General features: G+C 36.3%; 25 protein-coding genes across 32 annotated transcripts; 13 read left to right on the forward strand and 12 right to left on the reverse strand.

Moving 5' to 3' along the window:
• Window positions 1–406: 406 nt before the first annotated feature.
• Window positions 407–1,108, forward strand: LOC108845852 (uncharacterized). Its single transcript, XM_018619043.2, has one exon. It carries the CDS (start codon window positions 415–417, stop codon window positions 874–876), a length of 462 nt encoding a protein of 153 aa, XP_018474545.2. The 5' UTR covers window positions 407–414; the 3' UTR covers window positions 877–1,108.
• Window positions 1,109–13,808: 12,700 nt separating this feature from the next.
• LOC108836445 (subtilisin-like protease SBT3.11) lies at window positions 13,809–17,169 on the forward strand. Its single transcript, XM_057004814.1, has 9 exons — window positions 13,809–13,961; window positions 14,055–14,146; window positions 14,385–14,482; window positions 14,558–14,713; window positions 14,835–15,484; window positions 15,553–15,845; window positions 15,936–16,050; window positions 16,206–16,398; window positions 16,562–17,169. The coding sequence occupies exons 1-9, from the start codon at window positions 13,872–13,874 to the stop codon at window positions 17,128–17,130; spliced, it is 2,256 nt and encodes a 751-aa protein (XP_056860794.1). The 5' UTR covers window positions 13,809–13,871; the 3' UTR covers window positions 17,131–17,169.
• Window positions 17,170–22,869: 5,700 nt separating this feature from the next.
• On the forward strand, window positions 22,870–23,556 carry LOC108845977 (glutaredoxin-C10). The gene has a single exon (XM_018619181.2). It carries the CDS (start codon window positions 22,917–22,919, stop codon window positions 23,337–23,339), a length of 423 nt encoding a protein of 140 aa, XP_018474683.2. The 5' UTR covers window positions 22,870–22,916; the 3' UTR covers window positions 23,340–23,556.
• A 1,290-nt stretch (window positions 23,557–24,846) lies between these two features.
• Window positions 24,847–27,468, reverse strand: LOC108845640 (beta-fructofuranosidase, insoluble isoenzyme CWINV6-like). Its single transcript, XM_018618815.2, has 6 exons — window positions 27,162–27,468; window positions 26,210–27,069; window positions 25,981–26,139; window positions 25,557–25,798; window positions 25,378–25,468; window positions 24,847–25,293 (listed from the first exon to the last, which is right to left on the reverse strand). Exons 2-6 carry the CDS (start codon window positions 26,993–26,995, stop codon window positions 25,102–25,104), a joined length of 1,470 nt encoding a protein of 489 aa, XP_018474317.2. The 5' UTR covers window positions 26,996–27,069; window positions 27,162–27,468; the 3' UTR covers window positions 24,847–25,101.
• A 444-nt stretch (window positions 27,469–27,912) lies between these two features.
• On the reverse strand, window positions 27,913–31,262 carry LOC108847521 (beta-fructofuranosidase, insoluble isoenzyme CWINV6-like). The gene is made up of 7 exons (XM_018620778.2): window positions 30,647–31,262; window positions 30,492–30,500; window positions 29,521–30,410; window positions 29,235–29,393; window positions 28,514–28,752; window positions 28,344–28,434; window positions 27,913–28,221 (listed from the first exon to the last, which is right to left on the reverse strand). Exons 1-7 carry the CDS (start codon window positions 30,741–30,743, stop codon window positions 28,030–28,032), a joined length of 1,677 nt encoding a protein of 558 aa, XP_018476280.2. The 5' UTR covers window positions 30,744–31,262; the 3' UTR covers window positions 27,913–28,029.
• Window positions 31,263–31,363: 101 nt separating this feature from the next.
• LOC108847522 (uncharacterized) lies at window positions 31,364–33,094 on the forward strand. The gene is made up of 7 exons (XM_057005415.1): window positions 31,364–31,563; window positions 31,750–31,868; window positions 31,963–32,045; window positions 32,137–32,258; window positions 32,340–32,504; window positions 32,592–32,685; window positions 32,769–33,094. The coding sequence occupies exons 1-7, from the start codon at window positions 31,512–31,514 to the stop codon at window positions 33,022–33,024; spliced, it is 891 nt and encodes a 296-aa protein (XP_056861395.1). The 5' UTR covers window positions 31,364–31,511; the 3' UTR covers window positions 33,025–33,094.
• Window positions 33,095–33,136: 42 nt separating this feature from the next.
• LOC108847524 (translation machinery-associated protein 22) lies at window positions 33,137–34,996 on the reverse strand. The gene is made up of 7 exons (XM_018620783.2): window positions 34,709–34,996; window positions 34,412–34,507; window positions 34,104–34,162; window positions 33,935–34,016; window positions 33,781–33,848; window positions 33,468–33,551; window positions 33,137–33,344 (listed from the first exon to the last, which is right to left on the reverse strand). Exons 1-7 carry the CDS (start codon window positions 34,854–34,856, stop codon window positions 33,288–33,290), a joined length of 594 nt encoding a protein of 197 aa, XP_018476285.2. The 5' UTR covers window positions 34,857–34,996; the 3' UTR covers window positions 33,137–33,287.
• A 1,034-nt stretch (window positions 34,997–36,030) lies between these two features.
• LOC108847523 (NDR1/HIN1-like protein 6) lies at window positions 36,031–37,190 on the reverse strand. Its single transcript, XM_018620782.2, has one exon. It carries the CDS (start codon window positions 37,071–37,073, stop codon window positions 36,225–36,227), a length of 849 nt encoding a protein of 282 aa, XP_018476284.2. The 5' UTR covers window positions 37,074–37,190; the 3' UTR covers window positions 36,031–36,224.
• A 2,304-nt stretch (window positions 37,191–39,494) lies between these two features.
• LOC108843995 (diaminopimelate decarboxylase 2, chloroplastic) lies at window positions 39,495–41,924 on the forward strand. The gene is made up of 8 exons (XM_018617176.2): window positions 39,495–40,093; window positions 40,194–40,368; window positions 40,459–40,608; window positions 40,686–40,847; window positions 40,935–41,120; window positions 41,212–41,334; window positions 41,414–41,503; window positions 41,659–41,924. The coding sequence occupies exons 1-8, from the start codon at window positions 39,573–39,575 to the stop codon at window positions 41,737–41,739; spliced, it is 1,488 nt and encodes a 495-aa protein (XP_018472678.2). The 5' UTR covers window positions 39,495–39,572; the 3' UTR covers window positions 41,740–41,924.
• Window positions 41,925–42,700: 776 nt separating this feature from the next.
• On the forward strand, window positions 42,701–45,020 carry LOC108844431 (uncharacterized). Of its 5 annotated transcripts, none has more exons than XM_018617691.2 (5): window positions 42,701–42,803; window positions 43,262–43,358; window positions 43,621–44,018; window positions 44,090–44,427; window positions 44,516–45,020. In XM_018617691.2, the coding sequence occupies exons 3-5, from the start codon at window positions 43,631–43,633 to the stop codon at window positions 44,735–44,737; spliced, it is 948 nt and encodes a 315-aa protein (XP_018473193.2). In that variant the 5' UTR covers window positions 42,701–42,803; window positions 43,262–43,358; window positions 43,621–43,630; the 3' UTR covers window positions 44,738–45,020. The 5 variants fall into 5 exon arrangements, with proteins under 5 accessions (XP_018473193.2, XP_056861396.1, XP_018473195.2 ...); XM_057005416.1 differs by having other exon boundaries at window positions 43,262–43,355; window positions 43,619–44,018; XM_018617693.2 differs by having other exon boundaries at window positions 42,703–42,803; window positions 43,779–44,018.
• Window positions 45,021–45,211: 191 nt separating this feature from the next.
• LOC108843908 (probable serine/threonine-protein kinase SIS8) lies at window positions 45,212–50,016 on the forward strand. The gene is given in 13 exon segments (XM_057005418.1): window positions 45,212–45,751; window positions 45,932–46,372; window positions 46,528–46,631; window positions 46,719–47,316; window positions 47,439–47,694; window positions 47,934–47,974; window positions 48,117–48,185; window positions 48,283–48,383; window positions 48,529–48,607; window positions 48,707–48,874; window positions 48,991–49,040; window positions 49,120–49,296; window positions 49,500–50,016. Coding segments are annotated over 13 exon segments (2,649 nt in total). The 5' UTR covers window positions 45,212–45,295; the 3' UTR covers window positions 49,609–50,016.
• A 1,780-nt stretch (window positions 50,017–51,796) lies between these two features.
• On the forward strand, window positions 51,797–53,809 carry LOC108833156 (uncharacterized protein ycf36). The gene is made up of 4 exons (XM_018606590.2): window positions 51,797–52,352; window positions 52,588–52,616; window positions 52,720–52,776; window positions 52,868–53,809. Exons 1-4 carry the CDS (start codon window positions 51,851–51,853, stop codon window positions 53,108–53,110), a joined length of 831 nt encoding a protein of 276 aa, XP_018462092.1. The 5' UTR covers window positions 51,797–51,850; the 3' UTR covers window positions 53,111–53,809.
• Window positions 53,810–53,936: 127 nt separating this feature from the next.
• On the forward strand, window positions 53,937–54,759 carry LOC108845641 (uncharacterized). The gene has a single exon (XM_018618816.2). The coding sequence runs from the start codon at window positions 54,042–54,044 to the stop codon at window positions 54,558–54,560; it is 519 nt and encodes a 172-aa protein (XP_018474318.2). The 5' UTR covers window positions 53,937–54,041; the 3' UTR covers window positions 54,561–54,759.
• Window positions 54,760–56,320: 1,561 nt separating this feature from the next.
• On the reverse strand, window positions 56,321–57,998 carry LOC108833161 (uncharacterized). Its single transcript, XM_018606594.2, has 6 exons — window positions 57,859–57,998; window positions 57,654–57,727; window positions 57,434–57,486; window positions 56,822–57,292; window positions 56,665–56,755; window positions 56,321–56,565 (listed from the first exon to the last, which is right to left on the reverse strand). Exons 1-6 carry the CDS (start codon window positions 57,995–57,997, stop codon window positions 56,479–56,481), a joined length of 915 nt encoding a protein of 304 aa, XP_018462096.1. The 5' UTR covers window position 57,998; the 3' UTR covers window positions 56,321–56,478.
• Window positions 57,999–58,112: 114 nt separating this feature from the next.
• LOC108833160 (protein NDL2) lies at window positions 58,113–61,059 on the reverse strand. Its single transcript, XM_018606593.2, has 10 exons — window positions 60,775–61,059; window positions 60,014–60,113; window positions 59,815–59,912; window positions 59,625–59,713; window positions 59,461–59,521; window positions 59,262–59,348; window positions 59,099–59,176; window positions 58,959–59,015; window positions 58,814–58,869; window positions 58,113–58,710 (listed from the first exon to the last, which is right to left on the reverse strand). Exons 1-10 carry the CDS (start codon window positions 60,832–60,834, stop codon window positions 58,362–58,364), a joined length of 1,035 nt encoding a protein of 344 aa, XP_018462095.1. The 5' UTR covers window positions 60,835–61,059; the 3' UTR covers window positions 58,113–58,361.
• A 7,947-nt stretch (window positions 61,060–69,006) lies between these two features.
• Window positions 69,007–70,612, forward strand: LOC108847865 (NADH dehydrogenase [ubiquinone] iron-sulfur protein 7, mitochondrial). Its single transcript, XM_018621224.2, has 2 exons — window positions 69,007–69,482; window positions 70,152–70,612. Exons 1-2 carry the CDS (start codon window positions 69,052–69,054, stop codon window positions 70,384–70,386), a joined length of 666 nt encoding a protein of 221 aa, XP_018476726.2. The 5' UTR covers window positions 69,007–69,051; the 3' UTR covers window positions 70,387–70,612.
• A 149-nt stretch (window positions 70,613–70,761) lies between these two features.
• On the forward strand, window positions 70,762–72,147 carry LOC108847866 (OVARIAN TUMOR DOMAIN-containing deubiquitinating enzyme 9). The gene is made up of 6 exons (XM_018621225.2): window positions 70,762–70,970; window positions 71,068–71,122; window positions 71,208–71,282; window positions 71,384–71,542; window positions 71,639–71,777; window positions 71,868–72,147. Exons 1-6 carry the CDS (start codon window positions 70,936–70,938, stop codon window positions 72,029–72,031), a joined length of 627 nt encoding a protein of 208 aa, XP_018476727.2. The 5' UTR covers window positions 70,762–70,935; the 3' UTR covers window positions 72,032–72,147.
• A 71-nt stretch (window positions 72,148–72,218) lies between these two features.
• Window positions 72,219–74,023, reverse strand: LOC108847864 (50S ribosomal protein L19, chloroplastic). Its single transcript, XM_018621223.2, has 5 exons — window positions 73,725–74,023; window positions 73,090–73,230; window positions 72,924–73,010; window positions 72,675–72,808; window positions 72,219–72,517 (listed from the first exon to the last, which is right to left on the reverse strand). The coding sequence occupies exons 1-5, from the start codon at window positions 73,941–73,943 to the stop codon at window positions 72,412–72,414; spliced, it is 687 nt and encodes a 228-aa protein (XP_018476725.2). The 5' UTR covers window positions 73,944–74,023; the 3' UTR covers window positions 72,219–72,411.
• Window positions 74,024–74,974: 951 nt separating this feature from the next.
• Window positions 74,975–78,374, reverse strand: LOC108844407 (glycosyltransferase BC10). The gene is made up of 2 exons (XM_018617664.2): window positions 77,508–78,374; window positions 74,975–77,397 (listed from the first exon to the last, which is right to left on the reverse strand). The coding sequence occupies exons 1-2, from the start codon at window positions 78,024–78,026 to the stop codon at window positions 76,759–76,761; spliced, it is 1,158 nt and encodes a 385-aa protein (XP_018473166.2). The 5' UTR covers window positions 78,027–78,374; the 3' UTR covers window positions 74,975–76,758.
• A 281-nt stretch (window positions 78,375–78,655) lies between these two features.
• LOC108847465 (probable E3 ubiquitin-protein ligase ARI5) lies at window positions 78,656–80,774 on the forward strand. Its single transcript, XM_018620708.2, has one exon. The coding sequence runs from the start codon at window positions 79,057–79,059 to the stop codon at window positions 80,656–80,658; it is 1,602 nt and encodes a 533-aa protein (XP_018476210.2). The 5' UTR covers window positions 78,656–79,056; the 3' UTR covers window positions 80,659–80,774.
• On the reverse strand, window positions 80,397–84,191 carry LOC108847464 (alpha-glucosidase). 2 transcript variants are annotated; one of them, XM_057005419.1, is made up of 7 exons: window positions 83,883–84,191; window positions 83,070–83,773; window positions 82,626–82,856; window positions 81,900–82,549; window positions 81,393–81,816; window positions 80,842–81,319; window positions 80,397–80,710 (listed from the first exon to the last, which is right to left on the reverse strand). In XM_057005419.1, exons 1-6 carry the CDS (start codon window positions 84,125–84,127, stop codon window positions 80,850–80,852), a joined length of 2,724 nt encoding a protein of 907 aa, XP_056861399.1. In that variant the 5' UTR covers window positions 84,128–84,191; the 3' UTR covers window positions 80,397–80,710; window positions 80,842–80,849. The 2 variants fall into 2 exon arrangements, with proteins under 2 accessions (XP_056861399.1, XP_018476209.2); XM_018620707.2 differs by lacking the exon at window positions 80,397–80,710 and having other exon boundaries at window positions 80,765–81,319; window positions 83,883–84,190.
• Window positions 84,192–85,565: 1,374 nt separating this feature from the next.
• LOC108847271 (uncharacterized) lies at window positions 85,566–94,437 on the forward strand. Of its 2 annotated transcripts, XM_018620474.2 has the most exons (23): window positions 85,566–86,739; window positions 87,131–87,246; window positions 87,518–87,726; window positions 87,978–88,097; window positions 88,300–88,431; window positions 88,532–88,657; window positions 88,887–88,942; window positions 89,038–89,137; window positions 89,205–89,322; window positions 89,528–89,737; window positions 90,044–90,365; window positions 90,528–90,621; window positions 90,754–90,862; window positions 91,077–91,348; window positions 91,559–91,686; window positions 91,790–92,024; window positions 92,157–92,345; window positions 92,431–92,717; window positions 92,956–93,172; window positions 93,286–93,528; window positions 93,667–93,755; window positions 93,848–94,010; window positions 94,087–94,437. In XM_018620474.2, the coding sequence occupies exons 1-22, from the start codon at window positions 85,901–85,903 to the stop codon at window positions 93,993–93,995; spliced, it is 4,359 nt and encodes a 1,452-aa protein (XP_018475976.1). In that variant the 5' UTR covers window positions 85,566–85,900; the 3' UTR covers window positions 93,996–94,010; window positions 94,087–94,437. The 2 variants fall into 2 exon arrangements, with proteins under 2 accessions (XP_018475976.1, XP_018475975.1); XM_018620473.2 differs by having other exon boundaries at window positions 85,567–86,739; window positions 93,848–94,437.
• Window positions 94,438–94,534: 97 nt separating this feature from the next.
• Window positions 94,535–95,808, reverse strand: LOC108847272 (mitochondrial import inner membrane translocase subunit TIM17-2). Its single transcript, XM_018620475.2, has 2 exons — window positions 95,548–95,808; window positions 94,535–95,066 (listed from the first exon to the last, which is right to left on the reverse strand). Exon 2 carries the CDS (start codon window positions 95,048–95,050, stop codon window positions 94,658–94,660), a length of 393 nt encoding a protein of 130 aa, XP_018475977.1. The 5' UTR covers window positions 95,051–95,066; window positions 95,548–95,808; the 3' UTR covers window positions 94,535–94,657.
• Window positions 95,809–96,569: 761 nt separating this feature from the next.
• On the reverse strand, window positions 96,570–98,507 carry LOC108844088 (UPF0664 stress-induced protein C29B12.11c). 2 transcript variants are annotated; one of them, XM_018617291.2, is made up of 6 exons: window positions 98,353–98,507; window positions 97,682–97,876; window positions 97,473–97,584; window positions 97,239–97,310; window positions 96,913–97,130; window positions 96,570–96,823 (listed from the first exon to the last, which is right to left on the reverse strand). In XM_018617291.2, exons 2-6 carry the CDS (start codon window positions 97,789–97,791, stop codon window positions 96,721–96,723), a joined length of 615 nt encoding a protein of 204 aa, XP_018472793.1. In that variant the 5' UTR covers window positions 97,792–97,876; window positions 98,353–98,507; the 3' UTR covers window positions 96,570–96,720. The 2 variants fall into 2 exon arrangements, with proteins under 2 accessions (XP_018472793.1, XP_018472794.1); XM_018617292.2 differs by having other exon boundaries at window positions 97,682–97,869; window positions 98,353–98,491.
• Window positions 98,508–99,313: 806 nt separating this feature from the next.
• LOC108847713 (NADP-dependent malic enzyme 2) lies at window positions 99,314–102,976 on the reverse strand. Its single transcript, XM_018621035.2, has 18 exons — window positions 102,738–102,976; window positions 102,416–102,536; window positions 102,233–102,307; window positions 102,009–102,160; window positions 101,742–101,913; window positions 101,558–101,653; window positions 101,385–101,456; window positions 101,208–101,291; window positions 101,015–101,113; window positions 100,878–100,925; window positions 100,747–100,800; window positions 100,546–100,644; window positions 100,359–100,448; window positions 100,201–100,278; window positions 100,044–100,118; window positions 99,884–99,974; window positions 99,668–99,796; window positions 99,314–99,586 (listed from the first exon to the last, which is right to left on the reverse strand). Exons 1-18 carry the CDS (start codon window positions 102,878–102,880, stop codon window positions 99,498–99,500), a joined length of 1,767 nt encoding a protein of 588 aa, XP_018476537.2. The 5' UTR covers window positions 102,881–102,976; the 3' UTR covers window positions 99,314–99,497.
• Window positions 102,977–103,964: the final 988 nt, after the last annotated feature.

Raw genomic sequence — 103,964 nt, forward strand, 5'->3', positions numbered from 1 at the left:
CAATGTTTAACTAGTTTTTTCTGTTTCTTAAATCCTAAAGAATCTTCGATCCACCTTTACCTTTGACATTTAGTAATTTTTTTTTCAGTTCATTTGTATTATTTTACTCATAAATTGAATTTTTTTTTAAATGAACAAGCAACATTTCTTTTTTTTTTGTGACACTTAGAACAAGCAACATTTTTTTTTTGTGACACTTAGAACAAGCAACATTTCTATATATTTATTGGAAGGACTAGTATTCTTTGGTTTTGTAATGTTAAATTTGAATATTTTCCTTTTCTAGAATTTTCTCTTTAGAAAAGGAATACATAGTCCAGGGACAAGATTTTGAAGATTTTCTTTTGCTTTTTCTTATCGTTATTTGCATTATAGAAATAAAATAAACAGTTGCATATAAAAAGAAAAACATATATGAGAGTGGAATTGAGACCAGCTCAAAAGACACGGCGTTGCGTGACACTATTATCCTCCTCCCTCCCTTTTTGTCTCTTCAATTATTCTTCTCCGAGCTGTAAAAAGATTCTCTCCCAACTCTCTCTCGCCGGCTCTTCAATGGAAGACTACAACCGTCAAAGAGCCTACGGAGACGGAGGGATGCAGATCCAGCCTTACAACGGCGGCGGTCCGGGAACCGGCGACTTCAGGAGCTATAGCACCTCGTACGCGACGGAGAACAACATCTACGATATCAAGAAGGAGAAATCTATAGCGAGGTCGAAGTCTTGGGGGATAACGGACCCGGAGCTATTGAGAAAGAAAAGGGTCGCGAGCTACAAGATGTATAGTGTTGAAGGCAAAGTCAAAGGCTCTTTTAGAAAAAGTTTCAGATGGCTTAAGCAGAGGTACACACAGGTCGTCTATGGCTGGTGGTGATCAAAGAGTTTCCACCTTTTTAATCTTATTTGAGCTTTGAGTGTTCTTTCTATTTTGATTTTGATTTCGTCAAGTAATTATAATTGTGTTTGCTCGCTTATATATCTTTTTTTTTTTTACAAACTCTCTTATATATCGTTTTTTGGGTCGAAATTCTCTTATATATTTATGTGTCGTTTTCTTCAATGTAATTGTGCTGCCCGCAAATTATATATGATCATTAGTTTGCATATTTTCCTGAGATGGAGAATCAGTTTCTTGCATAAACTTGATGCCCCTTTGCTAAGATAAATTGGTTTGCTAAAATCTTGCTCAAAGTAGATTGTGACATGTCTCTCTTGTGTTGCTGCAAGTTCATGAGATATGATCCATTCTTGTTTCATAATCTTGTTTACCATTAGATTTGTATATGGTTCAGTTTGTGTGTTTGACTAGTCACATCCGGTGAATCAATCTCTCGCTGTTTTTTTCTATAAAAAATATGTTCACATCATTTTGATGATAATCTATTCTCATGTAACTCTGCATCATCTTATTCAACAATAAGCCAAAATACGTTGTTTGTGTCTTGATTGTGTTGTTTGTGTTTAATTTTTTTGTGTATCGTGTATTTTTCCTAGGGAAAATTGTCAAAACAGAACAAAAATTCAGCAAGGTTGTCCCAATAGTATAAAACAATCATTTAGTTGTCCCTGTAGTATAATTTTTTTTCATAATCCCAAAAATAACTCCTAATTAATCTAATTAAACACATTAAACTAACATAATTGTAATAAAAATGTTTTTAAAATGTAAAAAAATAAAACTTTTTAATAAAAATAAAATTCGTAAAATTTATAAAATAAAAATAACTTACAAATTTCTTTAATAAAAAACGTTAAATCAACCTAATAAAAAACAGTTTACAAAGTTTTATTTTTTATAAAAAGTTTAAAATGTATGTAAATTTTATCAAAAATTTTAATAAAAAAAAATTTTAAATGTATTTCTATAAAGTTGTTTAAAATTTTTATTAAAAACTTTTTGTAGAGTTTTATTTTTATTTTTAAAAGTTTACAAATTTATAAAGTTTGTTTAAAGTTTTAATTAAACACATTAAACTAAAAGAATTTTTAAAAAATTAATTAAAAACGTTTTAAAAAGGGAAAATAAATAAAAGTTTTAAATTTTTTTAATAAAAATAAAATTTGTAAAAGTAAAATAATTTACAAATTTTTTTAATAAAAACGTTAAATAAACTTATTAAAAACATTATACAAAGTTTTATTTTTATAAAAAGTTTAAAACGTTTTTAACAAAACTTTAATTAAATATAATTTTTAAACTTTATAAAAATAAAACTTTACAAAAAAATTTAATAAAAACTTTAAACTAACTTTATTAAAAACTTTTTAGAAACTTTTATTTTTATAAAAAGTTTAAAATTTTTGTAACCTTTTTAATTTTATCGAAATTTTTAATAAAAATAAAAAATTTTAAAATGTTTTTAATAAAAATAAAATTTGTAAACTTTATAAAATTAAAAATAAAACTTTACAAAAATTGCACCTAATTTCAAAATACCACATGTTGTATAGATATGTATCATATAGAACAAGAGTTTATGAAAAAAAATCAAAAGAAAAACTATCGGAAAACCATAGATTAATGAAGAAAACAAGGGAAAATAATTTTTTAAAAAAATTTGACAAGTAAAATCGAAAATAACACGTTTTAGGAAGTTAGAATATTTTTAGGAGATTTTTAGAATATTTCCTTAACTGAAACTTTCATTATTTTTTGCAAAAATCAGGTAATCTTATCCGTAGAAGGCACCTTCTAAAAGTTTAGAAGATTGACAAAAATCGAGAACACGCTTTCTACTTTTAGTAGACGTAAGAGTACATTTTAGAAAATAAATTCCGCGAAATTTAGAATACTTAATAAAAGTAGAAGATGCATCCGGACGAAAAGTAGATAGCTTTAGGATTAGTAGAATGCGCATTCTACTTATTTAGAAATTTAGTAAATAGTAGAATGTACGTTCTAAAAATAGTAGATGAACGTGTTTATTTTAGAAATCGTTTTCTACTATACAATTTTCCGTAGAAGGCACATTCTACCTTTAGTATAACGTATTTTCAAATTTTTATTTATCAACTTTTTGAAAGAAAAAAAATACCAGCTTGTGTATATGGGTGTTTTATTAATTGTTTATATTTTTAATATTTTTTTATTCACAAAACTATTTATTTCATTAGTTTTCAGAAATACAAAGGATAAAAAGAAGAAAAATTGGACAAAAAGAGATTTATACCAAAGGGACAACACCTCTTGTTTTTTTGTTCTCTATTGGCAATTTTCCTTTTTTTCTATTGACACACAATTTTTGTTTGGCTAAATCAAGTATATATTTGCACTTGTCATTTGTATTTCATATCTACCAAAAGATAATTGAGAAGGTATATGACATGGTTTCATGAGAGATTTTTATTTATAAAAACGTTGACGTGTCGAAAAGAGAACATTTCTCACCAAAATTTTGTATTTAATGTAAACATAAACATTCTTTAAAATGCTTCTTAAACGAATCACGTAAACTTGATGTGAAAAAAAAACAAATCACATAAGCTTCATAACATCACCGAACAGAACCCCTAGCAACCCGACACTACCAGCAAAAGTATGCGAAATTAAAGTTTGAAGGTCCTCTCTCGGTGTTGCTGGACCCAAGACTTCTCTCATATGTGTACTCAGAGAATACGGTGTTACTTTTTGTGTTTGGATCAATTAGATCAGATTCCACGAGATCAAACTCATAGCTCAACATATTCTTCTCAACAAGTCATAGCTGCAAAAACAAACACACGTATCAATCTCATAAGTCCTATAACTTAAGAGTAGAGGAACAAAACAACCTATGACAAAAGCTTTACATAAGCTTCACTTAAGCTTCTGTGGGTGTTGTTGGACCTTACACTTCTCTCATATACGGATTCAGAGAACATGGTGTTACTGGACTTCCCTACTTAGCTTTCGTTGTATGTTCATAAAATTACAATATAGTTAGACGACAACTCCCAACAACAACAAATTCATAGCTCACGACCAACAAGTTGATGGTCATCCTTCCCGTTAAAGCCTTTAGCTCAGTTGCTGTTAGACGAACAGTTAAGCTTCGGATGAACATTTCCCTATGATAAAGCCATAATCATAGAATCACGTTAAGCTAGAACCTTTAGATGCTCTGCTGCAAGATGAGCAGTTAGGATCACACTTTTCATGTAACCTTAGGATCACATTATAGTTATACGACCAGTTAGATCATATTCCTTAAAAAGCTTCTTTTTCAGTCACGTAAGCTACGAATCACGTAAGCTACGAAAAAACTATTTTCGACCAACATTGATATTTTGTTAAGATACCAGTTTTGTAAATTAGTTAAATTCAAGATAACTAATTATGCTTGGTCGATAAGTTTTATATAAGTAATCAAAAAAGGAAAAAGCTAATGTACAGAACTTATAGAATATCTATTTTACATAATAGATATATTAACATTTACTTGGGAATTTCTTTTGCTCTTAGGCACAATATTCTAACGTTATGGCAAAAGAGTAGTATATATTTTGACGCTCACGCTTCTTAATTTCCATCAAAAAAAAAACCTAAACTATTGATCATAAAGAATATGGCTTACGATTTTAACAAGGTTATTGAACTGAAACCTGGATAAATGACGTGGAAGATCCGAGTCGAGATCATTTGTCTGTGGAGACAATCATCGCAGCAGGTATCAAGAGTATTAAGATGGTGTTAGTCGATTTACATGTAAGTATTTTTTGGAGTTTTTTTGTTACAATAAGAATAATTAATGATCAAAAATATATATTTTAATCGGTTATAATTATATTTTTTTGTCAGGGTGATACGATTCATGTGAATGTTAATGATGAATTGGTTCCTGTTTTTGAATCATTCCTCCTAGAAGGTGACTCACCTTAATTCAATTAATCAAACAAATACACAATCTTAAAAAAATATCAAAAAATTATTTATATTGACATTCTCGATTTCTTTAAACCTTTAATTATGTCTAGTAATTCAAAGTAATAATTTCTTCAATTTTATTCACTCAGCGCAGGGCACGGATCATCACCTAGTATATATATATTGTAGGCAAATGACAAAGTTATGTAAACGCATTTAGCTTTTGAAACAATGGGGATCAAAAGCCTTCCAAACTGGGTTAGCTTCCGAACAGTCAGTATATATCCGTTCTGTAAAATAAGAGTAATTCTTGGATTCACCTCTAGAGTGAATTTTTAGGTTCACCCAACCAATAGGATTTCAGTATTTCATATTCAATATCTTTTAAAAAAGGAAATACAATATTGTCAAGTTTTATTATATTTTTAAAATAAAAATAAATAGAAAATAATAGTAATCATAAAAAAAAATTATATTTAAGATACGGTCACTAAAACACTAAACCCTAAATCCTAAATCATAAACCCTAAACCCATGGTAAATCTTGGATAAATCCTAAATCTTTGGATTTTTTTTTAAATATTTTTAACACAGTCAGCAAAATACTAAACCCTAAACCCTAAATACTAAACCCTAAACCCTAAACCCTTAGATAAACCCTAAACCCTTGGATAAATCCTAAACCCTAGGATTTAGAATTTATCCAAGTGTTTTGGATTTTACCAAGGGTTTAGGGTTTACCCAAAGATTTAGGGTTTAGAATTTAGGGTTTAGGGTTTAGTTTTTTGGTTGGCAGTTTTAAAAATATATTTTTTAGAACGTTTTTTTGTTTGCAACTAATTTTTTATTTATTTTTAGTTTAAAAATATAATATAACCTGACAATATTTTATTTCCTTTTTTAAAAGATACTAAATATAAAATACCGAAATCTTATTGGTTGGGTGAACCTAAAGATTCACTCTAGGGGTGAACCCAAAAATTTTTCGTAAAATAAACATGTGTACATCAAACTTAGCAAACACCACCAAAATAGAAAGAAAAAAATTATACATATTTCAGAATAAATAAAATCACGTCAATTTAGTGAAAAATCCATCTAAAGTATTCTATTGGTTACTAAAGATCATTATAACTGTTCTATAATTAATAAATTCACATTGAAACTTTTTTAATAGTATGTATTTTTATAACTTCAGTTTTATAATAAAAGCGTTCATTGACCATTAAAACTTTTGTAACTTAAACACGAAACCATATAAATACGATCGTATTGATCTTATTGTTAATATCACCACCATAACTCAAACATAATTAGCAAGAGACAAAAAAAACAAAAAAGAAATTTCGAAGAAGAAATGAAGATAGTTCTGTTTTTTTTACTTATTATTATTTCATCATGTAAACTCACTGTCATATACATCTCTAGAGATTTACATCTCCCTTCATCCTCATTTACTTGGAAATTTTGGAATACATATATAATAGTATTGTATTTTTTTTTGTTTTTTAACAGGTGCATCAACTATTTTATCAAAATCCAATTTACAGGAGAAATCGCCTTCTCATCTGGCGAAAAGTTCTCAAAGTGATTTCCACCAAAAAGATGGGTCTTCATATGACCTTGGTAAATCGGAGAGAAGTATAATTCGTTTTTGTCTTGATTGTGCTCAACGTTGCATCATCCAAAAGAAGAAACTTTTATCTTGTAAAAGATTTATTTGTCTTTGCAGAGGTGCATCAAGTATAGCGAAATCCGATTTACAGGAGAAATCACCTTCCAATTTGGTAGAAAGTCCTCAAATTGATTCCCACATAAAATTTAAGATTATATATGAAATCCGTAGCGAAATGGGTCCAATTGCTTTTTGCAGTCATTGTGCGAGTCAATGTCGTACAGTGAACAAGATTATAAAATCTTGTAGAAATTATATTTGTCTTTGTTCAACTCAAAATATTAACTGAGCTATATAAATTTTAAGAACAACTTAATAAAAATATCATTTCATTATTATTATTGTTTTACTATTGCTATTAACTTTTTGATCTGAAATGTTGAATTTATATATCAAAAAGAGCTTTTTGAAAGGGAAAAATGAGAACCAATGTACATCTATTGAATTTGTATCTTTTAAAATAGCTTGAAGGTTTCCCCGAGAATGGAAACAACGTTGACGTAAATTCCACGAGCTTATTCACAAGCGTTACTTCCAAATTGCTTAGTAATAGTTACATTTAGAAACAGGTCCCGCTCTTGGCTAAAGCACAACAAATAAAGGCTTTAGACACCAAAAATATATTAGTTATTTTGGGATATTATTTAACAGAAATTCCTTTAGTATAGTGGTAAAATCATCTTTGTATATCTGCAGTGTCACGGGTTCAAGAGACATTTAACAGAACAAACATTTTTAATAAATTTTTTGCTTTAGACCATCTGCAATGATGCACTATATTTTTTTCTATTTTTCACACTAAAATATAGTTATTTTATTATATAGTTGAATTTGTTTTAATAGTTCACTATATTATAAAAATATTCTATAATATTTTTCACATTAAAATATAGTTATTTTATTATATAGTTGATTTGTTTTAATGGTTCACTATATTATAAAAATATTCTATAATAGAATGAAATACATAGAAATATTACTTTTTCACTCTATAATAGAGTGAAATATATAGTAATTTAATAATTGTTTTGCTTTAGACCATCCGCAATGATGCACTATATTTTTTTTCTATTTTCACACTAAAATATAGTTATTTTATTATATAGTTGAATTTGTTTTAATGGTTCACTATATTATAAAAATATTCTATAATATTTTTCACACTAAAATATAGTTATTTTATTATATAGTTGAATTTGCTTTAATGGTTCACTATATTATAAAAATATTCTATAATAGAGTGAAATACTGAAATACATAGAAATATTACTTTTTATAATAGTATTATTATATATTTCACTCGATTATAGAGTGAATCATTAGAGCAAATTCAACTCTATAATACAGTTATTCTATTTTAATGTGAAAAATAGAAGAAATTATAGATGATGCGACCATTGGAGATGTCATTAAGCAAATAAATGCTGGACCAGCACTGTACAGAAACATGCTTTGTGCTCTTTGAACCAACCTCGGCCTTTGAAAAAGCTAAACACAATTATCGCAGTTATTCTCACCAGATCGCAGAGACTCTTAGACTTTTTCCATCTCCCACAACCTAGAGAACTTGCTTTTGATAGACCGTAAAGAAAGCTGGTTCTGCACTGTGCCCCTTCTAGATATCAACCGAAACAATTATCTCTGGATGACTGCACATGATTAGGGAAAAGCATTGACTACCCTCATTCTGAATATATATCCCTCAACCTGGTGTATTTCCTCCCTTCTCATTAAAAGATCGAATCTTCCTGAAAACTCTATGCCTTCTTATGAAATTGTAACGTGCTCTATAAAACTTTAACCATCTATACTATTAAAAAGAAACATTCTGAAAAAATCTATTTTGTTGCACCGTTTAATTAAACTTAACTTTTTCTGGTCTTAGTTTATATATTTATAACAATATGCTACTCAATAAGATTATACCATATATTAACCCGGGTTTTACCCCTTTTTCAAAAGTTACCTTTTAATTATCTAACAATATCTTATTTATCATACATAATTGTTTGGTCGACTAAAACATTATACCAAAATTATATCACTCCTATGAGCCACCAACGAGATTTGTATATATGTCGATATAGATACGTGACTTTTGCATTCATGTAATTATTGTATTTTTTTATTGTTTCAAATATATTGGTTAGATTTCGTGGTTTAAAAGTGAACCAGTCCAAAAAAAAAAGTGAACCAGTCCAGATCGTATAGTTTTCTAGATTCCATAATATATAATTGTATAATATTATTGTAACATCCCGAGTTGTGATATGTGAAAAGGCTTAAAAAATTGATTTGGCTACATATATCACTAAAGTTGACTTACATTTTTCGTCACACATCCGTTTAGAACTCCAGAGTTAAGCGTGCTTGAGTTGGAGTAGTGAAAGGATGGGTGACCTATCGGGAAGTGATTCGCGATATCGTGTAAGTGAGGCCAAAGCACGGGGAAAGGTCGGGTAGTGATTGCAGGGTTAGAAAACAATGATTTCGAGCCTTAGAAAATTAACAACAGACCGTCGGATGAGATGGGGTCCACGGACCGAGAGAACGGGCGTGGGTGGCCCATTAGTCGTATGCGGGTCGGAGCGTTACAATTATATTATATTTTCTTATATCACACATTAGTATATTAGATATATATTTAGTTATCCCATGCATTAATATAGTACTCATTTTCAAACTGTGCTATTAATAATCAATTTTTACTGTTTGGCTCCTCGAAAATGTTGGTTTGGTAATTTCAAATATATGAAAATCAGCCGGTAAAAAACCAGTAAGTTAATAACAAAAATAAACTAATATTGACATATCAATAAATTTTTCATATTATCATTTTATTAGGATGATATAATAAAATTTTCTTCAAAGTCTAAGAATCACAAATTTATGTAATATTTTAAAGTATATGAGTAACTTGAGCAAAAAAAAAATATTATTAGATATTATTGATTTTATTAGATCAATGATATCAAATCGCGGGATAATAGCAAGTTTTTGGGTTTTAAACGGGGTTTATAGTGTTTTTAATTAACTATTTTTTATTAAATCTGAATTGAATAAAAACTTAAGGTACTAGGTATGAAAATATTTTTTAATATGAAAATATTTTTTAAAACTCAAACATTATTATAGAACAAATTTTAAATTCTTTGTTTTCTAATTAAAAGTTATAAGTTCATGCAAATTTTATCAAAAGGGTTCAACAAAAAAAAAATTACGCTTTCAAAGATAGTAATAGTTTTTAAATCGAATAGGGATAAAAATAGTATACATGATGGTTAGAACTCTGATACAAATATATGACAAGAAAACTCAATTTCAGTGTAAATTTGACAATTCATATCATCACTACATTTCAATAATCAAAACACATTGTTTTCAATATAAATATATCTATATTATTAAATCACACATATAATTTTAAATCTATTTCGAACAATACCATATTTCAAAAAGAAAAAACAAATGATAAAACTATAAAAACTCAATTGCTATAATTCTGTATATTGTAAATCGGTTTTAAATCAGCAAATGAAAAAATAAATCCGCGCTTCCTAAGCGCGGATCAAAATCTAGTATATCTTTAAAGTTACAACGAAATACGAATTATGATACAAAATCACATTTTAACAAGTGGGAGCACTTCAATATTCCTCTTCACACTTGATTCTCTCTTCTATGTGTCTTTCAAATTTTCATCTAAATTTTATCTTAGTATCCATGTCCAAATTTTATAAAATTAGTTGGATGATAACAACCAGTAATGGACCGAATATATATATTGGTGGTGGGAAGAACAAAAAAGAATCTACCATAAAAAAAGTAACAAACCCTTGCAGCTATTAAATTTCACAATGCATAAAAACCACTATATACTCGAACGTTAGAAAACTTAATGAGAAACCCACGTTAAATAGGTGTAAGAAAATGAAATCACATAAAACAGAATAAAAAGAGCGCATTGAATATTGAGAAGAACCAGTATTTCCAAAATAGGAAATGTTCTACCAGCTGCCAGCTGGTAAGACATCAATTCTTGCTTGAGTTAAGGTCTCTTTCTTTAGAGTTGCTAGAGTTGCAGAGCAGATCCTAGGAATAAGAAGTAAAGAAAACTAAATAAATTACAAACGTTAGCTTGTAAACTGTGAGGACCACTCTTCCTTTTTTTTTTTTGAAACAAAGGACCACTCTTCCTAGCTAGATTTATCTTTTTCCACGTAGCTGGTAACCTAATCATAACATAATGTATATGTATGACACCGGGACGCAAAGTTGAACTGTTCCACATAGTCTCATTGCATTTCTAGTTAATCTGATCAGTAACACTTTGATTTTATACATACACTGCACTTTTTATGTTTAATAAGAAAAATAATGGAAAATATCATACATATGATACATTACTGTTTAGTTATCCACATCAACTATTGCCAAAAGTGCTAAATACACTTGGATCGTGACAGTTTTTCAAAACTTTAGCCAACAAACCTTTTGAAGAGGATTAGCATAATATATGAAAACAAAAAATCTTTGGATGATAAAAAGTATTTGTTTTTTCTTCAGAGAGGATCAATACGGAAGTTAACAGTATTGTAACAAAGTAGACGAGTATAATTAATAATGCATGCAGAGGTAAATAAAGAGAGGTAAATAAAGAGATGGTTGGTGAAGACTGAAGAGTATATTAACAAGCAAAGAGTTTGCGAGTTGACTTTCCCTAATTTTTAATTAGCTATATTAAATCCAACGATACATAAAGAGACCATTTAGTGTTTCTCTCTCTCTCTCTCTCTCTTTCATATTTTGAATCCCGTTCTCTGTTACGTATCGTTCTTATTAATTATTCAACTAGATTTTAGACCCGCGCGCCCGCGCGGATGTATGTTTGGAATGATTAAATGTTAAACATAAATTTGATGGTTTTTATATTTGTTGATTTTTGATATTTGTGTATTTTGTTTGGTTTGTTGAGTATCTGATTATAAAATTTTAAAATATTTTTTTTTATTTGGTCAAAAAAGTTTTAAAATATATAAATGTCCATTTTATTAGTATCAATATATTATTGTGTGTTTTGTTGACTCAATTTTTTTATAAGTTGTTTGTGTAAGCTTAATTTTTTTTTATTTTTTTAATTACATAATTTTTAAGAAGAACAACCTAATGGAAATGTACCAAAAAAACTTGTTAATAAAATTGTTACATGGTTGTGACAAAAAAAAAATTGTTACATGAAAGGCCATACACACAATTAGGCCCGATTTGTTATCACTTTCACAGATCAATATATGCGAAGCCCACATTTATATTTTTGTCCGCGAAAGAAACAGAAAGATATTGTTAAAGAGTATTTTTCCTTTATCAGAATTTTTTATTTCTCTTTTTTGGTTTCTGTCGGTCAAGTTACCTGTACCTCTCTCTCTCTCTTTCTTAACTCTTCTCGATGTTCTTGTCGATGTTCTTCTACCTTCTAATCCAAAAAAACGTGAATCAAGAACCAAACATAACTCTTCTTTTTCTTAACTTGGAATCAGGTGTAGGAACCGACAGAATCAAAGGTTCTCTTGCTGTTTTTTTAATCAGATTAATCGATTTTTTTAAGCCCTAACCATCACTAACGTTAATCGATTGTTCTTATGTTCACAGATCAGTCATCTCCATGAGTAGATCGGGCTTCAATAAAAGTCTTTAAGCATTAGAGAAGTCAAATCGGTGTATTTCCAAAGACTGGTTCAACCTCGACGAAGACATCTAGAAACAATGGTGCATGTTCTATCCTTGATTCTGTCTGTTTTTCTTTTTAATAGATTAGATTTCGCGTTTGTATTTTACATGTAAACACTGCTTAGAAGTAACCTTGTTTGTTCATTCTTTGTATCCCGAGAAAAAAAATTGTTTTAAAATTATTTCACATAATTATTCTCTTAACATAATCCAGCATCAAGATCATTAGCCTTGCTAGATACTTTAGAAACATTAGTAACAAAATAAGAGGAACAAACGTGTTTTATAGAACTTACCCATTCATCCGCCAAGACCATTTCAAAGGTATCACCTACAAAAGGGGAGTTTTGCTTCCATGAATGTAGACATTTAACTTGCACACGCCAGTTGTCTTTGAATGGTCTCAGTTTTGTGAGAGGAACAAAAGTCGTTATCTTTGACATGATATTGGTTTTTCGTTTTTTTTATATGATTTTGGAGAATAGATGAGGAGTTATATATACTGGTCGACAAAATGGAGTAGGTTAAGTTAAAAATCATTAATTTCCATCGATTATTTTAGGTAGTTACAATTTAAAATCAGAATCAAAGGCAAAAGATCTTCAAATAAATTAAATGTACATTTATTTTTTAGTATCTAAAAAGAATATACGATATTAGGAGAAATATTAACAACTTGGTGGCCAAGAATACGGAAAATATTAGAGATTTTGTTAAATTAATATGATAGATTTTCTGATTCTGATAGCATAGAATTAGGAATATCTTTGAGTAGTTATATTTTGATAGTGTAGAATTAGGAAAATCTTTGAGTGCTTTGTAATTAAAATTAAAAATCGCTTTAAATGTCATTAATGTATATTATTGAAAATTAATTCCTAGATTAAGGCTGCGTAATATTAGGAAAACAGGTAGAATCTCGATTTGTTTTTAAATTTTTCGTAAATTTAGGAATGGTTTTCGATATGTACATTAATGACATTTAAAGCGGTTTATATTGCAAACCAATTTTTTTTTTTCGTTTTTGGTTTATATTGCAAACCAATTTTGTTTTTTTTCACCAACAAACCGAAATATAAACCATTACAAACAAAACCAAAGTTCATTATAAACAAAAGTTAAAATAATTTCCACCAAAAGCAATACAATATGTTCATATAGTTCTATAGGTATCATTTAATATGATTAATAATTTTCGTTATCATTAGTGTTGGCTGTTTAATTTAGATATGTGAATTGAATGGTTTAGTAGTTTTGATTTTTCGAATTGATTGGTTTGTATTGCATATAGTAAATGCACGAATTGATTGGTTTGTATTGCATATAGTATTATGGGCCATGTCATAAAGTGAAAGCCCACAAAAGCTGAACTGAAGCCATTAAAGGCCACGATTTTTTGACAGTTTTAATTAAAAAATCGAGACAAAACTACAGTGTTTTAAGACCAGTGGCAATCATTTGTAATATTTGAGCAACTTTAAGGGGATATAGGTAGGTGTACTTCAGTCTTAATAGTTTAGATTAAAATTTTAAAACCTTTTGGTAAAAAACTAAAATATGAACTCATTGCTCTCGCTATAAATAGTCTTCACTTCTCAGTTCATATCTTGTGGCGTTTACCTAAATGAGTTCTCAAATCATGTGGTTGGTTTTTTGGACTTTGATTCTCATCGCTAAGTTCGTTTTGGCAGGAGCTTACGAAGACAAAACAGAGGTATATGTAGAGCAAATTTATTATTTTTTCTTAATTTGCATAGTGTTAGCATAAATAGAGAAGAGATGACTAATATGTTACATATACATGTAGGTTCACATTGCTTACCTAGGTGCACGAAAACACAATGATGTAAAGCTAACAACAGCTTCACATATTGACTTGTTGAAATCACTACTCGGAAGGTAACAAACCCCCATTCTTTTCTTTTGAAGTATTAGCAAGAAATTAGAATTTTGTAGTATGTTTTGCAATTTACCTAGACAACAACTAAAAACGAGATAATGACTTATAATTTACTCCTCGTGTTTTAGTATGCTAGGTTGTTGTCGTTATCTCGTTTTTAAGTTGCAAAACGAATATTTTTAGTTTGTTACTTTGTTTGGCTAACGGGTTCTGTTTTGTGTATTGTGGATGTTACAGCAAAAAGGATGCAAGGGAGTCCATGATATACAGCTACAAACATGGCTTCTCAGGCTTCGCCGCTCATCTCACTTCTTCTCAAGCTAAGAAACTTTCAGGTTCGTTAGATATAAGAAAAAAACATTACAACAATTCTATTTTATGACCATTGCTGAGTTGATTGATCATTGCAGAGCATCCTGATGTAGTCCAAGTGACTCGAGATAGCTACTATGAACCTCAAACGACTAGGACGTATGACTTCTTAGGGCTTTCTCAAAGCAATCCAGAAGGCCTTCTTCTCCAGGCTAGGATGGGTGAGGACATCATCATTGGTTTCGTTGACTCAGGTAAAACATATAAGTTTGAAATATACATATATATTGTTTGAGATGATATATCTTTGACTAATATATATATATATATATATATATATATATATATATATATATGTTTACGTGTGCCCTACAGGTGTTTGGCCAGAGTCGGAGTCATTTAACGACCGAGGGTTAGGACCAATCCCTGAGCGGTGGAAAGGGAAATGCATGGACGGTCAAGACTTTGACTCGAAGAAACACTGCAACCGCAAGCTGATAGGAGCAAGGTACTACTTGAAGAAAAAACGTACATCAGGCACCGACTACATGTCCGCGAGGGAAAGTGTGGCTCATGGTACCCATGTGGCCTCCATAGCAGGAGGCTCCTTGGTCCCAAATGTGAGTGACAAGGGATTGGGAGTGGGCACGGTGAGAGGTGGGGCGCCCAGTGCACGTATCGCAGTCTACAAGGCGTGTTGGAAAGGAGAAGAAGAGAAGAGCTGCGAGTATAGTGACATCTTAAAGGCCATGGACGACGCCATATATGATGGGGTGGACGTGCTGTCGATCTCACTAGCCAGCGCGATCCCTATACTGACGGAAACCAATAGGCTTGATGAGATATCGTATGGAGCATTCCATGCAATCTCAAAGGGTATTCCCGTGATCTGTGCGGGAGGCAACTCTGGCCCCGGAGCTTACACAGTCTTTAATATAGCTCCATGGATAATAACAGTTGCTGCCACCACTCTTGACCGGTGGTTTCCCACACCTTTGACCCTAGGGAACAACGTTACTCTACTGGTAAGAAACTATTTGAGACCAATTTCTTTTAACAATAACATTGACCTCCTAGTGTGTTATCTTTGTAGGCACGGACAGCGTTCAAGGGACGTGAAATCCAAGGGGGTCTAATATACGTAGAAAATGCGAAGGAGATAACAAGTGCCCTAAAGGGGAAAGTCGTTCTAGTTTTCGTAACTGCAGATGGAGGAGATTCTGGTCCAGAATTTATAGAGGCTTCTACCGACGCAGAACTGAAGGCTCTCATAATCGCAGACAAAATACAAGATTTTAATGTCATCGTAACCGATATCCCTCCAATATTGATAAACATCGATTATGAGCAAGGAACTACGATGATGAAGTACATAGGTTCCACCAGGTATGGTATTTATCTCTCTCTATATCACCGTTTCATTATTATAATTTGCATGTTTGTTTAATATGTTAAAAGAGCCACTTAATTACACAGCTTGCCCACCATAAAAATAAGCTCCGCAATCACGCTCACTGGGCCACTTGTAGCCACTAAGGTTGCTGACTTCTCAGGTAGAGGACCCAATTCCGTATCTCCATACGTTCTCAAGGTAACAATTTAATCTGTCTTTCTCTTTTGATCAAATCATATGCACCCTACTGATTCTATATATATTGATCAAAGGTCCTCAACGTAACCTTTGCTTCCATATACACTCAGTTCAGTTCTGTATTGATGAAAAACCCTACCAACGTGTATTTGCAGCCTGATATAGCAGCTCCGGGTGTAGCCATAGTGGCCGCTACCACCCCATTAGACCCGGGCGCCCAGAATGGTTACGTTTCCAAGTCGGGAACTTCAATGTCCACACCTGTGGTCGCCGGTGTGGTTGCACTGCTCAGAGCCGTCCATCCAGATTGGTCTCCTGCTGCACTTAGATCAGCTATCGTCACTACAGGTAACAAACAAGAGATTCCTTAAATCTATTATGTCACTTTTTTTTATGTTCTGTTTCCTGTCCTGTTTTGTTTTGTTTTGTTTTGTTTTGTTTCTTCCAGACTTTTTGTTTTAATGTAAAGATACGGTGATCTAATGAAACTGTTTCTTGGTATTTTTTTAAGCTTCGACAACGGATCCATACGGAGAACCTATCTTTGCGGATGGAATGTCACGAAAGTTAGCTGACCCGTTTGATTTCGGTGGAGGGTTGGTGAACCCGAACAGAGCAGCAGATCCTGGTCTTGTCTACGACGCAGGCGAAGAAGACTATCTACTCTTTCTGTGTGCTTCAGGTTACGACCAGGCATCCATCAAGAACATAGCGAACAGAACGGAATATGAATGCCCTATTCCACTGCCGTCCATGCTCGACCTCAACTTGCCTTCAATCACCATCCCTTTCCTCAAAGAAGACGTAACACTCACTAGGACCGTGACCAATGTTGGACCCGTCAACTCAGTCTATACGGTCAACGTCCAGCCTCCTCTAGGTATCGAAATCAACGTCACACCCAGCATATTGATCTTTTGCTCATCCGTCAAGCAACTCAGCTTCAGTGTCACGGTATCCACCACTCACAAAGCTAATTCCATCTACTACTTTGGGAGCTTGACCTGGACCGACATTTCTCACAAGGTCACCATTCCAATATCTGTTAGGACTCAAATGCTTATGTATTTCGACCTTTGAGTTTGGAATCTCATCACCTTAAAAATGCTTTGTGTAAAAGCCACCTATCTATAATAAAATGAAGTTAGGTTTTAAATAACTGTCTTTGACATGCTCGAACTCCCTCACTCTCACAGTTTTTGTTTGGCTAAATCCAGTATATATTTGCACTTGTCATTTGTATTTCATATCTACAAAAATAATATATATATATATATATATATATATATATATAATGACAAAGTTATGTAAACGCATTTAGCTTTTGAAACAATGGGGATCAAAAGCCTTCCAAACTGGGTTAGCTTCCGAACAGTCAGTATATACCCGTTCTGTAAAATAAACATGTGTACATCAAACTTAGAAAACACCACCAAAATAGAAAGAGAAAATTATACATATTTCAGAATAAATAAAATCACGTCAATTTAGTGAAAAATCCATCTAAAGTATTCTATTGGTTACTAAAGATCATTATAACTGTTCTTTAATTAATAAATTCACATTGAAACCTTTTTAATAGTATGTATTTTTATAACTTCAATTTTATAATAAAAGCGTTCATTGACCATTAAAACTTTTGTAACTTAAACACGAAACCATATAAATATATACGATCGTATTCTTATTGTTAATATCAACACCAAAACTCAAACATAATTAGCAAGAGACAAAAAACAAAAAAAGAAATTTCGAAGAAGAAATGAAGATAGTTCTGTTTTTTTTACTTATTATTATTTCATCATGTAAACTCACTGTCATATACATCTCTAGAGATTTACATCTCCCTTCATCCTCATTTACTTGGAAATTTTGGAATACATATATAATAGTATTGTATTTTTTTTTGTTTTTTAACAGGTGCATCAACTATTTTATCAAAATCCAATTTACAGGAGAAATCGCCTTTTCATCTGGCGAAAAGTTCTCAAAGTGATTTCCACCAAAAAGATGGGTCTTCATATGACCTTGGTAAATCGGAGAGAAGTATAATTGGTTTTTGTCATGATTGTGCTCAACGTTGCATCATCCAAAAGAAGAAACTTTTATCTTGTAAAAGATTTATTTGTCTTTGCAGAGGTGCATCAAGTATAGCGAAATCCGATTTACAGGAGAAATCACCTTCCAATTTGGTAGAAAGTCCTCAAATTGATTCCCACATAAAATTTAAGATTATATATGAAATCCGTAGCGAAATGGGTCCAATTGCTTTTTGCAGTCATTGTGCGAGTCAATGTCGTACAGTGAACAAGATTATAAAATCTTGTAGAAATTATATTTGTCTTTGTTCAACTCAAAATATTAACTGAGTTATATAAATTTTAAGAACAACTGAATAAAAAAATATCATTTCATTATTATTATTGTTTTACTATTGCTATTAACTTTTTGAGCTGCAATGTTCAATTTATAGATCAAAAAGAGCTTTTTGAAAGGGAAAAAATGAGAACCAATAATATACATATTGAATTGGTATCTTTTAACATAGCTTGAATGTTTCCCCGACATTGGAAACAACGTTCACGTAAATTCCACGAGCTTATTCTCAATCGTTACTTCCAAATTGCTTGGTAATAGTTACATTTAGAAACAGGTTCCGCTCTGAGCTAAAGCACAGCAAATAAAAGCTTTAGACGCCAAAAATATATCAGTTATTTTGGGGTACTATTTAACAGAAATTCCTCTAGTATAGTGGTAAAATCATCTTTGTCTATCTGCAGTGTCAAGGGTTCAATAGACATTTTAACAGAAAAAACAATTTTTAATAAAACTTTTGTTTTAGACCATCTACAATGGTGCATTGTAATTTATTTTATTTTTCACAATAAAATATAGCCATTCTGTTATAAAGTTGAATCTATAATAAAAATATTATATAATAGAATGAAATACATAGAAATATTACTTTTTCACTCTATAAATAGAATAAAATGATAGTATTTCTTTATATTTCACTCTATTATAGAGTAAATTATTAGAACAAATTCAACTCTATAATAAAATTACTCTGTTAGGACTCAAATGTTTATGTATTTCGACCTTTGAGTTTGGAATCTCACCATGCACCTTAAAAAGCTTTGTGTAAAAGCCACCTATCTATAATAAAATGAAGTAAGGTTTTTAAATAACTGTCTTTGACATGCTCGAACTCCCTCACTCTCATTAAAAAATGTCTAATCTGCGTCAAGACTTTATCATGTTTAGGTTACTGTAATATATATCTTATGAATTGGTTCCTGAAAATGTTGGGAATTTAATTTGTCTTGTCTTGAGTAACTTGATCCACAAGGCAACCACTTCCATAAGGGTGCAAGCCGTCTAACCAGTCACTCTCGTTAATGGTATTTGAACCCGAGACTGGAACCATCGATCGTTGAACGGTTGCACCGAGCTTCGAGATCTCCTTGTTGCAGTTTTTAAACTGGAACACTCATTCTCTCTCGGTCTGTTTACATATCTAGTAACTTTTGAGATATTAAGTGAAAGAACTCTCTTGATGGCTGCATAGGATAAGGAAAAAGCAGAGATGACAATACTCAATAATATCCCCTCGCTCTGGTTAGATACAAGATTTCATCAAAAAATAAAATGACATTAGCAAATCCACTTTTAGGTTGTCAGTAATGGCGATAGAAATCTGTGTGAGTTATTCATCACTAGTTACTTCACCGACGTAGTTATGATACGTATCATCATACAACTTCACCAACATATTTTTTTATGATACCATCATCAATTTATCCTTCAAATATGTGAGTATAAATACATATGTATTGGTAAGATAGCGTTGTCGACGCTAGCAGAGACATGGTCTGATCAACCTGATACTGATGACGTCAAGTGGCTCCAGTTTACCCAAAGTTAAAACAAAAATAAGACGTCAGCATCATTTATTTATCACATATGTTCCATCGGCCATGTGACCACTAATTCTTTCACTCTCCCATTTGTACTTTGCCTCTTCTCCGTGTGCTACACGCTCCAGCTACGTCCCCACTCAACGTGTGATTTTCACACACAATAAACCAATCACTAATGTCGTCGAACAAAGAGTAATACTACAAATTAACTATATCGAGACTGAATGATAGAAAATTTTACTTAGTACTCCCTCTGTTTTTAAAGATTCATGTTCTAGGAAAAAGATTTGTTTTAAAAATATATATTTTTACTTTTTCAATGTATTATTTAATGAAAATCTGTTAATTTCAAGAATTAATTGTGTTTATTGGATTTTTATTGGTTAAAAATTATGAAAAATTATTATTCACAAAAATTAATGCATTTTTAATGTGATTTCTTAATATATGTGAAAAGTTTAGAATATGTATCTTTAAAAAATAGAGGGAGTAGTATTTTTCTTCTGCATCAATTTTACATAGTGTTTATAAAATATGTTTTCGTGTAAGGTAGACAATGACATCTGCCATATGCATTGAAATATGTATTTCATCAACTACCTTATGAAATCTAAAGTGTAGTATCAGGTAATTTTGTGTAAACCGAATATTTTTCTTTATGTTCAAACAATTATTCAAATGATATCATTAGTTAAACATGGAGATGGTCCTAGCTATATGTACCAACAAAAATCTTGAATAAGAATTATATAAAATAATCATTTCTTTGTTGCAAGCAGAGAATCAAATTCAATTTATGTGTGTGTGTTTGTCGTTATTATCATTTGGTAAAACCATTCTTTACGTCATGGGATTTAAGCAGTAAACAACAAGATGTCGTAAGACTGACGATGCTGCTGCTCGTATGGCGTATATACCAAGCTATATACAAATATTTCGAATCTCTCGTTCACCACGTACGCCAGATTTCATGGAAAAACTCAAAATAAAATATATTTTTTTCTTCTATTAATATGCAATAATATACTGTATATATTTGTAATATTGTACTACTTATATACATGTTTACATATGTTGTCGTAGTCAAAATTATGTGTGAAAAGGAATATGTGTGAATTTTAATATATCAGACAAACTGTGTACTAATAATATCTTTGGAATGTCAGTTTTTAAAAAGGTGATTTTCACTCTTACAAGCCATAAGAGCATGATTATCGGTGGTTCTTAACGCATTTCTTAGTAATAAAGAGTTAAAAATTAAATCAAAAATGCTTAGATACGTTACAAACGTATGTTAATTAAGAAGCTTTTGTGAGCGTTCCTTAGTGCCACGCGTCCCTCTGTTGATGGCCGTGAAGTCAATCGACTCATACGGCGCTGCATCGTTCGCCAACGAGAAAGCAGTTCTAGATAATCTCGGAGACAACTGCGACGAGATCTTGTGGTGTTACCTTGACCGATTGTCTCCCATCATCGACGATCTTTCTCGGCCAAGGAAGCCAGGAGCATGACGTCATCAAAGCGTGTTTCCTCTCCGGATTAGGCGCAGAGATCCCCGACGACACGACAGTGGCGAGCGTGTGTAAGAATTCTATAGAAGGGATCGATTCGCGACGAGAGCCAGGGATTCACCACTAATCGTAGGATGAAACTGAGGTTGGAGGCGGCAGCTATGCGGAGGAGGAAATAGAAGGCGCAGCGGAAGGAGACTTCAAAGGTAAATTTGAAGGTCTTGGTCAATCTATTAGATGTGTTCTCTTTGATATAGGATTTTTGATTTTGAGTAACTTTGAGGACATGGATTTAGTATTAGGAGAAGAAATCAAGGAACCAGTAGTATAAGAAACAGTCATGAAGATGAGTTGTAGCTTGTTAAGTGTTTGTTTGGTGGCATGAGGTTTTCTCCATAGGAGCCATTGAGTTTCCAACCTCTTCCCTGCAAATTACATTTTCATGCCTACCTTTATCATCTCCACAATCTTCGTTTGAGTCTAGAGATATCTTCCATGTCACCATCATTCATTGCTTTGTTTCTCTTCTTCATGCCTTTCCATGTCTGAAACTCCTACTTTCAGAATGCAGTGCCTTTGCAATCATTCAGATTGCAGAACTAAAAAAGAAAATTTGGATTTTTATTAGCCTTTGGTTGACTGCAACTGCACATCTTTGTTTTCTACTACATCATGGATTCGCCTCTGCATCTTATGTACACCATCCTTTCTTAGCATTGATACAGGTGTTGTATATTTATTTTTAGTTTTCATTTTCTCTAGGTTCAAAACTTAAGAAGGTGTATTTGAGCTGACTTATCTCCTCCTGCTTTGCAAATTATGTTGGCTGCTGAAAAACATATATTCTCTGCGTCTCCTCACCTTGTGTTTGTATTTTCCTCTGGCAGGTTATGCTTTTGTGTATTTTGAGGACGAGCGTGATGCCGAAGATGCTATCCGTGGATTGACAATATCCCTTTTGGCTATGAGAAACGCAAGCTCTCTGTCGAATGGGTTAAGGTATCTTTCTCCCTCTTTCTCCTTTTCTTATGACTTATATGAAAGCTCCGGTGGTAACAACCGGAAAAAAAAATACTATTTACCTAAGAACCTACAAAAGTTTCTACCAATAATCTGTATTTTTACTGAAGTATCTTAACATTATCTCTTAATCTACATTTATTAATAAACTATTCTAAGAACCTAAATCTTAGTCCTAGCAATAAGGATGCTCTAAGTTGTGTTCAACTTTGCATTGATAGAATATTAGTTTCACGTTTAGAAGTCACCTAGCTAGCTGACCTCAAGGTCAAAGAATGATTTAAATAGTAAAAACAAAATAAAAATAAATAATTACCTAATGGTCACGTCATTAAAGTGACACCCAATCTCTCCATTTATGGTCCTCATTTCGCGTTGACATCAACCAAACTCCCACTCTCTCTCTCTCTCTCTAATGAAGACGATGCAAGGTTTACGGAACTTCACAAACGACAACGTTTCGCTAGACCTGACGTTTCCTCCCCCAACACCACCACCCATCTCCTCCTCCACGGCCTCCACGAGCCTATCGTTCGATGAGGAGGAGACCTCAGAGTCGAAGATCGAACGGCTGATATCTGAGCACCCGGTCATCATATTCACCAGATCCTCCACCTGCTGCATGTGTCACGTCATGAAGAAGCTTCTATCGACCGTTGGAGTCCACCCAACAGTGATCGAGATCGACGAGGAAGAGATCGCTTGCCTCGCCGTTCAAGCCGCTCCGGTGCTCTTCATAGGTGGTGCTTGTGTCGGTGGGTTCGAGTCTCTTGTCGCACTTCACCTTAGTGGTCATCTCATTCCTAGACTCGTCGAGGTTGGAGCCTTGTGGGAATAGTTGTGTATGTTTAACTTATAACTATTTAAGAAAATCTGGTAATAATATCCACTGTAAATTTCATGATCTTCTCTTTCTGTTCTTGATTCTGAAACATAAAAATGTATTTTTCATTTTCCCTTTTGTACTTTTTTTTATCTTTGACCACTTAGTTTATGTCGTTTAGATTATCATTTGTGTGAACTATTCCACCATAAATTATCAGATTTGTAAATTATTTCCATTTCTTTAATTTCCGTATTGAATTGTAATATAATGTTGATGTGGGTTGAAAAATGAAATTTTTTTTGATGTTATGAATTGATTGATCTTAACGATATTTAGGTTATATTACAATAATCTATGATGATTAATCAATTAAAATAAAGTGCTGATTTGGCCATTTTGCTTGGTTAATCTAGGGAAGCAAGCTGAAGTGAAAAGGAGTCATTAGTACTACAATAGGTCATTGATGACCGTTCTTCATAAATAATGACCTCGAAGTTATGAAAATCTAATAATATTATTTATGTATTTAGAATCTGTTGATTACCACGGAATCTGACTACTATCCTTTCCTTGAACAGTTTAGGTTTGTTGAGTATATGTATTTCTTTTTTTCTTTTCTTTTTTTTTGTAACGTAAGAGATTTTCTCTTAAGAATCTTTAGACCCAAAAGTAGGTGTCACTAGCAATTATTGCTCAATCACTGCCGTCGGATTCTTCAATTCATGAAACTACTACCTCTATATTGTTTTATGTTTTTTACTAATGGGTTTACAACTCACACACACTTATCGGTTATAATTCGTCAATTAATTTCGTATCGAGAGTAAAATTCATTAAAAGTTAGAGTATCTCTCAACCACAGCATACCTAATTGTGAAGTTATTTCGCAGTTGAATTGTCTCGTCAGTAACATGATGGTTATGTTTATGAGCAATTTTTTTTATAGAGGTTTAAATTTCCCTAATTGTAACATCTCTTTAATCTCAGCTATATTTCATTTTCATGTTTACAGATAACGTTGTTCACATTTTTTTTTTAAACTTAACGTAGTTCACATTTCAGGCCAATAAAATATATCCTTAGATTTGGGAACTCCTTAGTGGTGGGTTTGGTTATAGCCTTTAGGGGGAAAATGTCTCGTTTGGTTAGCCTTTAGGGGAAAAAGTCTTTTTCTTTTGAAGCATTTTCATGAGTTGATAATCATTTTTTTCTCTTCCTTTTTTAACTTAGGCATATAAAATAAAAATAGTTGTTAAGAATTGCAATACTTAGTTGTCGAAATACAGTCGTTGGTTTTGTGCTGCTCTAAACGCAGCAACGGCATATTAACCATTCAACGTATGTAGACACGAAGAAAAAAAGATCAACTTCGTAACCCCATGATTTCGATTGCTGTGTTTAATAATTGAAAAGAAGAGTAGCAATAACCAATTGGAGCTGAGTGATGTAATGCACAAACATTATATGTAACAACGACAATATACCGAAAGGAACGAAATGATTAAAGGCAACATAAGTGAAGGTGATGAGTTACAATGGCCACAATTTAAAGTGTACAGAAAAAACAAGTGTATAGTGTATGCAGTTTATCTTTTCTAAAGATCTTGACACATCTCCACCACAACTCTAAGAAGTGACATAAAATCCACACTTATTAAAAATCTCTCGACTCACTCATAAATCTTACATATTTCAACAGTCACAACAAAGGATGAAAGATATGCTTCACTTAGGTTGTCCAAAAGATATTGTAGTCATTACAAGCATTAGCTAATTAGGTTTGGTTTGAATTGATCTGGGCTTTTCTCATGCTCCAGGCTTCCAAAGACGACATGGTCACAGCCTTGGTTCCATGATTGAACACGTAAAGCCTAGCTTCTTCACCAATTGCCATTTTTGGATAAACCCTAGATGTTATCACACTTTTTCCTCCTCCCCCATAGCTCTCTATAACCGAGTGATCAATCTTGAAATTACGAAGGTAAAATGTGGTAAGGTGAAAATATAAAAGAAATTACATTTGCAAAATATAGAATTCAATTCAACTCACCAAACATCTTAATGAGATCTTCTCATGTCTTGGATCGATGTCTAAGGATATTCCAAGCGTAGCTTTTTCTATGTTATCTCTCAAGGAAGACCTACATAATTGAAAAAAAAAAACCCATCAAATATATTACACAATGTCAGAAAAATGAATCAGCCTTTAGATTAAAGTCAATATTTTACTTGCTCTCGTCACTGCACATTAAAACCGCATATCCATTCCCACGACGAATAACTCTAAAGAAGACTGCAGTGTGCTCTGATAAATCATTGCTAGCCAATGCTAACAATCCAAAAGGTCCATAAACACCTTTAACCGATGCGCTATAAGCGGAGGTTAAAGTCGGTTGATCAACTTCCTCTGAATCGAAAACTTCGGTATCATTTTCTAGATCAGGTATATCAAAAGCTACTTCTATGTCGGCCTTAAACAAAAACAAAACAAAAAACACAAGTCGTTACACAAATAACAAAAACAGTTTATTCTAGAAGTTCATTTCATCTCAAAACATTATATTTGAATAAAATGATTCATGACTAACACTTGATTATATTATGTAACCTAATTAATGTGAGAATGCTAACAAAACATGGGGGGAAAGTTCACTTGTGAAGCAGTGATGCCAGAGATCTCAAGGATGGAACCGCCTTCGAGTTGCTTGCTATCCAAGCTAATATTTTTGGCTCTGAGATTGTTGATTTCTTCAACTGGCCATTGCATCAGCCTCTTCCCACTTTTTTCCAACCAAATTTCCCTTGGAATAGCCTAAGAAAACAAAAAGGTCATCATGAAATTTCTTGAAACACTAAAAAAACAGCAGTGATATTGGTTTTACCATAATCCCTGCCCATCCTTTCACAATATCATCTTTATTGCTATCTCTCTCCATAATCCATCCCCATGAGATCCTCCGATTCTTAGCACTATCAAAGAAAGCCTTGGACGCAAACAGATTGCCATAATCATATCTCAGATCTGCAGCTGTGTTAGTGAATTCGGAATCCGCGGAAAATACATCAGTCTCTGAAGAGTAGGTACCAATGACATAGCAATCATTGCCTCCATAACTTGTCTTTAACACATGCTTCACACTAGAATCATTCACAGAAGTATCTAAACCCTCTTTACCGGTAATCGAAACAGGATAAAAGTCCACACACTCCCACATGCCGGTGACTTGTGACTCAAGCAAAGGCACATGAAACTGTGTCCACTTCATAAAATCATCACTGTGGTACAAAATCGCCATTCCTTTGTTACTATCTTTCTCCTTAGCTCCTACAAGGGCTCTCCACTTCCCATCATGCCCTTGCCACGCGGTAGTTGGGTCACGGAAACAATCCACCGGGACGTTACTAGGGGGAACCATCACAGGATTGCCTTTAGGTTTTACCCATTCACGAAGCAAAGGGTCGGAAGGATCTTTAGGCCCAGCAAGAACTGTCACCTGATGTTTATTGGCATCACATCCGGTGTACAAAATTACAGGTTTGCCATCAGGGAGGATGGTGGTGGATCCTGACCAGCAGCTGTTGATGTCAGAGGGAACTGAGGGAGAAAGGGATGGTTCTAGTTTGATCCAGTTGACTAAATCTTGTGAAACAGAGTGTCCCCATACCATAATATCACCGAAAAATGGATTCAAAGGGTTGTGCTGGTAGAACAGATGGTAGAATCCTTTGTAGTACAATGGCCCTGAAACAATATATCAAGAATATTTTGGGTCTTGTTGCATCCAGATTCAACATCCATATGTGAGTCAAGTAAAAGTATAGTGGAGTTGTTACCGTTCGGATCTTCACATTCCAAGATGCAACATAGGTTTATAATCCAATGAGAAAAATGTTACAAAACATACAAAGAGAAAGATTATTATCCTTGTTTAGGTAATAGATACGTAAAGTACGAACATAGGATCAGATACGAATTAAAACATAGTGAATATAATAACCGTTGAGCCAATTGTTCTGAGCTTGAAAATGGAAGGAAGTTCGGTAAGGCTGGAAGTTTCCATGTTCATCACAAGAAGCAGCTTCCATGTTGCTCTTTTCTCTTATACTTTAACTTGATCTTGTCAAGATAACGTTATAGAGTTGTGAGAAACTTTCGTTGTACTTATAGTGTCATTAGTGTTTAGTACCTCTTCGATCTTTCCAAAGGTTGAAGCAAAGAAGATGAATTTTTTTAATTGTTTTGTTAATTGAATTTTTGATACAAATTTTAAGGTTTGTAGTTTTTGGTCTTTGTTAAATATATTACTTGGACCAAGTAGCTCATAATTTATTAATTTTCTTTCCCTGCCTTCAATTTTTAAAGTTAATTTGTGGAAACATTTACAGCAGCTAATGGGATAATCTACTTTTAATTTGTTTTGTCGTTGGTCACTATTATCTAAACTATTTTACTTCATTTTTCTTATATAAAATGATTGGTAGAAAGAGAAATTTGCTGACGAGCATGATTTTAAGACATTTCATGACATCAAACACACAACTAACTTACAATGAAAACAAAAACAAAAACACATCAATACCTTGAAATACAAAATACGGATTATAAATCTTCAAACAATTCAGCAGTCCATGAAAAGAAACTAATCATCTTTAGGGCAGTCCAAACATTATTATTATTAATTATCATCACTATTAGTGATTATTAAATTGCATTTGTATTGATTTGGGCATTTCTCATGCTCCAAGCATCCAGAGACGATATGGTCACACCCTTCGTCCCATTATTAAACGCATAAAGCTTAGCTGCTTCACCAATTGCCAATTTGGGATAAACCCTAGAAGTTATCACATTTCTTCCTCCTGCTCCATAGCTCTCTATAATCGAGTGATCGATCTATATAAAAAAGTATAAATTGTTTTAGATAGAGAAAAGTCTAAGGGTAAAAATAAAACAAATAGCATTGACTTTACCAAAAAAAACAAATAGCATTGAAGAGAAGGCCAAATATATCTTACCAAACATCTTAATGAGATCTTCTCATGTCTTGGATCAACGTCTAGGAATGTTCCATGCGGAATTTTTTGTACGTTGTCTCTCAACGAAGATCTACATTACCATTTGTTAAAATAAAACATTAGGTTTACACAAAAGAAAAAACATTTGGTTTCTAAAGTCGAAATGTTACCTATTCTCATCGATGCCCATTATAACCGAATATCCATTTCCGCGACGAATGATCTTAAAGAAGATCGCAGTTTGTTCGGATAAATCATTGGAAGCTAATGCTAGCAACCCAAAAGGCCCGTAAACACATCCAAGCGAGTTGCCATAATTGAACAAAACCGCATCAGCAATGTGTGTTGAGTCCCGTATCCGGGCGTTATGTTCCAGAACAGGCAGGTCAAAAGTCACTTCAACGTCTGCCTTTAATAACAACAAGAGAAATATAAGGTGTAAAACAAAGTGAAATGCTAGCCGATTTTGCCCAAAAAAATACTAGCCGATTGATTCTAGAAACCACTATATATTTGATTGAATGATTTGATAATCCACAATACAGTTTTTTGTGTTATTGGATCATTGATTCAAAATCTATTCATTTACAGATTTTTAAGAACTGCCTAACTCCAGTGTGATAAAGTATTTAATTTTCTATATAATTAACAAATTTGAATTCATAATTTTTTTTGTTTAAGAAAATCAGAAACTATTTTAGATTAGAAATATATATATGCTCAAACATGAGAAGGAGCCTTGTCATTTCGACTAAAATTCAAATAAACTAAATTATTTAGGACCATGAGTGAAATTTACACACACACGCAAAAACTAATTTTACATGAAGTGTCTAAATCCACCTAAATACACAAATAAATATATCATGAGATAAGATAGCAAAAACTTACTTGTGCTGCAGTAATGCCTGTGATTTCAAACATCGAGCGGCCTTCGAGTTGCCTGTTATGGAAGCTAACATGTCTGGTCCGGAGATAATTGATCTCTTGGATTGGCCATTGCATCAGCCTCTTTCCACTTGTGTCCAGCCACATTTGCCTAGGAAGAGCCTAAAACCAAAAACAGAACAATTCATCAAAAAATTATTGACAAAAATTTATCCCTATTACCACTACTAAACCTCCTTGACAAAAAAAAAACACTATTAAACCTATAAAACTATAAATTTATATTTACCAGAAGGCCAGCCCATCCTTTCTCAAAATCATCTTCTCTGCTGTCAGTCTCCACAACCCATCCCCAGTTGATCCTCCTATTCTTAGCACTATCAAAGAACGACTTGGAGGCGTAAAACCATCCATGATCATATCTCAAATCCGCACTTGTGTAAGTGAGCTCTGAGTCCGGGACAAATCTGTCAGTCTCGGAACAATATGTACCAATCACATAACAATCTTTGCCTCCAATTTGTTCCTCAAAACTAACTTTCAACACATGCCTCACACTAGCATTGTTCACAGAAGTATCCACACCTTCTTTACCGGCGAGCTTAACCGGGAAAAAGTCAACGCACTCCAACATTTCGTTGGCTTGTGCTACAAGTAAAGGTTCTGGATGCCTTTCCCATTGCGCACATTCATCAGTACTATGGTACAAAAGCGCCACTCCTCTTCGAGTATCTCTCTCCTTAGCTCCTATGAGAACTCTCCATTTCCCATCTGGACCTAGCCATGCAGTCGTAGGGTCACGGAAACAGTAGTGAAGGACGTCCTCTGGTGGAACCATGACAGGTTTTTGCTTTGGCTTTATCCACTCACGAAGCAAAGGGTCGGAAACATCTTTAGGTACAGCAAGAACTGTGACTTGACTTCTGTCTTCCCGTCTCTCTTGGTCATCGATTCCGGTGTACAAGATCACAGGTTTGCCATCGGGGAGGATCGTGGCGGATCCTGACCAGCAGCTGTTGATGTCGTAGGACTCAGAGGGGGAAAATGCTGGTGGGAGTTGGATCCAGTTGACCATATCTTGTGAAACAGAGTGACCCCATATGATTTTCCTATTGAACTCGGGAGCCAAAGGGTTGTGCTGGTAGAACAGATGGTAGAATCCTTTGTAATACATTGGCGCTGTAAAAACATTTTCAACATAAATAGAAAGATTTGAGGTTCCTTGTATCACAAGTTAAAAGTTTGTGTAGATTTAGTTACCATTTGGATCTTCAGATTCCAAGGATTAGACCCGACATAAGAAAAAAGAGTAAGACAACAGTTAGATATTTTTATCCCATATCACGACATAACTATCAAAACTAACAGCTTCAAATGTGAAATGTAAGGCAAACAAAATAAGAATTAATAATAACCGTTGAGCCAATTTCTTTGAGGTTGGAAATGGAAGGAAGTCCGGTTACGCACTTGGTTTTGAACCGGAAGATTCTGGACGTTTCCATCTTGAGCCATTGATTGGTGATGATCTTACTCTGTAACGGGATTAGTTGATTCGAAAATGATGTGTGTGGCCGTTTATAAGTAGTAGTCTTGGGATCTTGCCAAGAAAATGATTATAGAGTCGTCAAGAAACTTCGTTATCATTATAATGCCATTAGCGTTGACATTGACAACAACTCCTTATTTTGTCTTAAGCTCGAAGTATCGTGGAAGAAACTCTGAATATAGTTGTTGGTCATGATATTTAATTGTGATAATTTTGGTTTTTGAGTCTTTGTTTACAAAGTATTTGTTTAGTATTTTGGTAATCTACTGAGTCTATGGTCTTTGTTTACATATTAAAACAATTCTTCTTTCAATCACTTAAGAATTAAAGGGCTTAAAATCTGTTACTAAAACTAAGAAACATCATTATTCATGCACTCATTCTCTTAATAATAGTAACCATTAATTAGTTTTTTCCTAGTGGTTGCTTAGAAAACAATGGTACGAATAGTACGAATATTAGGAGTTCATAAATAACATAAAATGAAAATTCAGAATATTCCATAAATAAATGAAAAAATTCAGAATATTGGTGATCATTTGTAAACAAATGAAAATATTGGTAGTTTTTGTAATTGTTTTAATCATTGTCATATCTTTGTCCGCAACACGGGCGTAATTTTTCGGACAAATCGGCAAAACATTAACTGCGGTCGCCGGGGGCGTCTTCTGATTGTACCGACACCGGTACACGCCACGAGAGCCATAAGGCTCCGAGTTTCTCCTCCGCGCAACATGCCGGAAACTCGCCGGAGTCAATCTAACCATGAACGAATCGACAACTCCGGTAAGCTTTCATCTCTTTTCCCTATCCACGACCCCTTAAATTTTGTACCACTCTTGTTCTGATCCATACGCTATAGGCCTAGAAGTAGCAATTCGATTGTATTGATCATCGAAATCTTTGCAACAAGCTTGAACATTGTTGGTGATGGGGTGATCTTTTGTTTTTGTTTTTGTTTTTTGTCACAAGAGAATCAACACAGAAGAGTTGTGATAGAGAACAGTCATGGTGAAAAACTGGTTGGAGTTTTGCAAGATACCGGCTCAACCGAGACTGTTGTCATCTGCCATGGATTTCAATCATCAAAGGTTTAGCATTCTCATCAGTCTTTTATTCATCAAAGACTTGTGATTTGATTTGATTTTTGTATTGTATTCCTCTAAGACTATACTAATCTTATAGGATCGTATCCCCATGAGAACAATTGCTAATGTCTTTGAAAGAGCAAAGATCACTACTTTCCGGTTTGATTTCGCTGGCAACGGGTGAATGAAGTGTAGCTTCTTCTTTTTTTCTTACTTTTGATTATGAAGTGTATGTTGCTTGCTTTACTCTCATGTTGATGGTCTTCTTCAGGGAAAGCCAAGGATCATTTCAGTATGGTAACTACCGACGTGAAGCTGAAGATCTGCGCTCTGTTCTTCAACACTTGCGTGGGGAAAACCGTGTAATTTCTGCAATCATCGGACATAGTAAAGGTAGGTATGGTGGATTTCTTGTTTTTTTTGGAATTCAAGAAAAAGGGTTAATATGCAGACTTGAGCTTTGTTGTTGTCTAGGTGGGAATGTGGTGCTTTTGTATGCAGCAAAGTACAAGGATGTGGAGACTGTTGTGAACATCTCAGGACGGTTTTTTCTAGAGAGGGGGATAGAAGGGAGGCTTGGTAAGGACTACATGAAGAGAATCAAAGAGAATGGGTTCATCGATGTTAGGAACAGAAAGGGTAAACTCTTTTTTTTTTTAGTTTTGTGATTGTTAGAGCCAAAGACACCTGGAGTTTAAACTCCTTCCTTGCCTTCTTTCGTCGCAGGAAAGTTTGAATATAGAGTAACAGAAGAGAGTCTAGTGGACCGTCTCACAACTAATACTCACGAATCATGTCTCTCAATTCATGAAAACTGCAGGTAAACTCTGCAATCATCTTTATTCTATAAGGATTTGGATGTTTTGGTTTCATAAATGATCTGATGACTGTCACAAACTCCAGGGTGTTAACAGTTCATGGGTCAGATGATAGGATCGTACATGTAACAGAAGCATATGAATTCGCCAGATACATAAAGAATCATAAACTCTGTCTTATTGAAGGAGCTGATCATGAGTTCACTTCTCACCAGCATCAGCTTGCTTCTACTGTTTTATCATTCTTCAAGAAAGACGACTATGATGATGGTTCAGGTGATATCAGTGCCAGTAGCCGAGACCCGTTGAGACCCGTTGTTTCGATTACTTCACGAATTTAGAATTCAGTACAGGCTTGTGCTTAGTGGATTTAGTTGTTTATGATTAATAAAATCTTCATATTAGTTACTATGCAGTCTGGTAAATATGTTTATACACTACATCGATTAGAAAGATTAAAAAAAACAGTTTTATAATGTTAAGATCCACAAAGAAAAACAGAGACGTTTGATAATAAGAAAAAACACATGGGAGGACTCGGAAACTAGTTCGTCTACATGAACCTGCCATGCCCCAAAAAAAAAAAACAAGACAAACGTGATCATTAACCAGCCTGAACCTTCTTCCCATCTTCAATGAAGAAAATGGATCTTTCAGGTACCTGTAAATAGGCAATGCACAGTCAATAGTGTTATTAGGAAGGATTCTGAAACATATTTGAAGAAGCTACTCATACGAATGAACGCAGAGAAACAAAAAAAAAGGATGGATAGGTTATGTTTACGTCGGGCCAAGTGTCTGTAATGAATTCAACGATGTCATAGATTATATCTCCTTGAACATCAATTTGCTCCTTCTCAGTTGGTCCCTGAAACGCATAAACATAGAAAAATAAGATGAAAGAAAAGGAAACAAACAGAGTGGTTCCCATGCGGTGAAGGTCTAAAACTCTAAAGCAATTACAAACTCTACAAGAACCATAAGCTACTCAACCTAGATCATTCTTGTTCCCACTGGTCACAACTCACAAGATCACTAATATATCTAAGCACATAACCTATTATCCATAATTGATTTGCTATATATCTTCTGCATACCTTGACAACTGATGCTCCAGTGGCAAACTTCTTCCCAAGTTTTTTAGACGCGTCACTGAGTTTTATCCCTGATGAACACATTTCAAAGGGTCAAAAGAATGAGGTTTGTTTAAGCCAATAAAGAATGTGAAGATGATTCATCCAAATAACTCACCAAAGAGTTCTAGTCCTTTCACAATGGTGATAGACTTGCGCTTGTTGCGCACAACTTTTTCAATAATAACTTCTAGTCTCTCCTATTCATGATCCTCAAAGCATTAGATAATTAGTCAACATTCCAGAAAAGGTCAGGAGGAAGGAAGGTTATACACAACATAACTTACTTTCTTTTTAACTTTTCCCCCAGGAAGGCGTTTCACTTCCTCCTTCTTAGATGTCCCTCCTACAAATTTGAAAAAACCAGTGATTAGAAAATTCAAAACAAAATGCTGAATCCTTTCCACATAAGCATCAAACATCAATCAGTAACGCTAAAAAAAGAAAAATATCTCATTCATGTTTTAACAGATTCCCCCAGCAAAAAAAAAAAATTTACAGAATGCTTCCAGCATTACATAAATACTAATGCTCAGTAACAAATATGTGTAACGCATTAGACACACACACACGCATCCATGGATATGTAACATACCAGTCTGAGAAGAAGAGGGTGCAGCACCATCAGCGCCAGAGATTCCCACCGACTGGAGCTTATCAGAAACATTATCTACTCCCTTCTCATTAGCTTCTGTAACATACAATTAAATAATTTATCGTCATAACCATATGTACATGTAGTACAAAAGAATCGAACGTTGTTAGCATTGATTCTTATTAAGACATGCTTAAGATTGACAAAACTGAACGGACTAATAACATATATCATTACACAATCTGGAAATCAGACGAGTTCGGTCGGAACTTTTAGAATTAGGGTTTGATAAGTTACCTTTGAGGAGATCGGGGTAGAGATCGGGAGCGTTATCAATGAGCCAGGGCTTACATCTGGCGAAATCGGGACCGAACTCGCAGTATTCGGCTGGAAGAGAGCAAACTCCGCAGTACAGAACCTTCGCCGGCTCGAGCTTCTCCGCCATAGATTTGTGATTGATGTTCCGTTTCTAGAAGCGAGAACGAGGTTCTTTAGGTAGTAAAGCAGAATGTTACTTATACGGACGGAGAGGATCTGATTTCTTCTACTACTAGGCTGCCCGCCCCCACGAAGCAACTGATGTCGGAAACCGGAAGAGAGAGAAAAGTGAAAAAGGCTGGCTTAGGACATATATTGTTGGGCTTCTAAATTGTACTGGACATCTTGGTTCGTTTTGGGCCTCGTCTTTTTTTTTTCAGTTTCGACATTAACTTCCCGATCAATTTTTTTTTTTCACTTATTGGCTTTACATGATACTGAGTTGTTCAAAACCTACCTCAATGGTCCATTTCTTACATTTGCGAGCAACTTTTTCGATATAAAATAGACTGATTACTAAATTGTTTATCCAAATTTGAAATATCTTTCGACTAATGAAATAAGTATTTGGATCGTCGTTATATTTTGTCTGAATCAAAACTCAAACCTAAATTGACTAAATAACATCAATTTTGTTCCCATATAAATTGTGAATCCAACAGAGATGGATTTATAATGTGCCCAAAGTTAAGTCTTTACAGTTAAGCTGCAACTACTTGGTTAACATTTCCAAACATGCATGGCTGGTAAACTTATCTTTTGGGCGGGAGATTCTGATGGCAGTGTAGAAATTTGATGTTTAAATAAACTTACATAGTACCATCCCTGAATGAAGCCTACAATGATTATACAACATGCAACTGCTAGATAAATAGTACTATATGCAATGAATCTATATCCCCACCTTGGATTAATAAGCTGCAATAAGATCTCTCTGCTGGTTCTTGTCTACTACATCAGGGAACCGAAAAAGTTAAGAGACAGACACCATGCACGTTATCTTAAATGAGTGATATTATGCGACTGAGATCACAGAGTTCAAACATCTAACATTTAACACTTTTTTTATTCAACACATCTTTTCCATTGCGTTCTTCAATATTGTCTCTTTCCTTTTGCAAATTTATGGTTCTGTTAGATGTTTTGTATACTATGATGATCTTACTTCAATGCTCGATGTTTTAGTTCATCTCAACTAATGCAACAGTCACTGCCATATCCAGCTTTTTAGTACCTCAATTCAATTCCTTATATTACATTTATGTTTGTCTTCATTATAATTTAAATAAGACACTCCCAAAAACAATAATCCAAAGAAACTTTTAGAAGCCGTGAATTCTCTGGGCCTTCTCTACTAACAAACACTATCTTATCTCATCTCTCTGACTCTCCTCTGCAAACTTTAACGAACAAACTGAGAAATAACTCTTCTTTTGGATCATTCCAAAAGTTCACAAATTTAGAAAAAAAAACAAAAAGACAAATAAAAATTCCATTACAAACTCCATTTCCAAACCTTAACACTCAGATCAGACTTACACTTGGTCTGTTTCGAAGTCGCTACGGTCGGAACTTTCCCTTTAGGCACTGTCCCTTCGAACCCTCCACACGTCACTTTAATCTCCACCCCTTCGCTCTTCAGCTTCCCCATCCGCATCTTCACCTTCGTCACCATCTCGATCTCCAACCCCACGTGCACCCCACGCGTCAGATCCGACTTCAAACGCCGAGCCTCATCCGGATCCAGCTCACGCGCCGAAGAAGACGTCGCGATCACGCCCCGAAACGACGTCTTGTTACCGTCACCGCTGAAGAACCCCGGGACCGTTCCGTTAGCCAGCATCTCTCCGGACTTAACGGACTTGACGGCGACGGCGAAGCGGTCGTAGGAGAAGGTGAGGTGCTGGTTGGGGTTGACGGAGATGAGCGTGAAGTTGAAGAAGGAAGAGAGGTGGGAGACGGAGGCGTCCGGCGAGGTGGTGAGGTTCACGCGGCCGATGCGAAGCGACGGGACGGAGAACAGCGGCGGGCGAGGGTGGTAGATGACGTACACGGCGGTGGCGGCGATTGAGGCCAAGAGAGCGAGGATCAGAAGGAGGAGGATGGACCAGAAACAGCAGCAGCAGCAGACTCGCCGGCAGCTTGGTCGTGACTGGTGGTGGTGGTGGCGGCTGTAAGGCTGCGGACGGTAGACGGGACGGTTAGCCGGAATGTAGACTTGTGGTTTCTGGTTGGCTGTTCCGTTGCCGTTGACAGACGGAGGTGGTGGTAAGGCACCACCGGGTGGAGGAGCTCCGTTAGTGGCGGTTGGTGGCTTTGAAGCTGGGAAGACTCGATCAGTCATCTTCTTTGGTTGATTCTTCCTCCTCCTCTGGTCAGATCTGAGGAGTACATAAAAGATAGAGGGAGTGTGGGGGAAGGATAGAGAGAGAGAGAGTGGGACAACACTGTGGCTTTTTTATATATTTAATTGTAAAATTCATTTTTATTATTTTTGGTTTTCAGTTGTGAATGTTCATGACTTCCATTACAAGTCTATGAAATCTTCACTGGGTGTTAATGAGATAGTAATTTACAATGGATTAATGAATTAGTTTACAAAATGTTCCCATGTAAATTCACAGCTTGATTTTTCAAGTTTTAAATAGTAAAATTGTAGATAATAGTAGTATGAAATGTTTGGAAAATAATGTATCAACTAAAATTATTATGATGAACATAATCAATGTAATAAAAAAAATCAAAGTATGAAAATAAGGGAAATAGTCATCCACCGACAAACAGTGGAAGCAGTTCACTCTTGTTTTTCTTATAAAAAAGAGTGAACGCAGTTGAATAAGTTTTAATTTAAGTCAATGTAGGTTTACAAGAAGAAAGAAAAGAAATTTAAGCGAGTGTAGGTGATAGAGTAATAAATAGATTAGGGATCCGAAAGTTGATATTATTAGACTAATCTCTTCTGTTCAGAGAGTAAATCCCAAGTCAAAAACTGTTCTGATTTCAATTCCCAAGAATTTTAAATAACTCAGTTAGCTTTGACCATGGTTAGTAGTACCATATTCCTCTCTTCACCAACCCTCACCCGTGGAGTGTCTACCTCAAAAGTCTTAACAGATTACAGATACATCCAACACCAAACATTAATGTTTCTTGTCTATAGCGTTTTACCAAAAATATAGTTTGCTAATTAATAGGGGAAAAATCGCATAAAAAACCTTCAAAGTGTCACTTACTAGCACTTTAAACCTTGAAGTTTTTCACTTTTAACCTTCAAAGTGACATTTGTATCATAAAAAACCTCCAAAGCAAAAAGTTGACCGGTTCAGCAGGTAATTTTCCAAAATAATTATTTAATTAATAAAATAAATAAATAAAAATCCAAAAAATAAATAAAAATCGAAACTTTTAATAAAATTTACGAAAAATCAAAAAATCAAAAAATTAAATTAAAATTTTAGAAAATTAAATAAATATTTTTAAAATTAAATAATTTTCTAAAATATTAATAAAATAAAAATAATTAAAAATTAATAATAAATAAGATTAAATTTAAATAGAAAAGAACTAAATAAAAAGTTTACAATTTAAAAAAATAGAAAATAGAAAATTCAAAATTCACTAGTGACGATGATGGTTTCTCACATAACCATTAATAATGACAATAATTGCCATATCTCTAATGATAGTTCCCAACATCATCGTTGAAAATGACAAAAAAAAACTTTTTCAAACTTTTGAATTTTCATTTTTTTGGAATATATGAATTTTTTATTTTTCTGTTTTTTAATTTGATGTCATTTATTTTTAAATTTTAATTTTCTAAATATTAATTAATTTTCTGATTTGTTTCTAATTTATGAGTTTTTATTAAATTTTACGACTTTTGTTTAATTTCTGATTTTTATTTAATTTTTGATTATTTAACTAATTAAATAATATTACTAATTAAATAATTTTTAAATAATATTATTAAATAAGTAAAAAATAATAAAATTAAACAAAACTCATAAATTAAATGAAAATCAGAAACCATCATTGTCACTAGTGATATATTTGAAATTGTTATTGTCCACGATGATATGATATATTTTTTAAAAAATATTATAATTAAAAAAAAATTGAATTTTCTATTTTTTTAAAAAAAAATTGAACTTTTTATTTAGATCTTCTCTATTTAAATTTAATCTTATTTATTATTAAAATTTTAGTTATTTTTATTTTGTTAAAATTTTATAAAATTATTTAATTTTATAAAATTTTAATTTAATTTTTATTATGTTTTCATTTTTGTGAATTTTATTAAAAGTTTCGATTTTTATTTATTATTGAATTTATTTATTTTGTTTATTTTATTAATTAAATAATTATTTTTGAAAAATTACCTGCTGAACAGGTCAACTTTTTACTTTTGAGGTTTTTTATGATACAAAAGTCACTTTGAAGGTTAAAAGTGTTAGTGAAAAAACTTTAAGGTTTAAAGTGCTAGTAAGTGACATTTTGAGGGTTTTTTGTGCGATTTTCCCAAAATAATAGTCATACAGTCAGTAATCAAGGGCTTTACACAAGATAATGTTTATTGGGCTCTTAATCCAAACTAACACAAGACTTTTCTGAGCCTTTTTATGTGAGTTTTTTTCTTTTAAATAGCCCATTGGGCTTTGAACGTTTTGTATACATACCATCGGTTCAACTAATCACCGGTTATCTCAGCTGATATCTAAACCGGATCCGACAGGATCTACCCCCATTCACACTTCCGCACGTTGTTAACATAAACTATCAGACAAAACCCTAATCCCATTTCAACGCCACTGTTCCTGTCTCATCCGAAACACTCACAGCCATGGCGACAGCCACTCACCTCCTCTCTCAACCCTCATCTCTCCGGAGAAACCTAAACCAATACCAATCGAACCAATCTCCCTTCTCCAGGATCCCAGTTCTGTCTCTCAAGTCCACATTGAAGCCACTCAAACGCCTCTCCGTCAAAGCCGCCGCCGCATCATCATCTCCAAACTCCGTCAAAACCGCGACGAAAGACTCAATCGATCAGTCTGCGTTCAACCATTGTTTCAAGAAACAGTCAGATGGGTTCCTCTACTGCGAGGGGACCAAGGTCGAGGATATCATGGAGAGCGTCGAGAGAAGACCTTTTTACTTGTACAGCAAGCCTCAGATCACGAGGAACGTCGAGGCTTACAAGAAGGCCTTGGAAGGTGTGAGCTCCTCCGTCATCGGATACGCCATCAAGGCCAACAACAACCTCAAGATTCTGCAGCATTTGAGGAGTTTGGGATGCGGTGCTGTCCTCGTTAGTGGGAATGAGCTAAGGCTTGCTCTTATTGCTGGTTTCGATCCCACAAAGTAAAAAAAAAAATTCTTTTTTTTTCTTCTTCTTCTTATCACATTGCTCTCTGTATTAATGGTTGACTATGTGTTCTTGGTTTATATTAATGGAATATAGGTGTATTTTTAATGGAAATGGGAAGCTGTTGGAGGATTTAGTTATAGCTGCCGAGGCAGGTGTTTTCGTGAACGTGGATAGTGAGTTCGACTTGGATAATATTGTGGAAGCTTCGAGAATCTCTGGTAAACAGGTCAATGTTCTGCTGCGTATCAATCCTGATGTTGATCCTCAGGTATTGGTTTTATGTTCTAGTTTTTTTTTTTTAATTACATCATAGTTCTACTTAGATTTGGTATGAATGAGCTGTTACATTATGTGTCAGGTGCATCCATATGTAGCTACCGGGAACAAGAACTCGAAGTTTGGTATCAGGAACGAGAAGCTTCAGTGGTTTCTCAATGAGGTGAAGGCGCATCCCAATGAGCTTAAGCTTGTTGGTGCTCATTGCCATCTAGGCTCTACCATTACAAAGGTTTGGTCCGATTATTAGTACTTCATACGATGCATATTCTTGCTTTAATATGGATTGCTCTCTGTTGTTTATTCTAGGTGGATATATTCAGAGACGCTGCGGTACTCATGGTGGAGTACATCGATGAGATCAGGCGTCAAGGCTTTGAAGTTAGCTACTTGAACATTGGTGGGGGCTTAGGGATAGATTATTACCATGCCGGAGCTGTCCTTCCCACACCCATGGATCTCATCAACACGGTAAGAACAGCATCTCAAAACTATCTGAATCTCAAAAGTCTTAGATATGGTAGAATCTTTACAATCCCTCTTGATGTGTTTTTTCAGGTAAGAGAGCTTGTTCTGTCACGTGGCCTGAACCTAATAATCGAGCCAGGGAGGTCGTTGATTGCGAACACGTGCTGTTTCGTCAACCATGTAACCGGTGTGAAGACGAATGGAACTAAGAACTTCATAGTGATCGATGGAAGTATGGCTGAGCTGATCCGTCCTAGTCTTTATGATGCATATCAGGTAATGAAACCAAACATGTTTGTTGTTACGGTTTTGCTCTCTTTGGAGTTATAATAACTAAACATCTTCTTGTTTCTTGTAATGCAAAAAGCACATTGAGTTGGTCTCTCCTCCAGCACCTGAAGCAGAGGTTTCCAAATTCGATGTAGTGGGTCCTGTTTGTGAGTCTGCTGATTTCTTGGGGAAAGACAGAGAGCTTCCTACTCCTCCAAAGGTGAGAGAGAAATAAGGATGCGATTCTGTTTTGAAAGCTCTCAATTAATGTGGGAGTCTAATGAGTTTAACTGTCACAGGGAGCTGGTCTGGTGGTTCATGATGCTGGTGCATACTGTATGAGCATGGCTTCCACTTACAATCTCAAGATGCGTCCTCCAGAATACTGGGTAAAAAAAATACACATTTTCTTTCTAGTCCTAATAGAAACTTCCTATGATGTGAAGTCTAGACTAAAACATGTAACTGCTTTCCGTTTGGAGGAAGATTGATTGAAGAGTTTGTGTGTGTTTGTTTGTTGCTTTTTTTTTTTTTTTTTTTGCAGGTTGAAGATGATGGATCCATCACTAAGATCAGGCATGCTGAGACATTCGAAGACCATTTGCGTTTCTTTGAAGGTCTATAAACTCACTCTCTGGTTTCCTCTTTTATCATTTGTTTGTCACGCTATTTTAGTTTTTACTATATTGATTTTCGGAATCATTATTGTAATGCTATTGCTTGTGTTAGAATTTTCAATTTTCCCTGTTGTATCTGAAACCCTCAATAACTTGATGAATAAGAAGAAAAAAAGAGACAATTTCAATACAAGAGACTGTCATCAATGGATCATCACCTAATCTGTTTTGTGTTCATCAAACACAAACACAAGAATAAAGAATGATCGCTCCGTTCTTCACATTTTTTTTTTCAAAAAGCTTACATCTCGATATAAGCAAGTGCCATGCCATGTTCTATTAACTGATGTCACATTTTTTAAAAACTCTATTGATTTGCTAAAACTTCTCAACCTTTTTGCTCCCTAGTATGTCTACCTCTCTTTTCAGAATTGCGCTTCAACATTTTTTTTTTAATTTGCTTTACTTATTTTTCCATTTTGGATAGGATCCTATATGCGGTAACAAATCTTCAGAAACATGCATGACATGGAACAACATACTGTATCTCTTTTCTACAGTAATCCAACTTATAGAAACAAATAAAACGAAATTAAAGAGTAAAGACCGTCCTATATAGTATATGAATAAATAGAATACTTAACCAGCTAAGTTTCTGATACTAGATTTAAGTCAAATAAAAGAATCTTGTACATTTGTAAAAGTTTTAAATATGTTCTTTATTTAGAGAAAAGTCATAATTAGTAATCTAATAATTTATAACTGTAAGAGTAAACCAGAAAGTTAATAGTACGACATGGTTCCTCTCACTGAACCGGCGAATGGCGTCAGCCGTCATCATTGCCCGGCCAACTCCTCAACTGCATGGGTCTTATTGAGTACTGAAGAAACTATCAAGCAACTAATAAAAATAATTAAAAGTATGAGGGCATATAGTTGCAAATTCTCACCCCTTACGAAGACTATAGTCGACTCTCATTCATTACCAGAATTTTTTTTTACTTTTTTTTCTTAATTTCGAAAGGAGAGAGAGAGAGAAGACGAAGAAGGAAGAAATCGTTTTGATCGGGAGGTACTTCTTTCTCCGACAACTTTCACTGTCTCTAGGTTTTTTTTATGTTGTGTTCCCTCTCCGTTTCTTCTTCTTAGCTCTAAGCTCGAGTCTTCTCGGATAGAATCCGAGTGTGGAAGCTTCGTCGCTGAGAATTTTGAGATTTAATCGTCTTTTTCTTTTTTCAGTCAAAGTTTTTTGTTTTCCGACAGAAACTAAACTCTTTTGTATTTTCTATTACCGTTTCTGTTTCTGTAAGAAAAACCCCTATAAATTTTCCTGAAATTCGATTTCGTGGGTTTTGGTTTCCGGTTCGGTTCTGTGGGATAGAATATTGATTTCTGTCACTTTCCACGGGCGGGAAGATTTCGAATTTTGCCTCTTTTGGGCTCCAAAGTTTTAAATCTTTGCTGCTTATTTTATCTAGGGCTTGCTCTTCTTCTTCTCTAACCCTCGAGATCTGTTTCGTCTTTCTCCAGATTATCCTTTGCGTTCCAGTTAGCTTTTACGGAGTCTGGATCTAGTTTAGCTCCGGCTCGTCTCATTTCGTGGGTGAAAGAGAGTTCCTTTACAAAGGTTAGAGCTATAACCCAACCACTTGCTGTAGAAAGTTTGGATCTTTAGAACTCTAATTGTAGATTGTGTAGTTCTTGAGTATTGTGTGTTGAGTATGAATGTGAAAGTTTGGATTTTTATAACTCTAATTGTAGATTGTGTAGCTCCTCTTGAGTATGAATGAGAATGTGAGTCAATTGGAGTTGTTGCATTTGGCTTCGAGTCTTGTTTGAATCAAGGTTTAGAGAGAGTTTTGTACACTTATAAGGTTGATGTTTAATAGGTTGTTTGTAATGGAAGACGATGGCTCTGCTTCTTCTTCTTCTCATTCTTCTCGAGATTTGGATGCACAGAACCCTTATGATCGATTGCTTGCTCTAAATACAAGTCCCGTTGATTCTTCAAATCGTAACTTGGATTCGGTTTCTGCTATTTATCTAGCGATGACGACGGCGAGCTCGAAGCTGGAGTGCGTCGATGAGCGTGGCCAAGACTCCCTCATCACCTCCGTATGCAACGTGGAGGACGAAGAAGAGGATGAGGAGCTCGATGAGTTCGATCCTTATCTCTTTATCAAGAACTTGCCTAACTTGTCCTCCGTTGTCCCTACTTTCAGACCCGTCTTGCTTCCTAAACAGACCCGAAGCTGCCCTCCTATCTCTCTAGTCCTAGACCTCGATGGTAAGGCTGCTTAACAAGCACTTTATGTCCTGTTAACTCTATAACATATATCACTTTCTCTGTTTGCACAGAAACGCTTGTGCACTCTACTCTAGAACCATGTGAAGAGGTGGATTTCACATTCCCTGTGCATTTCAACGAAGAAGAGCATACGGTATACGTGCGTTGCCGGCCCCACCTACAAGAGTTTATGGAGAGAGTGTCCCGTCTTTTCGAGATAATTATATTCACAGCCAGCCAGAGTATCTACGCCGAGCAGCTTCTGAATGTGCTTGACCCCAAGAGGAAGCTCTTTCGCCATAGAGTGTACCGTGACTCGTGTGTTTTCTTCGACGGTAACTACCTCAAGGATTTGTCTGTCCTTGGACGTGATCTATCTCGTGTGATCATCGTCGACAACTCCCCACAGGTATCATATAGATCTATGTCAAGGCTGTTGCATAGTCTCGTTAGTATATGTTTATTGACGAATCTTCTGATGTGCAATGTTGTTGTAGGCATTTGGGTTTCAAGTGGAGAACGGTGTGCCAATAGAGAGCTGGTTTAGTGACCCGTCAGATAAAGAGCTTCTTCACTTGCTGCCGTTTCTTGAAAGCTTAATAGGAGCTGAAGATGTGAGGCCGATGATCGCCAAGAAGTTCAATCTCAAGGAAAAGATCGACGCAGCTGTAGATGTACCTGAGTATCCTGCTGAGGCAGGGGATCCTTTCGAAAGGTAGTGTCTTTTCAAAAGCAGCTATAAGGCAGAATCTGGCATAAAAAGGCTACATGTTCCAGTGACACAAAGGAGAAGACTTGTTGCTCTTTGGGAAAATGCTATGGAAAGTTTCTCTTCTTCCCTCTTTTGAGTTTGGAGGGAACTTTGCAAGATATAATATTATATCAAATGTTGTTTTCTTATTAGTTTTAAGAACCTTGGTATACAGAGAACTCACATAATAATTATTATAAATTGGTCAATTCTCCTAAATAGACCTTATAAATTTATTTATTTTTTCTGTATTTTTTGAACAATTGTGACAGTTTCCAGTAGAATATTCAAAAAGTTATTCTTACCAAATGGAGATTACTTCTGAAAATACACTAGTGAGCATGTTTGTAGGATTTACTTACTTTTCGAAGATGTCGGCGCAGGTTAAGCTGCGTTGGTATTTAATTATTTCTCCATTTTTAGTGACATACCAAAATATAATTTACGATTATTATTATTTTAAAAATAAAAAAATAGCGGAAAAAGAAATACTAGAGAGAGATCAGTTCGCCGTTGACGACGATCGATGCCGAAGATGAAGCATCTTCTCCGGAAACTCCACATCGGAGGAAGTAGTAGTAGTAGTAGTAACGGATTCGGAGACCATCATCACAGTCTAGACGACTCGTCGACTAGACCAATGATCGATCCCACCCCTATCCGAAGCTCAAGCCCTAGCCCAGCCTCTACTCCCTCCGTCTCCTCGTCGTCAGGTTTCGGCAACGCCGCCGCCGCGACAATGCCGAGACTCGAAACGTTTGAGCCTGCAGCGGCGGCTGCGGCTGTGGAAGGAATTGATTTCGGTTTGATGGAGGAGGAGTATCAAGTGCAGTTAGCTATGGCGATCAGCGTGTCCGATCCTGATCCGAGGGAGAATGCGGACACGGCTCAACTTGATGCTGCTAAGCGGATTAGCCTTGGGGTTAAGGCTCCGGTCACTGACGCTGACTCCGCCGTTGACTAATTGTTAGATTATTAATCTGTCTAGAGAGTCTGTGGTTTAGAGAAATTAGTGTTTCGATGGAATTTGATCACTGCTACTGCTTACACTATATACACTGACTAGTTATTAGATCAATTCATCGATAGGATTTGGTTGTTGTTGATCACTGTTACTGCTTGCACTTAAGCTGGTGTTTACCTTTCTTGTTTTTTTTTGTAGGGACATAAGGTTATTAACTATGACCAGAAAGTTAAGGATGGTTTTTACGATGTGTATGGGATTACATCCAATTCTCTTCCACAAGGGAAGATGCCACTTCTCGTGGATCTTCAAGCCATCTCTGTTTCTGATAATGTTGATTACGAGGTTATTTTGGTGAACCGGTTGATTGATTCTGAACTTCAAGAGCTGGAGAGGAGAGTATATGCTTTGTCATTGGAATGTCCGGAGTTTGTTCGTGGTCAGGTGTCAAGCGGTTTGACTCAGAAAATTGCGAATATAGTTGTAGAACAGATGGGTGGGCCCGTTGAGAATGCGGATGAAGCGTTGCGAAGGTGGATGCATCGAAGCTATGAACTAAGGAATTCTTTGAACACCACTGTTATTCCACTTGGACGAGTTAACTTTGGTCTTGCACGTCACAGGGCTTTGCTTTTCAAGGTTATGATAATACTTTTTTACTTGTTTCTAGCTTTGGCCTTGGACCTCTTGGTTATTTTATTTTGGGATTTTTAGTGCCGTCACTGAGTTCCCTCTTTGGTTACTGCTAGAAGATACAATGTGTAGCTAAATAGTTAGCTTTTTCTTGTTTCTAGGTGCTTGCTGATAGGATTGATCTCCCGTGTATGCTGGTAAAAGGCAGCTATTACACTGGAACTGACGATGGGGCTGTGAACTTCATTAAACTAGACGACAAAAGGTATTTATTGACTGATATTGGATTCAGTTTTTATGTGATGGTAGTGATTTTTTTTTGCAGAGCCCTAATTCATTCTTCACATTGCAGTGAATACATTATTGATTTAATGGGTGCTCCGGGGGCTCTGATTCCTTCGGAGGTTCCAAGTAGTTTTCTTCCAGTCTCTTGCACTGATACGAGAGTATTTCCTGATGATCTGGACACGTTGCAACGTTCTTGCTCTGTACCTGAGAAAGAAATTGAAACGCCAGCATTTTCAGTTTTGGAGGAAACAGATTCAAGATCTTCGGGTATTGTGGCAAACGTGTTCAATGGAAGCCATGAAGAAAACAGTGTCAGATGTGCTGTTGAAAAGCATCAGACGGAGAGGTTTGAGCATGACTTTGGAAAGCTAATGCAATCACAGCAGATATCTGGTGAAAACTTGCCGCCGTTTTCTGGGAAACCGACATGTGCACAGAAAGTAAAAGTCAAGAATGTCTCAAAGTATGTCATAAGTGCAGCAAAGAACCCTGAATTTGCACAGAAATTACATGCTGTCTTGTTAGAAAGTGGTGCCTCACCTCCCCCAGATTTGTTTATGGATGTCAATCCACAGAACTTGAGGGAGAAGAGTTTGCTTCACGACTTCTGGCAAGAAAGTAGCAATTCTATGAATTCTGCTGTTCCACGCAACCAAGAAAAGGTAATCTTAGGATACACTTCCTTTTACTAAATTAGCACAAGTTCTTTTAATTCTCTCCCACCTGCACACTTGAACTATCTTAAAATTTGAAGTCTTAGTTTGTTTCCATCCACACTGAATAGGTCGGAGATCAGTTTGCTGACCAAATGAGAGAATCTGAAAGGAACCCCACAGCACTGCAACTGTCTGCTGTTTGTACTTCAGGGGAAGTCGATATGGGTAAAGTTTCTTCACCAAAAAAGATGGAGATCGGCACTGCTGATGGGGAGCCTTCTGTTAGTGAAAGTCATGACCACGGAATTAATCGGTTTCTCGGCGAGGCTGCAAAATGGGAAATTATGTGGGAAGATCTTCAAATTGGCGAGCGGATTGGTATTGGTAAGGTCTTGTCTAGCAAACATTAGATTTCCATAGAAGCTTGCAAACTCTCTATATCCTATAGTGGTATCCGAGAGAAACTTTTGATGATCCTTGATACTTAGAAATTGTCTTCTAGCCTTATGCTCGTAGCTAAAATCTAAACACCAACGATTTTCAGTTTGATAAACTAAACTAGCCCTTAGTATCTCGGATAAAAAGATCTAATGTGCTCCTTCTCGGTGTTGTTTCTATTGCAGGTTCATATGGAGAGGTTTACCGTGCAGAGTGGAATGGAACTGTGAGTTATGTTTTGGAGTCTTAATCCACTCATTCTTAATAATGATTCTTAGTCTGCCCTTTCTAAAACCAATTTGTTTCCCGTTAAGGGGATTGCTATCTTATACATGCACTTACTGAACTGGTTATGTTTCTAATTTCAGGAAGTGGCTGTTAAGAAGTTTCTGGACCAAGATTTCTCTGGTGATGCATTGACACAGTTCAGATCTGAAGTAACTCCAGATCATTTAATCAAAGACATCTCTGTTTCGTTTGAGTCACTTGCAATCTATTTAATCAGACTATGAATGTTTTATTTTGTTCCGATAGATCGAAATAATGCTGAGGTTGCGGCATCCAAATGTTGTTCTTTTCATGGGAGCAGTTACTCGGCCTCCAAATTTTTCCATTCTGACAGAGTTCCTACCCAGGTTAATCCTCATGCTCTTCTTTTACAATTCGTGAATGGACCACTTGGTCTGCTAGTTGACTAACCATGATGTTCTCTCTTATTAATAGTTTTAACATTCTTTTTTGTTGACTTAACGGGTTAGGCTTTCATATGATACTATGCAGGGGGAGTTTGTATAGATTACTCCACCGACCAAATCATCAGCTTGATGAGAAGAGACGAATGCGGATGGCACTTGATGTGGTAAGCATGACTTTCATTGTTTGAGCAGAAGGCTTTAAACGTTACTGCTATATTGCCAAAGTTCACCTGACAATTGCTCTCTATGTGATTTTATTGCAGGCAAAGGGGATGAACTACTTGCACACAAGCCACCCAACTGTAGTACATAGAGATTTAAAATCTCCAAACCTTCTTGTTGATAAAAATTGGGTCGTAAAGGTTTGTGATTTTGGATTGTCACGCATGAAACATCACACGTATTTGTCCTCAAAATCAACTGCAGGAACGGTCAGTTACTAACTCAAATAGAACCATTCCTTATTCCTCTCTATCATGAATCTCTGCGGCAAAGTTAAAGATAGCAATTTACTTGATAAAATACCCTGCTGCTAATGGCTGTGCAGCCCGAGTGGATGGCTCCAGAAGTGTTGAGGAATGAACCAGCCAATGAGAAGTGAGTGAAATTTAAAGCTATGATGAGAATCATATACTTGTTAGTACACAGAAGTATTGAGTGGTGTGCTTGTGCGCAGATGTGACGTGTACAGCTTTGGTGTCATATTGTGGGAACTAGCTACATCACGCATCCCTTGGAAAGGCTTAAACCCGATGCAGGTCGTTGGAGCTGTGGGATTCCAGAATCGTCGTCTTGAGATCCCAGATGATATTGATCCAACCGTTGCACAGATAATCCGTGATTGTTGGCAAACGTAAGTCCACTTCCTTACACAAAACACCTAAATATCAAGCGAGGTAGCTGTATGATAGCACGAATCGATGTTCCGAAGATAGCTCTGAACCTTGTGTTCGGCTAGCTTGAGATATAGGTTTAATTGGAATCACTATCTGTTAGCACGTATTTGGGTGGAGTAAGCTAAGGTGTGAGATTATTTATTTATTTTCTTTTGTGAAGGGAACCGCATTTACGGCCATCGTTTACACAACTGATGCGAAGTCTGAAGCGGCTACAGGGTCTAAACATAAGCAAGAGAGGAGGGAACATTAGTGAAAGTTTGATGTAAAGATATTTTTTAAGACAGAAGCTGGTTACATCACCTGGTCTGGTTCAAAGAGCCAAATGGGTGGGAGGATTGCCATTTTTCTTTTTCTTTTGCTTTGCTGCTTTTTACGGTCAGATGATGAAAAAAGAATGTGGGATTAGGGAAAAGCTTGTGGAGTTCAATCGAAGTGGGTCAAACAAACAAAGCCCTATTACAACCCCTTTTGTAACTAATACAAGTAAAAGCTTACGGAGTTCTTTTTTTTTCTTTTTTGGTTTGTGATTTGCCCCCAAAAATCTGGTAAATGTAAGAAAAAAACATGTGGGGAGGGTATTGTGGTAAGAGCTTTTACATAAGCTCTGCTAACTCTTGTAAAAGTTACAATCAAAGTAAAAAAAGATGAAGATATGACCTGACCTTCAAAGGAAACAGAGGAATGTTTGATCTGTTTATGTTTATGTAACGTTTTTTTAATCTCACACTTAGAACATTGTAAACAGATTTTGAGTAAGTGGCATGGTGAGATTCAGCAACTATTATGTGAACACATAACTTTAATCTTTTAACTAAGTAAAAGAGAAGTTGAATTCTGAAAGCTTTAAAATGAAATATATAATACAGGAGAAAAACACACACTTGAAATTGAAACAAATATATTTAACAAAAAAACGAAAGCTGGTATCTGAGTTCTAGTTATATTCCGGTTTAATGTTAGTCTGCTTGTGAGTTTGGATTTGATCATAGTAATCCCCTCAGGATTGCTAGTGTAGCATATCAAGAACAAAACAGTTGGACTTAACATCATTTGAATGTGACATTACAAACTAATGCAACGAGATTAATCGTTAGTCACAAAATGCTAGGACGTTCATTAAAAATGATCAGCCTGAGCCGACAAAGAATTTTGAATCAAATTGACCTGCTTCTCACTATTACCCTTGTGGTCCATTTCTTTTATATATGTATATACTTTTGGGTTTTCAATGCCACTAGTTTCTTATACCACACAATCCCTCCTAATTATAAGCAATATGTGAATCTGCTAAGATCATTTGCAGGAACTTCATCATAGAATATGTTAAATTTGAGATTACTTTTATACAATTGGCTTCAAAACCCAAAAACAAATTAGTCAAATACATTTTCCATTATTTTCTTATTACTCAATTCAAATGTTTCAAGAATTTATTTCAACTGCATTGAGTTTCTACTAGTTGTATTACTCGGTCCATTTGTTAATAGGATCTAATGCATTTCTTTGTGGTTATTGCATGAGTTAGACCGATCATCTGCAATTCTGCATGTTGTGTACAAATTTAGTCTTTTTCTATATGAAATTCTTTTAGTAAGCCTTTTAAAAATGTGATTGGGATAATTTTCTGGTTAATCATTAACTCAGCCTTTTTAAGACTTTCAAATTATATGTATGTCGTAAAATATAATAAATATGTTTCAAATGCATGTTATACAAATGTGAGATTGTTGAATTCTCTCTATGCCGTGTGGAGGTTACTGAGCACCACAATAGCATCGAAGAGGTTGCTACTTTTTCTCAATTTGGGAAATTAGTTTTAAGAAGTAAAGGTATAACTCGTAAAAGTTATAATAGTTTATAAATGGTAAAAAAAATTCCGGCCATACTAATTGGTTTCTTTTGGTGGCATACAATTGGTGGCATACAGGAATTACAGTTGTTGGGAATGTTATCTCTTCGGACGAAGACTTTGTGATGGCTGGATTTGACCATTGCTTTTGACAATATGTGAACTCGTTTTTTGCTTACTAAGTTCTTTGTTTTGTTTTTCTAACGCTGATTTATTATGACATTGTAACTATGATAAATATTATATAGATTGTTCGACAACCGACAATATTATTTGCCTTATGAAATCTACACCTAACTGCATCATCTGAACCGTCCTATGAAAATCAAATTCTAACCAGATTTAATTGTACAATATTGAAGATCTCTTGTACGTCTTTCTTTCATAGTCTACATTAATAAATCGCTCTCTCATGAGATCTACATAAGCTCGGTTAACTCCTGTAGAAGTTAAAAGTGAAAGTTGAAAAAAAAAATGAAAGATCTTTTATGTCTGTATAACTCTCAACAGGTAAAGGAGAAGTTGAATTTTGATTCAAGTGTTAGAAAAAAAAAAGAAGTTGAACTGAAAGCTCTGGAATGAATATAAAGTGGAGAGACATACACTTGAAAATTATATTTTTTGAAAAAAGAAAAGAAAAAGAAAAAACGAAAGCTGCGATGACTGCTACTGCGACGGTGCTCCGCCATTTCACACCAATCTCATCCTCCCTCAAACCACCGTCTCGCCACCACCGCCGATTCCTCCACCACGATCTATCACCCAAACCACCCTCAAACTCTCCCTCTTTCCTCCTCAAATTCGGAGCCGAAAACTCCGAGCCCCAACCTCCACCGTCTCTGCCTGAAACCGATTGTCCCGTCCCGCCGGAACAGCAGCCAATCAACGAGTACCAATCCCTCTCCTCATCTTTCCCTTTCTCCTGGGCCTCGGGAGACCTAGTCGAGTACTCTTCGAGACTCTTTGTCACCGGCGCCTCTTTCGCGTTTTTCGTCGGGCTGCCCGTCTCCTGGTTCGGATCCGTCGGACCCGAATACGAACCCGTCAAGAGGATACTCGCCGCAAGCTCTAGCGGGATCTTCGTTGTCACGCTCGCTGTCGTTAGGATGTATCTCGGTTGGGCTTATGTCGGAAACCGTCTCCTCAGCGCCACCGTCGAGTGTATGTTTCTTAGTTTTTTTTTTCTCGTGTGTCTTAACTCTTAAAATTAGCGAAACAACATGTGATCATGTCTGAAAAAATACTAATGAAGCTCAAGAAGTAGTTTTTCCGATTGTGTCTGAAAGTTAGCGAAACAACATGTGGATTGATTGTGTCTGAAATATGAAACTCAAAAACTAGTTTTAGATTGTATTCTTAGTTGTTGTCTTGTGATGAATCTGATTTTTTAATGCAGATGAAGAAACTGGGTGGTATGATGGTCAGGTTAAGATCCAGCCTCTCTCTCTCTCTCTCTCTCTCTGTATACTGTTATATTGGTTAAGCTCTCTCTAGAAGAAGAAGGAATCATTTGTGTTGGTCTATACAGGTATGGGTGAAAACACCTCAAGTCTTGGCACGTGACCGTCTTCTTGGTTCTTTCTCGGTAAAGCTAAGCTTTGATCGTACACATCCATGTTTGTTTTTCATTTTGTGTTATGACATTTATTGAATGTTTTATTTTTTTGTTGTCTCAGGTGAAACCAGTCCTTACCAGATTGAAAAACACGCTAGTTATCCTCGGGTTATCGCTCATTCTTGTCGTGAACCTTGGTAACTCTCCCATCGCGTCATCTTACAAGACGTATAAGGATCCTAGGGATAGATCCTCGATGCCGATCCCAGGAGCCTACAATGATGAAACCGCCAGAACGTTCGAACCAGAAGCCTTCTGCGGGGAACCTTCTTCAGATGAACCTTCTTCTTCAGATATTCTGTAAAATCTCTTCATCTCAAAATACAAAATACAAATAGTTTCCTTCGCTTAGTAAATATAGATCTCGTAACAGCAATTTGTTATATAAGATAAATTTAATCAAAACCCAAATCTATTTTTTATAAAAATACAAATAATTTTTATAAAAATTATTTATAACAGCAATTTGTTATATAAGATAAATTTAATCAAGATCCAAATCTCTTTTTTCTGTTCAGAAAAAAAGAAACCTACGAATATATACCATTAAGTTAGCCAAAAATCTTCCGAATAAATAGTAAATTTCACCAACCCAAAAAATGAATTAAAAATATAACAAAAGATACTATGTTTGAAATTTAGCTCACTAGGTCGAGTATAAATCTATTCATTTCAGATATGAATTCTTCGAGTTCTCAACATTTGAATCTAATTAGGTATTTGATATTTTTTTGTCCGGGTCGATTTTTTTCGGTTCTGGATCATTCTAACTTTTTATATTATAAATCTTAAATAATATACAACATATATATAAAATATATGAATCAAAAGATAAACCTGCGCAGGCGCGCGGGTCATGATCTAGTTCCTTGTATATTGCGCAATAACCAATAGTGTTGCATTCACAACATGAACCGTTTTAATTATGCCTAGATAAACTCATGTCGTATGCCAAATTACTTTCGATAATTACAAATTATGAATAGATGACTATATTAGCAAATGCATTTTGTGCTTCTGGAATGAGTTTCGGTGAGTCAATCAGATAACCTACCAAATTTATATGAAGTTCGATTGTAACAACCGAGTCAAAAACATAATTTAAAATCACAATTACGCCATTTCTATTATTGGCAAACAGTATCCTATCAATAAATTCTAGTTTCTTTTCTCTCCATTCTACCTTAAATTTAACATCCGAGAGAAGAAGTAGGATCTAAACAAGAAAAAAAAAAATGAAAACCCTAATAATATGGTGCCTTGTCTCTCAAGCAATCATCCTAACGTGCAACTCAGGTGGCTCAGGAGGAGGAGGAGGAGACGTCGACTTCACCATACTCATAAAAAACGAAATGCACAAGTTAAAAAAACCTGCAGTTTTCTACCATTGCGTATCGTCAAAGAAAGACATGGGATGGCACAGATCGGTACCGTCCACCGAGTATCGTTGGAACTTCAAAGTTCCAAAGTTCGGTACCGGCGTGATGGTCCACAAATGCGAGTTCAGGTCGAGGCTAGGAACAGCGAACGTTGAGATCAAGACGGTGTCTACCACAGCGATTCTGTGCGACGGGCATGTATGCGAATACGCGGTTAGACGTAACGGGATTTATTTCATTGGCCACGAGCTGTATTATCCGTTTGGAGTGTTTATAGAATTGTCGAGGCCTGTGGAGAAGCTAGTCGGGCCGTGGAAGCCTTGGTCACCGCAACAGCTGAAAGCTTTGCACCGTAGCAAGGACTTCCATCATTAATCTAATCTCCGTGCACCTAAAAGAACATCTAATCTCCGTGCACCACTAAAAGAACATCGATTAGACCGGATGAATTTAGTAGATAATTAAATACTTGATAGTGTATTTTCTAAGTTTTTTTATTTGTTTTCTGTGTTTGATTCGCATTTGTTCACAAATGTATTAACAAAAAATGATCATATCCCTATATACTAAAGCACAAGTCATCTAGCCAATTAAATTCTGACACCTAAGATATGTTTACAATTTAAAAAATAATAATAATGTTCAAGAAAAACTATAAGCAACGGAAAGAAAAAAACTGTAACAATGGCTTTTAAAAACAGTCCACTAAAACCACTACCCACGATCATCCTTCCTCCACCGTTTTTTATCTTCTCATTTTCTATAAATTCGACACTGAGATATATCATGTAATTACTCAAAAGAGACGCTTCTTCCGTGATAGGTAATATATGTTAAATCATTCAAATGATAATTTAGTAAACTCGATACTTATTTGAGTCTTATCAAATATTTGTAATCTCTAGAATGGATGCGTGATGTTAGTTAAAAAGAGTTTGTTCGAACCCATGATCAAAACAGGTTAGTGTTTGATTTGAAACAACAATGTCAAATTGTTACTTCTTGCTTTGTTCTGTATGATTTTGTGTTACAGGAGCATAAAGATTTTTTAATCCATTGCAGAGCACAGTAGAAAATAAATTGTTGCTGCGAGCAGGAAAAGCTCATGATGATATATACAAACCGCCTTGCTCCTTTCTTATCTTGCATATTCTAATATTTTACTCTGGCCAAAGCAAGTTCTGAAAATTTGGTGGACAGAATTTTGTAAAAATTCTATTAGCCTATGTTTAATTAGTTTTTTTCTCTCAGTTAGGTTCCGTAAGGGAAAGAAACACTTTCAAACAAGCAATAGAACGTAACGATGATGAAGCTAGAAGATCAATGGGTATTGCTGAGAATAAACTCTTAGAGATTGATTACTATGGAGCAAGAACATTCATTAACCAGGCAAAGAGTTTGTATACAGATCTTGATTTTAAAACAAGTGCTGACTATGATTTATGTTTTTATCTATGCATCACCCATATAGAAGGAAGAGAAGCTGGTTGATATGAGATTCTGAGTGTAGATCATTGGTAATGATGAAACCGGTCAAAAAGCAAGACAAGATGTTAGGTCTTTTTCTTCATCTCTGACAAATCTCTGACAAGAAAAGGAAACAAGAAAGGCTGTCATGTCAAGTTGGTTTTCCTTAACTTTATATATATTTACTTTATAATTGTATAAAGATATTATTTTTGTTTACTTTAGGATACACATTTTATATTTTTCTTATATAAAATGTTACCAATATTGGTAGAGTAAATATAAACTTGGAAATGAAGAAAGACACAAGGAGAAGAACTATACACTATATATATATTGAATTTCATTATTCTACCAAAATAATGTTAGTGTTTTGTTTTTGTTCAGGTGATATGTTTTCCCTGAATTTCATATCAAATATTTTTTCGTTGGGTTTGGATCGGAAAAGAGAAATCAATTTTTTTCATTTCTATTTTGGGTCTATATTGACGTGTTGCAAAATATAAGCAGAATTTTCTAATCTTTCAATAAGTTTATCACTAATAACCTTCAAAAAATGTGCATAAGAGATCCATCTTATATTATATTTCTAAGAAAATAAATACTCCCATGCGAAGCATGGGTCAATATACTAGTATGTATATGAAACCGGATAACGTGATGCAGAGTTTAGAAAGAAAACAATGTTTTATTTCTTTTCTTTTTTTAACAATGTTTTATTTCTTCCCTTTATGTAAGCTTAGGAACTTTGAGATCAATCCACAATCAACACCAACAGAGGAAAGAGGGTGTTGTCTTATTCATTTGTTGTGTTTTTTTTTTTTGATTAAGCTCCATATTTTGGGGCCTTCCAAAGTTTGAAAGCAACTTCATGGATGAACCGATCAGCCGGTATAACAAGATTTCCAGAGAGCTACAATGAAGAAAAAAGAGAAACAAAGAAAAAAAGCTTGAGACTCAAGCCATCATGCACTATATTACAGAGGAACTTGCATTTACTTTGAAGACGTACCTTTTTGAGAGCTTCAAATGAAAACGTATCAACTAAATCTCTCCGAGTCACCCCATCTTGCCATTGAGCTACCAACATAGGGCAGTAGTCCCTGTAGATTGAACCAAACTCAGTCATGTAACAAAAACAGAGAAATGTTCTAATCAAATTTTCTTACCTAACATCATCACGTGTCTTTTCACCTCGCATGGTGTAGCTCTGACGCGGGACAAGTCCTGCAAACGCGTCGTGCTTAATACCATCTTGTGGAGTCTTGACAGGAAAAACTGAAACATCCTTGTCTGTGACAGAACCATAGCTGAGAACAACAGAGAGATGCAAGCGAGGAGCAAACTCTGAACCCGGGTGAGCCATTTTCATGATACTACCGATCAAAGAGTCGAGCATTCCCATGTTATCACCACCTATATGCACAAAAACCGTGTCGTATAGGCTCACCACATCCAACCACTTTCCTCCTTCGAATCCAAGCAGCCTTAGTAATTCAGATGCTGTGGCGTCAGAAGGAAAGGAATCATCACTCTTTTGGCATATTTCAGTAAGTTGTAATATATCTAAGCCAATCAGTTTTCCGAAAGAAGTCAGAGTAGAACAGTCCGTTACTAAAGCAGCCCTGAGCCCCATAAACCTGAACCATACCAATTGTATCAGCGAGAGGCATTAATGTAAAAAAAAAAACTAGCATCATCGATTCATCATCATCTGGATATTACCTGATTATTGAAAAGAAAAGAAAATAAAACTAAGCAGATGGGAGAAAAGATGAAACCTTTGATCCAAAGTTGAGATTTGATGTTCACTTCCCTTAGCATTTAATCCACTCTGTTACAAAGAAAACAAACAAAATTGATGTAAACACATGTATTAAAAATACAAACTCATATTGTTGATTATATGTGTCTTTAAACACATAACTAACTAAGCTTGGTCCTTGGATAAAGCCCAAGACAATGTAAAAATCAGAGAGGGAAGTATCTCTAAAATCTCACAGCTATAGAATAAGCTTCTGAAGCATCCAGCAACTGGGAGAATTCTCGAACTATCCTTTCCTTCTCTGTTTCTTCTGCAACAATTGAATAAACACACCGTAATGAATAATATACAGTAGGAAATGTAACACAAACGTGAAGTAATGTTGACCAGTAAAAACTATATGACGAATCAACGAAACTGAGAGAGAGAGAGAGAAAAAACCTGGAGGCGCATGAGGGAGGCTCAAGAAGCCGCAGCTAGCTACGGAGGCGAGAGAATGAATGTGGGTACGTGACGTGTCAACGAATCGAGCCAAGCCGTCACCGTACAACACAAGTGATCTGCTTGATTTGTCCGCCATTCTTTTGTCTAAAGGAAATATGATTCTGGTAATAGATATGATACATATTTTAGGTTTTGTAAGAATAAAAATTATGGTAACTATACACTACATTAAGTTCAAATATGAATAAATATAAGGGAAATTTTCCTCAAATAATTTATTCAACATGTACAAACATAACAATAACAGCTACCACAAAATTTTCAAAAACATAAAACATCTGTGTCCCTGTCTATATCTACAGCTTTAATAATAACACAAAAGAGCATCTCAAACTCCAAACTCCAAACCAATGTCGATTTTTTTTATGTAAAGTATAAATATATGTTGCAATAATAATTTCTATAGCACAAAGAGGAGGAGGAGGAGGCAGAGTGTCGTGTCATAGGGCGAGTCTTGTCTTAATGGGCTTGAGCTTCAACCCCATGTTTTCAGGTGAGAGAAGCTCAGGCGAGATTCTCGTTGGGCTCAAAGGACTTCTCGGGCTCACGCTCTGTGCTGGACGATACAATCCGTATCCCATCAAAAAGTATTCCATCGGTATTACCATCGCCTGTGGCTGCTCTTCTGTCACCAGCGACCCGCTTCCTTGTACCTCGACTAGTGCGCCGTATCGTCTGTCTAGTTTTGTGGTCATGTGAACGGCCTCCGAGTGGTAAGCTGAGTTTTCACCGATGAATATTAAAGTTCTGCATTGCAGTTTCCTTAACTCTTCGCTAAGGTCCACTCTCCTGTTGTATTCCCCAACACCATACCAATATATAAATATATAAGATACTATTATTTTTTTCAGCTTTGGTAATGAAAATAAAAGAGAGGAACGATGATAGTTACCCGTTGATTGCCTCGAGGTATCTCCATACATTTGTACTCTGCCGCTCGCAAAGTAACTGCATAGTTAGAGAACACAAGATATAAATTTTACTTCCAAAAATGTCAGATAATTGCAAAAAAAAAAAAAAAAAAGTTATTCACTAACTCTTCTGCATTCTTGAACAATATCTGATTCTGGAACTTGAGCATTACCACGAACTTCCTGTGATAACATCCATATCAATTTGTCTGATTTGCATTTATAGAAATGTAAAACACTGTTTAGAAGAAACCTTAATAGTATACCTTGCTGAAGTACCGTTTTAGTAACAATTCTTTAACCACTCCGCACATGCCATAGTAGTAAAGAAGATTAGACATAACCTGCATAATTTTTATGAATATCTCTGATATGAGAATTAGATTTATTAAAATGATGGACAAAGACCCCATTGTGAAAGTGAAATACCTTATTGCACAACCATTCTGACCAAGAAGGAGCTTGGCACAGTGGAGAGACGAGTATTAATCCCAGAACTCTCTGCCTGTACTTCATCTGTTAGAATTTTAAGTTTTATAAGTAAAATTTATAAGACCAGATATCAAAAAAGAATTATTATATGCTTAATGTACGGTAGCTGTAGAATCATATCACCAGAGATACTTACAGCAAATAAGGTCAGAATGTAAGCTCCTGCTGTGACTCCCATACACATTACTGCACCAAGTCTGGATAAGAGAGCCCAATAAAGCAATAAAGTAAAAGGAATTTAGAATAAGAAGACAAGAATATATATATATGCAGTTTAGTAAAACTTTTGTGAATTTATACCCGAAATAGTTAAGAACCTCGACTATCTGGTCAGCTAAGTCATCAGCTGAGAGCAGAGGAGCATCAACACTGATCACTGGAGCTCCTAACTGCAATGACTCTTGAAAAAATCGATGTAATAAGGGATATGAATTGCATTGCATTTATAAAAAAAAAGCTATGTCATAGCAGTTAAACATGAGTTACCAACCTCATGGCCAATAGGACTGATGTGATAAATGCAAAAGTTGTGGAGTAACAAGGAACTAGCTTCTGGACAAAACAACAACCCTTGAAAAGAGAACATATCTGCATCAAAGACAAACGCAAAACATATTACAAAACATGCCCCAATGATTCAAAAGCTTCGATAAGTAGAGATGAAGAAGTAAGTATATATGTGCGCTTACAATTAAGAGCAATATCAGGATATGTGATAAGAGCAGGTTTATCAGGATCACCGCAAACGGCAACACATACCGGGCCATAGGTAGTCTCCACAAGGTGCTCCTGTGAAAGTAGAATTTAATAGAGTGAGCAATTACTCTATGAAATAAATGAATATGCATAAATTAGGAGTTTAGGACCACATACACCTGTAACGTTCATTCCCCTTGTGATAATATTTACTTAATTAGGACAAACGAAATAATTTTTAAAAAAGAGAGTACCAACGATTCCTATTAAAATCACATACTCATAACCAGCAAATACGGGTACATATCAAAAGGGATCATATCAAAAAATTAACATATGAACCAAATAATGAGAATGAGTGATCCAAGAAAGACATGCATTGGAGAAGACATGAAAAGACCAAACCTAAAAAAGCAGAATCAATGAACTAGATGATCAGACAACACTATTTCGATATATTACCGACACAACAAAAAGCATCATTCCAGTTTCATCTCCAAACAATTATGAAACATTTCCCCAGCCATATTACAAAACGATTCCAAAAAATTGCTAAAACCTCTTATCATGATAATAATAACAATAATAATAATAAAATCTATATAAATAATGGATAAAAATAATAACTTTAATAAAGCAACTCAAAGAATGCAGAAAGCAAAAAAAAAAAAATCAAACTACCATTTCTCCTATTGTGTTCTTCCCGTAACATATCCAAAAAACAGAACACAGAAGCTCGTAAGATCATTTTTACCTGTCCTCCAAGAGACATTGCCTCCATATCAATGGAGACAGAACCGCTTGAATCCCCCATTTCCTTCTCTCTCTATCTCTCTCCTCTGTGTATTTTCAAAATAAACTGAGTTTTATCTATCTTTCCATACCCTTCTCTCTCTTCTCTTCTCTTCTCTTCTCTTCTCTCTTACAAAAACGATAGCTATCTTCGTTTTCTCTGTTTATAAATAGAAGACTTGTGACTTAAAATAAATAATAAAAAAACTAACAGAAAACTCGTACTGAGTCACCGACGGTCGACTCGGGTTTAATGTAGGACGGACCTTCATAAAAATATAAAATCACAGGGGAGACTAACTAGATAGCTATACCATGATCAACTTAACCTTGGTTAAGGGACCGACAGTTTTTTATTCCTCTTCTATATTTTACATTTGTACTCCCTGTATTTTCTTAATCGTTTAAATTGATCCCACGTTCGTTCTACTCTACACTATTAACCCAAAACATGTCGGCGACTTTTTTTTTTTTAACTTTCTTTTCTGTTATTTTTCATTGACACGTATGTGTACCTTATTTATATTTTCATCAGAAAATTATTATAGAATTTATGAATACTAGATAGTTACCCGCGCTTCGCCGCGGGATTTATTTTTATTTTATTGTTTATAAAACATTTTCATTTGATAAATGAATAAATTATATTAATATAAGTTTTGTATAATATTTATAATCTAAACATATATTATATTTTTATATTTAGGTTATTGTATAACTATCATTTATTTGACAATCTTTAACGAATTAGTTTCCAAATTAATTCTGTTCAGGTTGGTGGTGTAATATCATATTATTTTTTCAAAAAACGAATTTGCGGTTTTTAGTTTCCAGTATGTGGTCTAAAAGACTCTAAAATTATTCTCCTTCTGTTTCATATAAGTATTTTGTACTTTCATATTTATTTCAATAGAAATATCAGTTCTACATTTTTATATATTAAAAATCAGTTTAATCTTTATTTTTACCTTATTTGTTGATTAAATAAAAAAATTAATGTGAAACTCTAATTAAAAATAATATAAAGAGCTTAATTATTTTCTTAATATGTGTATTTGATAGCCGGCTTAGTTAATGGACAAATGTATTTGATCCTTATTTTGATTTTGTATTCTATCCTTTTTTACTAAATGATATACACATGATTTTTCTTTAGATCACCTTTATATTTATACTTTTTTTTTTAAATTGAGTTTAAGTTTAAGGTTAAAAGTCCATTTCATTTTTTTTCCTACACTTTTCTGGTTCACTAAATTTATAATTGAGAAATTTATCAAAATAGAATAAAACAGCATCTTTTGTCTCTTTATTATAATTTTTGTACCTTTTTGACTCAATTATCGTTTCCATTTTTCAAACTTAATCAAAAAATTATATAAGATAGACACAATTGATGCAATATCCATATAAAAACTGGTATCTTTTGGTTGTAAAACTTGTTAAATTAAAAATTTTTAGTTATGCTTTAGAGAAAAAGAATTCATCTTCTCTGAAAAATGGCATGGTAGAAATTAAATTCTACATTAAAAAGTTATTCTGCTTTAGGTAGAACTAATAATTTATCTTTTAATGGACTTCTAAGTATGAGGAATGCAAAGTTTTACACATTGTAAAGGTAACTATATTATTTATGACTGCAACTTCTAATTTTATAAGTAATTCTAAAGTTTAATTAGAAATCTACAGACAACTCAGAAGTCTCCACACGATAGAAACTGCTTATAGAATAATTGTATTCATAATGGTTTCTTGTCTACGCAGTGTAGAAATTACATTCTATTGATAAGAATAAAAATATTTTTGAAAATATGACAAGTTCAGTTATAAAGTACGATATTGTCCACTTTGGGCCTTAATGATAAGCCCGCATGGATTTGGTTTTGAGCTCCTTCCCAAAAGGTCTCGTACTAATTAGAGTTGAACATCTCCTTATATATTAGACTTTCTTTTGTCTAATATCTAATGTGGGACTTTGTTTGACATCTCACATTATCCCCTTCAAACTAAGAACCACAACTCATCTCTTGTGTGTTTCTTAATCACAGGGCTTTTCTTTAAGAATGTTTCTCCCACAACATCACAGGTTCCATGATCTTCTAACGTTTATGCGAACAGACCTTCTTTTTTCTTCTTCTACCCGTTCTTACTTAAAAGGTATTTTGGTCTTCTTGCATCTCTTCGTCAAACCGCTCTGATACCAATTGTTGGGATTGTGAAATCCCATGTCCAACTCTATTTATCCGATTAGTACGATATTGTCCACTTTGAGCCTTAATGATAAGTCCGCATGGATTTGGTTTTGAGCTTCTTCCCAAAAGGTCTCGTACTAATTAGAGTTGAACATATCCTTATATATTAGACTTTCTTTTGTCTAATATCCAATGTGGGACTTTGTTTGACATCTCACATTCTAAAAATATTTGAAACCTTTTTACTTTCTCAAAACGTGTTTTAGCAATTTTGTTGTCTCAAATAAAAATAAAAATTCGAGTTTCATTTATTTTCATTTAATTTCAAAATTTTATTTTTGAAAACCAAAAAGTAAACGACTTTCATTTATTTAAAGTTATATTTTAAAATAAATATGTAGATATTTAAATTATAATTTTTTTCATGACTAAAAAATCTTAGATATATTTTCATTTATTTATTTTGGTTAAGATATATTAAATAAAGAATTGATATAAAATTTTATAATATTAGCAGTAAATATTCTCCATCACCAATATTTTACGTAGAATATATTATGTAATATTTTCGATCAAATTCTTCACATAAATGTTTGTGCATTTTTTATTTGCAGATGTATAATGAGATCGACCATCTGCATCGGAATTAGAGCATAGCTTAGAATGACCGACTTTTCTTAGCAGTTAGAACCGGAGCTAGTATTACCGACTCTTCTAGATTTTCATGAGGAATTATTCTTGGTAAATCTCAGATTAGTTTCAGCTTAACAACTCATCAAATAATACCATCAATGTTTGATACCCATGGAATTATGGATGTGGATTTGTGGTCTTCTGCATGTTTGATGATCCCTAATGATGTCATGTTACATGGACTTCAATTTCACCAATTTAGTAATAAATTGTAATATCTCGGCTCACTAAAACGGGTTTGGTTTGTCTAATTTTTTTTTATCAATCCAAAACTCAATTCTTTTATTTACTTTAACCTAACCTGTGTATAAATTATATAAGTATATCTATCTCCTTCTACCTACAGCCAAGCCGTCATCTTCTTTGTGAGTTAATCATTGATGCTTCTTACCACCATCTCCTTTTTCTGATCTTCTCTTTTTCCGCTCCTTCTGCCTTCGCATGGTTCTATGTTACTCCTTCAAATCTTCCTCTCTGTTTATGTGTGCGGAAAAGATGTTGCGATTCTCTCCGATCGTCACCACCAGTACCACTTGCAAACTAATCACCACCGGGTTCGTTGTATCTGTTGTCCATAGAGTGATAAAGTCATCTTTACTCTTGTCGGTTTAATGTAGCGGGAACAAGACGTGGAGGAGAGAGCAACGTCGGAGCTTCCGCTCTTCACCATCACTCGACGCTGGAATATATCCACCGGAGATCCACACCGGTACCATATGAGCCGTACCAAGCCACCAACGTTAATATCTGAGCAAATGAGGTCACTATCCACACTTTCTGCAACACCAAGCGTTTTCTTCTCCACTTTCAATTGATTGTTTTGTCAGTACCATTTGTCTTGAGCCGCCGGTGGATGATACATGGATATAGATGGAACAATGTTTTTTGAGGATGATGAAACTAAAGAATATGTGAGACACATAGAGTTCAGAGAATAGATAGTTGACGTGTATAATTTTGAATGACGTGTAAACAATGAAATGTTTTGACTGGTAATCCAACTTTTTTCATTTATTGACATGGCAACTCCACAATGATTTAAAAGTCTGATGTGTCAACACCAGGAGAGAACCTTGCTTCATTACTGTGTGGATTAAGAGTGGAGTTTAAAGAAGAGGAATAAAAAACTGTCGGAACTTATGAATTTATGAATATTAAGAGTGGAGTAAAAAACTACATCAGAAAATTATTATAGAACTTTATGAATATTAAGTGGGGTTAAAAGAAGAGAGTGAAAAACTATCTTCGAATGGAGGGGCGATAGTAATACATATATTAGTAAAGGGGCCAAAAAAAAATCGTGTTTTAGAAAAAAAGTCCGCGAACTGTTTGACTTTATGACTAAATTGGTTTTAGACGGGACACGGTGTTTCCAGGAGACAGGATGATGAATCGTCAGCCGTTGGATGTGTTTTCCTTTTATGTTTAGTCTTCTTTCTCCCTTATTGTGAAATATGAACACCGTGTGGTTTTGCTATAGGAAAAAAACGGGGGCCATTGCATTGGAGAGTGAGAGCACACATGTCGCTCTCTTGTCGAGTTGGTATGTGTCATTTGCACCCAACAAGAACATAAAACCATAAGTCCCTTTTGCTTAATTATAAATCTGGCCAAAACTTTGAAATTTCCTTTTCTATAATTTCCTTTTTCTTTGGTCAAAATTATAATTTTCATTTTCACGATCTTCATATTTCCTTTTATTTTAATTCATTTTCCATATCTGAGCATCATAATTAAGTTGACCGTGACATAAATATAGAAACAAACAAAGACATTTATAACAGTTTTTAATGATTTGGAAATATAGTACTTCCTCCGTTTCGATTTAAGCGTTGTTGTGGAGCAAAATTTTCGTTTCAAAATAAGTGTCGTTTTAGGATTTCAATGCAAAATTTATTAATAAGATTTTCTAGTTTATTTTTCTATTTGTTGAAATATGGTTAGATGTATAGGTAATTATGTTTTTATTTTAGGAATATACAAAATCATATGTTTTATTAATATGTGTGCATAATCATAGAACGACAAATAAAATGAAACGGAGAGAGTATTGTTTAGCTAAGATTTATGGGGATTCCAGCTTTTAAACATGTAAAACCGTACTATTAGGTTATTTTAATGGAAGAATCCGTATCTCGTAGCAAGCTTCATTTGATTGATTGATCGATTTACGTTTTCGGAAACGTAGGATACATTGACTAATTGATATTGCAAGCACACAATCTTTTATTACGGCGTAATAAATACTCATTTATTTTAATCGTGCTAGTTAAAGTTCATTGTTTTATCAAACGTGTATTGACTTGAATGGTGGTAATGACAAACTCGATGGAAGATTCTCAATCACATTGTGTTGTGCTTATGATATTTTTAATATTCTATATTCTTATTTTCAAATTATATGATTGATTGCAACGCAACAACTTAAGTCACATTTAAAAGTTTGCTTAATTTAACATCTAAAGTTTCAAAAGGGTGACGAATTCAAAATGAAAGCTCATTTCTAAGTAATTATTGCATATTAGTGCCATTGCATTCTTAGCGTCTTATCACCAGCTTTTGTTTTTATATATAATTCTTTTTATCTTATATATGCTTTCCGTGGAAATATTTTAATGATTAACCCACCAAACATGTTTCTTAATCTTTACATTTAGGATACCAGTTTAATATATACGTTCCTATCATCAGATGATGTAATGATCACCTAGAAGACTTGGAAATCATGTATTTCAGTGTATGTTCATTTTTCTTCTTTCTATAGTACATGTTCAATTTCTATTATAATATATTTTTATTTGATTAACAATTTAACATTCTCAAGTGATAGAGATGGAGTCGTGGAAATAATTATTTGAAATAGTTGATGACAAATTAAGGAATATAGTATAAAAGTCGGTTATTTATTTATGGGGTCTTTTGATTTCGATCTATCGGTCACACTACTGATAACAAAAAATAATTATTATTTTTAACTATCTTCTAAAATGCCAGGCAGTTTCCTTGCATATCATATAGTTTTGTATGAATATTGTTTTTATTTAAAATAGAGAGGAGACTTCCGATTTCATTTAAGACTATGTAGTTTTAATGTGAAATCATGCAGTGGTTGTAGATGAATTAAGTGACAACAGTAAATGTTGCCCTAATTTCTGATTAAATGAGGGCACGTGTGACGCCATTACTCAACTTTATTTAAAGCTTAGCTTAAGATTTGGTTATTATTAAATAAATAAATAATTTTGTCGATGTCTCCATCTCGGCACCATCACTCATCAATCTGATATACGAATCTTCCCATTATGTAGATATGCATATGCTTCTACACGAAATCTTCGCCGACAATATTTGTGTAGTAAATAGTAGTATATAGATACGTCCACACGCTGAAAGAAGCATGCTGTTTTGTAGTGAAATTGTGTATAATATATCACCAAAAAACATATTCAAAAGTTACATTAGTTTTGTTTCTTACATTATCTAGCGACATTTCTTTGCTTTTAATCCAATTCATTACATCATGGCTATTGTCTTATAGGGAAGTTGTTACAAACGTTAACTACGTGTCCATCCGTAGAAACTTCCATTACTTCAAGTTTAAAGAAGACGAGATTAAAATATTCGTACTTCTCGAAGTGAATCCAATAACAATACAAAATTTAGATTATTCCTGAGATTGTTTTTCTTGTGTGTGTTGCTAGTTCTTACGTAAAAGAAGGTTGCTGTTGTTTTGTAAATAGCGGTTCATTCACACAACGAATATTATAGAACCAATCTTGAAATCTCATTTCATCAAAGGCATATCAAGGTATCCTTTTCGGTTTTCACAGCCAAAAAGCTACATCAACTTCAAAATTTTACTCATTTTACCATTTGAAATATTGTGCCACAACCCAAACTCCGTCATCTCTAAAATTTTGAAAAATATAATTAATGGGATAAAAGCTCACAAAAGTGCAGAGAAAGGCCCATTACTTATCACGTGGTCAATTGGGTAATTAGTCAAGGTGAAGTAATCAGAGATGCAGACACACTGCTACAACTGGTAGCGATTTAGAGATTGAGATATAACAAGGATAAGTTCAAGGAACCCAAACTCCATCATCTCTGAAGTTTTGAAAATATAACTAATGTGATAAAAGCTCACAAGGAGCAGAGAAAGGCCCATTAAAACTGACAGAGCAATGCAATGATGAAAACAACAAAGCCCAATAATTGAACTTATCCTTGCCCGTTATATCTCAATCTCTGAATGATTTTCCAGTTGTAGCAGTGTGTCTGCATCTTTGATTACTTCACCTTGACTAATTACCCAATTGACCACGTGATAAGTAATACGTGACCTGGATAACATGTTCATGCACCTGCTGCCTGCTGGTTTCCTCTTGATCCCTATTTCTCCTGACCCATAGTTTAGAGTACCAGCAAAACTATCCAGTAACTGCATCAATTACACTATGAGCTAGTATATCCAATGACTGTGCATTAGAGAAGCATATATCTAATCTATTGGTCTTAAATCTATTTGATCAAGATTTTGGCGAATGGACAAAAAATGTATATTAGGGAAAATTTGGAAAATGCCATCAAATGAGAATATATTTTAAAAACTACACCGTATTTTATTTTTTTGATAACTATACTTATGTATAAGTGAAGTTATTAATTAACCTAACTAAGAGTATAATAATTTGAATATTTAAAGAACAAGTTAATAGAAATAGAACAAAAAAACATAATGATTTCTGTGTTTTGTTTTAAGTTATACAACAAAAAACTATAGAATTTAATATTTTTTTTTGTTTTAAAACTTCTTAATTTTCGTACATTTTTAATCAGTGTAATTCCTTTTTATATTTAAATTTAAATAGGAATATACAATCGTGTCAACATGTAATTTTGGAGTTTGATGATTTTTTATAATTTAAAATAATCTTTATAATATAAGATATGTCTTAGAGATACCATTATAAGTATTTTAATGGTCAACCATATATAATTATAATTTAATTATCTCAAAATAACTATAATACAAATAATTTCGAGCTTTACTATTAAAACGTTTTGAATTTAAAATTTAAATAAAGGCAAAAGAGTTTTATAACACATAAAAAAATGTAGTTGGCAAAATATTATTATTAATAGTGTATTTTTCAAATTTACAATTTTAAATAGGGTAGTCTACAAATTATCCTTATATATTAATCTAATAGTCTTAAACTAAACCAAAACAATTTTAAATTACTGTAAAAAGTAAAAAAAAAAAGAGGGTGAAAAAGATGGGTAATATAAATAGTTTATCAACCTGCTTGTTATAGTGACAACTCCACGACGAGAGGAGACAACAAAAAAAAAATATGGCCATGATCACGCGCAACACCGCCACGCGACTCCCTCTCCTCCTCCAATCCCAATCCCAACGCGCAGCCGCCGCCGCGGTCTCTCACATCCACACATCCCCACCCGCTCTCTCCCCCTCGACATCGCCGGCTTCCTACACCAGACCAGGTGGTCCTCCTCCTTCCGCCTCGCCGCCTCCGCCGGGTCTCTCGAAGACGGCGGAGTTCGTGATCTCGAAAGTCGACGATCTCATGAACTGGGCTCGCAGGGGATCGATCTGGCCCATGACCTTCGGCCTCGCGTGCTGCGCCGTGGAAATGATGCACACCGGTGCTGCTCGCTACGATCTGGATCGGTTCGGTATCATCTTCAGGCCTAGTCCTCGCCAGTCCGATTGTATGATTGTCGCCGGGACGCTTACTAACAAGATGGCTCCTGCTCTTCGCAAGTACGAGCCTCTCTCTCTCTCCATTTCAGGAGACTGTGATTGTGATTGTTGGAGTTATCTGAGATGAATTGGTATATGTTAGTTCTTGTGGCGAAGAATCTAGCAGTGTGCAGAGAGAGATAGGTTCACTTTGAATTGCCTTTTGTGTCTGTCTGGTAGAATTGAGGGAAGTGTATATGTGGATCATCTCTGATTATTTAAAGGTTATGTTCTAAGTTTATCCCATTATCAAATATCCCAAGCCGACCTCAAAACATCTATCACTTAGAGACGAGCAAAATTAGATGCATTTCACTAGATCAGTTATCATGTTGAATAACCTATCAGTCTTGGATCCGGCAGAATTTGAGTAGTCTATCTAGATGTTTTTTTTAAAAGCTGCTGTCTTGTGTATCCTGTTTGGAGAAGTTCCTAGATTCTAATATCTGGAAACAATGGCACGGGGGTTTATGACCAAATGCATGAATAATCTATTGGTGATCGAACTAGTATTTAAGTGTAAAACTCTTTCTCTTCAATGCACTCACAGAATCAGTCTTGAATCTGTAGAGAAATGAGAGAAGTAGTTTATATGTATCAACTCAAAAATATGTTTTCTAAAGCTGCTCTTCTTGTTTAACCTGTTTGGAGAAGTTCGTAGTTTCTAATATCTGGAAAACAATGAGACAGGGTGTATGACCAAATGCCGGAGCCAAGGTGGGTGATATCGATGGGAAGCTGCGCCAACGGAGGTGGTTACTACCACTACTCGTACTCTGTGGTTCGAGGCTGTGACAGAATTGTGCCAGTGGACATATACGTCCCTGGGTGCCCTCCAACAGCTGAGGCTTTGCTCTATGGGCTCCTCCAGCTTCAGAAGAAAATCAACAGGCGCAAAGATTTCTTACACTGGTGGAACAAGTGAATCAAAATCCTCCTTCTTTACCAATGCCAAAGCGAGTTTTGTTTTCAGACGAATGTTACCAAAAAGCTTGGGGCTAATATAAAACGTGGACGTTTCAATGCAAATGTTTCTTTGTCGTGGAGATTCCCCTGTAAAGGAGTGAACTTCCCAATTTATTTGTGAAAACTTAAACAAATATAAGATTCTGTTGTCTGTTCTTTTTTTTTGTCATATGATTCTTCTGATTCTTGTTAAATTATTCGCACAGAATGTATTATATTCATAGAGACGAGCCAGTGGGCCTAAGAAGCAGCCCGTTTATTTTTTGTATTTTTTTTATAACACAACAGCCCGTTTATTTTATTTTATTAATAGGGCCGTTAGCGTTAGGCCCATAACAGCCCTAACGATAAAAACTGAACGCACACAACTTTTCCGGTAATATAGAAAAAAACTATAAATACCAACCAGTCGGCCGCTCTAAATTTTTCCCGAGAAAGATCTTCGAGCCCAGCGCTACAGTGTTTGTTAACAATCAGTAATCGATCCCCATCTTCACTGAGAAAAGCAATGTCTAACGATCACAAGAAAAGACTTGCTTCTAGGTAAAACGATCGGCGATTCTTCTTTTTAATCTTGCTTGCTTAATCAATCGTCAGTTTACTATTTAAAAATCTTTTATTATCTCCATGGATTTTCCAGATTAGAGTGGGAAGGTTTCATCGAGACGAAGATCAAAAGTGATGGAAATTGCCAGGTAAATACAATCACCGTTTTCTAAATCCCTCAATCATCATCATCAGCTTTCTCATGATATAATGTTTGTGAATTCTGTTTTACAGTTTAGCTCTTTAGCGGATCAGCTCTTCAGGTGTCCAGAGCATCATGAGAAAGTTCGAGAAAGAATAGTTAAACAGGTATCAATCAATCATCAATCTTTTGAAACTTTTTTTAACTTTTTTTTTTTTTTAACATTGGACTGACTCTTTGTGATGTTATATGAACTTATTTTTTTCAGCTTAAAACTTGTCCAAAAATTTACAGAGAGTTTGTTGAGATGGACTCGAGTAAAAAGAGAACAAACGAACTTCCCAAGGATTACTCCGAGTATGTCAAGAACATGTCAAAGAACGGTGTGTGGGGTGATAGCGTCACGTTGCAGGCGGCTGCTGATACGGTTTAACTTCTATAATAATCTCTTCACTTTTTGACTTTTTAGTTCTCCTCGCTCGTTTTAGTTTTTTAATGAACTCGAGTATTGGCTATTATGCAGTTTGGGGTGAAGATAGTAGTCATTACATCGGAGAAAGAAGTAGATTCCATGGAGATTGTTCCCAAGTCTTTGACACTCGAGAGGGTTGTTTACTTGAGCTATTTGGCTGGGGTCCATTACAACTCCATCTACTTAAAAGGTTCTTCACTTTCTTCTTGTTCTCTAGAGCATACCCTGATTAATCTTTCTTCTCCCTTTGAGTCTTATTCTTTATTGTTGGTTGTTTCAGGTTCAGAGACCGATGCTGCTCCCTTGGAGCTTCCGGGGAAGAGTAAGAACAAGAATACGAATAAGAGTGACATGGAGCCACAAGGGAGGAATGAGAATGACAAGGACAAGAACAAGGAGAAGATGAAGAAGAACAAGGACAGAAACCAAAGGAAGAATAAATAGCTACAAGATACCTTTACCGTTCCCTTGATTTGTTGGTAGATAGAGGTTGTTTTTCATTTGGGAAACAAAAATGTAAACGAGACAAAAAAAAGGGTTTACAGAGCATAACTTTGCTGCTTTGACTGTTGACAATGAGCTACGCAATCTTTTGAATGACGATAACAGAAGGCACTTATTGGAACATACATAGAAAATAAACACCCCATTTTTCTTTTCTTTTTTTTTTGATCAAAAGCTGGATCCATCATTATTCATAACATTACACAGTCCAATATATGACTTAATGCTAAGGCATCATTAAAGAAAAACACTCAAAGATTTTGTTTAAGAGTACAGAGTTCTCTCTCTCTTTTTTTTTTGGGGTAATGATTATTCAGGTGCTAATGCTTTTTGAGAGCATTCATCTTGTCCCTGAGGTAGTAGAGTTTCGCTCTTCTTACCCTCTTCTTGTCCAACACCTTAATCTCCCTCAGGTTTGGAGAATACCTGTCATCAAAACACACCCCCACTCAGATATCACTAGCTTTTCTCATACAAACGAGCCCATGCTATATGAGGCTCTAAGAAACGTAAATCCATTCTTTGCCTTTAGCCTAAAAAGAGACAAGGGAGAGAAGAAGTCAAAAGGTTTGAAAATACTTACAAAGGGAACATGGATTCGACTCCCACTCCAGCCACAAGCCTTCTAATCCTAAACGTAGAGTTAAGACCAGCATTACGCCTTGCTATCACAATTCCTTTTACGATTGAAACACGCCTCTTGTTCTCAGGCACTTCCTGTTTCAAACAAAAGTTAAATTCAACAAAGGCAATGAAATGTTTTGATCCTTTCGAAGATATAAAGTTATTTTGATCCTATTCTCCAAGAACAATAAAATACAAATCTGGTTACCACTTTAAGCTGCACAATGTAACCGGGCCTTATCTCCGGTATCTCTCTACTAGTTCTCACTTCCTCCACAGCCTCCTTGTCTACAATCTGCACAAGATTGTGACATTCTGTAAACATGACACTTATTTATTTATACATGACACAGTCGTCAAAGTTGGAGCTGTACCTGCATGATATGCTTGGCGGTTTTATCAAGCCTCTTGAACTTAATTCTTGGAGGCGCATCAGGAGCTGACACAGGAAACCCTTGAGGAACAGACTCCCCAACGGTGGAAAAGCACCTCGATGAATACGCAAAGTTTTGTCTCTGCCAAACATTATTCCCAATCACCATTAAAAAAGTCAAGAGCGTGACTCAAACTCGAAGAAGCCTAATATACATACATGTCAATGTGACCCAAAAATCCACAAAAGCAGAAACAATTTGTGAAAGCATACAACTTTTTAACTATCAAACGAGATAAGGGAGAAACAGAAAATAGCCCAAATAAGCTTAAGAAGGCAAACAAAAAGTCGATAATTTTGGGTTATATTCTTTTGCAATTTCACCTAATGATCACCAATTACTTATTTTGTGACTCTACCATAGCGATCAAAAGCTACACTCTTAAGAATCTAGCGGCTAGAGGAGACTACTCATAAGTGTTCAGCAAGACCCCTAACCCAGTATCAAAGTTTCTTCCTTTTCTACTAGTTTACAAACCATTTGATAATTAGATCTCTATTGGCAACTAATCATCCTCTCTACATTTCTACATTCCGAGAAGAAGATCAATAAACATTAGCTGAAGACGAGCTTACAGGTAAAGAAGCGGCCTTTGTCAACGAGCTAATGAGATACGACGCTGCTGGCGAATCGAAGGCTCTGGTGGAACGGAATGAATCAAACCCTCCTCCTAGCCTCCTCGACTCATTATCATCAGACCAGCTTGGAGAAGAAGAAGTGAAACGAGGGAGAGTGTTGGAGATGGAGAAGCGGTTCCTCTGGAGCAACCTTGTACTGCTACGAATCGATTGCATTTTTCTCCCGCAAAGAGAGGATTCGATCTGAATGCCCTGAAGGTTTACAGCGGAGTTTCAGAAACCTACAAAAACCCTCGCCCATCTTCTTCAGGCCTTCTTTTCTTTATTGGTAATTTGCATTTTGACCCCTGATGTTTTATGTTTTACGCCAAATGAACCCTCTACTTTTATTTCTCTCTTCATTAGTAATTTTCTGTGCCCTGACTGACTGATTGTTTATAGAACCATAGAGTGATCAAATCACATTAGTTAGCAATTACAACACGTCATAGTTTATCTTTATCACATCTAAATGTTAAATGTACAACTTATCAACAGTTTATTATTCTTCACCGTCTGGACAAAAAAAAAATGGTTTCTGATTTTTCTTCAAAGAGAAAAGTCATCAACTATGTGCCTATCATCAAATAAATCCCCTAACTTTTTTCCCCTCAATTCCATAAAGGAAACGTTGAATCCGTTAATAACGGTTTCTTTGCTGTCTTGTCTTGTAATGAGAACAACAGAAACACGTTTCTGAAGCTTAAAGTCTCTCATTCTTAAATTGATTTCACACGCACATATGCTTTTTCCTTACCAATCGACCCGCACATTTCAAAACAATGTCGGATTCATTTCACCAAGTGGGTACTGTAGTTCTGACTAATTCTGAAAGACTGAAACTATATGAAATTTTAAAAGCCGGATGTTGCTAGCTCAAAGCAAAATCTGAACCTTGCACCACCATCAGCTATTGAACATTGGAGAGTTACAATCTTTTGAATGTAAAACCGGTAGTACGTAGTGATTTTCATAATCACATGGTTTATGTCTTCAATTTTTAATTTTTGTATTTACGCATTAAGTTTAGCTTTTAGATCATATATTCTTATTCAGTTTCCACCAAAGATAATTCGGTTCAAATTAATCCAACTAGTAGTAGTCACATTATACTTATCTTTAGATTATAATCAATTTTGCTAGTTAAGTTTCGATCGTGTGATTTGTAAAACAAAGTTCGTATCGTATCGTAAGCAGAGAAACATCCATAAAATAGAATAGAATCATATATCATAATAAAAATATCGCAAAATCGGTATAGAAATCAGAAAACCACAATAGAAAGAAAGAGAGATCTATAGCTCCGGAATACACACGGAGACTATCATCAATAAACGCTATAAAATTTTCCCAAAAACAATATCTCTGTACGAATCAACCATCACAACAAGGACTTAGATCCGAAGAGCAGAGCCGAAAACAAGAGCCGCCACGGCTGCAACACCAGCTGAGACGATGGACGGAGAGAAGGCACCAGATCCGGAAGTAGGGCTCGGCGCCGGAGACTCAGACTGAGCCGAAGCGACGGTAGCGACGACGGAGACGATCACCGCGACGAGAGCAACAATGGAAGCCTTAGAGATCGCCATTTCAGAGTTCTGTAGAGAGCAGAAGGGAGGGAGGCTAGGGTTTTTGTTATTTCGAAATGTTTTAAAGCTCTGAAGGTTTTTGTGAATATTAGCTCAAGTGATGCGGCGTATATAAAGGGGTTGAGCATACGCGGAGCTGTCCGGTTTAGCTTGGTTTAGGTAACCGGATTTTTCCAGCGCTAGAAATCCTGCAATTACAGCTGGTCCACCTGCGGGTCCCTCGAATCGTGACGATCGAACGGTATATATTCTTCCAGCGTGTTTACTGAGATTTCGACAGGTCATCCATCATCTCTTCGTAACGGCGCCGTTCTAACGTAATTTGCTGTCTTTTGAAATGCTCACCGAGGCGCGTGCATCTAAACTCTTCAGCTCAAACAAAAAGGCACAACGGTCGGTGAGACCGTGAGACCGTGAGAATGTGATGGTTTGGCGCGTGAAAAATATTTTTTTTTCTTCTAAATCACGCGGTTCCGTATAGGAAACGGCCAAAGATGGAGAGAGTGGGAATCACATTGTAAATGATGGTGTAACACGGTTTAGTGCTAAAGTGCCTTTTGATTACGTAGAATACATGTCTAAGGAATAGGCAGTCCTTAATTTCTCCAACCAATGTTGATTTCTCATTACTTTTCGGGGAATTTTGAAAAACTTGGTAACTATGTATTCTGTTTTTGTGATTAGGGTATTAATAACGAATTCTCCATAGTTACCATTTTTTTCAAAGCAAAAACAGCATTTAAAAACGTATAGGATTTGATTTGTCAACCTTTTGAATCAAATGCGAAAGATTAGTTGAATAGATGAAACATTTATCCTTCCTATTTGTGTGTGTGGTGAACATCAGTTTGAAGAAGGACAAACACTACTTTCTTCATTAGCTTTTCAATAAGTTGGTGGATTATTCTGAATTTCTTCATTCCAATAAACCATAGGTTATACGCGGTGGTAATCAATAAGAAATAAACAAATACACCATTATTGCATTCTTTCTGCATCCAAATAAAATAAACATTAGCCTGCTGAAACCTTTTTAAACAACTTTTAATGAATTTGCCCATTGAACTGTTTTTATTTAAGAGAAAGACAGATTGTAGAAGTTGGCAGTCTTTTGTGTTCGAGAGGTTTCCGTAGGTGTAAAAGTGTGTCTACACCTGGCTGTGTTCTGTTCCCATTGCCCACTTTTGCACAAAGTAATTAAAGTATTCATATTCAAACCAAACAAAACCTTGGTCGGTGAGCAACTTACTTCTAGCTTCTAAGAATTATAAGGAGACGAGTTGGAGACAAGAGCCTCACAGTCTTTGTCCTATTATCTATGGTTTTATGCCCAAACACAAATGCTTAGCTTCCAAAACTTGTATAAAAAACAAACAAAATAAAACGATATTGGCGTAAAATCTCTAAAACCCCATAATCTTGGGAGCAATGCGAAGCAACGGCTCTAAAGCACTAGGAGCAAACTTCCTCGCAAATAGATAACACATGGAAGTGTCACGACCATTGTAAGTGCAGTTCGTACCATCAAATATCTTTTCAAAAAAATTCTCCGTAACGTCTGATTCCCCGAACGTAGCCGGGTGAGGCCCTCCTCTAGACCAGTCCGTCCACGTCACGCTCCGGTTAGCCAACGCCGTCGGTTTCTCGATAGTCAGCATCGTGGGGAAATAATGCTCGTCCGAATAGCAAGCAGGCCTACAAAACTCTAAGAATTTAGAGTAATACAACGTGTCTTCGACGATGGTCGCTGCCAGGTCTCGGTCCACCTCAAACCACTGAGACCCTTTTCGCCACTTGGCGATGGGAACTTCGGGCTCCATGTTCTCGTTGTATCGGCCTCGACCGTAGGGTCCAGGCTCGTCGAAAGCACCGATGAAGCTGTGGTGTGATCGGCTTAAGTAGGTGTAGATCGTTGTGAAGTTGTAGAGAGGGATGCATGACTCCGAGACGAGGACAAACCATTCGTTGGAGATGTCGAGAAGCGCGTTTGCGAGAAGCCGCTTCTCTGCATCGCACATGCTCATTCTCCCCCATTCCGCAACCTGAGCAATGATGTGTACATATCAAAATTAACAATAAGATCAATTCAAAAAAAAAAAAAAAACAATAAGATCAAATACATGAAACAGAAAGAGACTCGTGAGAACCGTACGTGACTTGGTATCTGCCTCTTGTAGAAAACAGAATCAGCTGGAAACTTAGCTGTAAAAGACGGATCAGGATGAACGTAAACAGAGTAAAGCCCCTTGTGACCCTTCAAGAACCTCTCCCAGAGGGAAGCGAGCGGCAAGGGGCCTTTGGTCAGAAACATAAACGCGATCTTTGGAACCCTTTTAAACGGATAACCTTTTCTCTCAGGCCGGAAAGAGGCACGCCAGAGAAGCTCCTCATCGGTCATGCTGTGCATCAGAGCAGAAGGAGGTTGTCGTATCAATTTACTTAAACTGTTTGGTCCGTCTTCGCGGCACGGCACAAAGGTGGTTACTACATTTTGTAGTCCAGTATACTTGACTGCGGAGACACTAATGATGAAGATGGTGACGACAACAGCAAGAAAAAGACCTAGGAGAAGAAGCAGTTTCGGTCTAAATGACTTGTACTGTCCTGTCCTAACCGAGATTCCGTTCTCTTTACCTTCTTCCAACTGTACAACCCTAGAGATAATCTGCATCCTTTGAACACACTATTATCAATCTACGCACACTATACAAGTAGTCTAAACACTTAAGGCAAATCCAAACTCGTTGATCCTAATTTACTCAGATCTCAAATTCAATCGCTATTTCTTCACCCGGAATAGGCAAAGAGCGACCACCTTTGCAGGCGTCGGAGAATTGATCTTAGTTGATGAAAACTAGGTGGAGGATAGTCCACGTCTCGAGTTTACAGGAAAAAGAAAAATCAAAAGAATCAAATAGTGTGAAGGTTAAGAGGAAAATCACTGAGAAGTTAGGGATCTGTCAAGCTTTGAGAGAGATGATAGAATCGAGAAGACAGACTTTGAAAAGTAAAAGTGAGTTGCTCAAAAAAAAAGTAAAAGTGAAACGGTTTGGTCTTTTTGCGTTGACGGCTGTCTGTTTTCGTGGTTTGAAATATATAAACGATTATTTTATTTTTATTTGTTGACGAATATAAGCGATTTGTAAACGAGGGAAATTAAAATCAATAGAATGCAAAAAAAAACAACTGAAGTCAAATATGCTTATAAATTATATAAAATAATATTAATGTTTTATCAAAAGAAAAAATTGTTACTATTTCCTTAAAACAAGAGGATATTAAAGGTAAACAAAGTCGTCGAAACTGCGGATACTTTATATTTTTAAATGTCATTTTTCAAACAAAGATAGAAAGAATACTAAATAAACACAAATTGAATTTTCATATATTATAAGAATTAATTAGAATGTTAAAAAATGGTAATGAAATCTCTTGAGTTTATAATAAAATCTTGTTAGAATATTTTTATATGGAATGTTACCTAAAGTTAAAAAAGGAAAAGAAAAATGAGAACAAAAAGAAAGGGAATGTGTTAAGAAAAAAGGAAAGATATATGTAAATACAAAGACTCCTCCTAAATTCATGACACAGACGCTAATAAAACAGATCATAGGAAATAAATGTATGGAATAATATCTTTAGTATATTAGTATTTATAGACACCATACGTTGCCTTAGCCAAAAAGGGAGGGAAGAGGATAATGGATTCTGATGACTGCTATATGGAATCTGGAGAGGAAGATCTTTACAGCGACGGTGCAGATGATTACTACGACGGTGATGATCATGATGGTTATGATAAAGATGACACGGGTTTCCTTGTGGATGACGATGATGACGATTCCTCAATGATCTCCTCGCCTCGCTCCCATATAAATTATGTCGTTCTCAAGGAAGAAGATATACGCAGAAAACAGGAGAGTGATATTGCACAAGTTTCCATGATACTCTCCCTAAGCAAGGTCGAAGCTAGCGTTCTGCTTCTTCACTATCACTGGAATGTTGGTAAAGTTAATGATGAATGGTTTGCGGATGAGAGGAGAGTTCGGACAAGTGCTGGCTTGGAAGGAGGATCTGCTGCTGTTCCATATTCTGAAGGCGGAAAAGTAGCTTGTGGAATATGCTTTGACTACTTCTGTCCTACAGATATTGTACCGATTATGTGTGGTCATGCTTTTTGTTCTACATGCTGGACTAGTTACATCAGCATAGCCATCAACGATGGTCCAGGATGTTTGATGCAAAAATGTCCTCAGCCGTCTTGTCCAGTTGCTGTTGGTCGAGACATGGTCGAGAAACTTGTTTCTTTTGAAGCAAAGGACAAGTATAATAGGTATTTTCTTAGATCTTATGTGGAAGAAAACAAAAAGACCAAGTGGTGTCCTGCTCCCGGATGTGATCATGCCATTGAGTTTTCTGCCACTGGGACTGGAAGAAGTTATGATGTTTCATGCTTGTGTTCGCATAGATTCTGCTGGAACTGCACTGAAGACGCTCACCGTCCCGTGGATTGTGACACAGTTTCACAATGGATACGCAAGAACAGCGTTGAAGCTGAAAATACCAAGTGGATACTTGAAAATTCGAAGGCTTGTCCCAAGTGTAAGCGTCCAATTGAAAAGAACCATGGATGCATGCACATGACATGCACACCACCTTGCAGATATGAGTTTTGTTGGCTTTGCCTTGGGGCATGGTCGGAACACGGGGCAGGCACTGGTGGGCCTTATGCATGCAACCGGTATTCGAAGGCTAAGGTAGAAGGAATGCATGATGAGGCTGAAATGAAGCGAGAGATGGCGAAGAACTCGCTAGAGAAATACACTCATTATTATGAGCGCTGGGCAGGCAATCAGACGTCGAGGCAAAAAGCTATAGGGGATCTGGAGAAGTTCCTAAAGGAGGAGGTTATGAAGCTTAGTGAAAAACAGTGCATACCAGAAACTGAGCTCGGGTTCATCACAGATGCGTGGCTTCAGATCATCGAATGCAGAAGGGTGCTGAAATGGACGTATGCATATGGGTTCTATCTACCTGAATCTGAACAAGAAAAGCGACAGTTTTTCGAGTATATGCAAGGAGAGGCTGAGTCTGGTCTGGAGAGGCTCCACAAATGCGTAGAGATGGAATCAGAGGTGTTTCAAAATCCTGAAGACACTCCAAAACAAGACTTGAAGGGTTTTCGGACAAAGCTAACTACTTTGACCAGTGTAACCAAAACCCACTTTGAAACTCTGGTGAAAGCTCTTGAGAATGATCTTTCTGATGTTGGGTTCGCAAGCGGCGTAGAGGTAACTATTTAGCTCTTTGATTGACTTGCTCTGAGTGTCTATGAACCAAACCGGAGTCTCTTGTCTGAAAATTTTATCCAATGTTTATGAACATGATTGATGTAATAAAGTTGTGAAATCTTTACTCACCAACTCTTTTTATTCATGAAGCATCCACAATTTATTATCAAATGGGGTTTATATATAGATAGATACCTTTTCTTTTAAGTCAATTTCAATCGCATCTCGAACTTCTTCCCAACAAGCAGTGAGAGTCTAGAAACCTCCACGCTCATAAACTTGGGATCATCATCGTCCACAACCGTCTTAAGAAGAGAGATTCTTGGCCCCCTCAACCTCTCTCCTGTCCTAACCTCGTAAGTTTTCACGCTCTCCACGTTCTCAAACCCAACGAACGTCACTTTCCCGATGCTCCATTTCATCCTAGACGCGTACTCTGGGTTCACCACTTCTGATCTCAGTACCACGGATTTTCCGTTTAAGTAGCACCGGAACTTCACGAGGGTCCAGTCACGGTTACCTCCTTCGTCTCCCATTCGTATGTTTTCGCCATCATCGAGAAACAGTTGGCCCGAGATGTTCTCAAGCCTGCTGGCTACAACTAGAAGCTCAAACGGTTTCGTTCTGGCTTCTCTAGTTGTCATAGCTTCTCCTTGCATAGCCACAATGCTACCTGTTTACAAATAGTTAAAATCAAGTTCGGTTTAAACTCAACTTCCTTATCAAACCGGGAAAACTAGTACTACCTTCTCGAACATGAACATTGACGTGATCGGCGGGAGTATCAAGCCTGACGTGCTTGCCGGAATCTCCACCGACGGCAAAGGAATAGTTAAACATATCGAACCAGTTCCCGGCGGGGAAATAAGCATCGACGGACACTGTCCCTTTCTCCAGCGCCGGAGATATCATTATGCTTTTACCGATCAAGAACTGCGAACTGATCTCATAGGTGTTAATGTCTCTAGGGAAGGAGAAGAAGAGCGGTCGCGCTATAGGGACGCCGCTAACGTGAGCCTCGTACATTAGCGTGTAGAGATGTGGGAGGAGTCTCATACGAAGGCCGAGAACCTTTCTTGCAGAGGAAGCAACAGAATCCCATAGGTATAGTTCTTGTCTAGCAGTACCTGTGGATGAATGATCTCTTGCAAAAGGGTAAAACGCTCCGAGCTGATAAGGTAAGAGCCAAAGTTAGGACATGAACTCAGGTGAGAAAAAATCTCCAGTTTATGTCTGAGAATTAATCACTCTACCTGGATCCATCGACGACATAGTTCCTCGGTGGTATCATACGAGAAACCACAGATATCAGCTCCAACCATTGGGACCCCAAATAGTCCAAAGTTGAGAATCCCCGGGATTGAGTAAGCCAAGTCCTCCCATTTTGCAGCGTTATCACCGGTCCAATGAGCCGTGTATTTCCCCGAGCTTACAAACGTGGATCTCGACAAAAGAAACGGTCTCTTTCCCGTTATATCCTCCATAGCTTGGTGAGTAGCTTTAGCTTCCAACAGCCCATACAAGTTATGCGCATCGTATTCACTAATGTTCCCAAAATGGACAGATGTTGCGGGTACTGTCTTCTTATTTATAGAAGCTTTGCCATCTAAGTTGTTGATCTTGTAAGGAGGATCATCGAGTGGAGATCCAGGGGACGGAGGTGACGTTATGAAATTTGACAACTCATTCATGTCAAGCCACAGACCATCCAAAGGGAGAGTTTCCAGGAACATCTTGATTTCGTTGCTCCAGAATGTTGCGGCAGCTGGATTCAAGAAGTCAGGGTAGTACACTTTCCCAGGCCAAACCTCGCCGAGATAAGGCTCACCATCTCGTTTTATGAAAACATCTCCTTCCATTCCTCTGTTATATGTCCCGTAAGAGGAGCTATTCACACCAATGCCTACAAGCAAGCCCAAAATCTTAATCTCTTGAATCAATTTGGTAGAGACTCTAAGAGATAGTACTAGAGTTTATACCTGGATCCAAGATCAGCACGTACTTCTGACCGTTCTTGTGAAGTGTATCCACGAATGATTTCATCTTGTCCTCCGGGAAGTTCACAGGGTCCAAAGTGAAGTCTTTGTAGCCATCCATGTAGTCTATGTCTGTCCACATAACCTCAAGAGGTATTCCAGCTTTTGCATATCCATCCACCACAGATTCAACGTCTGAAACATTGTTATATCCATACCGACACTGATGGAACCCTACATCATAAATAAACTCCCAATAAAACAAGTAATTATAGAAACATTTTCAAAGCAAAACAACATCTCTATTCAATTCCATCTACAAGGTTAGTAGAATAACATGTATCATTTTTTTTTTCGAGTGACTAAGAACTTGAACCTGTGACCTCAGATCCCTACCATTACATCATCATATTATGCTTTAAAGCAAGCAAAAATGCAGAGTCTTACCAAATGACCAGTAAGGCATAGGTGCAGGTCTTCCAATAAACTCAGTATACTGATCCAACACCATCTCCGGCGAAGGTCCGGCGAACACGTAGAGATCAACGGTACCACCAATCACATTATAAGTAATCCTACTTCCATCGTACCTCACATCCATTCCGTTACTGTTCAGCAAGAGAACGCCGTGACTCGTCCCCGCTTCGCCTTGACCGTTAGATCTTCTCACATCCATATAGAACGGATGCGATCCGTACAGGTTAACATCCTTATTCTCGCTCCCGATGTCAGCGTTCCACAGAGTCATCGTCTCGCCTGGGATCAGCCTGAACGATCGCTTCGTGTGCTCTCCGAGACCGTACAGATTCGATCGGGATTCCGGTAACGCGGAGGAGAGCTGGAGGAACTGGTCTTTGAAGACGAAGTAGGTGTTCGGATCCGGTGGATCCGGCGACGCGTCGAAGAGGATGTCGCCGGAGGAGCGTCTGGAGACGGAGAAACCGAACGGCGTCGTGTTGTGGAGCGTGAAAACCAAGTCCGATGATGGATCTTCCAAGGTATTGCTCTCCGACGAGTTTCCGCCGTTCTCTTCCGTTAATAAACGGCGAGGAGAGTGGTTCACGGCGCGAGGGATAACGGTTTCCGGTATCTCCCATCTTTGTTGAGTAGAGTCTGTTACTCTGATTCTCAAACGCTCACTTGTCTCCAAGCTGTAACATAATATTATATGTAATGTAAATACATATCTTATAATATACAAATCAATTCCGTTCAGTAGATAAATTAGAGAGAGAGAGAGAGAGGAGATTATTATATGACCTGACATGAAGGTTTAGCGTTTGAACATCTGGTGCGTAAACGGAAGATGGTTTGATCAGATCAAGCGTCGCCGTCAAGACTTTCTGGTTTGAATCAACTGCCGCTGATCTGACGACGTAGCCGTATCCAACTTGTGAGCTTCCATGGGAGGGTAAAGCTAAGCTCAAGAGGAAGAAGGAGACAAGGGTGAGGATAGTGGGTAACCACTGAGTAGGTGGCATCTTGATTTTGGTTTCAGACCCCATTTTTTTGTTTTCTCTTCATAAAGTGTACTCCTTTTGTAGATAAGATTAGTTAAATATTTTATGAATCTGTGACCAGTGAGTGAGCCACCCAAAGTCGTGTAAGAATGGTCGTGAACCTCGTGGTGAATGTGATATACAGTTCTATTAAATAATGATAAAGTTGAATCATCAACTAAGAAGAAGAATCACACACGATATATTCTTTGTGTAGTTTCGACCAAAAAAAAAAAAATTCTTTGTGTAGTCGGATGAAATACATACGTTGTCCAGGACACTATTGAAACCGTATCAATACTTATACTCCTACCAAGAAACCATAAACAATTCTCTCATACTTAAAACGCTAAGTAAATGCCACAACAACAATGAGCACATCAGTCACCGATACGACCGCCTCATCAATCAAAAGCAACAACAACAGACCCCGTTAAAATAAAAACAATGACTTCTAGCATGAATGTAGAATCAAACCTGATAACCTCGGACATATCCACTGCTTAAAGCCTCCAGTCTGGTAACTGTGACTACTGAGTCTGGAGAAGAAATCATCTAATATCTGGTGTTTGTTGTTGTAGCTGCTGTGCACAGTATAATCCGGTTTTACCTAGCCCAGATCCTGTGCACATGGACCATCCTGAGTAGTAAGCAGCACCAGATGCCTTGTTCCCTTCATCATTGCTCAGACCGCCCACAACCCCCACTGCCCCACAAGAGAAGCTTTTTTGGCTGATTACATGAAAAGATAAATTAGTTAAGTCCAATAACATGGCTGAATAAATTTGTATTTTTCATATACTTATAAATTTGTATTTTTTATATACTTCGAAGCTGTAGGTTGTTGTTTAAGCATACACACCAATAAACTTTGTTACTCTGGCTGAATCTCATACATTTGAAAGTCATATACACTCACCATTTTCCATTCAACTAGTGTCTAGAGCGTATAATACGATGGACATTTTAGATTGGTTTGATAATGGTTTTTTATTTGGTTCAAAGATTGGTTTGATAAATAAAAATCTGTTCTTGACTGATAATGCCTGCTAGTTTTCTATTGGGCCAGCCAGATTTGTAAGTTTTTGTTTTACGCACACGCCTTTCTTTGTCTGTTTGCTCAAAATTGAACACTCACACTCAAGCTTAGCACGTGTCCATTAAACTCCATAGGAATCAGGGCCCATCGAGCCCAATGTAAACACCGTTCAAGAGAGTTTAGCAGCAAAGAGAGCAACTAAAACGTAATATGACAGACGTCATACAACTATTCGATAATAAATGGAATAAATATTCACCTGACACTTCCCAGTTGTATGTGAACCACAACACAGAGTAGCATTACCTTCGAGGCCAATCTAAAGAGTGACGTGGCAAAACATCATTTGCTATATCCAAAAGAAAGAATTAGCTGATTACGGTGAGGCCGCACTTACGTGATCGTAACTACTCTCCGTTCCAACCTGTTTCCTTCTCCTTGGAAGCTCTCTCTTCCCTCTCTTTCTCTCTCTACCGAGAAAGCAAAAAGTAACTCCTCTCTCTCTCTCTAAGAGCAGTTTTCGGTGTGAGGTTTATACGTTTTCTTCTCCAAATCTTCTCGAGCAAGACGACTACACAATACACATGCACACATGTTGATGTATTTTGCCTAGGGTTAGTTTCATTTGGGGTTCTCTGAGTTTTCAATTTCGTCAACACTAAGCTCAATGATCCGAATCGGGGATCGAATCGAAAACCACACTAGACTTCGTCTGTGATGACTGTTGACGATACTAACAGATGTCTCGATTTCAATTCCTCTTCTTCGTCTTCGTAGCTGTCGCGGTTTTAACCGTAAACCCTAGCTCAAGCTACCGATTCGCCATTGTCGAGCCTAATCCGGGTTTTGATTCTGGTCCAGACCCCGATTCGGAGTCTCTGCTTTTCCATCAGGATTACTCGCCTCCAGCTCCACCGCCTCCGCCTCCTCACGGACCCTCGGTGTCTTGCAGCGAGGATCTCGGCGGCGTCGGGTTTCTGGATACTACTTGTAAGATCGTCGCCGATTTGAATCTTACTAAAGATGTGTATATAGCTGGGAAGGGAAATTTCATCATCTTACCTGGGGTTAAGTTCCACTGCTCGATCCCTGGATGCTCTGTAGCGATCAATGTCTCTGGGAACTTCTCTTTAGGAGCGGAGTCCACGATTGTCGCCGGGACGTTTGAGCTTTCGGCTGGTAACGCTAGCTTTGCTGATGGATCGGCTGTGAACACGACGGGTTTGGCTGGGAGCCCTCCGCCGCAGACTAGCGGGACGCCGCAGGGGATCGACGGTGCTGGTGGAGGGCATGGTGGGAGGGGGGCTTGTTGTTTGACTGATACTAAGAAGCTTCCTGAAGATGTGTGGGGAGGGGATGCGTACTCTTGGTCGACTCTGGATGAGCCGTGGAGTTATGGGAGTAAAGGAGGGTCGACGAGCAGGGAGGTTGATTATGGAGGAGGAGGTGGGGGGAGAGTGAAGATGAATGTTACGCGGTTTCTGGAGGTTAATGGAAGCCTTTTGGCGGACGGAGGTTATGGAGGAGCTAAAGGTGGTGGTGGGTCTGGTGGCAGCATCTACATCACGGCGTATAAGATGTAATGTACTCTTTTGTTTTTATGCTGTCTTTCCATGGATTTTTAAGTTTTTCTAGTCAGCAGAGAAGACGAGATTTACAATTGATTAAGCATTGCTTGCTTGGTCCTGATTTTTTTTTTTATCTCAAGAACGTAATCTTTAGAGCAAGTTGAGTTTTGACTTTTGAGGAAATGAACAGAGTTGCACGATCCTTTCATGGTTGAGTATTGTATGCCAGGCCTGTGCTTTATGGGGTCTCTGTTCTCACTAGGATATGTGATTAAGAATTCATCTTATTCACGTCATAGTTTTTTTAAAAATATTTTAGATATTGCTTATAATTGTTTTTCAGATTCGTGGTAAATTAATCTCAGCTAGCATCTTCTGCTTTGCTGTTTTTTTGAAGTTCAGGACTGGAATTGGACAGATCAGTGCATGTGGTGGGAATGGTTACGGTGGTGGGGGTGGTGGAAGAGTATCTGTCAATATTTTTAGCAGGCATGATGACCCAAAGATCTTTGTTCATGGTTAGATTCTCTTCCTTTATTAGGAGGTCACTGTTTGTTTGCTATCGTAATTATATCCACATTTCCAGAATTTGTTTGTTGCAAAATTTTATTGAGTTCTAAAGTATGAACCAATAGATTTCATGCTATAATTCCATTTTCCCAGCTGATAAATCATCACAGAAAAATTCTTCATTCAGATTTTTACTTGGTTACTTTGTTTCCAGCGAGTATTTCTGTACTTGCTTAGCATCGTCAATCATGTGAACTAATTTCATTCTCCCACATGCAGGCGGATACAGTATCGGATGTCCAGATAACTCAGGTGCTGCTGGGACGCTATACGATGCTGTTCCCCGAAGCCTTTTCGTTAGCAACTATAATCTGACGACAGATACTTATACGCTTCTCTTAGAATTCCCCTTCCAGCCTCTTTGGACCAATGTTTATATTCAGGATAAAGCGCGGGCAACTTGTCCTCTGCTATGGAGTCGTGTTCAGGTATTTCAAAAGTGAATTTCCAGTGGCTTCGTAGGTCAACTATTTGATCACCTTCCGCAGTTGTAATGCTAGGACTATTGTGATCTAATACAAAATGACATTGTTTCCTTTTTTTCTGCAACTTTGGTGTCTTTTCTGTACATTTTAGTCTTCCCTCTGTATATAAAATTTAGGTGTTCAGTGGGATTTCCAGTTTTCAGCATATTATTTTGTAAAATTAAAGATGTAGTACTCAAATACTCAATATGTAGGTTCAAGGGCAAATTAGTTTGCTGTGTGGAGGTGTTTTGAGCTTCGGATTGGCTCATTATGGTACATCAGTATTTGAATTATTGGCCGAAGAACTCTTAATGAGTGATTCCACTATCAAGGTGAGTCCATTCCTGGTTCTCCACTTTTCGAAAACTCTGATGCAACTACATCGTGTCTGTCTGCGCTAGTTACGAATATTTCTGTGTTGCTACTTTCTGCTTCATTCTTGGTTTACCTGGCCATTCTTCAAATTCCATATTCTATTTTGGCACTCATGTAATTGATCTATTCGTCATGCTTTGTGTTATTGGTATGTACCAGGTTTATGGGGCTTTACGCATGACTGTCAAGATGTTCTTGATGTGGAATTCAGAATTGCATATAGATGGAGGAGGAGGAGATACAACTGTTTCGACTTCCATACTCGAAGCTAGCAATTTATTCGTGCTTAGGGTACTTACTCCCAACTTCATGTCATTGTTTTCCTCCTTCAAATAATTTGTGACAAACCGTTTCATCTAATTTGTTTGTATGGCCTCTCAATCTAAATTAGGAATCATCTGTCATTCGGTCAAGTGCAAATCTTGGAGTCCATGGACAAGGTCTCTTGAATTTAACTGGACCAGGGGATTCGATTGAAGCACAACGGCTTGTTTTGTCACTGTTTTACCAGATTTATGTAAGTGGGTTCCTAGTGCTTATTTTGATGGCATTCCTGCACCAGATGACTATTTTGTGCTAATGGAAAATAGTCGGTGGTGTTTATAGCCACACAAATGACATGAAACAAGCATATTTGACAATCAGTCTCCTTTGAAAGCCATATTGGCTTTTAAATAATAGATGTAAAAATGTGCTTGATTGGCCGTTCAGGAGATAATAACTTTTTCTTTCGCTCGAAATTGAAGGTTGGGCCTGGATCTATTTTGCGTGGTCCTCTTCAGAATGCATCCCGAGATGCTGTGTAAGTTTTAGGAAATGCCATATTATACTTAGTTTGAATCCAGATTCTTAGAAGATAATATCAGCTGACAATAATTGAACTCTTATCCTTTGCAGTACACCAAAGCTCTATTGTGATCGGCAAGATTGCCCTTATGAGCTACTGAGTCCTCCAGAGGATTGCAATGTCAATTCATCTCTATCCTTTACTCTACAGGTATTTCTGCTGTATTTAAACTTGCATGCTCTAGCATGAAAATTCTGATAACGTTTTTTATTTCTAGATATGCCGTGTTGAGGATATTATCGTCGAAGGTTTCATCAAAGGATCAGTAGTTCATTTCCACCGTGCAAAAACAGTAACCCTTGAACCTTCTGGAGAGATTAGTGCCAGTGGAATGGGTAACAACATAATTATTTTCTTTTTGGATTTTGTTTTGATCGCGCATCCTCTACATTTCGTATGGGCATGTCCTTGGCTTTCTCCACTAATTATACTATATAAGGTGCTACCCTTTCTCCACATAGGGTGGGCGAAGATTGTTCTTATACTTTTTAATGTGTTTTTAGCATCATACTTATGCAATTGTTTTATGTGTTTTCACAGGCTGTAGAGGTGGTGTAGGTGAAGGTAAATTGCTTGGAAATGGCATTGGTAGTGGTGGTGGGCATGGCGGTAAAGGTGGCCGTGTTTGTTACAATAACAGCTGTGTTGAAGGTGGAATTACGTATGGAAATGCAGATCTCCCTTGTGAGCTTGGCAGTGGAAGTGGCGATTACAGCCCAGACTATTCATCTTCTGGTGGTGGTATTGTAGGTATGAAATGTCTACGATTTGGTGATTCTGGGGTTCCATTAAACTTGAGAGACAAGGTTGTGTCGTCATAGGAATTTGATGCAGAATGTATGATATAGACTGCTGACAATTCGTATTTCCTGTGTTGAATATTTGTGGAATTATAGTTTGCTATTTAAAGTTTATGATTTATAGGCTGTTTACACTGTAGAAGCTTGTCATAGTTTAGGCCATACACTGTTGTGCATGCATGTAGTTGTCATGAAAGCTTTAGCATTCATGATGGTCCGTTTAACCTGTTATTTCTTTGCCTTTGATTCTGGTCAGTGATTGGCTCAATGGAGCAGCCTCTAGCTGCTTTATCACTTGAAGGGTCAATTAGGGCTGATGGAGAAAGTGTCAAACGTTCGAGCAGAGATGAAAATGGTTCTGTTGTAGCACCTGGTGGTGGTTCTGGTGGAACAGTTCTTTTGTTCCTGCGTTATCTTATTTTGGGAGAGTCGTCTCTTCTCTCAAGTGGTGGTGGGTCAGGCAGTCCTGCTGGTGGTGGTGGTGGCGGAGGTGGGAGGATTCATTTCCATTGGTCGAACATTCCCACTGGGGACATATACCAGCCTATTGCTAGTGTAAAAGGAATAATCCATGCAAGGTTTGTCCTCTAAATACCTGTGCATTCCCAAATCTTCAACCTGTTTTCCATGGCATCAGTATGTTTTCCCGTCATTGACTGCATTTATCACTTATATGCGATTATTTGATTTCGCTTTACAGCCTGTCGCATTAACACACTGTTTTTTTTTTGTAATTGTAGAGGGGGAGCGGCAGTAGATGATGTTTTTTCTGGCAAAAATGGCACAGTAACTGGGAAGCCTTGTCCAAAGGGACTCTACGGTATATTTTGCGAGGTATGATAACTTGGCTTAAATTTTCCTGCTTTATAATATCAGGGCTGGACTTTTCTCTGTCTTTTGCTCCCTTGTTACGATTGAATTGTTAATGTAGTCCTCATTATATTCACAATTCTATTCTTTCTCCAGGAATGTCCATCTGGTACATTCAAGAATGTTACTGGATCTGACACGTCTCTTTGCCGTCCTTGTCCCGTTGATGAACTTCCATCTCGTGCTGTCTATGTTCCAGTTCGAGGTATACACAGCCTTCGGTGATAAGTTTTGTTTCTCGTTCAACTACGAAGCCTAATTCTTTTACCATTCATTTCCCCACGATATGAATATACTTGTGGTTTCCAAAGAGCTGTTTATTTATGTTGGTTATGCTCTTGTTTTCTTAGTCATTCAAACTGGTGGCGAACATGTTTATGTCTCAACGATAAACCTGGAATTTCTATGCTTGATAACAGGTGGTGTTTCTGAGACACCATGTCCATATCGATGCATATCGGAAAGGTATCACATGCCACACTGTTACACCGCTCTGGAGGAGTTAATTTACACATTTGGTGGGCCTTGGTTGTTTGGTCTTCTTCTGATGGGTCTCCTCATCCTCTTAGCACTTGTACTTAGTGTTGCGCGAATGAAATTTGTTGGAGTTGATGATTTACCTGGCCCAGCACCCACGCATCATGGCTCTCAAATAGATCATTCATTCCCTTTCCTTGAATCACTAAATGAGGTTAGATGATTTTCTTTGTCTTGGAACTCTAGATCCAAATTGTTTGTTTGTTTTACTTCTAGAAGCAAATGAAGAATGGTTTATTGTATTTTCTGATTTTTCACTCCAGATGCAACTAATATATGGCCAGCGACATAACTGAGCAAAATAACCTGCCAAGTATCCCTTATAATACAGTTTTGTTGTTTATAATGTTTTTCCTTTTTTCAGGTGTTGGAAACAAATAGAGCAGAGCAATCGCAGAGTCATGTGCATAGAATGTATTTTATGGGTCCTAATACATTCAGTGAGCCATGGCATCTCTCGCATATTCCCCCAGAAGAGATAAAAGAGATAGTGTTAGTTGTTTCTTATTTTATTTCATAGCATTTTGGAGACACATTGTTTTGTCAGTAGTTATCTAATAAGTTGCCTTGGCGCTATTGGTTTTGTGTTCTTTAGATATGAGGCTGCATTTAACACTTTTGTGGAAGAAATCAACTCTATAGCTGCATATCAATGGTGGGAAGGTGCAATATATAGTATTCTTTCAGTGGTTACATATCCGCTTGCATGGTCATGGCAGCAATGGCGGCGGAAGTTGAAGTTGCAAAAATTGCGTGAGTTTGTACGTTCAGAATATGATCATTCCTGTTTGCGTTCCTGTCGCTCCCGCGCTTTATACGAGGGTCTGAAGGTAATTTCTGTGTGATTTATTTGATCTCGTAAATGCTTAACATAACTACATATTTTTAGAATCTCTTATTCGTTTTACAAGGATTTATTGTCTTAATCATTGGTATTCATACTCTTTTTTTTCTAAATTTAGGTCGCTGCTACCCCCGATTTGATGCTTGCATATCTGGATTTCTTCCTTGGCGGGGATGAGAAAAGGACAGACCTTCCACCTGGGATCCACCAAAGGTTTCCAATGCCCATATTGTTTGGTGGTGATGGCAGTTACATGGCTCCTTTCTCACTTCAAAATGACAACATTCTTACTAGTCTGATGAGTCAGGTTGGTTCCTTAGTTAACGAGAAGCAGTTTTGGCTGCCGTGTTATAGGTTGTATTGATCTTTGTCATTGCTTTTTATTTTCCCAGCTCGTTCCTCCCACTACTTGGTACAGATTGGTGGCTGGTGTAAATGCTCAGTTACGCCTTGTTCGCCGTGGGCGTCTAAGATCAACGTTTCATTCTGTTCTGAGATGGTTAGAAACTCATGCTAATCCTGCTCTGGAAACACATGGCATACGGGTTGATCTGGCCTGGTTCCAGACTACAGCTTGTGGTTACTGCCAATATGGTCTCTTGATTCATGCTGATGAGGGTTCTGAACCAACATCACCTCAGTGTGTCAGTGAGACAGCATGGACTGAGATCCAGCCACGGTAAATAAATGAGAAATTGCATCCTTTCATAGGGTTACTTTTAGTGATAACAGTCATGATACCATTATTTCTTCTGAATGCGCTGTGTTGTCTTAAGTTGAATATAAAATATGAACTTGAGCATTCTAGATAAATAAGATGCTCACTTTAGAAGATTAAGGTTTTTTTTGGGTGATGTCACACACTTACCTATATTTAGTTATGCGGGGATTTGATGTCTTATTCTTGTAACTTGTAGTTACGGTGTGACTGCACATAAAGAGAATTCTCCGGCACATTTAAGAGAGACTATGCTCTACAGCCAAAACCACACAAACGCCGAGGATAGCACAACCCGCAGAAAGAACTATGGAGGGATAATCGACCTTGACAGCTTACCGAGTCTGAAAGAGAAGAGAGATATGTTTTTCCTTCTCTCATTCTTAGTTCACAACACTAAACCTGTGGGCCACCAGGTACCTTTCCAATCAAAATCTTTACAGTATGAATGTCTTATTATATGTTGTGCCGTCCAACTTTTCAATAATTTTAATGTCTCTTCCCTATGTTATCTTTTGTGATATTACAGGATATGGTTGGCTTAGTTATATCGATGATACTTCTAGGAGATTTTAGTCTAGTCTTGCTCACGCTGCTCCAGCTGTATTCGATTTCTTTGGTGGATGTACTTTTGGCTTTGTCTATATTACCTCTCGGCTTGCTTTTGCCATTCCCCGCTGGGATCAATGCCTTATTCAGTCACGGACCCAGACGCTCTGCTGGCTTAGCACGTGTTTACGCTTTGTGGAACTTCATGTCATTGGTTAATGTGGTAAGTTCTCTTTGTTTTTGTTCTTTATTGATGACAAATGTCACATGAGGATGAATTTTTACATTATATCTGTGGGTATTGATACTTAGAAGATGTTGCATGTCTTACGTTATTTGACAAGTTTTGGTTGTGTGACAGTTTATCGCTTTCCTCTGCGGATATGTTCATTATAACAGCGAGACATCAGCAAGCAAGAAAATCCCATTTCAGCCGTGGAATATAAACATGTGAGTATTACTACAAGGGAATACATTTGACAATCTTACATATTGGTATATAGGGTTGTGATGATGTGTGTTGCGGTTGTTGGGGGATGCAGGGGTGAAAGTGAATGGTGGATATTTCCAGCGGGACTGGTCGTGTGTAAGATAATGCAGTCACAGCTCATAAATCGGCATGTAGCAAACCTGGAGATACAAGACCGCTCGTTGTACAGTAAGGATTATCAGCTGTTTTGGCAGTCGTGACCAAAGTCTTGTCAGGTAATATTTCGGAGCACAAAGTAAAACAGCCCAGCCCCAGTTTGTTTTTATTTTGTTTCTCTTGTAATTCTATTAGGTGAATAGAATTAGGGATACAAAAGAGAAGGAACTGTGATTGTCAAGGGACAAGTAGTTTATTTGATGGATATATAACTAGAGGGGCAACAAGACTTGTTATCTGAAGATCCTGTTTGGGAGAAAAAAAAAATTGGTCTCGGTTTTGGCTTTGTTTCTGTTTCCAGTGGATGGTCGTATTGGTGAAGATCTTTGTTAAGGTATGCATGTAAATAAGTGAGAAGAAACCAAAGATCAAACTACTCTTGGGGCTGTGTTTATTATATCTGCCTCAATACGCCTCTTGACTTCAGTTGTTTTGGTGTATATTTTGACAGAGAAATGAATTTGGTCGTCTTATAACGTTCTAGTACTTGACCAAGTCGGACTCACTGCCTATGTATTTATTTATCTTTTTACCTTCTTAAAATGGTCTTGCTCAAAGATTTCATGTACTTAAAAAGTTGGCATAATAAACCACCAACACATGAATTACTGTAGAATGATTTTAACAAAAGAGTATCTAGATTCCAAGATTGAGCAGAGAAAGCTCAACAAGCACATCCCAATAAAAGCTTTTACTCGTTTTAATATTAATGGACCCCTTTGATCAAAGCAAGCAAAAGACCTCCCATAAGAGCTGATCTTGAAGCAGCAGCAAGCCCTTGTCGCATCGACAGAAACCCTCCTGTAGCAGCACCAGCTACGATAGAGTTCCATGGATCTTCCTTCTTCCTAATGTACACCATTGTGTAGTCAAACGCAGAGAAAAGACCTCCGAACACAGCAAAACTACCACCTATACGAGGAGCATTCATGCTCACAGCTTGTGCTCCTCCAACAAAACGACGGCCATTCGGGGAACTCTGAGTCCCTTTTATGAAGTGGACCACAGAACCTCCAATAGCTCCCATTCCAAATGCCCCACCGATGTCATCAACTATGCGGCGTAGGTTATGTTCCCTAGCTTTCTTCTGGGTTTCCATCACCCTTTTTTATTCTCTACAAAACACAGTTTCAAAAGAGTATTATTATTCGTTATGCTACTGATTTGACGAAAGAACATAAGATGAAGAAGCTGAAGGACTTCATTCCAATCGAGCTAAGGCATCATCAATCAAACAATCAAATCAGTTTTTATTACAAACCCAATTATAATGCTGGTCTTAACAGATCAGAGACGCAACACAACAACAGAATCATTCGGTCATCTTATTACTAAACTTGGGACACAGCCGCATAAAAGGTTGCAGTTTCACAGAGAGACAGAGTTGGTTGTAGATACAGAAGCACTTAACATTCCACAAATCAGAACTACGACATTTTTATCAACTAATCGAAGCTAACCCTTAGAGGTTACCGCAGCTAATGAATTAAGCTCAGCACAAGAATCCGAATACCAGAAACACATCACAGAAACATAACCTACGAGTAACTGGAACAATGATTCGATTAAGAACATACAGAACATAGCACTACTAACCAGAAAGAAACAGACTCAAGTGAACTATATGAAGTCTCTCTCTCTCTTCTGATCAGAGAAGGGTGCTCCGACGGAAACAGAGCCCCCGATTTTTGGGTTAGGTCCAAGCTATGGGACAATTAGATCCTTCACTCAAATCCCTTGGTATATTTCGCTCTCCCTCTCCTTTGTTATTTAGCTGAGGCAATATATAATAATATATTTGAACGACAAAAAGTAATTTTAGTTGTTTAGTTTTCACATGCACAATCACTTCATCGGGACAGAACATGATTGCTGATGTTGTGTTACTGTTTTGTAATGGTATAATTAGGGATGGGCAAAAAATCCGAACTCGAAAAACCGAACCGAATCCGATCCGAAAAAGTAGCACCGAACCCGAACCGAAATTGATTAAATATCCGAACGGGTTCAAAATTTCGGTATTTAAAGAATCGAAACCAAACCCAATCCGAACCGAAATATTTTGGGTACCCGAATGTATCCGAAATAAATTTATATATTTAAATATATACATTATTTTTATATATAATGTATATTAAAAATATAAAAAATATATAAGATACCTTTGAGTTTTTCAAAATACTCAGAAAATATATGCAAATAGTCAAAAGTAAATGTTTAAAATAGCTAAAATATACTGAAAACACCAAAATACTTAAATATCTATTGATTCTTTATCCAAATATTCAAAAAAACCAATTTATATGTTAAATTAAGGTATTTTGACATATATGTTATGAAAATTTATACGTAATATATTATCTTTCTTATAGATTTTGAAAATTTAAAATATATAATGAATTTTGAAAATTTAAAAACATTTTAAATGGATTATCCGAACCCGAACCGAACCCGCAAAGATCTGAACCGAACCCGAACTGAAATTTAGAAATATCCGAATGAAGAGGCTGAAATCTTTAACCCTGAAAACCCAAAACCCGAATGGACTGAACCAAAACCCGAATAGATACCCGAACGCCCAGCCCTAGGTATAATTAAGATTATCGATGAGCCATGAATCACTTAAAAACTTTTAATCATGCATGAGAGAACCCAATTTTTCACATATACATATCCAACAAACCAACGACGCTTTTACTTATTTGCAACACACATCTGTTGCAGCATGCATATCCCCATCACCCTCTTGTATCTTCGGTGTTTATGTCATCAGTGCTCCGCCGCACTCGAATGGTAAGCTCGACGCCTCAACTGAGACTCCCCAGATGGCTGCTGCAGGTATATCTTCGTTGGATCGTTAGGGTCCACGTACCTGCACATACACACGACTTTTGAGAAACAAATACTACCAAAACAGTCAGTATGATAAGAGAGAGAGAGAGAGAGAGAGAGAGAGCTTACGCATGTCTCATCATTTCATCAACAGGGGTCTGTGCAGCTTGAAGAGGATCAACACGTGGTGCTGCCGTCGCCGCTTGTTGCATTTGTCTGTTGTACTGCCTTACTGATGATATGAGATTCAAGAAAAGAGGAACAAACGTCCCGCAACCACCTTCCTTAAATAGGATCTTGAAACTGTGTGTTGAATACAGTGCTCTGTGCTCGTTCTCAGGTACCACCTGGACATTTTTATTACATGCTCAAAGAGATGTGTAAGTTTAATTCTATGTGGTAAATTTTTCCGACAAGGAAAATGTAAAATTCAAAAATGAAGATTGTGTACTTACAGGCTCGACTTGTCCAGATATATTGTTGCAGTGGAATATTGGCTGGTTGAATTTCTCCGCGTGGATGTAAAGCTACAAATTAGAGTAAACATATTAATAGCGATTTGACTAGTTATGCCTATGTACGTAGCATGAAGTTCCTTCCTTTTAAACAATACTCATAGAGATACACTTGAACCATCGTATTAAATTGAATAAGAAGAGAAAAACAAAAAGGATCAATTTTCACTGTACCATAGGCATGTCAAAAGCAACAAAGTTCTCAACAGGCTTGCTTGCAACAAAGACCATCCGAATGTTAGACAAGTATATCACTCCCTTGGCCTTAACATGACCTCCATGTCCTCTGTGTATCAAACATAAAATGAAAACCCACGACGAATATGTTAAAAAAAAAAAGCCAAACCCACGACGAATAAAGCAGATGAGAAGGAAAGACTAACCCAGGAATCTTGTCGACTTCAAACTCAACCCCATCTCGGACAAGAACAAACATTTCGTTAACAAAGGGAACAGGCATCCCATTGGGCATCAACTGAGGGTTAAGCGCCATGGCTGCAAGTTTCAATTTGATCCCTTCTTGTTCTGTTGTTGTGCTTCTCAAACCTCAATTCTTCCCTTGCTGTGTAACCTGATCACTAGAAAGACAATAAAAGTTATTATTATTTATTTATTTTTCTCATAACATTCCAACACTATATTCATCAAAAAGTCAATGTTAAGGTTCGTTATGGATGTAAAGCTCAAATAAATGAAAAAACATAAAACATAAAACCCTAAACCCAAGATTACTTCTCTCATAATTTAATTCAAGACACAATACAAATCAATAACAGGTTTAATACAAGAGCAACCAACCACACTGAGATTTTTTATATATGTATTCAAGACCAAACCGCTTGTACATAACCTAGATTCATTACAACCGACAAACAAATCAAATCAGAACAGAAAACATGTAGTCCTGTTAAGTATGTAAGAGAATCAAAAAAAAAAAACGAGAGCAATCAGAAAAAACATTTCACAAATCGTTCCAAGTTTAATTGGCGAAGTAATCTCATCGGGAGAACATGTTTGTAATGAAATCCTTCGCTTTGATTTTGGAAGCACATACCTCTAGCGACTTTTTGATCGGAGAGAAGATAATTTGACGAAGAAGACGAGAAAAAAAGGTGGAAGGGACCCGCTTTGTTAGAGAGCTTCTCGCTTGTTCCAGATGCAATGAGAGAGAAGAAAAAAAAAGAACCACGCGGTTTGATAAGGAAACGTGTTTATTCTTTACCTATTAGTCCCTCAACTTATCTTTTGTTTCCGATTTTGCCTAGAATAATTTGTTTACCCAATTTCAATATTTAAACTGTTTGGGCTTTTAAAGGCTAATGCTCAAGACTACTCAGCCCATTTGGCCTCTCGTGTTATTAAAGTTAAATTTTTGGGTTAAAACAGTTTTTACTGTACTGATTATTATTTTATGGGATTTCCAGTTACTGTGATTTTGTTCTCTTCTTAATAACTCTTTTTTTACCATTTCCCGAACATGTTTGTATGAATTGGTTGATTACAAAAAATGCTAATCCCTCTGTTCCTAAATATAGGATTTTCTACACTTTTCACGTTTATTAAGACTATAATAATTATTTGCATTTTATTTTATTATTTATATCACTTACACACTTTTCAATAACTATCTACTAATAAAATTTAATCAGTTCTAACTTTTAATAAAAAAAAATCTCAAAAGTATACAAAACTACTTTAAAAAAAAAATCTTATATTGTGGAACAAAGAAAAACTCCAAAAAATCCTATATTTAGGAACAGAGGGAATACCATATTTGATACGTCACTTAGATCATACATCACATGGTTCTTAACATATAAAGATAATTCAGTTTTCAAATATTTTGGTTCATCTGTTTATATAATGGAAAATGACTATTTACTATCTGATACTGCAGTGCAAATAATCATTTCAAAAGGAATCCAAGACAATAAAGCATGTTCCCACATTAAGACATGTTGATTGTGTTGGTGAAAACGTACCCCCTTTTTTGTGTAAAGAACTAAATACATATATAATTGGTAGATAGGATTTTATTTATTCCAGAAACAAAGAAGCAAAGACAAAAGAGAGAGTGCTCGAAGCATCATAGTGTAGTAGAAAGTGAGAAAACAAACAAACAACAGTTATACAAAGCCTCAACAAGGTTGTGAATGCAAGAAGAATCTTCAGGTGGTTTCTGCATCACCACTTCTTTTTTTAACGGTAGTTTCTGTAGACAGGGCTGTACATGCAGCTCTCTGCAAACTTCACCAGATCCTTTGCACGTGGCAGGTTCGACGCCAATCCTATACCCCACAAATTTATTATCAGCACAGTTTCTTACATAAGTCAAGAATTAAAGTCGGTAATAGATAAATGGAACTAACCGAGGTCATAGGTTGTTGCGGCGACACTGGCCGCAATGTTAGCAGAGATCTCTCTGATGTTTGAGAATGGCGGGTAGATCAGACCGTTGGCAAAATTCTCTTCTGTGACTTGAGCTGCCAACGCTTCAGCTGTTGGACACACATACAGAGAGACGAGTTAAATATAGAGTTCCACTCAGAATCTTTTAGTCTCTCTGTCACAGTTTATATACTTACAAGCTGCGAGAAGCATGTCATCACGGACACGAATGGCACCCGACATGATCAAACCAAGTCCCAGACCCGGGAAAATGTAACAGTTGTTTGCCTGTAGGGTTCTGATGTGAGCATTCAGATTTAAGTGACAGAGAAAAATAATATGGAAATAGGAGCCGACCTGGCCAGGCAAGTAAGTTTTGCCGTTGTACTCAACGGGATCAAACGGGCTTCCACTACCAAAGATTGCACGTCCCTATTTTTCAAGCATACATTAAGCTTTGTTGTTATAACCAGGACATGAATCATTTTCAGATGTCATATGAGAGAGAATATACCTCGGTCCATGTGTAAGCCTGTTCAGCGGTACACTCAGCTTGAGAAGTAGGGTTTGAGAGAGCAAGAATCAAGGGTTTCTATATAAGCAACACAAAGAACAGCATTAGGAAAAATAGTATAGACGCCGTATTGATCAAGAAAGCTGAGAAGAAGAAACCTCGTTGTTGGTAGCCATGGCTTCAACAACTTCCTTTGTGAAAGTCTGACCCACGCCTGATGTTCCAATGAGAACAGTTGGTTTGATTGCCTGTTTGAAAAAAAGATTCAACAAAGAGTGAGTATATACATGAATTTAAAAAAAATTACTAAAATCAAGAGATTTTGAAGATGAGTTCATCACTTACATTCACAGCACCAATGAGGTCCTTGACAGGTTCGTACTCATGAGCCCATGGCTGCTTGAAGTGCTGAAGCGACTCTTTGCGGGAGCTAACGATCAGTCCCTGAGGAAATAAAGTTCAAAAGAGGAAACATAAGTGATCAAGAAAGGTTTAAGGTAAAAAGTAAAAGAGGATGTGACTGGTCTTGATGGTTGTTAACAATACCTTGGAGTCCACAAGCCAAATCTTCTTCCTGGTCTCCTCGATGGGAGCTCCTGTCTACAAAACAACGGAGATATATGATTAATCACTTATTCGTAGCCATAAAACAGAGCAACTTTCAAAGTGTTACTAACCTCTTTCGAAATTTTAAGAGCAATTAGCTCAGCAATACCAGTTCCAGCCTAAAAAGAACAAGCGTTATCAATTAGCAAAACATATCTGCAATATAGATGATTAAGCTTATAGAGAGTATAATGCTTCCTGGTCTCACCTCTCCGGCACCCAAGAACAAGAAGGTATGGTCAGCAAGGCTTTTACCAAGCACCTTCTGAGCGGCAATAAGCCCAGCAAGCACCACTGATGCAGTACCCTGCAACACAAGACACAAGTTCTCGATGAGCTTTACACCTCAAAATAAAAAAAAATGTAACAAAGAGAACAATCTTGTAGAAAATGATCTTTGCCTGGATATCGTCATTGAAGACAAGATGAGTATCCATGTACTTAGACAGAAGGTCAAACGCATTGTGGTTTGCAAAATCTTCAAACTGAGAAATAAAAAAGAGTATATATATCAGGACATCTTTAAGAAAAATAATATCTCTTAGCAGAATCCATCATATATATGGTATGGCTCTCACCTGTACCAACACTTTCTCTCCATAGTTCTGCTTCACAGCGCACATGAACTCATGCAGAAAGTCTGAATACTCCTGAATCACAGACACAAAAACAGACTTTTCAGTTTCTGTTAAAAAAACATTGTAGGAAAGCAAAAAAAAAAACAATAGGGAAGAGAGAGTGTGGTAAGAACCTGCCCAGTTGCCCTTCTCTGTTTAAGGCCAATGTAGAATTCATCATCCAGCAACTTCTGGTTGTTTGTACCCACATCTATGGTGATTGGAAGGCACTGCATTTTTGAAAACCAGATTTTGCATTTAGGACCAAATTTAAAGGCAAAAAAATATTGTAGTTTTTTATTTTTGGATGATGCTTACAGCTGATGGACGGATTCCTCCCAAAGCGGTGTAAAGAGAAAGCTTCCCCACTGGAATTCCCATTCCCTGGCAACCAAGATCTCCCAGACCGAGAATGCGCTCTCCATCAGTAACAACGATAACTTGAATCCCTCTCTGAGGCCAGTTCTTTAACACTTCAAGAATCTTGCCCCTACAGAACACATACATTTACTTTTTTTGTAAGTATTTTTAAAAAAAAGAAAAATGAAAGTGACATGGGTAATAAGATTAAAATAAACCACACACTTCTCTTTCAAGCTGATGTAAAGACCTTGTGGCTTCCTGAAAATGCTACCATACTTCTGGCAAGCCTCACCAACTGTTGGTGTGTACACAACTGGAAGCAGCTCCTCCACGTTGTCAATCAAAAGCTTATAGAACAACCTCTCGTTCCTTTCCTGCAAACATTTCAGATACATGAGCTACATATATTCTCTACTACTAGTAAACATGAGGGAACAATGAATCACCTGCAGATCCATGAGGGCCATGTAACGCTGAAGAGGAACAGTGTACTGGCGGAGATTGTGCATCAGCTTCCTCTCCTAATCAAAACAACAACAAAACAACAAGTTAACACACAAAATAAATCCAAAATCAAAAGGTGAGTTCTTTTTTTTTTCTTTTTGTATTTTAAATCTCATGAAAATCACCTGAACTTCCTGGCTAATGATAACAGGGGGAAGAAGACCAGTTAAGTAATGAGCATCTCTCTCTTTATCAGTGAACGCAAGTCCCTTGTTGTATCTTGGGTCACGCATCAACGAGTATCCACTGGAAAACAGAGTTTCATTTCCCACAATAAGTTACTTACTTGAGCAACAAGAAACATCAGCTTCATTAGTTCACACAGTTTTCTTGGTTCCCAAGTTTAGTAAACTAACTTAGCTGAAGTTCGTTAGAAACAGAGGAAAACCTAAAAGCAAGCGATTCTCCTAGACCAAAGTTCAAAAAAACAGAGGGATGATGACTGACCTAGCGACGGAGGTAACCCAAGGAGTGACGAGCTGATCCAAGGTAGCTAAATCCTCGCCGTACACGTCGGAGATACCACCTCCGACGCCGGATCTGTTATCGGCGACATCCTCGCAGGGTAACTCAGCAGGAGTACTTCCCATATCTCACTTACGAGCTAACACAACGGATCGAAGTGGCAAGAGATTTTACAGAGGAAGCTTTGATGAATAATTGAGTTGGAAGATATTTGTGGATGGTCATAGATTAGTGGAATTATATAGGCTGAGAGAGGACAATTATTATTTTTTTCAGAAAAAATTGAAAAGTCGTCAAGATGAGAAGAAGGTGGAAGGAGACATCCTCCGTCGTGTAGGTCCCCTCTCTTATTCCATTACCTCTTTCAATGTTCTTTGTTACTTCTTGTTTGTATTATTTTTTTATCTCGTTTATTTCGTTTTTTAACAACTTTATTACCTTCGTAATGATTGTCTTCTTTTCCCCCAACTACTCCACTAAAAATTTGGGAATCGAATTCATTTCAGTCTTTAAGATAATTGCAAATGTGTCTATGTGTGTATCAGTGTGTGTGTGTGTGTGTGTGTTCAGTACCATATCAGCGTATACAAATTAGATACAGTTCATTCAGATTTATTAAACGGTTAACTAATAAAATACAGAAGAACATGTGATTCGGACTTTAGGATAAGTCAGTATCCCAAGTTTAACATGTCACAAGTAGTACAAGAATTGTTTAGACATGTTATATAATCATAGTGGATATATAGGTAAAGTCGAAATGGATAACCTTAAATATATGATGATGTTTCACAAGTTCCGAATTTCTTCTAATGTGACTAAACTTTGCAAGCTGTAGTTCTTTTCAAGTAAATAATATAGAGTGATAATGTAAGATAGAAGTAGTGTCGTCCATTAGATAAGTACGCACTATGTTACAAATAAATCAAGTTGATGGTCCTTATATTGATCTATTTCTAATGGATAAAAAAGAACAAGTGTGTATTATGATATTTTGGTGCGATGGCATATTCTGAATTGTTAAACAGTTTTGTTCACTCGAGTCTTGATGACAAAATTGTATTATGATGAGTCTTTTTCCCTTTATATAATTGGATGCAGAATGATGTTTTTTTTAAAAGAAAATATCAATAATTGTATTATATGTACAAAGACAAATCAGAAAGAAAAAGGGGATGTATTCAATTTAGCATTTGATGTGATTTGATT

This window comes from Raphanus sativus, chromosome 3 (genome assembly GCF_000801105.2).
Source record: "Raphanus sativus cultivar WK10039 chromosome 3, ASM80110v3, whole genome shotgun sequence".
NCBI lineage: Eukaryota > Viridiplantae > Streptophyta > Magnoliopsida > Brassicales > Brassicaceae > Raphanus > Raphanus sativus.

Coding starts and splice junctions, on each gene's coding strand:
- LOC108843995 (XM_018617176.2), top strand. CDS start 39,573: ATGGCGACAGCCACTCACCTCCTCTCTCAACCCTCATCTCTCCGGAGA. Junction 41,121..41,211: donor GTCTTTATGATGCATATCAG/GTAATGAAACCA, acceptor TAATGCAAAAAG/CACATTGAGTTGGTCTCTCC. Junction 41,335..41,413: donor AGCTTCCTACTCCTCCAAAG/GTGAGAGAGAAA, acceptor TAACTGTCACAG/GGAGCTGGTCTGGTGGTTCA.
- LOC108847523 (XM_018620782.2), bottom strand. CDS start 37,073: ATGACTGATCGAGTCTTCCCAGCTTCAAAGCCACCAACCGCCACTAAC.
- LOC108845641 (XM_018618816.2), top strand. CDS start 54,042: ATGAAAACCCTAATAATATGGTGCCTTGTCTCTCAAGCAATCATCCTA.
- LOC108845852 (XM_018619043.2), top strand. CDS start 415: ATGAGAGTGGAATTGAGACCAGCTCAAAAGACACGGCGTTGCGTGACA.
- LOC108847521 (XM_018620778.2), bottom strand. CDS start 30,743: ATGGCTCAAGATGGAAACGTCCAGAATCTTCCGGTTCAAAACCAAGTG. Junction 28,753..29,234: donor CAGGCATTACTGCAGCACAA/GTAAGTTTTTGC, acceptor TTGTTATTAAAG/GCAGACGTTGAAGTGACTTT. Junction 28,435..28,513: donor ATGGGCATCGATGAGAATAG/GTAACATTTCGA, acceptor ATGGTAATGTAG/ATCTTCGTTGAGAGACAACG.
- LOC108847865 (XM_018621224.2), top strand. CDS start 69,052: ATGGCCATGATCACGCGCAACACCGCCACGCGACTCCCTCTCCTCCTC. Junction 69,483..70,151: donor ATGGCTCCTGCTCTTCGCAA/GTACGAGCCTCT, acceptor ACAATGAGACAG/GGTGTATGACCAAATGCCGG.
- LOC108847864 (XM_018621223.2), bottom strand. CDS start 73,943: ATGCAATCGATTCGTAGCAGTACAAGGTTGCTCCAGAGGAACCGCTTC. Junction 73,231..73,724: donor CAAAGGCCGCTTCTTTACCT/GTAAGCTCGTCT, acceptor AATGTTTGGCAG/AGACAAAACTTTGCGTATTC. Junction 73,011..73,089: donor CCGCCAAGCATATCATGCAG/GTACAGCTCCAA, acceptor AATCTTGTGCAG/ATTGTAGACAAGGAGGCTGT.
- LOC108847464 (XM_057005419.1), bottom strand. CDS start 84,127: ATGGGGTCTGAAACCAAAATCAAGATGCCACCTACTCAGTGGTTACCC. Junction 82,550..82,625: donor CGTGCTGATCTTGGATCCAG/GTATAAACTCTA, acceptor GCTTGCTTGTAG/GCATTGGTGTGAATAGCTCC. Junction 81,320..81,392: donor CAATGTTCATGTTCGAGAAG/GTAGTACTAGTT, acceptor ATTTGTAAACAG/GTAGCATTGTGGCTATGCAA.
- LOC108833160 (XM_018606593.2), bottom strand. CDS start 60,834: ATGGGGGATTCAAGCGGTTCTGTCTCCATTGATATGGAGGCAATGTCT. Junction 59,349..59,460: donor ACATTCTGACCTTATTTGCT/GTAAGTATCTCT, acceptor AAATTCTAACAG/ATGAAGTACAGGCAGAGAGT. Junction 58,870..58,958: donor TTGTTCAAGAATGCAGAAGA/GTTAGTGAATAA, acceptor CTAACTATGCAG/TTACTTTGCGAGCGGCAGAG.
- LOC108836445 (XM_057004814.1), top strand. CDS start 13,872: ATGAGTTCTCAAATCATGTGGTTGGTTTTTTGGACTTTGATTCTCATC. Junction 13,962..14,054: donor CTTACGAAGACAAAACAGAG/GTATATGTAGAG, acceptor ATATACATGTAG/GTTCACATTGCTTACCTAGG. Junction 16,399..16,561: donor ATCAGCTATCGTCACTACAG/GTAACAAACAAG, acceptor TATTTTTTTAAG/CTTCGACAACGGATCCATAC.
- LOC108833156 (XM_018606590.2), top strand. CDS start 51,851: ATGACTGCTACTGCGACGGTGCTCCGCCATTTCACACCAATCTCATCC. Junction 52,353..52,587: donor CCTCAGCGCCACCGTCGAGT/GTATGTTTCTTA, acceptor TTTTTAATGCAG/ATGAAGAAACTGGGTGGTAT. Junction 52,777..52,867: donor GTCTTCTTGGTTCTTTCTCG/GTAAAGCTAAGC, acceptor TTGTTGTCTCAG/GTGAAACCAGTCCTTACCAG.
- LOC108847713 (XM_018621035.2), bottom strand. CDS start 102,880: ATGGGAAGTACTCCTGCTGAGTTACCCTGCGAGGATGTCGCCGATAAC. Junction 102,537..102,737: donor TGGGTTACCTCCGTCGCTAG/GTCAGTCATCAT, acceptor TCTGTTTTCCAG/TGGATACTCGTTGATGCGTG. Junction 100,801..100,877: donor CTCTTAAAATTTCGAAAGAG/GTTAGTAACACT, acceptor GTTGTTTTGTAG/ACAGGAGCTCCCATCGAGGA.
- LOC108833161 (XM_018606594.2), bottom strand. CDS start 57,997: ATGGCGGACAAATCAAGCAGATCACTTGTGTTGTACGGTGACGGCTTG. Junction 57,728..57,858: donor CCTCCCTCATGCGCCTCCAG/GTTTTTTCTCTC, acceptor CAATTGTTGCAG/AAGAAACAGAGAAGGAAAGG. Junction 57,293..57,433: donor ATCTCAACTTTGGATCAAAG/GTTTCATCTTTT, acceptor GGTATGGTTCAG/GTTTATGGGGCTCAGGGCTG.
- LOC108847465 (XM_018620708.2), top strand. CDS start 79,057: ATGGATTCTGATGACTGCTATATGGAATCTGGAGAGGAAGATCTTTAC.
- LOC108844088 (XM_018617291.2), bottom strand. CDS start 97,791: ATGGCGCTTAACCCTCAGTTGATGCCCAATGGGATGCCTGTTCCCTTT. Junction 97,585..97,681: donor GAAGTCGACAAGATTCCTGG/GTTAGTCTTTCC, acceptor TTTGATACACAG/AGGACATGGAGGTCATGTTA. Junction 97,131..97,238: donor TATCTGGACAAGTCGAGCCT/GTAAGTACACAA, acceptor AAAAATGTCCAG/GTGGTACCTGAGAACGAGCA.
- LOC108847272 (XM_018620475.2), bottom strand. CDS start 95,050: ATGGAAACCCAGAAGAAAGCTAGGGAACATAACCTACGCCGCATAGTT.
- LOC108844407 (XM_018617664.2), bottom strand. CDS start 78,026: ATGCAGATTATCTCTAGGGTTGTACAGTTGGAAGAAGGTAAAGAGAAC. Junction 77,398..77,507: donor AGAGGCAGATACCAAGTCAC/GTACGGTTCTCA, acceptor ATCATTGCTCAG/GTTGCGGAATGGGGGAGAAT.
- LOC108845640 (XM_018618815.2), bottom strand. CDS start 26,995: ATGGTATGGGGACACTCTGTTTCACAAGATTTAGTCAACTGGATCAAA. Junction 26,140..26,209: donor AAGGATGGGCAGGGATTATG/GTAAAACCAATA, acceptor TTGTTTTCTTAG/GCTATTCCAAGGGAAATTTG. Junction 25,799..25,980: donor CTGGCATCACTGCTTCACAA/GTGAACTTTCCC, acceptor TTTTTGTTTAAG/GCCGACATAGAAGTAGCTTT.
- LOC108844431 (XM_018617691.2), top strand. CDS start 43,631: ATGGAAGACGATGGCTCTGCTTCTTCTTCTTCTCATTCTTCTCGAGAT. Junction 44,019..44,089: donor TCTAGTCCTAGACCTCGATG/GTAAGGCTGCTT, acceptor CTGTTTGCACAG/AAACGCTTGTGCACTCTACT. Junction 44,428..44,515: donor TCGTCGACAACTCCCCACAG/GTATCATATAGA, acceptor ATGTTGTTGTAG/GCATTTGGGTTTCAAGTGGA.
- LOC108845977 (XM_018619181.2), top strand. CDS start 22,917: ATGAAGACGATGCAAGGTTTACGGAACTTCACAAACGACAACGTTTCG.
- LOC108847522 (XM_057005415.1), top strand. CDS start 31,512: ATGCCGGAAACTCGCCGGAGTCAATCTAACCATGAACGAATCGACAAC. Junction 31,869..31,962: donor ATGGATTTCAATCATCAAAG/GTTTAGCATTCT, acceptor CTAATCTTATAG/GATCGTATCCCCATGAGAAC. Junction 32,046..32,136: donor TTTGATTTCGCTGGCAACGG/GTGAATGAAGTG, acceptor GGTCTTCTTCAG/GGAAAGCCAAGGATCATTTC.
- LOC108847524 (XM_018620783.2), bottom strand. CDS start 34,856: ATGGCGGAGAAGCTCGAGCCGGCGAAGGTTCTGTACTGCGGAGTTTGC. Junction 34,017..34,103: donor GGGGAAAAGTTAAAAAGAAA/GTAAGTTATGTT, acceptor GATCATGAATAG/GAGAGACTAGAAGTTATTAT. Junction 33,345..33,467: donor TTACAGACACTTGGCCCGAC/GTAAACATAACC, acceptor GCCTATTTACAG/GTACCTGAAAGATCCATTTT.
- LOC108847271 (XM_018620474.2), top strand. CDS start 85,901: ATGTCTCGATTTCAATTCCTCTTCTTCGTCTTCGTAGCTGTCGCGGTT. Junction 87,247..87,517: donor CCCAAAGATCTTTGTTCATG/GTTAGATTCTCT, acceptor TCCCACATGCAG/GCGGATACAGTATCGGATGT. Junction 90,863..91,076: donor TGTCTATGTTCCAGTTCGAG/GTATACACAGCC, acceptor GCTTGATAACAG/GTGGTGTTTCTGAGACACCA.
- LOC108847866 (XM_018621225.2), top strand. CDS start 70,936: ATGTCTAACGATCACAAGAAAAGACTTGCTTCTAG. Junction 71,283..71,383: donor GAGAAAGAATAGTTAAACAG/GTATCAATCAAT, acceptor TATTTTTTTCAG/CTTAAAACTTGTCCAAAAAT. Junction 71,778..71,867: donor CAACTCCATCTACTTAAAAG/GTTCTTCACTTT, acceptor TGGTTGTTTCAG/GTTCAGAGACCGATGCTGCT.